The 141,917-nt window shown below is 49.2% G+C and overlaps 1 protein-coding gene across 1 annotated transcript; it reads left to right on the top strand.

Moving 5' to 3' along the window:
• The first annotated feature begins 77,328 nt into the window (after positions 1 to 77,328).
• Positions 77,329 to 122,425, top strand: SMAD6 (SMAD family member 6). Its single transcript, XM_069866408.1, has 4 exons — positions 77,329 to 78,133; positions 80,632 to 80,688; positions 82,410 to 82,487; positions 121,850 to 122,425. Exons 1-4 carry the CDS (start codon positions 77,503 to 77,505, stop codon positions 122,389 to 122,391), a joined length of 1,308 nt encoding a protein of 435 aa, XP_069722509.1. The 5' UTR covers positions 77,329 to 77,502; the 3' UTR covers positions 122,392 to 122,425.
• Positions 122,426 to 141,917: the final 19,492 nt, after the last annotated feature.

Here is a 141,917-nt window from a genome sequence, read left to right as displayed (position 1 = left end):
CATGAAGCTGGGATGCTGCCAAGTCTGGGAACACCCTCTCATTGGAAGGCAAAATCGTCTGTGCATGAGTCGCTCTGGCAGTGGGGAGGAGGGTGCAGGTAGCGAGCAGTCCTTTGGAGGTGTCCTCCTCCACCTGGACCACAGGACCACAGGGATGGGGCTGTTAGTCCAAAAGGAGACACCCCAGGGGTCAGCTGGAGGGAAGGAAGAGCTGCCTTCCCGTTGGCCATGGCTGCAGAAGGTGAAAGTCTTGAAAATCTGTGACCCATTTGGCACTGGGAGAGCCATGAGCACCACACAGCCCAGACATTTAATGATTTCATCTCCTGTAGCATCACCTGGCCGAACAGACACAGACTTGCTGGTCTCTGCAGCTGGTGCTCAGGGGAGTTGCACGATCATTTTTGGCACAGTCCTTAAGGGCAAAGCTTTAGGGGTAATGGGCCACTCAGCAGAGCTTTTCTGTTTAAACACTTGGTAAGAGGTTGTCTCAGTTGCACAGGACAGTTATTAATTTTAGAGCAATGCCACAAATGAGGAAGATAGTATTTCTAGCAGTTTACATAACATTTTTCTACTGATTGCCTTTGGCAAAACAAGGCAAATGGGATTTTTCTTCCAGGGACAGACTTACTGGATTGAAAACTTTCTAATTTCTTTACTTTTTTTTTTCTTTTTCATTTTCTTTCTTTTCTTAGTTTTTAATTTTTTTTTATTATTTTTGTCAATGTTCCTCTTTTAAGGAACCATGCTGCTGGTTTATCTGTTTATTGCTTGGATTGAATGAATACTGTGCACTGTAACATTCAGTGAAGTCATGCCATGTAGGAAATAACAATGGATTTAACCTCTAGGGCTGGTATAAAAGTAGCCTTAGTAAAATTGGAGGCAAATAATGCAGCAGTGAAATTACCTTTCTCCAGTTTATGCTGATAGGAACAAAACCTCTCCTGTAATTAAGTAAGACCCTTGGTGTCTGGTGTTAAGTTTCATGGGGAGGTCCAGGGACTAAACATGGGATCATTCTAAACGCCCAACGAAATGGACTCATGATCAGTGAAAACACAAATGTATCATTTCTGACTCTGCCTGTGGCAGAAATCATCAGATCAAGTCATAATCAGTTGATCAAGGGAAGAGCCATAAAAGGGCCAAGTCTGGAATCCAATTACAACTCATGGTAAGACAGCAGAGACCAAGTCCTGGTGACCTACAGCCAGGCACAACTGCCTGCATGCCGCATCCTTTGAGGAGGTGAGTGCTGTAGAAATGCAGAGTTTGGTGGAGACAAGATATCTCCTGAAGTTCCTGCAGAACCAGGTGATTTCTTGATCACTCCTTTCCCCCCTGGCTTGCTTTTCACAGAGCCTCAGCTTCAGCTTGGGCTCTACATCTCATTGAAATAGGACAATTTGGTGGCCCTAGGGTTTGGACGAGTATTCCATGTTATTTTGGGATTGTTACTAATACCAAAAGGCAAGTTGGGAGGATAGAGAGACACGGTGCTCATCTCTGAGGCAAGAGCCCTTTAGAGCTATCACAGCAGACGTGGCAGCTCTGGGGCTGTTCCATCAAAGCTCATCAGTGCCAGCAGAACACGAGCAACCCATTGGAATACCAGATACTTAATGAGGTTCAGGAGACTTCTGAAATGTATGGTTAAAACTGCAAATGCTAAACAGCCACTACCCTCAGGCCAGTTTGAGAAGCTCTTTACTTTTAGGATTGTTGCATGCTGGCAATCACCCTAACATAATTAAGTAGTTTATTCTATCGTGTTTTGATAAATTCCAACCTCACCCACTGGCTTACCCTGAGAAGACTTGGTCCGTATGCTGTCTGATGTTTGTGGTATACAGGGATTTGTTTCTGCTGTTCATTAATTCTTTCAAATTAAATGTACTTGGGAAGGAAAAATATTGATGGAAAAACAAACAGTAACTTTCTCACAGAAGGCTGCAGCACGTTCTGCCTTGAATCCTGATTCACGCTAAGCCAAGTCTTTCTACTCCTGTGAAATCATAGGTTTTCCAGCTGCGAATTGATAAAACCTACCTGTTTGTATTTTAAAACTGATATCCAGGTGCAGCACATCGCTGTGAAAAAAAGCATAACATGACCTCAGCAGGATTTGGGTTTGGTTTTGGTAACGTCTCTCTGACATTTGTTAGCCAAAGCAAATGCAAATGACATGCTGGAATGATTAAAGTATTTGGTCTTTGCCTTAGCTAATGTTTTGACTTTGCAAAGTAGGTATAACTTGCACTGGATTCTCAATCCAAAACGGTTTCTAGCAGCAATTCTGGGCGCAAGAGTTCCAGGAATGAGTGGGAACTGAATATCCTGTTGCTTACAGGCTGCCCTTAGTGGGAGCCAGGCCTTGGGGTGCAGTCCTGGAGATGACCAAGGGGGTATTTACTCAACTGTAATTAACTTAATCAGCCACTGGGTATCAGTATTGTCTCACATCAATATATTAAAAAGGATATTTTTATGGAGTTGAACTGTTAAAGAGGCGTTGCTGAGGAGTAAAGCCTGCTTCACAGGTGTGGGAGTGTGATGGTCAGAGGGTAAATCCCCTTCAGTTTTACCTCTGAACTAGCCCTGTCTCCCCTCGCATGCTCCACAGAGCCTCGTGTCCCTGCAGCTGCAGGCGAGGTGAGCGGCAGCACGGGAACGGGGCGCACGGAATTTCTCTTTCCACCAAGAGAAATGCCCTTGTAGTGCTCCTGTCTGACTGCAGGCCCCGCAAAGCTGTGGATGCTGCGGGCTGGGATGAGTCCTGCCTCTCAGGGAGAGAGAGCTGTGAGGTGTTTATGTACATGGAGTGAGTCCAGAGAAGAGTGACAAAGCTGGTGAAGGGGCTGGAGAACAGGGCTTATGAGGAGCGGCTGAGAGAGCTGGGGGTGTTTAGCCTGGAGAAGAGGAGGCTGAGGGGAGACCTCATTGCTCTCTACAACTCCCTGAAAGGAGGTTGTGGAGAGGAGGGAGCTGGGCTCTTCTCCCAAGTGACAGGGGACAGGACGAGAGGGAATGGCCTCAAGCTCCACCAGGGGAGGTTCAGGCTGAACATTAGGAAAAAGATTTTCACAGAAAGGGTCATTGGTCCTTGGCAGAGGCTGCCCAGGGAGGGGGTTGAGTCACCTTCCCTGGAGGGGTTTAAGGTGCAGGTGGATGAGGTACTGAGGGGCACGGTTTAGAGATTGGTGGGAATGATTGGACTCGATGATCCGGTGGGTCTCTTCCAACCTGGTGATTCTATGATTCTATGAACTCTGTGGTTGGTGTCCGATGGGATTTGGAGATGCTAAGCCAAGGCCTGGCCTGTGCCGGGGGTGCGAGGGAGCACAGCTGTTTACATCGGTGCCGTATGAAGTTGCAGTGACCTTAGTGCCGCCTCCTGACATGAACAGATGGAGGAGGAGAGAGATGTGACCATTGTCTCAGCTGAATTTTTGTCGTGTGGTGCCACTCTCCTTGCCTGCCTGCCCAGACAGGCGTTTGGGTTTGTGTTTAATGGGGTGCTCCAACCAGGAGGCACAAAAGGTGCTGCCCAGTTGCTCTGTGAAGATACCAAGGACCGCGCTGCTTGTAGGTTTAGCCCTCAGCCTGCGACGAGGTGGGCTCGGAGGCCACTCACTTGCTGTCAGATGGACACATGAGATAGGAGTTGCTGCCCTGTGTAGCAGCCCAGCAAGCGAGGTGTGTTGGCAGAGCACTGTGCACAAGAGCAGTCCCACCACATGTGCTTCAGCAGCAGAGGACAATGGCAAAGGGTTGTTCAGGCTTTTCTTCCTCACTAGGGGTGGAATACCTGCACTGCTAGGATTTCTTGCCTGTTTCCATCCAGTTTTGGCTGCAGGTAATGGTTGCTTCCCTTTCTGCTGCCTTACAGCCTCGCTTCCCTTGCCAAAATGCTAATTTAGCCCTTCAGCTATGTTTAAAAATAAAAAATCCTTCACTTCTCAGGGCAATAAAAGGCCAAAAGGAATATAAAAAGTTCACCAGACTGGTCAGTTCACTCCCCGCTGTGTCTTCCCGGGGCGTTGCAGCAAAAACAGGCACAAAATCCAAAGCAAACAGCTTCCTCCTCGCTTTCCCCTGGAGCCGCTGGCTCCCAGCAGCTGCCCGCACCGAGGTGCCCAGCTCTCTTCTCCACCCCTGCTTCTCCGCTGCGCCTTGGGCAGCACCAGCAGCTTTCCAGGCTGTAGTGGCATCTTATATGTCTTCCGCTGGACATAGGGGCTGCTTTCCCACACCCAAATCATTCCTGCTCTTGATGTCTCCTGTCCTGAAATTTCCTCACCGGCTTCTGGGCTGTTTGGGCACAGACTCAGCCAAGAGCTCCAGTGACAAGGATTTTTCCTCTAGTCTCTTCTGGAGTGAGATGATATATCCACATCTTCCCTGCTGTTCCTGCCTTTCCTTGGCTACCCCACAAAAAGACCCCTGCTAAGCAAGCAGTAAGACCAGAGTCCTCTGCTTGACTTCTTTTCTGGGTTAGCACTGGATGTGGCATCATTGGAAGCTGTAGCAGGATTTATTTAAAAATACAAACAGGATTATGGCAATGCAGCGGATTTCATAGATCTGTGAGGCTGGTAAAAGCTGTAGGATCACAAGATTTGTATTTATTCCTACTTAATTCAAGTCTTATGTTGTAATACAGGGAACTCGGATAACTAGAAGAGAAAAAAGATTATTTGAGTGTTTGAAAGTGTCAGTGTTTGTCAATTTGGAGTAAGGTTAAGGTCTCATTTCAAGCCCATCTAAGAAAAAATAAGATGTGCTCACCACACAGCTTCCCCGTTCTGATTTGTTTCAATCCATGTTGATCATAGCTGGCAAGGGGTACAGGTCTCCCCTCCACATTGCTCTCTTTTTCTTTGTGCCTTATGACAACAGCGAAAAACGCCTCCTAACTTATTATTAATAGGAATGGAAGAACATCCAGAGTGATTATCCTGTAGTCTGAGAAGCCTCCCAGGAACACATCATTTAAGGCTTCTGAAATGTTAACCAAGAGCAGGTGAACTGTAACCACAGCTCTCTCTGCAGTCCCCGAGTTTTGAAAGGCGCAAGCATGAATATTGAAAATGGCACAGCTCTGCTCGTGGTTTCCCAGCCCTGCACACCGGGTCCGTGAGTGACTCTGGATCTGCAAGACTTGGCAGTGTGGTGGCCTATGGGAATATGCTGTTGGATGGCCTGGTTTGAAGCGTTTTAAATGTACAGGACACTTTGGAGAGGTAAACTGCAGACCTCTCTTATTGCAGTAACATCTATGGGTTTGTTTCCTGCCTTCAGTACTGGTCGTGACCATGAGTATGGGGGATGCTATGGATAGGGATTGGAGCTCCTGAATGAGATCCTTTTCTTCTTCATATTTTCACTAAGTGCAGCTGTATCTTTCCTTAAGAGGTGCCACTTTGAAGCAGCCATGGAGAAAGAGAGGTCTAGTTTGGATCCTTTCTGTTTGGAGCAGTGCCTGTTTAATTTTAGAGCTACTCACCCTATGGAGAGAGTAATAATTTGGTTTCTTGAAAATGTCATTTCACGAAACTGATGAATTGCTAGGAGATACAAACCATGCCTCGCTTTTATCAATGAGTAGCTGCAAAAGGCTGAGACAGCAAGACACGAGGAACAGTCCCCATCCCAGTCTCGGGGTTCACCCGTGCCTCAGTTTGAAGCAAACACTGCAGTTCCTTGCTGATGTCTGTAGGAATTTAGCAGCAGCCGTTTTCTTGAGCCAGGAGCAGGGAGGATCAGGAGCAGACCACCACTCAGATGTCAAGGTGTGTGCCAGCTGGTGCTCAGTGTTTCGGCAGTGTGAGCCTAACAGTACAATAGGAAGCAAGACAGAACAGGATAAAATGCAGTGGGGACATGGAAACAAGAAAGGGGAAGCTGGACTCCAGCATTTGAGCAAAAAGTGTGAACCTAAATGAAGTAAACTCCCAACATAACATGTCCAGTGAGCATTAGACTGCAAAGACCTTTTTTTAAATGTAACTAATGTTGAGGCATGGAGTTCAACCATTTTTTCAGTGTTACACGTGCCTTTTCCCCATAAACACTTACCCTGTTTGCATCAGGTTTGCTTTTTTTCCATCAAATATCTTTCTTCCTTGAACAAGAAAGACCCTAATCAGTTCAGGGTGCTTGCCACCTACTATCAGTGCTTATTTTGGGGATAGCTCAGCAAAGCTTTAAATAGTCTGAATTGCATTAAAATGAATTGTTGGCATTCCAGCCCAAACCTCAGGAGGCAGGAATCTGCCCTGAGAACGTGGAGGGAAGCGCTGTTATAATAAAGCATACGTGTAATGAGGTTTGATGGGCTTGAAACTCAAAGTCTGGTCCACATTACAAAACATTCAGTGGTTTAAATGAATACGTTTCAAATTGATGTAATTAAACTCCTAGACAGCCTCAGTGCAGACATCTTCATATTGGTTTTATCCATTCTTCAACCAGTTTAGCTCAAGTGTGTTAGGAAAGAAAGGTCTGGGAAACCCTCGGAGCAGTTGCCATTTGCAGACCTGAGCTGGGCTAACATTAAGATTTGTTCTCACATATATTGCTTCTTCAGCTTGTTCTCCTCTGATTCTGAACTCTTGTTGACTTTGGATGCCGTTAGCTGGCCCTGAATCAGAGCACCCTGCTCTCTGGAGGAAGAGTGCAGCCGTCTATTAATGTAATGGACGATACCCAGCAAACCAGGAGTGCAGGTGACGTGCTGTGAAATCCTGATGGATTTTGATCTCATTTTATAACCATGGGGCTTGAGATTGCCCTTGAGGGTGGACGTTCAGCGTCCTGAGTTCCTGGACGAGGTTTTGGTGGGGTTTCCAGGCTGGGATCCATGACGGTGTCAGATCCATGAGAGATTTGCAACACACGAAGAACTGCAGATCCACGAGCAGCACTGGACTGGTAAAACGTGCACACAGAAGCTGTTGTCTTCTGTGCTGATCCACAAAGGATGTAGATGTCTTACTGGTCCATCTAAGGAGATTGTGTCCTCCCCAAGTGAAGTGCAGCAGTTCATGGCTTAGTCCCAGGAGACACTGGTGGCCTTCAGAGGAGCAGCCCTCCCACTTGGCAGAATGTGGCAGCAGCCTTCAAATTGCCACTGTGTTGCAGGGCTGTACCAAGGGATGGGACTGAAAGAATCCCTTCTAGTGGGAAAGAGAGGCTCAGTGTTGAGCTCGCTTGATTTTTCTTTGCAGGAGGAGTGATGATGCCAGTTCTGAACTCAAGCGTGGATTTTGCAGAGCTTAAAGTACCCCTGGAGACTGTGGAACAAAACTGTCTGTCAAACAAAACTGTTTTCTGGAGCAGGGAGGTGGAGTGCATAGAAGTACATTATATTCTGTTGACCATTAATTGTATAAACAAAACACTAGTGAGAATGTTTTTATGTGCCACTCTGTTTTCTTATAAAATATAGGGATTCTTGAAGCTGTGTAGAAATTCCATAGTAAACATAAAATCTGGCAAACTATATCCATCCCATGGAACGTGGACAGATAATCGCAGTTCTGTGCAGTAACAGCATCGTGAGAGCGCGAGAAGCTGCAGGTCTTACCGCATGTGATGGGGCAAAACAGCAGAACAGAAAACTCCCACAACTCTGACCTCACGTGCCCTTCCTGGGAAAGAAGCTGTCATTCCCCAGAGGCCAGGGAATCCCTTCTACCTTCCTAAGACACCATGGGTGGTACTTTGAGAGGATTAGTGATTTGAACATGATGTTCTAGTCTTTAAACCCTTGCATGGGGCAGGAGTGGTTGCAGTTGTTCCTGCATATTTAGTACAGAAAATTCAGTGGTTTGTTCACTGTCTCCAGCATTGCTGGGTGCTCAGCAACAAGCAGGCATCAATAAGTTTTTGGAAAACTTTTAGGGCACGTCTAAGTGATGCTGACAGCAGCTGCCTGCCTGTGGCTAATGAAAGGTTTTCACATTCCTTTCCATGTGCTTTGAAATGCTAGAGGAAATGTCCCAGGGACTCAAATTATAGGTGTTACTTGGGAGTAACTGCTACATTATTGTTGAACACCTGGAACTGGCAGCAAGCAGGCTGCACGCTGGAAAAGAAGGAATTGGACACTCTTAGCTGCCCCTTCCTACCTCCAACACAGGTCCTTAGGCAGCCCTGCCCCCGGGCTTTGTTCCACTGAAGCAGGTGGGGAGAGGCTGCAGACAGTCGTTCAGATGAACCTTGTCCCATTGCGACCTTCTGGTCTGGTTCTGTTTCTCACATCTTCCCGTTCCCTGCTAAAGCACAAGAGAATTTAGTTTCAGTGTCCAAGCATGAAGCTGAGCCCTGGATGGATTTGGATAGGCGTCTTCACAGATAGTACTGGCTGTTCACAGGGGATAAGGTGTATCTATTTTCCATGGAGAAAGACAGAAGGGGCTGCTCTGCAGTCCTCCTGCTATTTATTTAATTTATATAACATCTTGACAGTAAAACCATTGGAACCAGGTTTGCCAAAGATACTTTTTTTTCTTCCAACTTATCAGCTCCTCTCAACCTGTCTAAGAAATGCATTCTTGGCATGGCAGAGGCAGCCCTTTATCCCACTGCTTTGCCTTTGAAGTTGGGTTCTCCAGCATGATTGGTACTTGGCCAGGAAAGAAAAAACAATGTCTAGTACTGCCAGTTGGCTGCACATTGACTGTGCGAAGGTGGTACTGAAGGAAAAGCTTCCATTTCACAGAAGGAGTAGTGGGAGGACAGTATTATTGTTTCTGTTTACATTACCTGATGCAACACGGAAGCTGCATTCAAGATGAAGGCCCAGGTGTGCTCTCTGCTAACCTGTGTTGGCAGCCAGCTCCTGCACTGATGGATTTAGTACAACAAACAGGTCCGTACCACAGTCAGTGTTCTCTATTTCTCACAACAAGGTAAAATCCACCACAAACATACCCTGGTGTTGGCTTCATCATAGAAACTAACTGCGTCTTGTCTTCGGTCTTGCCAGCCTGCTGAAAAAAGTCCCCTGGCAGTGATAAAATAGTTTGTACGTGTCAGCTTGTACACGTTACTCAGAGCTGTTTGCTAATATATACTCGTATATACTTGTAATTGCCTTGTCTACAGAGGTTTAAGCTGTCAGTGAATTAATATCTGGTAATAATAGGGACTGAAATGGAACTTAAAAAGTACCAGTGGAGTCCTTCTAAGGTATGAGAAAGAAAAAGTACTAGTGAGCTGGGATCCAGAACTGCTTAACCTGCTGCAAGCTTTGAAACACCCCTCTGTGGGGCCAGTGTTGATCCGTCTCGACCATGGGGTGGGTGTAGGGTGGCTGAAACCCTAGCAGAGACACCCAAGGAGAGCTGCAGGCAGGAAACAACCAGGGAATAGCTTAAAAATGGGAATTAAAATAAAGCAGGGCTTTTGTGTATGACTTCTTTGAGGTATTGATGGCACCAGCTTAGCCTTGTCCCTGCAAGGAGATGGGGGAGATTGAGCAGGGGTTGGTGTGCCTGATGTCCCGTGGCTTGAGGGGTGCAGGGAGAGAGGCCGGAGCACATTCTCTTTCCATTAGGAGGTGCAGGAGGGAGCTCTTGTGTCCGAGTGCCTTACAATGAGCAAGGTCACATCTACTGCCTGGAAACCACTCTTTAAACGAATGGTTCAGACTGATACAAATCTGTTTTCTAGGTAATGCTAAAAATCCCCTTGTTCACTTAATACAATCCTAAACAGCCCCTCTGCATTTGGTCTCAGGCAAATTTTGGCGAGGGTGTTTTCAGCCACAGGGCTCAAATATAGACATGACCAAGCAGCCCCTGTTTGCAATGGTGGCAGCCTCTTATGTTCTTCTGACTTATGACAAGGATTCCTATGGGATTCCACAGTCTGCTCCAGAGAGGGCTGAAGTAGTTGGTGAGCCAGCGTGGGGCTAAGCATTGCTCAGTTCTTGATTGTAAGTATCTGCTCAAGTTCTGCTCAGGCTTCATTCTCTAAACATGACCTTTTCTAACCGCTGCACCAAAGTGGTTTGGTTGCAGTAGGAATAGGTTGTGAATCCTTGGTGTCCTGAGGTTACCCCTGAAAATGTGTCTTTTAGGGCTTATCATAAAACCGTCAGGATTTTGTTTTGGTCTTGATGGCCTTTTTTGTTCCTCTCTGGTTTGAGTAGGAGGTTCCAGAGTGATTAATGTAGTAGTACCTTTATTAAGGTACCTCTGCCATGTGACGTGTCGTAGCTGTGTGTTTCATGGAAAGACGCTATGTGGGAAATATTAGACCTAAAATACAGACCTCGGGGTCCTGTATGTTGTCCTTAGTGCTTAGAGAATGCTTTGTATTAGTGATCAGGTGTATGGCAAGCTGGTCCTTCAGTTTGTATATCTGAGTTTGAAGGAACAACTTAGAACAGAGTCACAGAATGGTTTGGGTTGAAAGAGACATCAAAGCCCATCCCATTCCAACCCCCCTGCTATGGGCAGGGACACCTCCCACTGGATCAGGGGCTCCAAGACCCATCCAGCCTGGCCTGAACACCTCCAGGGATGGGGCAGCCATGACTTCTCAGGGCAACCTGGGCCAGTGACTCATCACTCCCACAAGAAGATATTTCTTCCCAAGACCTCATCTCAATCTCCTTTCTTTCAGCATAAAACCATTCCCCCTTGTCCTATCCCTGCGCTCCCTATCAAGAGCCCCTCCCCAGCTTTCCTGGAGCCCCTTTCAGTACTGGAAGTTCTTCACTGTTCTGCAAGAAAAAAGGGTGGTACCCTTACCCACGGAGCTTGCCATATATACAAGCTTTGTTATGCGACCACTGAAAAAGTAGGGAGAAACTTGTCATAAGTAGTTCCTTGGGTTTGCCAGCCCGAGAAATCTGGAGCTAGGATGGCGCTGGAGGGATGGAGGGATATGTAGGTACGTTTGCCCCTTGTGTTTCAGCATTGGTTGTTGAGCTTGGCTGCTGAGCTCCTCCTTCCAGCTATTGATTTGTCATCAGGCTCCTGAGAACAGGAAACTCAAACAGTGTTATCCTCCAACGTTTTGCAATCTCCTCATTGTCCATGGTGCAACCCACCCATCAGGAAGCCGATAAACCTGGCTGCTGAGGTTTATTCTCACCTCCTGACATGGAGGTCTGTTCCTACAGTGGTGGAACCCCATGAAAGCATCACCCCGCTTTCAGAGGGAGGAGGGCTGGCTTTGTATGATCAATGTGCTGCCAGCGTCTTTAGCTTCAACATTTTTGTTGCCTTGTTGCACCATTACGGCTGTGCTCTATGGAAATTAGAGAGATGTGCTTGAGAGAAATTGGTCTGCCCACGTGTCATGCTTTTTAGCGTTCTGAGGGCTGCATGATGAAGGAGGCTCACAAGCACGGCAGCGTTGTGGTGCTTGAAAACCCGTCTGGGATAAATGCTGCTTTGGATCTGTTGAGAATTCAGACTTCCAGCCCAAAATGAAAAATAAGGCCTCAGGGAGAAGTGTCTGGGTGACATTTTGGATTGTGCTTGTAAACCGTTTGGGGTACAAAATCTGCTGAAGACCCGAGAGGCTTTGATAGCTTAGATGATGATTTACAGCTGCTTTATTCAGTGATTTATCTACTGCTCCTTATCACAGAGGCAGGATGCAAATACTGAATTTAATAAAAGCACACGATTCTTGTTTCTTTCTCAGAAGCTTATAGTCAGAAAGGACATTCCACAGTAAACAGCAGTCTCTTCCCATCATCTAACCACCCCCTCACACAAAGATTTGAGACTCCAGAGCACAGCCAGCACTGCCTGGGCATATCTCTTCCCATATAATTTCCGTAATACAGCCCTTTCCTCTGACTGTAATGCAGACGCCCTAAATATACGGCCGCTTACCATAATGCTACATTCCTGCTCCCCCCGTCTGCGATAGGCACCTCAAAATAACATACAAAGACTTAGCTCTCAAGAGTCCCAAAGGAAAGGGTCGTTTTTGTTTTTTTTCTGGCAATGGGAGCTCCAGATCTCTGCGCACGCTCCAGCTGGCTGGAGCAGACCAAGATGGGATCATCTTCATGGAGGCTTCAAGAGTGCCGAGGAGCTGATGTCTAAGCGGGGCTGCCCGGGTGTCGTACTGATTCAGGGCCTGTACCCCAGACAGTCAGCAATTGCCTCAACAAACTCATACATAGGTGAGGAAAGTGAGCTCTGGATCAGAGGAGGGACACTGCTGAGGTCACCCTGACCACATGCTCTGCCTGCTAGATCCTGCTACTTCCTCACAGCTGACCAAAACCTTCCTTTGCAACCTTCCTCCCTGCTCTGGGACCATAAAAGAAAGCCTGTAGTCTCCCAGTTGTGGTTACTGGTGCTACCTCCAGGCACGCATGTGCTCAGTTTCTGTGTGCAGGTCCCTCACCATATCTCCTCTGACGTTGGTCACTACCTCAAGCACAAGTCATGTAGGCATCAGCGCTATCTGCTAACAGAAAAAAAAAATGCATTTCACGTGATACCTCTCTGCTGGGAAGCCTAGAACACTGTGTAAACAGGAATCAAGCTTGGATCATCCCAGTGCAGTGAGTCATTTTTTATTAACTCTGTTTTCAGACCAATACATTTGGGTTCAGAGCTTTTAAGTGACTTCTCCAAACAAAACCACTAGAGAACCAGGAAGAGAACCCTGGGATCCTGGTGCTCCCATCCCTTCTAGAAGGTGTCACTGCCTTTGCGCCTGCTTCTCCTGTAATGGAATATCTGTGCTGGTGGCAGCCAAGAGAGGCAGAGGGGTAACACTATTATTTTCCTAAAGACAGAATCGTAGAATCATAGAATGGCTTGGGTTGGAAGGGACCTCAAAGCCCACCCAGTTCCACCACCGCTCCTGGATCACGTTGCTCAAAGCCCCATCCAACCTGGCCTTGAACACCTCCAGGGATGGGGCAGCCACCACTTCCCTGGGAAACCTGGGGTGGTGCCTCCTCACCTTCAGCATGAAGAATTTCTTCCTAATGTCTAGTCTAAATCTTCCCCCTTCCAATTCGAAGCTATTCCCCCTCATCCTATCACTATCATTGTTGCCCAGTGTTTCCCAAGTGCTCTAACCTCTTCAGCTATATTGTGATTCTTTGATTTCTCCTCCTGTCCTCATTAACTGCTTCTTGCAAGTAGAAATAGCCTAAGGCAGAACTGGAGAGCAAACAGAATCGCACTGAATAAATCCATCTTCACAGTTCTTTTTTGTGTACGCCTTTATATCAGTTAGGTTCAAAGAAAGTATCTCCTTACTCTGCCTTGGCTGTTTAGCATTTTTTATTAACAAAGTCCTCTTTTAGGCTGCAGCCCATTGAGGTTCATTAATCAACAATTGCCGTGAAGTGAAAAATTCTCAAACTCCCAAAAATCTTTTTCTTGGAGTGAGTTAACACTAACAATGAAGTTTTCCTTGGCTGACTGTCCCCCACTTTGATGTGTCTGGGTGAGAAACTAAAAGCCGCAAAGGTGTTACAAACTGGGCACCGATCACGGATCGAGACAGGCTGGTATGTGCTTCTAACCAATAAATATATATAGTGTAGCAAGAATTAATGTTTGGGTAGTGTGAGAGACTTTTTGGCATTTCAGTGATTTTCTTATCAGTTTTTCATTAGTTGAACTATTTTTTTTTTTTAAAAAAATGAGCAAATTCTTCTTGATGTCCTGAAAATGGCACAGAAACCGGTCACCCAAACCCCATTCCTAGAGTAACACTGGTTTACGTTATTTCTGGCAGGAGCGATAATACAGCTCTTAATTTTGGGAGCAGGCTGTTATTGAAACATAAGCCTCTGCAGTTTTGAAGGCTTTTGAGTACCTCTGGCAGCCCTGGTGAGCTGCGTCGGCAGCCAGGAGACGTGACCCTGCTCAAAGGTCCATTCCTGGGGCCAGGCCTGGCAGGAGAATGTGCTGCTGCCCTTCAGATGGGGGCAGAGCTGACGTGCACGGCTTTTTCACTGCTATTGCTTTCAGTAGGTAATTTTTAATAAGCGCATAGGCAGAGAAAAAGCTTAGGGGTTACTTCTGAGAGTGTAAAGTCCGTCAGCCTGCTCAAGGTTGCCTCCCCTAATAAAGCCTTGCTCCTGAGGGCAGTGAAATAAATAGGAAGACTCCCATGGCTTTTTATGGGCCAGTGAATGTGGATGAAGGACCAAATAGCTCCTGAGAGCACTTAAGCTGCTTAAGTGCTCTTTCAGGCTGGCCAGGTCCATGCTCCGAAGGTCAGGAGGAGGCAGAGCATTCCACAAAACCGAGATTGCAGCAGTATGAGCGCTGCCCCTCCAGTGCCAGCAAACCACAGACTCCAGCAGTCCTCTGCCCTCCAGCCGAGGAGAGCGAGGTTTGTACTTCACCGTCGTGTTCCTCGCCTTTGCCTTGACTGCTGGAATTGTTCTGATGGAACCTATCGCTTGCATCATCTCTCCACAGCAATATCGTTATTTCTTTAACCAACTATAAAAAGCAAACAGAAATAAAAGGCACTGCTCTGTCCTGCATAAATAAGATGCAGTGTTTACCATTGATGATAGTTACCAGGGTGCTTCTTCCTCCCGTGAGTCTAAAGTGGATAAAATCACCCATCTTTGTTTCTGTTTTTGTGTGCGTCTATTTTTGTTGCTTACATTTCAAATTACTGTATTTTTCTAACAGTTAAAGGCTGCGTTTTGCATGCATTGCACATTCTATAAAACCCTTGAAAAAAAAAATTGGCAGTGTGAATACCTTCTCTACTGGGGCTGGAAGGATTTTAAAGTCTCATGAAGGAAAGACCATGCCAGCTTTCTGCAGATAAATTCTGCAGTAGGTAGTGGTGATCAAATAGCGAATGTGTGAGTTTCACATGCACACACACGCGGAGCGGGTACGGGCCGTCAGGGAAAAACAAGGCTGATGAAAAAGAGCTTGTTTCTTATCTCACATCATATGAGGCCAGGCTGAGAGACTTGGGGTTGTTCAGCCTGAAGAAGGCTCCAGGGAGACCTTAGAGCAGCTTCCAGTGCTGAAAGGGGCTCCAGGTAAGCTGGGGAGGGGCTCTTTATCAAGGATTGCAGGGACAGGACAAGGGGCAATGGGATTAAGCAGAAAGAGAGGAGATTCAGATGAGATTTTAGGAAGAAATGTTTTCCTTTGAGGATGGGGAGGCCCTGGCCCAGGTTTCCCAGAGAACTGGTGTCTGCCCCATCCCTGGAGGGGTTCAAGGCCAGGCTGGATGGGGTTTGGAGCCCCTGATCCAGTGGGAGGTGTCCCTGCCCATGGCAGGGGTGGGACTGTGTGGGCTTTGAGGTCCCTTCCAAACCAACCCATTCCATGATTCTATAATAGGTTGCATTCAAGCACAGTAAATGTTTCAGTGCGGTATCAGGGGTCTAAACCTTGCAGCGTTACGTGAGTCCCATATGTTCCTCTGGATCAGGAAAAGGCACAGGGAGCATCGCTGGGAGCTGGGTTTTCCCTCCAGCTCTGCTGGGTCTTTATTGCGTGGAGGGAGGCGAATCACCATGGGCCTGGTGGTGCCGCCTTGGAGATGCACAGGAACCTGCTGGGGAAACATAACCGGCTCGTTCCTGTTAGCGCTGTGCGCCCTGTTAAGGCCAGTTTGGGGAAAAAGGAGATAAAATGGATGGGAGTGCCACCAACGTTCCCCATCTATTGAAAACTTACTGCCAAGATATAAGTAGCAGCCGGTTATTGATTTGTACCAATTTAATAATTTCAATTCAGAAATATTTAAAATAAATCCAATAGAAAATAGACGGGAGTTGTTCCAGAGCTGGCAGAGTGGCTCCACCATTGTCCTTATTTTTATATCATTTTAATGAGGCTGTTTTTCCACCCTCTTTCCACTCTGTTGGTTTGCTTTCCCTGAAGAGAGTAAACAACCCTACGCAGGAAGGTGATCTGAGTTAATATTTTGGGGCTTGAATAAGTGAGAAGTGCTGTTTACAAAGAAAAAAAAATAGATAAATACAAAAATCAGAAGCTCTGTTTGGCTTTGCAAACAAAAGTAGCCCAAAAATAAACAGGCCTACCCAGCAGAAAAGAGGCTCTGAGGGGAAGTGGATGCCAAGCAAAGAGGCAGATGTAAAGAGCGTTTCCTATTTGGTTTAGCAACTGCAGACTTTTGTCTCCAGTCTGCGTGCATTTCCTCCAATGATTCATCATAAACGTGCATTTATAAATAAACTCCGCCTTGGCCTGGCACATCGATTGCGGGCTGGTTACTGGGGAGGGAAGTCATAGTCCCCTTTTTTGAATGATACCTGCGTGGCAAGATGTTTTTATACAACTCTTTCCAGGCTGTTTATTTTATTTATGTTGAGGGAGTGTGACTCTGAGAGATGGGACCTGTGGGTTTCTCATTTCATCTGAGTAACGATACATTAAAGAGTTTATTTAAGCCAGCCTCGTGCTACACTGTCCACATTGTACGTGTCCAGGGAGTGCGGTCTGGAATCCGCTCCCGAGCCTTGGGTGGCTGAGCACGGGGTGGCCGGTGTCTCCGGGGGCTGGAGGGAGGTGTCAGTTAGGAGCTTGTCTCTGCGGCGGCTTCCCCAGGGACACGGGGTACGACAGCGGCTGTCAGGGAGTGCAGGAGGCTGAGCAAGCCCACAGTGTTTATCCCTCTGCATTTTCTGTGTTCGAAACGGCAGCACAGGGAGATTCCCATAGTGGTGTCCAAGACAGACCCCAGCACAAGGCACCTTGTAGTGAAGCCAAGTTGCAGTTTATGTCTCCCTCCTTTGAACTCCAGCCTTGAACCTGGCCTTGCAGCCTTACCCGCCAGGGAAGCTGCCACAAAATAAGCCTGGAGAAGCTGTAACAACCACGCTGTGTTTCTGTGGTTCATTAGCACTCTGGATAGCCAGTGCAACTGCACTTGGGCTGTGGACCAGACCCCTGCCAAACCATCCCAGCTGTCTACACCGTAGACCCTTCAGACTTGGCTCCTCATCATCTTCTCCCTGAGCTCTGCCCGGCTACCGCTCTGGTGGCCCTTCCCATCACTGCTGCCTTCCCAGCACCACGCTGGGCTGTGCTGGGAGCTGACCTGGAGGGCCACCTGCAGCCCCACCGTCTCCTTTCCTCGCTCCTGTCTCACCTCCAGCGCTCTCGTAGCCCTTGTCCTGTGGGCTGAGCTCTGCAGGCTCAGTACAGGGGGTCGGCTTTGCACATAGAGAGTGTAGCTGAACGGCCTTTGGGGAGTGCTGCAAGGTTTGATGTGGCTGGAAGGAGACCGCGCTAGGTGGCTTAGGCTGAGGGAGGCCAACCTCACGGTCAAGGCTTCATCTAAGCATATAACCTCATGCGCTGTTTTCATGTGATTGCAGTTAGGTGTAGTTTTTCACAAGGAACGTGCCGTTCTTTTACACCAGGGGCTGTTGTGAATGTTTGTGCATTGAATTGTGTCATCCTGCCAGATGTGCGAGGGGCATTCCTGAAAGAGGGAGCCCTGAAATCGTTCTGATGGCAATACCAGCACGGGCACCATTCATACAAAGCTACAGCTTTGCCATTTTGGCTCTGGGGAGACCTTAGAGCAGCCTGCCAGAATGAAAAGGGGCTCCAGGAAAACTGGGGGAGAGGCTCTTGGTCAGGGAGTGCAGGGATGGGACAAGGGGAACAGTTTTAAGCTGAAAGAGGGGAGATGGAGATGAGATCTTAGGAAGAAATGTTTTCCTTTGAGGGTGGGGAGGCCCTGGCCCAGGCTGCCCAGAGCAGGGGTGGCTGCCCCATCCCTGGAGGGGTTCAAGGCCAGGCTGGATGGGGCTTGGAGCCCCTGATCCAGTGGGAGGTGTCCCTGCTTATGGCAGGTGATTGGAACTGGATGGACTTTGAGGTCCCTTCCAAGCAAAACCATTCTGTGATTCTATGATGTAAAACTCTCTCTGTTGGAATGATAGTGGGGGAGCAGTTAAATAAATGTAAAGTTTTTAAAGAACAAGAGCTAGGCAATAGTAAATGTCCATAACTTTTTTTTTTTCTATGGGTCTAACCCTGAGTGTGTTCAGAGCACTCTTGAACTCTTACTGACTCGTGGAGCTGTGGCAAAATCTGCAAAGCAAAGGGCTGCTTTCTCTGCAGATGGCGTAAAGGCGCAACACAGAGAAAACAAAGGGCAGGCAGTCTCAGACTCTGCACAGCACATGATTCTCTCATAAAAAATGTTTGGCCTCTTCTCAGGAATAACATGGCCATGCTTGTAGCTCCAAAAGAAGCCCTGAATGATATTAATACATTCATTAGAACAAGTTCAAAGAAAAATCATCTTAATTAGCTTGCCTGGCTGAAACTGAGCTTCATTAATCTAAAGTAGATTAACCTGATGGTAATGCCATTAAAGCTGGCTGGGATATTAATGGAATATATGCAGTTGCAGAGAGCCCAAACATCCTTCTGCCAGTCAGGGACTGATAAAACTACTGGCGTTTTGTGTGGTTCAGGCTGTTTTAAGGAAGATCTGCCTGTTCTACAGCCATCACCTTCCTTCTGTAGCTCAGCCATGGCATTGCTTTTTGGGACAAAAAGGGAGAAACTCAGGAAAACAACTCACTTTGTGCAAAAAAACGTGCACGTGCATGTTTGGAACAGGTAGGGATTTGCCCATGCAGGGAGCGTGCAGGCTTTTTATAAGGCAAGCTGTGGCACAGGACTTTGAAAGTTTGACCTGCTTTTCAGCTCTATGTTGGTGCACAGTAAGGAGTAAGGATCTAAAAGCTTCCAGAAACCCTGTGAAGACCCAGAGGGCTTAAAATGGCTTTCTCCTTCTCCCCAGGCTCCAGTATTCTTAATCTCAACTCTTTTTAGTCTTTGACACATCATTAAAGTGACAGTTCAAGAGCAGCTCTGAGATCAAAGGCCTGCAGAGCTTCTATCATGTTGCAACGCTTTCGGCAACTCTTTCTCCAGGCCTCCTTCTTAACTCCCTCCCTCCAGCCACGAGGTTGGAGCTCTCTTGCTGACGGTCAGCAGCAGTGGGCAGCGCTGCCTGTGTCCCTTCCCTGCTCCTTGGTCTCCTTGGGGCTCTACCCCTCGCTGGGTCACTCTGGTTTTGCTGGACCAAGGCTCAACCCAGCCACTAAATGCAATGTATTCACTAATTTGGGTGTATTTGCTCTACCCAAACAACTTCAGGTTTGGGCATGGCCGTATACAAATATATACAAATCCAAAATGCAAATAAGGAGGATTTGCAAAATCATCTCTGATCTAGAGTGCTAAGAGAAGACGTGGGACGGAGTATGAGATGGGGAAGTGGGGAGATGGGGTTCCTTTCCCAACCCTTCCCTTAGCACGCAGTGCTCCTGCGGGGAAACCAGCTAATCTCCTGGATAATCTCCTGGAGAGTTTGCCACGTGGCCCTTCGCAGTGCCTACACAAGACCATGCAAGAGGCTTTTTTCATGCTGTAGATCACCCGGTGTCCAGCACAGGGTGGTGCTGGGCAAAGCGAACCCAAGCACTCCCAAGCGTTTCTCGTTTTCTGTTTGCATACCCCTCACCTACTTAAGTGCTGAATAAGTTTTGCAGCTTCACTGATATGTATTTGTAGAAGTGAGAGGAAATATATAGGCACACTCATTCTTAGGACAAGATTTAGGGACATTCCTTCCTCTGCAGTGGCTCAGTCGAGGAGCTTCAGACGTGGAGGACTGACCTCTGCCAGCCTCACCGTATCGCCTCTCCTAATGCTGGCTATTTGGTGACTAAGTGTCTTTCTCTTGTTACACCGTAAAATGCTGGGTTGGCGCGCAGCTTATTTACAAGGTAACACGGCGTGATGCATCATAAAGACACTTTTGAAGAATTTCTGTTATTAAAAACTGCCCATGGAAAGAATTAGGTCAGGTGTTTACAAGCCAAGCTTTGGGGATAATTAGGTGGAAGGCAGCAACTTCAGAAAAGAGGGTTATTTTCCGGCCTTCCAAGAAGCCTGTAGTCATGTGTGTGTTAGCAGCAACGTCTCCTCAGTGAGTTTCCCACCTCCTTACTGCAGGATCTGTTACAGCCATTGCTTTGGGGATGGGGGCAGAAAGTGGCGCTTAGAAAAGTCTCCAGAAACGCAGAACCCCCTGAGCAAACCTGATGATGTCCGGGCTTTCTATAAACACCTGTCAAAGTCCTCTTAAGGGGGCTTCTTGTAAATACAAGCCCTCACTCGCTACTGCTGTGCAGCGAGCCTGAATTCTATACCACCTTTGAGGGAAGAAAGTTGTTTTCTTTTATTTTTTTTCCTTAAAAAAAAAAGGCCACTTGTTCCTGGTGGCAGAGCGTGTGTGTGGAGAGGAGGGACCGGGCAGGGCGCTGGCTGTTTGTGCACTTCAAGCAGAGCGACCTCCTTGAACCTCTCTGTGCACAATGCTGCTTTCCATGGAAAGTCTGGCTGTATTACCTTTGGCAAGGGCTGAGGGAATATTTTTGGAAGCTTTAAAATCCTCTGTGGAACATGCTTCATTTTCATTCGTATACAGTATCTTTATATTTATTCAATAAGAAAAGGTTTCTGTTTTGCTGCAATTGGTTCCTGACCCTTCCCTTCAGTGCTTCTCCAGTGGCATCCTTGGTGTTGGAAAGGCTCATCCTCCTGGGACAAAAAAAGCTTAGGCCTACAGCATCAGTCCCTGCCATATTGTACTGGTTAAAGCTCAGTTGCCCCTCTCTCCTGAGAGTTTGTTTAAAGTGGTAAGAATATAACCTGTTCAAAGGGAGACCTCCAAGGGCCTGGTTCCCATTTGCCTTTGTGTGGTGCCGGAGCGGGGTAAAGGGGCCCTCTGTCCTAAATGGGAATCAGACCCCCCAGCTGCCTTCTTCAGTGTCCTTTGTTCTGCCTGCAATGCCAGGAAGCGTCTCTCAAATGGGAAAGGGACAATAAAAAGAAATAAATATTGCAAATCAAGGTTTGCAGAGCCAGTCGGCTTGTGCGGCGTTACCTGGCGGTGGATAACCGGGCTGGCTCCGTGTGATATCACCCGGAGTGCCTTGCAGAGGGACTTCAAGTAAAACACAGGAGATGTTAAACCCAGTTTTACTTTTGGGATTGCGTTTGAATCACAGAATCACAGAATGCCAGGTCGGAAGGGACCCCAAGGATCATCTGGTCCAACATTTGAGGTGATCTATAGTTTAAATGAGACGGCCCAGCACCCTGTCCAGCCGAGCCTTAAAAGTGCCCAGTGCAGAGGGATCCACCGCTTCCCTCGGGAGATTATTCCCGTGTTTCACTGTTCTCACGATGAAAAATTTCCTTCTGGAATCCAACTGGAATCTCCCCAGGAGCAACTTCTACCCATTCCTCCTTGTCTTTTTCATGTGACTCCTTGTTAAAAGGGCGTCTCCATCCTCTTGGTAGCCGGAAGGAGAAGGTTATGAGCAGAAATTTGGGAAGATGAATGGATATAAGGGCATCCTAGGAGGAGTTTTCATGGCTTTTTATTTTACTAGTTTTAGGAAAAAAAATGTGATTTGCTGGCTCTTCCTGCGTTGGAGCCGCTGTGATGGCCAATCCGGAGTGATGCCAGGGACGGAGGGTATCCGGGTGCGACCAGCCTGGCCGTGCCAAAGCGGGATGAGAGTGGAGGCAGGGAAGGAGGCCGTACGCTGGCTGGGCTGTGACCTGGCTCGTGCTGCTCTGTACCAGGGTTTTTTTTTCCACACCTTTTGGGGACAGCCGATGCAGGCACAGACAGGACTTCTAGTGTCTGCTTTAAAATTAGCTGTTCTTTTATGTTTTAAGTATATTTGGCAGTGCAGTAGGAAGCAAGGGAAGCATTTGTGTCCCTGCGATACAGCAACAGGACGAGATCGCAGAGACGGCTGAGTCACCATCGGGGCCAGACGGAGAACCCAGTGCTCCTGGCTCCCGCACGGGCAGGGTGCGTGGACCTGCACTCTTCCCTTTTCCCGAGGGGTGGGAATGGAGCAAATTGCACCCTGTGCAACAGCCACAACCCCCTCAGAGTGGGATCAGGAGGAGGCTCCTGCCTGTTGAGCCCGCGACCCATGTGCTTTCGAGCCACACTCCCAGCGGAGACGGGCTGGAGCTGGGGCTGCCGTTCCCCGAGCCGCAGCACGCTCCGCGCCGCTCTGCCTGATTCGTCTAGACTGAGCGAGAACTTGGCCTCGTGCAGAGAGTTTACAACCTGGATGATGGGCGAGTCTGGTCTTGCCTGTGACTTGTAGCTGAGCAAGCAAAGGAGACTGAATGTCTCTTGCAGAGAGGCCTGTAATCTTCAGCTGGTAATCGCCCTTTGCAGATGATAGCACAAACTCATCGGTGGGGGCGACGGCTGGTGTACAGCTGAGGTGGATCTGCCGCTGTCCTCGGGGCAGCATCACAGGGCTAAAAGGTACCTTGGAGAATCCACTCCTTCCCTCCCCGTCACTGGGCAGAATTCCTGCCTGGCAGATGTGGGTCTGATATGTTCTTGGGGACATCCCGCAATGGAAATTCTACCTGACCCTTATAATCCTTTTAATAATTGTCCTAATGTCTATCCTGAATCTTCCTTGCAGTAGTTTTCCTTGCCCTGCCTATCCTGGACATGGAGGAGGGAATAATCAAACGTGATGAGTACAAGCACGTCCTCTGTGCCTCTGCCAGTTTTGAGTTTGCAGGTTAAAATCAGAGTGATATCTTCATATAATTTGGTTATAATGGCAGAAAATCGCTTTCACTTCACCAAATTTCAGCCCCGAAGGAATGTGTGAGGGTGAGTTAAACCCCAGAGAATTGGGATCTCTAGTAAATACAAACATGGACAGCCTCTTAGCTCTTGCAACTCCGCTATCAAAACCCCTTTTCAGAAAATGTTTAGTTAAAGATTTTGTTTGGAACAAACATTGTTAAAGCATGACCATCGGGCTGCTTATTGGAGCCAGATGTTGATTATAAAGACACTTGGGTCCATTCAGGGCCTTTGCATGCCCTGATAGGCTGAGGGGAACAGAAGGATTTGGAAAGCGGTGACTCAGATCCTCAGTTGCCCAAAAATGCACAACCCCACTCAAAGTGCCTCACCCTGTGCCATTACAGGAACACATCCCATAATGGCCAGCACCCTTTTGGTCTGTCTTTCTTTTGAAGAGTCAATTTTTTCCAGGAACGACTGGCCTCTCTTGAGTTGCCCCGCTTGATTTTTCTGTCAATCCCGCCTACTTCTCCAACAGTCTTTTAGGAATTCTTCTCCCCGAGGGCTGACTTTCTTAACAATTAAAAAATGAGTGTCTGTTGACCTAATCCTGCAAGCGCTCTGGGTGTGACCATCCCACATCAGCGAGTGGAATGGTGCCCTCAGAAGACGTGCAGAAATCTGACCCCTCTTTCTAAAGCAAAGACCAGCGGAGCCAAGCACCCTGCAAGCTGCGTGCAGGTTTGGCCAAATCCATGTGCTGAACAAAAGCAAAACCAACAAAAACTTTGCAAGGTCGATTTTATTTCTGCTTTTTAGAACCACTTATTCTATTTTTACTGCTTGAACGTTGATTGCTGGCCACTCTCTGGCTTGCTGCCCTGCTCTGCAGGGGAGGAGGGGGGCACCGGCAGGCGGTGCAGGTAGGACCAGGCTTGATTGGAGCTGGGTGGCAGGATCAGCTGCGGATTATTGCAAGAAAGGTTCTGATGTGCAAAACCATGAGGGTTTTTTCCATCCTGGACTTCCTTGAGGTTAAAAGAGGAGATGAGACTGAGGGGATCAAGTTGAGTATAGCAGGGCAGATCCTCACAGCTTCTTCCTGCATCCAGGTGGCACAACATTTGGGACTTGCACCCATTCAGACTTAGAGCACATCTTCTGCAAACTGCTCTGAGAGGCAAACCAAACATGGCACTGGGGAAGAACAGAGGGATTTGCTTCGGAATGTGTTTTGTAAGTAAAACACCGTTGCAGGAGATGCCTGTTTTCTCTCTTATTCTGCATGGGAGGGCAGAATGTGGATACTGCTGTGTCCTCAGAGCCAGCAGCCACACGCTGCAGGTAGGTCTTTGGCTTAGCGCTGCTGGAAGGCACAAAGCTTTTCCAGAAAAGATGGGATGGATGACCACAGTGAAAAATTAGCTCTTTAAGTAGTGTGAAAAGGGGGTCTCCAAAAACATGAGTTTCCTTCTGGTAGCACATCAGCTTTTGAAATGTTGCTTTCACCCTTTACATGTCCTCTTTGCCTCTGGCCGGGAGCATTTCACAGAGGTGCTCCAGCTTCTCCAGCAGACACACACCAGTGTCCATCCAGCGGGTGAATGACCGAGGCTGTTTACTGGAGGTTTGGGTTCCTTAGAGCTAAGCTTGACAACGCAGCATGCCTGGACAACGCAGCAAACTTTGCTCAGCGGGACAATTGTCCAAGGCTCATAAGAATTTCCACTGCCTCAAGATTCTGTGACGTGACTCAGAGTTGTAAACATTGGCACCAGCTGCTCTTCTCACTGAAACCATAAACCCATTAAGGGAAACTTGTTTTCTAAAAATAATCTGATCAATGAAAGGACTCTCTCAGCATCCCCAGCCCCTCTTCCCCGCCTCCCTCATAATTACTTCCTCGTAAATATGTTTGGTTAGAGGAACACGATGCCTCGTAGCAGCCTCCCCATTGACCCAGCTCCAGTCCTCCGAGGGAAGATATTTAAGGAGTAGTGTTATTAAAAGATATTTAGCTCTTTGGGGTTTAACAGGGAGGAAGGAAAAGCAAGGCGTGAGTGCAGTTCTTGTAGGGAGAGGCAAACGTGGCCCTGGTGCATGGGAAGGTTGGTTATTTCTGTGCCCTAGTTGTAATGCTGATGCCTACACATGGTGAGCCGTGTGGGGCCAGTGAAGCCAGGCTGGATGCTTTGAAATGAATCTTGTGGCATTACACATCCTGAATCAACTCTGCTTTTCTTTTACTTTGTCACAAAAGGCAGTCTCAAGTCATCCTTCATAGTTTAAGGGATTCAAAGCATTGTCTCTTGTTGTTTCAGCAAGCTCTACCCCTGCAATCAAGGTCTGTGGTAGACTGTGGAAGCTTTTTGTGCTATGTTGGTGTAAGTGAGCTGCCTGCAGCTCACTTACATGATGCTGAAGACCTCGACTGAGTCAAGGTGCAGTTTTTCTCTCTAGAGCAGGGTGAAGCGAGCCTGCCTCCAGGCAAAGGTGACCACACCTGGGGTGTCAAAGCATGTGTCTCATCAGCAACCCGTGGATGCCATCTGCCAGGCGAGCTGGCATGAGAGAGCATTCCCATGGGTGCTGCCCTCTTCGAAGCGTGTCCCCTTGTGGTGGGGGGAGGTGGGAGGTTGGTGGGCAAGCGAGGGAGGCTGCCTAGGACAGGACGGAGCAGGGAGGAAGAGAACATCTCTCACTGCAGCACAAAGCTCCCCCATATCCTTCCCCACAGATAAAGGGCTGATACTGAGGAAGGGGGAACAGCCAAGCAGGAAGGAAGGAAAGAGGGAATATGGAAAGAATAGGGGAGTTTCCAAAAGAGAGATGGGAAAGGAAGGGATGTCTTCAGCAGGGGAGAGGAGAAGCTGGAAGATAGGAGTATTTTGAGAGGGGTGGCCTTAGAGCAGTGGAGATAACCCATCACTGTCCATAAAGGGATGACAGGAGGAGTGTAGGACCCCTGAATTGGGTGGGTGGAGAGGACCCAAGTCAGCATCAAGGAGATACTCTCGAATCACATTTATCCCCCTAGAAGTTTTAATTGAAAGTCCTAGCCAGGTCCCTCCACACCCTCCCCTTTTGCAATGGGACACAGATAGTGTCGGGGTGACCTTCACCGTCCCTGAATTCATCTCCTGAGGGAGGCAGGTGATGGTGCATCCTGAAAGCCAGGCACCCGAGCAGCCAGGAGCGTGGGGACAGTCCCAAAATGTAAAGGGATTGTTTCCATGTGAGTTCTACCACTGCTGTTGCACTGTCGCCATCCTGATCCTAAGTCTCGCCAAAGATAATTAGTTTATTTTTAATGGGTACTGAGATTCTTGCACAATCAAATCAAAGGGACTTTAAGATAAAGTTAAAAAGTTACTAAATTAAGAAACTAGGGCTTGTGATCGGTGGAGATCTTTGGAAAGCTGACATAAATGCATGCCAGGGGATTTAAAACAGAAGAGAAATAAATAATAACTCCATCATTTTTATTTTTTCTTCTTCTGCTGCTGTTAGTAATAGCACAAATAATAGCATAAGCATATTAACTCATGCTTTTTATACATCCCATAGTTTCGGAATAGCCTGGAGAGTGAACTTCAACCTCCGGGAGCTGGCGGTGCTGCCCATGTTGGGACCTGCGTGGCTCCTGGCGAGGCGGCAGGCGTGGTCCGGCTCCCAGGCCGTGCCTCTGCCCCTCGCCTGATGCTGCTGTGAGATTTCAGTCGTGCTTTGCCGTGAACTGCCGCAGCCCTTTCTTTTCTAAACATGTGTGCTTTGAAAGGGAAGAGGTTGTTGCCAGCATGTCTGACTCCTTCGTCCTGACAACATCCGACCATCCATGTTATCAAGCCTTACTGGGACCTATCAAGAGACATAGTTAAACAAGCTCATGTTTATCTGAGGGAAGCTGTATTAATTGCGCAGTGGGATAAAGAACTGGCCGGCACCAGGCAAATCTCTCGCTGGCATGGGAAAGGGACAGCAGGCCTCTGCTTAACAATGGGCTGCAGCAAAAGAAAGTCGCGTAGTGCTGGGGGCTTTTTTTCTTTGCAGACTTCAGTATTTTTTTTTAACATCTCTTACTCCCGTGTTTTGTTTGCCCATTTTTAAAAAAAGAAAACAGTAACAGCTCAGCTGGCTTTGGGCTGAGCGGTTCCCTTAGAAGTGCCGGTGCAGGAAACGCTGTCGCTCCAGTGCACGGCTGCGGAGCTCGGCTGGGGCTCAGGTGCTGCAACCTTCCTCCAGCATGATCCCCGCGCCTGGCATCTCCCATTCGCCGTCTCTGCTGCTGTTGATCTCGCCATAATCCATCCCAGGGTTGCTTCGGGCAGCAAGATGCTAAGGTTCCAGCCAGCCACGGCACGCTTCTGTGCGATGAGCCCCAGAGAAAATGTGTTTGGGGCTTGCTTAGTGCCAGGGGGCTCCGGGGTGGGGCTGGGTGGTGAGGTTCCCAGGGGGTGTGCAGAAAGACCTGGGGAGCAGCAGCCACTGATGGCCGCGGGGAAGGCTCAGTGGTCTAAGGGGACTTTCTCAGCAGGGAGTCATAGAATTATAGAATGGTTTGGGCTGGAAGGGGCCTTAAACCGTACCCAGTTCCACCCCCTGCCATGGGCAGGGACACCTCCCACTGGATCAGGTTGCTCAAAGCTCCATCCAACCTGGCCTTGAACACCTCCAGGGATGGGGCAGCCATGGCTTCTTTAGGCAACCTGGACCAGAGCCTCCTCACCCTCACAGGAAAACATTTCTTCCTGAAACCTCACCTCAATCTCCCCTCTCTCAGTTTGAAACCATTCTCCCTCATCCTATCCCTGCACTGGCTGATCAAGAGCCCCTCCCCAGTTTTCCTGGAGCCCCTTGCTGTGCTCTAAGTTTCTCCCTGGAGCCTTCTCTTCTCCAGGCTGAACAACGCCAACTCTCTCAGCCTGGCCTCTTATGGGAGGTGCTCTAAGTCCTTGGAGGAGGTGCTGGATTTCCCAAGGGAACAAGAGCTGAAAGCACTGTTGTTGCTCCTGTCTCGTGGCGAGAATAAAAGGAGGCTTTGCAGCTAAAGCCCATCAAATAAGCCAACAGTGAGGAGTGGTAAGAGCACTGCGTTAAGTATGGCTTGTGGGCTCATGCTGTTCATTAGGTATCTAGAAAACTGGGATGGAAATACATCCAAATCCCCTTGTTTTGCAGGTTTAAACTTGAAAATTGGTCCTCAAAATATGTGGTTTGCTGCTTAAGAAAAAAACCCAAACCCCTCAGCCAGCTGGAGAAACGCAGTGACACTGGGTGAGCTTGGAGGGCGTTGCTGCCCTACCACCTTGTGCCCCAAGCTTGGAGCCATTGATTAACACTCACAATCAACCTCTTGAAAAGGGCCAAGAGGCGTGGAAATGCCCCAGCTCACCCAGCCAGAGGGAGAATTTCTCCCTGATGGCAAAAGCTGGCTCAGTTAGGGCACGATTCGCTGATCAGATAAAGGGAGCTGGGCTACCTGGCACAGGGGGGAGGGAAGCCTCGGCCGTGCTGGGCTGTGGAGGTGCGTGAGTGACCACACCAGCACACAGCACAGCCCCGTTGTCCTCTTGTGAAGAACCAGGCTATCGTTGATTACCAGGTTTTGTCTGATGGTGCTACACTTAAAGCAAGATGTGAAAAAGGGGAAACTCTAAATGAATCACATCCCTTTTCTAATCTTATTTTCTCTTGGGGGTGGATTTGGGTATGCTCCAAAGCCACAGGCTAATTTAAATCAGGAGAAAGGTGGCTATGAAGAGTGGAAAAGCAAGAAAGCTGGGAAAAATGGACAGAAATATTTGTCCTTCCATGAATGAGTATCTGTCCTGATGGGAAATGGCCACATCTGGTGATAGAAAACAGAGGTTTCTTCTAGACGCTAATCGCTTGCTTTTTATCTGAGATTCACGAGCCATTTTAAATACTGTGTTGTGATGTGACTGGAGGCTTAGGAGGGGGAACGGTTCCTGGCTTCCCCACGTCTGCTGCCCTTCCTAGGGGATGCTGACAAATGTCTTGGGGAGATAGTGAGCAGCTTGCAGGAAGGAGCCTCTTCAAAGTCTTCCCCCTCTTATCTCCCCGCTGGAGTTGTTTTGACAGCGGGTAGTTAGAGGCAGGAGCCCTTGCTGGGATGAAGTCAAGATTGCAAGAAAAAAAACAAACCCAAGAGACTGCATCGGCAGCACACACTATAACTCTAATTTGGAGTGGGCAGATGGAGCCTGTGTGGTTGCTGCTAGGCCAGGGGAGCTCAGCCAGTCTAAATAGTTCTAGAGGTAACGTGAAAGGTCACTCCTGGTGTAGTGCAGCCGTTCTGTGCTGCTAGCGCTCAAATTCATGTCTCAACTCCAAACAGGCTCCTAGGTACATGGTGGTTTCTGTGATAGGGAAAACAGCAGCTCCCTGCTTTTCCTTGCCTGTTGGCTTGGTGAATGGCTCGGGGATCTTGCCTGGTTGCCTTGCTCCGTGCCATTTGCAGATACGTTAGCCAGCCGCATGCGTGTCCCTGGCTCCCCTCTCCACACCATTGAGCTTGCTCGGAGGCCTCACGCTGGCTTCTTTCTCCATCTCCTCTGCCAAATGCAATGTGCCTGACCCTTCCCACTTGCTACTGAAATCACTGTCAGTAGGTCCTGCCTGTCCCGGGGACAGAAGGGGTCTGTGCTTCCCACAAGCTGCAGGGCACTGACCCACAGCCCATCAGTCCTGGGGATGGATGCTCAGTGTCCCTCGCAGCCCGGGGAGGTGTTTACCCCTCACTTGGCTGTGCAGAGGGGCTGCAGCCGTGTCAGCTTGCCCCCACATCCTTGTTTTGACTTTCCAGTCACATTTGCTGACCAAAGCCGTGCTTGCGAGCAAAGCGAACACATGCCAGGCCTAAAGGAATACAGTTTTGATAAATGGTAGCCAACTGAACTTTGCTCTGCTGCTTCTCCCACCACCAGCAATGCCAGGTCTTCCCTATGCACCTTGGCAAAAAGGGACCATGTTGGGACCGAATGGGGCTTCATCTGAATTTGCTGTAACCTGAACCCTCCCCTGACTCCCACCTGTCCAGTCACTCCCATTTATCGGTACAGTTAAAAAAATAAAACTGTGCCTCTCTTTGGAAAGCTTTTGGCAATATTTTTAGCCCTTCAGGCTATGTAATCACAGCTCCATGACAGAGAGAGATAAGCTAATTATTTAGGAGCACAGATGGGATTTGGCCCAGCTAGTCCTGTGCCCTCTCTCTGACAGTAGCCAGTGGGAAACGGATCAGAAAGTTTTGCAGAAATGTCTGGAAGGATGAGAAACCTCTCTCCCCAGATGCTGCCTTGGGAACTATTTTGCTGTGTGTCTGAGTGCAGCTCTCGCCCCTCGCCTTTGCATAAGATGCAGCCCTGGCTCCTGTGGAGCTCTGGACCTATGCAAGACGTCGTTGTGCGTGTGCGTTAAATGCTGCAGGACCTCTGAAGGCAGCCAGTTCATCCAACCTGCCGGATCAGCGGAGGGGCAGAAGGTGCTTGAGCCCAGCCGTTTGCGCGCTGGAAGCTTTCACAGTGCTGATGCTTGCAAAGCTCCATCCTGGGAGCTTTCAAGTGCAAAACTATCAGTGGAGGTAAACTTGTTCTGCAGAGGTGGTTGAAGACTCTCGGAAATGGATAAAAACCCGACTGTTTACAAAATCCCTCTGATTTTTCCTTGACCCCAAAGTGTCAGCTGATGGCCCTGTATTTGTTGTTCCTGCTGGAGTAGCTCACATCTATTCTTACTTAGATGCAAAAACCCCAGCCAAATGCAATTACAGCCAGAGCTCTCCCTCACGCCTCCTTTGGCCCGAGTGACTCTGCCTAAGAAATTCTTCACATCATATCATCTCTCCATTCTTGGGTGAGAGCTGCATCCTGGGGGGCTCTGGACCTCCCCTTCCCCTGCTGCCAGGCAGACACCTTGCCCGCACACTCCCCTGTGCAGTGAGGGCAGTGGGACTGGGCAAAGCTGCTGAGGGCCAGGGGGCTTTGATGCTTTGCTGAAAGCCAAACCCTTCGCCTTCAATGCCTCCAAAGTGACTTTCAGCAATTAGCATGCATTGGAAAACTGAGCGTGTCAACACAAGGATTGCATTCAAAGAGGAAAAGGCTATTCAAGTTTTGGTTGGTTTTAAAGTAGCATCGGAGCATCCTTGATGCGTCTATAAATAACGGATTATTATTTAAGGGAACCTTTGCATTAGTGGTTACTATGGCAATGAATCATTCGTTCTCTGCTTGTGCCAGATTGAACGTTATTGTCTAACGTTCATCCAAACAAGATTCGGTCGCGGTGCAGTTAGTTAAAGACTCAGCAGATGTTCTAAAGTAAATTCCATTCGGAGCTGTGCGCCTTGGCAAAATGCCATTTTCTAAATCGACGCTGAATATGTAAAGACTACTGAATTTCTCTGAATTTGTTAATTGTCTGTGCTAAGTCTGTCTGATTAATCACACATGGATCCACCCTAATGTGCAGGGAGAAATGTAAGTGAATCCATTCGGCCGCTATTTCCAAAAGCACAATAAGCGCGTGTAGGAGCTGTAATCACCGCCTGTAATGGCTTCCCCGTCGCAGGCTCTTTTGTCGGCTCCGAAAGTACGCCGGGTGGAAATAAACCATTTGTGCATTGAACTGAATTAAAACCAAATGCTTGAACTTCTAATTAAAATTTTTCTTCACGTCGAAGAAAGGAGAGGCTTAATTACCACCAAAACGCTCTCCCTCTTTTTCTTTCTTTTCTCTTTTATTCCACGTTCTTGTTCATAATTTAGCTGTGGCTGATAGTTTTTGGTGCATCTTGCGTTACTGCACCCAGGTTTGCTTTCCAGAATACCTGCCCATGTGGTCCTCGTTGGCTCTGCTTTCCAAGTTTACTGCAAACACATGGATCGCTGCCTCCACATTCCAGATGCTGAGGAAGCTTTAGGAAAATGGGATAAAAAAGAGAGAGGCTGAAGCGTGCGTGGGGCACAGGGAGGATAAGCAGGGTTAAGGAGAGATACCGTTCCTGGCAGAGCCAAAGATGCTGACTCCCATCTTGCATAAACGGCAGCGCTGGGATCAGTTGGGTTTGTTATTTTTCCCTATCTTGTGCTCTGTATAATAGAGGGCTTTTGTTGAACTTCAACGTTTGGACTTCTTAACAGCCTCTTCTTTAGTGTGGTTTGGGAAGGACAAAAGAAGACTTTTGTTGATTTGGCATAGATTATACAGTGGGTATTTTTGGCATAAATGTTGGAGTTTGATGCTTTTTGTTGGTTTGGCAAAATATACCTTGAAATCACAAAAATATGCTTCTAATTACAGAATGTGTGTTGCAGCGATGTGGGACAGTGCAGCAAGGAACCCTTCAGTATTTAGATTAACTGGATCAAAAAATTAACCTCTTCCTGTTGAATGTTTACAGCTGGAACCCAGTCAAAGAATCTGAGGCTGGAGCTAGAGATGCCTAATACGTTTCTGCCTCAACAGCAAAGATAAGTAATTCATTTTTCAGATGCTAAGCATTCAAGCCAGTCCCAGCAATTAGGGCTTAGGCTTGCTTGCGAGGAGAACTGGCAGGTTCCATGGGCTCCAGATCTGAGCTGTGCGGTGACGTTTTATGAAACCTTGTGTGAATAGACATCTTGCAGGGAAATAAAAGGGAAAAAATGCAATGAAAATGGGTTCTTTTTTAGCCTGAACCTTCCTCCTGCCACGTTTGTCACTCAAGCATTTCAGCAGCTTGCTGGAGCTTGACAGGCAGAAAGCAAAGCTGTTTTCACTGCCCAGGTAGAGCAGAAAGCAAACAAATGGCTTTCACAGCTCAAGCGAAGCCTGGTTTGGTCAAAGATCTTCTTAGTGCCTGTGGACCTTCAGCAATAAAAAGCAGGAAAAAGTGTTTTATGAACTCAAACAGGACCTGGTTCTCCGGCCCTGATGGATCTCCCTCTGTGAGCTGTCCCGCTCCAGTCCTCTCCTGCGCTCTGCAGCTGAGCAGGGTGGCAGAGTGCTGACTCGGCCTTGCTAGCCTTGATAAGGATCATTCAGCAGAGGAGTCAATGACCCTAATTAACAGCATATGTAATGTTTTGCCTGAAGAGCTTCCTGTGAGTGGCTCTCCCAACATGTCTGTCTTGTTCAGAGATGCTCTTTCTGGAATTACCATTAAATTGCAGCGCTGCCTAATTGCTCTGAACGGTTGTAAATCTCATTTAACCCTTCTCACTGCACGGGTTATGGAATGCGAGAGCACTTCCAAGGTATTGGCTTTGAGTGTGCTCTTTATATAGCAAGAAAGACCTTTTCTGTGGGCGTTTTCTCAGTGTATGTATGTGTATATATATATACACACACATATATGTTTCTCCTGAAGGGCTTTTTGTTAAATAAGGCAGAAAATACTGTGTAGAAGTGCAAGAACAACTAATTTAGTGCGCCCGAGATGTCTCGGGAGGATATCGCAAAGGTTTACTTGACAAAACTGGCACCAAACATGTCAACATTTGGGAATAGAGAGGGATTTTTTTACGAGGGCTGGAGTGATAGGACAAGGGGGAATGGCTTTAAACTGGGAGGGGAAAGATTTAGATTAGACATTAGAAAGAAATCCTTCACGCTGAAGGTGGGGAGGCCCTGGCCCAGGTTGTCCAGGGGAGGTGCGGCTGCCCCATCCCTGGAGGGGTTCAAGGCCAGGTTGGATGGGGCTTGTAGCAACCTGATCCAGTGGGAGGTGTCCCTGCCCATGGAGGGTTGTGGTGGAACTGAAGTGACTTTGAGGTTTCTTCCAACCCAAACCATTCTATGATTCTCTGCTTCTATTATGGTTTCAGGCCCCTCAAATACCAGCAGTAGGAAACTACCTCGCCCTGTGGTGTATAGGCAGCAAAACACCAAAACAATGAGGGTAAAACCCACTCTGGCTGTATATGTGCAACCTCGCCTTCAGCAAATCATATCAGCTCTCACGTCATAAAACACAGAAAGGAATAAATGCTTTCCCCTTCCCGTTTCTTTAGGAATGGTTATACAATTCCTGAGGTAAAATCTGCTTTGCTCTGCCGGTTGCTAAGATAATATGATCGTGTTTTGAATGGGGGGGAAGCAGTCTTTTTATTACTGTATATAATGGTTTTTCCTGTTTCTTGGGCATTATGGTTATTCTTTTTCTTCTCTTTTTTTTTTTTTCCCACGTTTCTCAGTCCTTCTGAGACACATCAAAGAAAGACTGAAGGTTTCTAAGGTGCTTGAAGGTGGTGAGAACAGGAGTCTGTAGGAAAGCAGTGGGATGCATGCAGATAAATTATTGCCACTCTGGAAAACTTGTCACCCCAAACCACATGAAAAGTTGGTAGCGATAATTTTTCCTGCTGCACTGTTCTTGAAGAGGAGAAATGCCATCAGGAGGCATTACCTGTGGTCCAAAACCGCCAGTTTTGCCCATGTTCACTGGTGATGGTTCAGTTGGAGGGAGGCTGGGTTCTCCTGAAAACACTGGTTCCCATTCTCCGATGGCTTTTTGTTTCATGGTGGGCAGGGGATACTGAAAGGGCTTGATGAGCTGGTGTTTTAAAGTGCCCTACATGTGGCAGGGACTGTTCCTAATAATCAACCAGCACATTTTAAAGTCTCAGAACATTTTCTTCTTATGGTTCTTCCTGTATATTCTTATTTTTCTCTGAAATTGATATGAAAAGCAGTCTTGTATGGAGTGCAAAACAATGGTGTGGAGAACGTGACCAGCTGTCAGGGGACTGGGGAGCAGAGGCTTCTGAGGAGACCTTGGCTCAGCTACCATCAGCCAAGCCTTCGCCACACCAAGGACAGGTTGACCACCATTCCCTGTCCTGCTGCACAACGTGGCCACCTGCTTGGCCGGGGCGGGATCTCTCCAGGCACACGACAGCAGCTCCCATGTGTAGGTTATGGGATTCTTGTGTTTGACAGCTGAAATATCAGACTTTGGCTTTGTATAATTCCCATCAGTTGAGTGACTGATGGCACCTTCCTGAGCCCCTTGTACACAAGAGGGACCTCAGCTTTCCACTGATTTCTCCACTTGGGATAGTTTCTCATGGAGATCTGAAGAGAAAAATAGTGATACGTTTCCCATTCTTTGAAGAGAGACCTTTAACTTCCGTGGATGAAATAATGTGTAAAACAATGTTTGGGAAACCTTCCAGGGGGCTGATTTGGCCTTTACAAAGGAACCCTACGCATCTGAGTCCTGATGGGAAGATAAGATAATCCTCCAGCACTGTTTAGTTATCACATGCGGTATAAACAGCCACCCTCTCTTCATCTCCTGAGAATGCAATTATGAATGATTAGAGTAACTGGAATAAACTCCTTGTTCCGCAGGAGATCATGGACCCTGTCTTCGTCTCTGCTTGGTGGCTGTCAGGAGGGCTGCAGATCTAAGGCTTTTATGTCTCTTCAGGGCAATTTGCTGAGGTCTCTACATGATTTGAGTCTTTTAACATAACCCAGACTTTAATTACATGAGCAGTTATTGCCATTAGAGCTTTTCTTGACTTCTGTCAGTTCCCTAGAGTGAGTGCCATTGCTGTGCTGGGAGAAGAGCTGGGAGGTCTGCTTTAACACGCCAGGATAATTTAACCCACGTTGGGAGAGGGAGAAGGAGCACTCAACAGGGAGGAAGAGCCGTAGGGGAGATGGACCCCACACGTGCTTCTCAGTTCACTGCGGAGATAGAGCTGTGACAGCCAGCTTGGCAAAAGCAGTTGAAACCTGTGCGTGGCTCATCACTTGCAGCGAGTTCTGTCTCAGAAGCTGCTGGTGGGGCAGCACGGCCTGGGTAACGGGAGGAGCGGGGACGCGGCTGTGGCAGCTTCTCCTTGGTGGGATTTGGCGTCCCTGGCCCGTGCAGCAGGGTGGGGAGGGAGCCCTGCTGGGCGTCACTTTGCTTTGTCCCACCAAGCCTGGGCGGAATCGGTCATCTCGTTGGCTTGCATCATATTTTGGACCCGGTTTTAAAGGGAAAACCTGGCTCTGCAGGAGCAGCCGTGGTCAGCAGTAACAGTGATGTGCCCTACCCCTTATCTAGAACGTTTCACTAATGAGTTTTAAAGTGCTTCACAGGGAGGTCAGAGGTATCATCCTCCTTTAACGAGAGGGGAACTATTACTCATTCTGCTCTTGACATTTCTCTCTCGCTGCTCTTTTGTTACCAAGCCCCTGTAACAGCAGAGAGATCTCTTCCACTCGAATTTATCTGCGGGGAAGGATGCTGGAGCAGTGACAAAATGACAGCACTGGTTGGAGACCTGTGCCTGCCGCAGAGCAGCGGTTAAGTCAGCCAGGGGAATGTTTTGCCAGTTTGTCTCTGTTATTTTTTGTTTGTTTGTGTGTTCAGCAGAGCACTCTGTTATCTTCCGCCCGTCCTGACGCCATGCTTTTCCTGTTTAAAATTCCTACTTCTGATTTTCCCTTTGGGTTTTTGGTGGTGTTTTTTGGTTTTTGTTTTTTTTTTCTCTTTTGCTTCCCCATTTGTTCCAGTTTTATGTTCCCAGCACCATTCGCCAAAAGATATCTAATGAAAGCATTTGAGGACATCAGCATTCAGCGTCTCTGCCTCCTTCTAATATGTATTCCCTGTGCAATTCTTGCTTCATATCTCTCGCTTGCAAGCACGGCTGAATAGTTCCCTGTCTCATTAATGGCTTTTTACCTGATAATTCCTCTTTGCAAAGAGACCTCATAACGTGAACACACTGAGAGCGAATGTGTATCTTGCACGAGAGAATAAAAGTAGGAGGAGAAGCACAAGCTCCTTCATGCCGTGGGTCCGGTGCCTTGTGCTGTGAGGTGCTTCAAGGGGGCTTGGCTCAGGGCTGGGTTGTGTCAGACCACGCAGTTCTGTGGGGATGGACCAACGTGCTTTAAAGTGGTCAGGAGGCTCTTCTGCTATGAGTTCATTCTAAGTTAGAAGAAAACATTTCTCTGGTACATCACCGCATGGCGCTTGTGCCTGTTGAGTGCATTGAATGGTTTTGAAGGTGCTTTCAAACTTTGGTGGTGAAACACAGGAGGCATTGAGACGTGGTGCTGGGGAGGTATTAGCTGTGCAGTTGGTGCTTTTCAGGGTTAATGTTTGTGTCAGTTGTTGCACAAAAAGGTGGAAACTCCATGAAGAGCCAAAACATCCAAAACCAGAGGCTTTGCAGAACCCTGAGGACCATGTAAACATCATCTAGAAGGCATGTGAGAAACATGGGAAGGGCAGAGAGAATCTGGGTTGGTGTCCCACTTCTCTCCAGAAGAGCTCACCAAAGCCATGTACCAGAACACCGAGTCCCCTATCCATCCGTGCTCAGAGACTGCAGAGACTGGGCAAAACAGAGCCAGTACCTGAGTTTCTAGCATGTCCTTCAGCCCAGGAGACACAGAGGGACTTTAGAGAAGCTGCCATGAGGACAGCGCTGTGGACGTTCACTGCAGCCGAGCAAGGGAAGGGCATTATTGCATGCGGTGTCTGAATTGATTGTGCAGAGGGAAAGGATGGGCGCTTCCAATGTTTTCTGAGTTGATAAAGCTTAAATTTTTCCTAACCAGCTCGTGATACATTTCACACAGCAGTTTTGTTTTGTATAGAATAAGGTTTCAAAAAGAAAATATTCGGTAATTGTGTTTTTTAGTACAGAGAGTGTGAATGTAGAGGGTTACTCAGAGTCTGCAATACCAGTTGTGGGCACGGAGTTCCCAGTGCTCAGAGGGTTTGTAGGAATTCTCAGCTGTCAGAGCAGTAATGGTCCACCTTTTATGTAGTTTTGATGATGCCTTGGACAAATTTGGGATATTTTGTTGGGAATAGTAAAGGAGAATTGTAAGACAGTGTGAAAGAATTGAAAAATCAACTGCGTGCATGTGGGGCAAAGTAGAAGCAATGTTGCTTTCTTGAGGACTGAAGTAATCTATGTCCATCAAAAAGTCAAGTTACCGTGGTTTGGATCGCTGTGCTATGAATACCAGCAAGAATGCTAAGGAAGCCTCGCTCTCACACACACACAAATGCACTCAGTACTTTGTAAAGATGCTCCTTTGTCCTTCTCTGCATGGGAAAATGTGCTTTCAACCCAGATATAAATTACTCTGCAAACTGCAGCTTACAATTCAGAAGTCGGCGTTTTTAGTGGCACACTGTGCAGATCATTTTGGCAACAGCTCTGAGCAAACACTAGAAAAAAAGCACTTTGGGTGAATGGCGAAGAAGTAAACAACCTGAATTCACTGTAATGAACTTTTTTGGAAGTCTGGAAGAGTGTTTTCGTGGCAGGGACTATTTTAAAATACATTCTGGGAATACAGAACTTGGAGAAACAAAAAAAACCCCAGCAAAACCCAACCCCAACCCCTTGGACAACAGTGGAGATCTAAGAGCTATTCGTGTTTGTTCCAAGGTCATGAATTAATACCGGGGAGGAGCAACTCAAAAGAATCATGATCCTCTCACCCAGACAATCCCAGATTTTTCAGGTTGCCTTGAAGTCTGCTCTTCCAGTATAGTCCCTGATTTGTGGCGTTAAGCTTTTTATAGTTCTGCTTATCCTAGCATTTAAGGTATTTTCAAACTTTCATACACTTTAATTTGTTACATTTGGAATGAGATGCTGGGTTTAGCACATAAAAAGGGTGTTTTCCTTGGAGATGTGACGAACGATTCAGTGAGGAGGAACTTCTGATCGTGGCGACCTTCCATCCCACAGGTAGAGCAAAGCACAGCAATTCCCGTGGGGCAGCAGTCCCATCTAAAGGTTCATGTGGACAAGGAACGCCTTGGATCATCAGCAGAGCTGAGCCCTTCACTGCCAAAAAGCCCTGATTTGCCCAGTCCCACCAGGCTGGGAAGGGTTTCCAACCAGGTTCAGACAAGCTCACTTCTCCACTGGATCTCATCCATTCCTTGTGGAATCCCAAGTAAATCTGAGAGGTGAAGGAATGCTATTTCACCCACTCTGCCATGGAGTGTCATCTGCTTTGGTGCCACTTCTCGCCTGAGAGAATTGACATAGAAAGTTCAACAGTGAGAAGATCATTCGCTTCAGGGAAAGAGTCCAGACTTGGGCAATGAACGGAATTCATTGCACAGTTCTGTTCTTCTGTGCATTCATCCCACACTTCTTTAGGCATTTCATTGCATGGGATACCTGAAGTAGAAGCATAGTTGCTTTTGGCTCCCTCTCTAGTGGAGGAATGCAGGTGAACACCTCCAGGGATTAATTAAGATCTTAAGGAGTAATTAAGGGCTTAGGCAGTGCCCACTGGAGATGCATACATCTTACTGTGCAGGGAGCCTAAGGTGACCAGATGCGTCATCTCGTGAAACGTCAGTAAGGTTGGTTGAATCTTGGCTTGGGAGCCACTCGCAAACCCTTTCTGGTTCTGTATCGAATAAATAGAGAGCAAGGCCTTTTAATACTTCAGCAAGGGTTATTCTACAGTGACCTTTCTCCCCTCTGTGCTGAAGAAAACTCTGTGTTAGGGTGTGCCAGCCAGCTCTGAGGAGGCACTTTGCATGTGTCTCATCAACCCTTGCAGTGATGCCACAGGAATTGGCCACTGGCAGAAGACAGCTCAGGGCTTCCTGGGCCGGCTCCTGGATCTTCTGCAAGGTGACAAAGGTGACGGCTTCAGCCTGGACTGGACTGGAATTCAAGTTGGGCTGTTTACAGGATGGGATGTGAGGTGTCAGGTTGGTCCTGAGCTCCTGGACACCACGAGCACCTGCCCCAAGGAGTCGGCATAAGTGTCTGAATCCTCTTGGAGATGATTCCTGCAAACAATGTAGTGCTTGAAACCAAGCAGAAGGCAAGCCACGTGTCCATGCATGAGGCTGAAACTGTGATGCTTAGATGAGTGTCGTCCATTTAGCTGAGTTTGCTTGCTTGGAGACTTGATACTGTGTAAGTCAGCAAGATGAGATTTGAGAAACCCTCTGTTGTATCACAGAGCTCCTGCTCCTCGACAGGTCGAACATCTGGCAAACAGTAGGAAGGGTTCGGTGTGCAAAGTGCAATGATGTAGCGGTACCCGCGCTGCCTGGGAGGGAACAGCACCACCAGCATCACGGTGACCTGTCTCTCCTTTGAAGGTGTGAGGCAGTGCAAATGCGCAGCATGCATAGCACAGCTGTTGTCGTGCTCTAAAAAGGAGATTGCCAGAGGTTCAGTGTTACGCTTCTTGCTGGGTGAAGCCACCTGCTGAGATCCAGAGCCAGTCAGTGGTTTGCTTCTTGCCTCATAGCTCTCCAAAATTCAATTATAGTGAGCTCTTCTCAGGACAGATCCTGCCCTATCTGCATCAGGACAACTTGCACAGAAAACCATCACACCTTTCCCATAAAGCTTTCATTATCGTGCTTGGCGAACACAATGACAGAGATTGCAAAAACAAACAAACTAGAAAACGAACCTTTAAAGTGGGAGTGGGGTGGTGGCTCTTGAGAAATGATCTTCCATAAGATTAGGAGGCTGCTGCATAAAAATGCAGCTTTCCCTATAATGCCATTAAAATGCAGTGCACCTCAGGCCAGAAAACCAATCTGTGGAGCTATTTTTAGGAAGCGTGTTGGTTTGGGAAAGTCTCCGAGGAATTCCTTTGCTCTCTGTCCCATCTAAAAACCAAAATTGTGGGTCCAAACTCCAGTTCTCTACAAGTGTAGAGTTGGGGTCAAAATAAGTCATTTCCCATTCCTTGATTTGCATTTTCCAGCTAGAAAACAAGTCAATAAACACGAATATGTATGAGGCAGCCTATATTCATGAAAATTCCTGCTGAAGATTTTGTGGAAGATCAGCCCGTAGGTACAGAAGAACTTGGGATGAGGATTTGGATAAAGATTTTGCTGAATAAGCACAGAGCAAGAGGCATCTTCTACCTCTGGTGGAACTTGTTCACTCTCAATAAAAAAAGTTTTTGGAACAGGATGGGGAACCCTTCAGCCCTGTTGATATTAGTGAAAGCTCTGACGTGGGTTAGACATAATGTTAAATCTTGAAGGTTAGTCTTTACAAAGAATTTTTACTCATGGAAGAGCTGGCTCCCGAGTCATAGCAGGGGCTGTATCTTTTATCCAGGCTCTACAGGAATGTCCCATCCTGGATCCCTTTGGTAAGAGAAGAAATAGGAAACGTTACACGTGGGTGAACTTCCATGTACTTTGTTCCATCTATCTGCAAAGTGTTAGCTAGTGCTTCTGGTATCATTTTGGATGAAAAGTTCTCCTTGACATTTAATTATTATCAAAATTAGTCATTAGTACTGTCGTCATCACAAGGAGTTTTCCACTGATGTAGTAGGACCAGACCTTGGAGCCAGAGTTAGGTCAGCACTTCTCATGTGTTTGTAGGAAGGAGGTTCTGTTTGGCACGTAGCATGTGAAAAATATTGTATGGGGAACAGTTTCAGCTGAGGAAATTTATCAAGCCCCAGACTTCTTTTAGGCTCCTTTCAGAGAATTTGTTTACCTTATAGGAGTGTCCAAGAGCTCATTTTTACTGAAGGACTAGAGATGGACCCAGGGTCCAGTCTTTATGCTTGCTGAGCTATTAGAAAGGTGGCCAACTCTTGATTTTGAATCCCAAAACCCAGGAAAAGCACTCTCCTTCAAAGGAATGTTGATAAAACAGTGGTTTTTTTCAAATCTTCCACATTTCCACAAGTACTCACTCGCTCATGATTTCTCCCTGATGAATTTGGGCGTGTTATCATATTTGGGTGTGTAATCATATTGTTCAAGGCCAGGCTGGATGGGGCTTTGAGCCCCCTGCTCCAGTGGGAGATGTCCCTGCCCATGGCAGAGGAACTGGATGGATTTTAAGGTCCTTTCCAAGCCAAACCATTCTGTGATTCTATGGCTTTATGATCTTAGCTTAGCTCTGCTGGCTGGTTGCAGCAGCATCCTTTGCCGATGGGTTTGATGCTGTAGAGCATCTCTTTTTGCGGCTTCACACAGCAACCGAGGGATGGAGGCTCCTGCTAAGCCTGCAGTGGCACGATGCCCGTGCAGTCAGCTCAGCGGTGCCTCCAGCCCCGACAGCCCTCAGGCTTGGGGGGAGATGATGCCCCGCACCAAGGCAAACATCCGCACGGCCCTTTGGGAACCGGGTGCTCCCAGCTCCCCCTGCTCCGCCTCAGTGTCTTTCCGCTGCCCCAGGCGCTGACTTTCCTGACTGAGATACCAGAGATGGATTATCTACTGGCTGTTTCCAGACTGCTGTTTGTTTGGAGAAATCATATTGGAGATAAGATGTTAAAAGACAGATAATTAAGTTTCCTTGATATGAGTGTAATTCTGAATTGAGATTTAAATAGCCTGCTTTGAATTATGCCTTATGTGCCTCTCGCTGGCTTTGCTTTGGGTCTCTGCTGAGGGAGACAAGGGGGAGAGCCCTGCATTGTTGACATTTGCTCTACAAAAACATTTCCAGCTCTTCTTGAGGCCTTTTTCAGAGAAAGAAACCAGTTCAACCACTTTGCCATGAACATTGCATTCTTTACAGAGCCCAAGAGCAGACTGTACTGCTGGGCTGGCTGTGATTCATTCCTTTGCTTTTCTCTCATTAACACCTCTTCGTCTCACGCTGGGGAAGTCTGGGAAGTTCCATCTCGAACAGAGGGCAAATTGAACTGTGAGGAGACCCTCCCTAACAATGTGCAAAGCCCTTACACATGAACGTAAAAGCAAATAGAAAAGCCTTCCAAACCTGAGGGCCCTGCCGTCAATTATGGCAGCCGTGAAGCGTAATAAACTTTTTAAACAGCACTGATCGATGTGAGGTTCTGTTTACTCTGTTGCTCCAGCAATAAACGCTCTGTCACGCCAGCCCCTCCATTGCGTGGTCTGGGATAGCGCAGAGATGTTTGTGAGCTGAGGTTGACGCTGGCAATTGAGGACCCGCTGCTTTCCTGTCCAGAACGCGCCGTGTCGCAAGCGGGGGACGCAGTCTGGGGGACACGAAGAAGCGACTGAGAAGTGAGTTCAAAGCAGAGATGTGTGGGCGATCAAGCAGTCACAATTATCCCATATCTGCCAGAAACCAAGCTGTCTCGCTAACTTGAGCTTTCTGAAGATACTTTTCTGGTTTGAATCACATTTCTGAAGCTGGGTAAGAGTCAACTGAATACTGAGTAACTTTTAAACCCACAGCAAATTAACACCACAGCCTCCGATAGTCCCTGCTGAGCAGCTCTGCTTGGTTAAGGCCTGACCTTCACTCGCAAGAGCCGAAGACCGGGGCAAAGGACTTGCCATCTTTCTAACCTTGGTGCCCGAGTGCTGTTGGTGTCAGCGTAGAGGTCTGGGGCTGCCCAGAGCCTCTGAACACGCCAGGGCCGATGCTGACAGTCAGCAAACGTCTTCATGTGCTTACAAGGGCACCGGGTCGGGGAAATTTTTCATGGGGGAAGACATCGCCCCATGGTCTGTTTTCCGCCTGCGTTTCAGGCTGTCCGGCTGATTACGGAGAGATTACACGGAGAAGAGGCAGAACAGCACTTATTGACTTTGTTTTGCTGTTAGGCAGAAGCTTTCTTTTCTTTGCATTAAAAAAGACTGTGTGTGTGTGTGCACAAAATACTGTGTAAGGCTGATGGACTGTGCTGTGTAGCTTTGAAATTCGAGGGGGCTCCTCTAGGCTATGTTTACGCTACAGCATAATTTGTGTGTGTGAAAGAGCCTCTACTTCTATTTCAGCAACATTATGAGGATGGAAGTAATACCCCGCGACAGCCTCTCCCCCCGCTCTGCGAGCACGTTTCTGGAGTGTTTGTTCAAGTCCTGGCTAAGCACAATGGCCAAGCGTGTCCTGAGTGGATGAGGAGACCTTCTGAAAAAGCAGCTCCTGCCCCACACTCACATACAACCCCCTTTTGTGGTCATTGCCTTTCAGAGCCGTGGGTCACTGAGGGCTCCAGATCCCTTCTTGCTTATTTCTCTCCCCAAACTGTCATTGTGTCACTTGGCCACACAAGCCTTGGTCACACCACATCATCACATAGATCTAGACATGGAGCTGTTGGAGCTGGTCCAGAGGAGGCCATGAAGATGATCCGGGGTGGGGGAGCACCTCCTGTATGAGAACAGGCTGAGAGAGTAGGGATTGTTCAGGAAGAGAAGGCTCCAGGAAGACCTTAGAGCACCTTCCAGTACTGAAAGAGGGTCCAGGAAAGCTAGAGAGCGGCTCTTGATCGGTGAGTGCAGGGATAGGACAAGGGGGAGTGCGATTAAGCTGAAAGAGAGGAGATTGAGATGAGAGATTAGGAAGAAATTCTTTACTGTGAGGGTGGGGAGGCCCTGGCCCAGGTTGCCCAGAGCAGTGGTGGCTGCCCCATCCCTGGAGGGGTTCAAGGCCAGGTTGGATGGAGCCTTGGGCACCTGATGCAGTGGGAGGTGTCCCTGCCCAGGGCAGGGGTGGGACTGGGTGGGCTTGGAGGTCCCTTCCAACCCAAACCTTTCCATGATTCTGTGATTGTATGATCACAGACATCGAGTATCTTAGGGCAGGAATGTCACAGGATTCTAGGCACCTGCTGCTTCCCTGAAATATCTTAATAAGGGGAAGAGAGTTTGCTTGATAAAAATGGCCAATTATCTCAAGCAGAGCTTTATAGTGCTATGAAGCAATTCTTTCACTTCCAAATCTGACGCATTAGTTGTGAAATGGAAGCGCTGTAATTGTGTTACGGAGACTTGAAGTCGCAGGTACAACCATCCTGATACCACCAGCAATTCTGCTAATGGTCAGTTGTGCAAACTGCTGCTGAGAGAGACAAAAATGAATCTATCCTTGTAACAGATACAAAATCAGAGCTATCTGAAACCTCTGCTTCCTCCACCTCCCCAAAAGAGCATGGTTAAATGTGTGTTTAAATAAATTCCAAATTAATTTATTGGAATTATTTGAACTTGTTTGAAAAAAACACCATGTGAGAGCTCCAAATCCCATTGAAATTTCATCCTTAGGAACAAAAAAGAGCAGAAATTCAATGAAGGCCATTACAGGTTTGAGTGCTGTGAACTATTTGATGGGATTTGGGCACCATAGTGATGGGCAATGGTATAAAAACCTAGGATGGATGGACAGCTTGGAATCCGTTTGGATCTGGGAGAAGAGATGGAAGTCAGTTTGCATTCAATAGTGGCTTCCCGTTCTTCTTCCATTTACAGTAATGGATTTGAGGGCTTCCAAGTGTCCTGTTCTATTGATTGCAGATTTTAATGAGCTTTAAATTACCAAAGGGATTTATGGATCAGGTGCCTTCGGTGGTGGAAATGTTCCCTGTAACTGGGGTTCAAAAGCTGCTCCTGAAGCCACACAAGCAGGACGCCTGAATTCCCGGCTGCCAAGTGCCTGAGTGCCCTTGCCTTGCCCTATTTATCTGAAGAGGCTGTCAGCATGTTCTATAACGAGTGGAAACCACTTTAGAGCTGGAGCCAGACACCGAGGTGCCGGGGTCCACATTTCATTTCTGGCCATGGGAAACTTCGGAAGCAGATACAGCCAGATCCTTCTCCCAGCAACATTTTTTCTGCCTATCGCGTTCTCAGCCCCCAGCTGGCATGTCTGAAGGTTGGCATTGGCCCTGCTGTTTGTAGATTATCATTTTTGTCTAGGAAGGAGACAAATGACCATCAAAAATGGTTGCGAAAGGTTAAGCTGTTACAGTTTTTAGTGCAATCTGAGACTTCCAGTTGTGCTTTCCCCTGTGGGAAACACATCCCAGCACACTCAATAACCCAAAATCTAGCTAAGCTTCAGTTGCAGGGTGTTTGAAACTCATCCCGTTAACAGACCTGTTTGGTTTAATGGCATCCAAGGAACAGATTAGGAAGTTATTCTAAGCTGGTTCATTTTCAACAGTATGATTAAGTTGTTCATTAAGAACATCACTAACAACGCTTGGTTTCGTTGGGATTTGTAGTGTCTACCACTCACATACTTCCCTATAACAATCCTGCCTGTGCTGGGTTGTTTCCAACAGTCTCCGGTCTCCGTCCCTGCCTCTCCTTCGCACACTCCTGTGCAAACAGGCAGGGGAAGGTGCTGCTCGCTGCCAGCCACTCTTGGCCACCCTTCGGGGAGAGCAACCTGCCACTCGCCTCATGCTGCAGGGCAGCTGCTGTGTAGCTTGAGGTGTCTGTTCCTCTCAGTTATGGGAAACTGGATGGTTGTGAGGTGCTGCAAGGTGAAAGCTCGCTCCTTTGTAGGCAGGTAGCCCAGTCACGCTGTGGGCTCTGAGCTTTCCCTTTTCTCTCTGTGCCAGCCTCCTCCTGCTGCCTCAGATGGCGAGCTGACAGGTGAAGGTGCCAGGTTCCGAGACTGAGGGCTGTGTAATTTCTCACATCCTCCGAGCCCTCTTGTCTCAGTGCCCCGGGGTTCCCATGGGAGCCAAGGGCAGTTTGTCATTGACAACACAACAAACAGCCTTGGTCCAGGGGCTCAGTGTGACGGGTTATGCTGTCACTTGAAGTCACCAAGATGTATGTTCAGAAAGGCCGATGACCACCTGCCTTGCATCAAAGAATCAGAAATGTAGCAGCCTTAGCATCCTAGCTTCTCCTTCTGGGTTCATAACTAGGATAAACCTGTCTTTAGGTCTTAATCCTGGGACACTGATCATAGAATTGTGGAATGCTTTGGGTTAGCAGGAACCTTAAAGCCCATCCAGTTCCATCCCCCCTGCCATGGCAGGGACACCTCCCACCAGACCAAGGTGCTCAAGGCTCCAACTGATGCTCAGTTTCTTCCTCCATTTCCTTAAAGCTTTTTTGCCCATCATAAGCTTGGGCAAGTCAGTTCTATTTGCTCTGTTTCTCCAGGTACGCAGGACCGGCAGCAGCTCCCTGCTTCGGAAGGGTGCTGCCGCGGTGGGCACAGCTGTGGAGGTGCGTGTGTGCGAAGGGATGCACAAGATCTCACGGAGGGACAGCATAAAAGAGCTTTGAGGCACGAACGCTTGGCAAGTGCGGGCATCTGGAGTTTCTTTGTCAGGCAAAGTGATATTATTTTAAGGGAAGGAGAATGTTTTCCTAGGGACAGGTTATGCTCCTTAAGAAACACTTCAGATATTATTACTTTACACAGATTTCTGGCTGGGGAAAAACAGAGTTTAAAACCAGCCAGAACTGTTAAAATTTATGATATCAAAATATATTCTGTCAAAATATTTATACCATAAACTAGCAGCATTAACTGTCCCCTCATACTGCTCCTGGGAAAGGAGGGAGAGGAATCTGAGATGTCTGATGTGTAAATTCCTTCAGTTATTGCTGGTTTATTGCCTGACACAGCAACAAAAAGTGGCTTTACTGTTTGAATGAATATAGATCAGAAAGAATTCCTGTTGTTGGACGGTGCTTCTGTAGGCTAAAGGGGTGTTTTCTCAGTGACGTTTCCAGAGGTACCTACACACATACTTCACGTCCCAGCCCACATGCCAGCACACGTTATTACCCTACGATTGCTCAGGAGTTGAGCAAGCAGATTCGGCTCCCACCGAATTGTGTGGCCACAGAAAGGGACCTGGGGGTTTTGTGTGTGAAAATACAAGGCTGAAATATGTATGTGCTGAGACTCCGAGGCTTTGGTCTTCATGGCTTTGCCTTCCCTTTGATGTAAAGTCGTGCAAAGTTTGTGCAAAGCTGTGTAAAACCCGCCTCGATCCTTGATACCAGCTTAGACTGTGTCCTCTGTGAAGTGTCCTCTCCACCTTTCCCATCCTACACCGTTTCATTAGAAGGTCCCAGGGATATGGCCATTATTTTAGAGCCCTGCCGTGTGCCACTCATCTGCCCGAGGTGAATGGAGTTGCAGTGACAGAGGGACAGGCACCTTGCACCCTGCACACGGGGCTTGCAGACCAGCATCTCCCTCCCTCTGGGCTGCAGCAGGTCTGCAACAAAGCAGCCACTATCTCCAATTCCCACCACCACCCAGCACCAGCGATGAACTCTCTGCTACCGGATCACTCTAGGGAAAGCAACCAGTTCTGCAATCATTCATAAAAAAAGAATTATTCTGCTTCCTGGAATTATTACTCTCTGTCTTATCACTTATCTATTAATTACCAGTGCTTTTGGATGGGAAGCAGCAGATAGACGGGAGCACATTACACACATGATTGAAGACGCAGGGTTACAATGTCGTCTTCTTTTATTGTTTCACAGAAGTTTGGGTCTAACATAGGGGTTGTTAATAATTGCATTCATTTGACTGTGAATGCCTGCAACAAAGGGCATCTATGAGTTTATTTGTCTTGGCAAAGGCAGTCCAGTATGTACAATGCATCTCTAATTTTTGTAACAAGTCGAAAAACAGCCTGAAAGTGGTGATGGCTGGAGATGGCAGTGAAATACTTCCCAGGGTAAGGACCCTCAGCAGGGAGCGGGTGTTGCACTGGACCTTAATCCAACAGAGGTGCTGGAGCGGGGTCCTGGGCTGCGTTCCCAAGCCTCTGCCAACCCCGGCTCACGAGATTCCCTTAGAAAACCAGCAAATGTGTATTCTTTGAAATCATAACAGGGGAGTTCTTCCTCTGTGCCTTCTCCCTTTTGCAGTATTGGGGTCCATGGGGTTTATGCTTCTCTCTGTAACTGGGAAGGCTAGAAAATGGCTTCTGAAAAAAATGAAAGCTGACGTTCTGGTAGATTCACGAGTCTCCCAGGACCAAGGCCTTGCAGAAACCATCAGCTATGAGGATACATTTGTAAGACTTGGCAATGGCAAGGATTTTATGTCCAAGGCTTTGTGCAAGTGAAAGCCCAGATTTTCATTTGTCTGAAAACTATACGGTGTGATAAGGAAACAAAGTGCATGGAAAATACGGCCAAGAAAAAGCAGCCTGCTGCATCCAAAGTGGGGTGAAGGTCCTGTAAAAATGTGTTCCATTAGAACTGAAAACCACAGGTTGTCCTGACCCAGGTGTAGGACCTTGCACTTGGCCTTGTTGAGCCTCATGAGGTTCACACGGCCCCACTTCTCCAGCCTGTCCTGGTCCTTCTGGATGACATCTCGTCCTTCTGGTGTGACAACTGCACCCCTCAGCTTGGTGCCATCTGTAAAATTGCTTAGGGTGCACTTGATCTCACTCTCTATCAGTGATGAAAATATGAGGAGACACCTTTTCTAGCACTGGGATGTGCAAGAGGTACCTGTCAAAGTGAAAAACCCCATCTCTGTATATGTCTGCACAAGGGGTGACTGGGGCAAGTTCATCCATTTATTAAATGAAAGGAAAACAAAATAAATCTGCTGTTTCTTTAAAGGGCAGATGAAATCCCACAGATTTTAAGGGATGATTGTGCACTTAGGTCTGCAATCCCACAGCTGCCAGGGGTGCAGGGGGACCTTCTCAGCAGAGATGCTGTGCCGCGTGCTGTGTTCCTGCGAGTCGTAGCAAGCCTGTAGCTCATGGGAGGTGACAGCAACGACTACGTGTCTCCCCAGAAAATGCCATCACCAGAGTGATTAACCTAAGGAATATTTGGAGATGGGCTTTTTGTCAAATGACAAAGGTAGTTCCAGTGCTGGGCAGAGACAACTCATAAATAGAGCTGACAGAAAAACACACTGAGTGTTGCTCTCCAGGCTTCAGGCCAAGAGGTGGTGGGCCTGGCTCTCTGCTATCTCATTTGACCATTTACACCAGTCCTGTGGGGATAAATGAAGTCACTGAGGTTTGATAGTGGGCTGCAAACATTTTGTTCCTGTTTTGCAATGTGTCAGCCTCTAAAGACACCAACGTGCTGAGTGCAGGGCAGTGGAAATACATCCTCGCAACACGCGGAGCCGTGGTTCCCAAACGGCAGCCGCCAATGACCCCAGAGGCCATGGGAAGGAGCCTGCAGCTCATCTGCAAAGTGCTGTCAACCACAGAGGTTGTCTCCCCATCCCATGGCTCTCCTTTAGGGGCTGGCCAGGACGTGTGGGGATCTGCAAGAGGCTTCTGATGCTCCACAGCGCAGGAAGTTTGGGAGGGTCGGGAACCAACGGGAACCAACTGTTCCCTTGGAGGGGCAGAGTCTGTGCCATGAGTAGCTCTTACTTTCTTGGTAGAGTGGTGACGCATTGGAAGAGGCTGCCCAGGGAAGCAGTGGAGTCGCCATCCCTGGAGGGGTTAAAAACATGTAGATGTGGCACTTCGGGACATGGTTTAATGGGCACAGTGGGGTTGGGCTGAAGGTTGGACTGGATGAGCTTAGAGATCTTTTCCAACCTTAATGATTCTGTGATTCCATTTAAAGATTCCAGCCTCCAGTGCAATACTGGCTGAGAGAGATGTTCAGATGAGTCTCTTCCAGCTCAGCCACTCCTTTTATAGCACCCTTATTTATTCCGTGGGCATCTCCCAAGTGACAGGGGACACGACGAGAGGGAATGGCCTCAAGCTCCGCCAGGGGAGGTTTAGGCTGGACATTAGAAAAAAATTCTTCACAGAAAGGGTCTTTGGGCACTGGAACAGGCTGCCCAGGGAGGGGGTTGAGTCCCCTTCCCTGGAGGGGTTTAAGGGACGGGTGGACGAGGCGCTGAGGGACATGGGTTAGTGATTGATGGGGATGGTTGGACTCGATGATCCGGTGGGTCTTTCCCCACCTGGTGATTCTGTGATTCAAACACGCCGCGCGCTGGCAGGCGTCACTGCCAGCTCCTGCAGCCTCGGCTGCCGAGGTGGGAGGGAGCAGGGCTGCCTGGCACGGGGCGCAGGAGAGGCGTGCCGGGATGTCGCTGGTACTGATACGCAAGGCCAAACGGTGTGGGGTTTTTTTTTTCCCTCAGCAATGTCTGTAATGGTTTACGCAGGCAGGGTTTGAATGTCCTCAGGCAGCGAATGTGTGAGGAGTTAGTGATCGCTTGTTACTTGCTGGCACCATAACAGGAGCCGTGCCAAGGCTTTGGTTGTGAAACCTAAACCTGCGTGAGCCAAGTGTCGCCGGTGTGAGAGAGAGGTCAGGTTCAGGAAAACTGCGGAGCGTGAGGGCTCAAACCCGGGAGCGTCTCGGCCAGCCCTGAGCAGGTTTCAACTTGCCCACGTTTCTGAACTGTTTCTGCTTTGAGTGATTGATACAAGCGTAGTTTTTTTCAGCTGAGACCATGCCTAGGTTTTAAGAAGAACTGTAGAAAAATGCCAAGCGTGTGTAAAATAAGATCGCAGAGGAGTTGTCTCGGATAACAGGAGCACTCCAAGCACACTGGCAGGAGATAAACCGATCTTGCGGAGCATGGGTGCAGCATCACCTTACCGTGACCGTGCGCAGGACCCAGCTCTCGGCAGCAACCTGCTGGGACCCCAAAATGTGTGGGCAGGTTCCTTTCGGGGGGGATGCAGCTTGTAAGAGGCTTCTCCTGCTACTGGGATGTTTGTCCCGCTGTGCTTGTGGGAAGTTGGTGTGAAGAGGAAAGCAAATCTCCTTGAAAAGCTTTGGTTGTAGGCTGAGCTCCCACTTTTCTTACAAAGAGGCTTAGTGGTACCAAGACAGCCCTTTGCAGCCTGATGTATTTTCTGAAAGGACATTTGAGCGTAGATAAGAGCGTTTCCAAAGCTATTTGTGTCACAGCTGAAGGGCCTGAGAATGGGAGCAGACCTGTGTTTTATCTCCCAGTGGGAAATGAGTAAAATTAGTTTTCCGGAGGGACAGGGTGAGACTGGATGTTTAATAGCCAAGCCCTCTGAGTTACAGATCGTGCTAGCTGAAAGTTGCAGTTCACTTGCCAGACTTTGTGTTCCTCCTCTCCTAAACTGTCTCAAAGATGAATCAATACAGAAAGTTTCCAATACAGCTGAGCTCCGCAGAGATCACAGGTGAAGGTTTGAGCAGCTCATTGTGGTATTTGGATCAGCGAATGTGAACTAAGTTAACTATAACATAAAATAAATCCGCTGAATGTTCATATAGGGCTTTCACTGGATTTGAATCAGATTTTTATGGAGGATTCATCTCACTTTCTGATAGTATTTTCCTTTCTCAGCAGAAGAAAGAGGAATCAGAAGAACGTGTGGCAGCGTAGGGTTCCTAGCTTGCCTGCAGAAGAGGGCAGGAGGAACCAAATCCTTTACATATAAGTAGAATGACCCAACTGACTTCCAAAGGGAAACTTTTATTTTCAGAAGCACTCAAGGCAGTTGTGTGTCCAGATCTCCAGTCAGTGGGATTGGAGCATCTGATTCCAGCTTGGAGAGCTGAGTCACGTGAAGGCTGCAAATCTGATTCTCCATCTATGAACAGACTTCTAGGCTTTCGTGTCAGGCAGGATTTGGCCTTATCCAGTCATCCAAAATACATCTGCTTGTCTCAAGTGAAATCTAATTTGGCACTTTTTTGAGATTTGGCCATCGTTAATTATGCCTTCAATTAATGGCATAATGTAGGTTCTGAGAGCTGATGAACTGGAGTCTGCTGCAGAGGGCTTGGCTTTGAAATCGTTTTGATGCCGTTCTTACAGGAGATGTTTTACCAGGCTCTTTATTTAGGACAAGTCCTAATGAGCATTTGGCTCAAGAACGAACTAATACGCAGGTTATTTAAACATGACCTGAGAGATTATGGGTTGTCGATGTGTGTTAAACCAAACTATATACTCCTGCAAAATTGAAGTGAAATGGTGCCAAACCGATGCGCCGAGAAGCAGACATCGAGCTAGCAGAAAGCTGGTAGCAGTTGTTTGCTGACCTGTTATTAACTCTGTTTTGTTGCTTGAAAAAGCTGCCTCTTCCTTGGTTTTTCTAGAGTGATCTTACAAAGCTAGCCCTCCTGCTCCTCTTGGAAAAGCAGGAAAGCATATTAAGGGCACTGATAAAAGGTAAACAAACCAGGAGACACAAAGTTTCTTGATACGCTCTAATTGAGCTGGTTTCCTTACTTCGGCTTTGAAAAGGAACAGCCATAAGGCATTCTTGAGAGAGCCAAGTGAACTGTTGTTATCTCAAAAAGGTCTCCTTAATGTCTCGTTAGTGGGGGCTCCAAGTCTGCTCCGGCCATTGCCTGGAAGTCTAAGAAAAGAAGTCTACCGGCCTCTGTGATAAAGCACCCATTTTTAGGCCTTGGGAAGGATGGGGTTGTTGACAGTTCACTCCTGTGAAAATTCAGTGCGGTCCAGTCTCCTGATTGTAAATGGAAGGGATATATGGCAGCACTAATGCAAAAGGTATGTGATTAGATAGTCCCGTCTCCTATCTGCCCCAGCGTTCTGCTGATAGGCGGCCGTGCTGGTGCTAAATGGGAGCCATCAGAGTTGCCAGACTGACGCCAGGCCCTTCATCAACTGCCTCCCAGATAAGGGGAGAAGGCTGCAATCTTCACGTAACACAATGTTTCCCCAGTGGGTGAACTTGAGTATTCCTGGCTGCATCTTGCACAGACATCTTGCGGAGCCAGTGAAGGGATAATATATAGTTTCATACTGTAAGGAGTCCAAAAGTTCAGCGTAAGAGATCCTGTTGCAGCCACACGCAGCTCATGGTTATCTGCCCCGGCTTTAGCCTCCCCTTGAACAAGACCAGCTCTGGTGCCAGCAGAAGAGGACGTACCCCCTTGGACGGTGCCGATGCTCCAGGCTCTGAGCCGCCCCACATTCCTCGGCTGGCGGGAGCTGCTTGGCCACAGAACGCCCCACACGATAACTCACCTCCTGGTAGAGGTAAAAATAGGAAAAAAAAGTGTTCTGCTCCAAAGGACCCGCTTGGTCTCCATAGGTCTGCGCCGAGAAAGCGCTGGCAGGGTCCCCATGGGCAGACGGCCGCAGGCTCTGCCCTCGCAGGAAAGCTGTCGCCGATGGTCTCAGCCCTAAAAGGCCAAGGTGTGGCAGAGCGAAGACAGCTTCGGCACATACACAACGACATCCCCAGGCTGCGAGTTGCTCTGGTTTGTTCTCTGAACGTTGGGTATCAGTATGTGGTGGGAGCAGAGCAGCTTTGTCGTTACCTGCGACTTTGTGTAGTATCTTAGGGTTTGGTCCACAGACTTGTTGTGCAGACCCAAAGAGATGCCCTTCTATGGGACTCCCACCCATAGAACATCCAAGTCTTTGGAGATGACAGCCAGCAGAATCGTCTTGCGCAGCCTGTACGGCCACTTCTGGTTTCTGCTGCTGCTTAGGAACTGGAATAAGTGACATGGCCTGTCTCTCCCTTTACACGGGGCATGGAGTGAGTGGAGGTTGATGCTCCTGGTGCCACGTCTGTCTCTGCTGACTTCCAGGGCTTCAGGTAGGCACAGCAAAGTTTCTTCCACCATCAGCTTTACTGCATCCTTTTGGTATGCAGACAGCTCCAGTGAATAATCCTTCTAAAGGCTTTTCTACATGGCCGTTAGGACTCAGGCAGTACATGAAATCCTTCATGAAGCCTGCAAACCCTCCACAATGAGATGTATGTATTGCAATTAGGGTCTTAGGTGCACCAGTTCCAGTTGAATAGTCCAGAAAATGATTTGAAGACAGCTATGTCTTATACCATCAAGCACCAGCTGTTTCTAGGAACATGCTGGAAGCAGGAGGTAGACCTGCTGCACAGACAATTGTGTTTCCTCCTTAAGCCTTATCTTTTTCCACACCCTAGAAAAAGCTTAGAGCTTATTCATTCATTAAAACAGAAGGGATCTTTCCTCTAATCTTTTCCTGGTGACTCACAGGCCCTCTCAGAGCTGCCATTGGAGGTGTGACTGGAGCATGTGTATGTTGACCCAAGTTTTCTCTGGTCCTTTCAGCTTGGGTGCCCTGCACAGTGTGTTCATGGCACGGTGGATTTCCACACTGGCTACCTGCATGCCAGGCATTGGGGTAAGGCTTGCAGCCGGTTGTAGGGCTAGTATGTGAGTTACTTGGGTTTAAAGCAAGCGTGTGCATGCCTCCCTTTGGTACAAGTGGCCTGTTGGTCAGAAGGCAGCGATCCCCATGGCCAAGCGTGGGGCCACGTGGAGCCAAACGTGACCCAGCCAGCCGGGCAGCTCGCGAGGGATGGTGAGCACAGTGGTGTGCTTGATCGGAGCGATGTGTGGGCTCATGTTAGTCATTGTTTGGAAGTATTTGAGTGATGGCCAGGACTGATATAAATGTCTGCAGAGCCCTGAAGATTCATAACTGTCGGCATAGAAGAGCCTCCTACTGAAAATCCTTAACCTCAAATCCTTAAATCCTGGAGTCAGGCCTTTCTTGGCAGCTGCAGGCACCCGGGGCAGGGCTGCGAGTGTTCCCCGTTGGTCTCCTGGGAGGTCCCGCTGCAGCCGGGCCTCTCGGCTCGACGTTCAGACAAGCCACACGATCAGACATTACGCGTGGTAGGTGTGAAACTCAGTTAACTGCACAGATCTACAGATGGGGAAGAATACTGGTGATATTTGCAGCAAACATTGCACTGGGTAAATAACATAACGTAACTGGACTCATCGCGCCACATTCATTTGGTGCTTGTTTGTTCTTCCCTTGCTGTGTGCTTTTCTTCCTCCGTCTCTATTAAAAACTGCCTTGTACTTGTTTTTATTGTATTTTCCATGAGAAACTGTACGCCAGTAATTTTGCAGGGATGCTACTGTGAGAATTCACATTAAATCTGTGTCTGATTTCTTTTAGCTGGCCAATTTAACAAGGTATGTGGAGCAGGAGATAAGTCAGAGTGGTTTCTTGAAATGTACAACTGAGGTGCAATGCATTGCTTCATGTAAAAAAGAAATGAGCACCCTTTTGGGGGTGATGGATGGCTCTCGCTCCAACATCCAGTGTACGGCTTCCTGGGCCTGGTGCATTGCCTTCTCCAGCCAGAGGAGGAGAGCTTAAAAAAGACAAAGAAAAGACAAAGAAATAAAACCACACTTCTTGCATGGCTGCTGAGAGCCTGTCTTTCTGTTAGGCCAGGTTTCAGAAGCAACTTTAGAATTTCAGCTTTCATTTTCGCACCTGAGAGATTCAGGGCAACCCTGATGTACTGGAGACTGCTGGCTCGTTGGGTGTTACAACCTCCTGTGCTATGGGCGTCCTGTCTGGTGCTGGTGCACTGGAGTGTGGGTCGTTCATTTCTGGGAGCAAATCTGAAGCCAAGTTCAAACACGCAGACCACTGTTTATTTCAGTGAATCATGCATGCTTCAAACCTGATCCGGCTACCTCCAGAACATCTCCTGGGAGATCTTGAGAGCTCTCCCTGATAATGCAATTATCCCCTCCCAATTGGAAGACTAAGGTGGGAGCCCTGTTGCTCAGGGAACTGCAAGAGAGGGCTCAGTGGTTTGGGTTCTGCTTATGAAAACCCATTAGGGGCTAGCGCACCCCATTAATTGCCCAAGTCGCATCTTGCAACGGGCGTAGATATGCTCAAGCAAGTGGTTACATGAACAACAGATGCTGTTAAGCACTGACAGAGGTGCACAGCCATGGGTTGTTTCTGCTTGTTTGCTTGTTGCTTATATCACAGGAAGAGTTTAAAGAGCTGACTTCAAGACCATCCCCGTTTGCAGCAGCAGAACCCATCGATGCGGGAGGTCACCCCAGCCACCGCGTGGTCACATTTTCTGCCATCAACTTGTCTGTTGCCAGCCTGATGGAAAACTCGCCAGTGGCAGGACTCTCAGGGGCTTCTGTGGGGTCTGAATCCAGCCCTGATTCACTGCAAATCATTCCTCACCTCTTTCTTTTCATTCAAAAGAGGAGATCTTGGTGCCAACCGCTGGGCGAGACCCAATAAACCCACCACAAGCAAGCTCTTCATTGTAAAGCAAATGAAGTGCATACCCGTATTCAGGAGGTTTTATCTCTTTCCTTTACTGTAACTCCTGTTAGTTGCTTGGCAACTAGAATAATATTATGGCACACACATGTTACATGAGATAATACCTGCAGTTAGAATTTATTTATCATTTCCACTTAGCAGACTCCAGCGCTGCCGTGTTGAAGACTGCAGCAGTTGCCATACGGGGCAGCTGCCAAACGGGGGTAGTTCACAGCGTTAAAGGAATGAGCCGCATTCCTACACGCTCAACAGGATTAGACATTTCACTCCTTAATGCTTAAACAGAAGGTCATTAAAACAACCTTGTGGTTTGAGGAGGATAGCGATTCCACAATATCCTTATTTTGGTGGCAAGTGAGAAGGTTGGTTTGAATCCAAATTGGTTCACGCTGTATCATCACAGAACAGAGCGGCGCTGGCTCTGTTTTCTATCAGAGGGTGCAGCCACTCTTTGCTGACTCTGGTCTTGATTTGTGGTGGCCAACCATGTCTCAGAAACGTGGGGACTTCACTGAGAATGCTTATGACTGATAGCATGGTCCTGGCAAGGTGCTCCAGCCCTCGGATCGTCTTCATAGACCTCCTCTGGACCCGTTCCAACAGTTCCATATCCTTCTTATGTTAGGGATTCCAGAACAGGACACAGGACCCCAAATGGGGTCTCACAAGAGAGGTGCAGAGGGGGAGAATCCCCTCCCTCAGGAAGAGGTAGGAAGGAGGCTGGAGTGGCAGCGGAGGGGCTGGCTGACCCAGCAGCTGAGCGGGACGTGGTGAAAGCAGCCGCTGCTTAGGGCCAGGTGCCGTTACAGGGTACACGGCATCTGCAGCAGTGTGAGGAAAAGCACCATGCAAATCGTTTTCACAGCTCAACATCCCCATGTGTCTGAAATATGTCAGCCTGTGTCTCTATCGCCAACGCTGCCTGTTGCTGTAGTCTGATGGAGCCATGAGCAATTCATAAACCCAACGGCCTTTCGCCAGGGAGCCAGCCTTGAAGTGGAGTGGTTGAGGCTGAGGGATGGATGATGAAATGTGTTTCTCTTTAATCTGCCTGGATTAGCTGTGTCTCGTTGCTCACTGGGAAGAAACTTAACAGGATAAGTGATGTTAACAGCAACTAATCTGATGGTGCCAAAGCAAGTTCCTACAGATCACTCGCACAAAGCTGGTGGAAGAGGCAAAGCCTTGCTCTGCAGTGAGTAAGGGGAAGGCTTTCCCAGTCTGTCAGCTGAAGTACGTGAACACTGTGTGCTGAAGGCCAAGGGCGAGTACAAATGATTATGGTGAAGGTACCAACCCTGATCTGTGAGCAAACAATGATTTCATTTAAGAACGGAAAAAAAAAATAGAGGTGTCCCAACCGTGTCAGTGATGGGGGATCTTAATGCCAAGGAGAGGCAGTTATTACAACAAAATGAGGCTCCTATGCTTTCTTGATGGTGGAGACACCAGAAGAAATTGAAACCTGTAGTTATTTTGGGACTTCGAGTAAAAGACACGCATTGTTTTAAAAAGTGCTGGGTTTTAGGCTCAGGTCTGTTTTGGGAGGTGGGAAAACGGGCAGATGCTGTTCTATGGTTTGTGTGGGCGTGGAGTTGAAAACTTGGCTTGTGCTGTTTCTTGTTTCACCAACTTGTCTCCTAATTTTATAAGTTTTAAAAAAGAAAAGGACTAAACCCCTCTGTTCTTTCACATAGTCATACCAGAATGGCAGGTGTACTTGGTGTTTTAACTCTTCTGTTGGTCTTACAACTGTGCTGCTTTTGCATGCATTCCATTCCAAAATTGATGCTAGATTCTGGTTTTGGCATTTGTAGCACAGATCCAAAGCGATTCCATTGGGTTCAAGCACCACTTGGAGCAAGATCTGGCATGCAGTCTTCTTTGCTGTTTCCCTGTGACATCTGGTCCTGTCTGTAGGCTGGACGTGGTTCTTACCTTCACACAGTCTAATTGTCATCTCACCCTCTGCCAAAGTAGCTTTTTGCCTCCTCCTCTGATCCCTGTGCGCTGCCTGCTGCTGGACACCCTTGGTTGTACCAGAAGGGGCTTCAGCTTGAAAGTCTGATCCTGTACCTGGAGTAAAATTTGAAGGTGAATGAGCAGCACGGGGAACAACTGTGCTTTCACCCATGTTGGCAGATTCAGTTGGACCTTAGACTCACAAATAACTGAACTATTTTTCTCTCAAAAGCTAAAGCTTATGTTCTGATGGGGCCAACAGAGAATATGTTGATACTAAAGGACTGTCGTTACCTCCTGCTGCGATTCCTGACTTCTATTTCTGTGCCTTAACCACAGGGACACCCTTTGTCCTCTTTGATAGGCCCATTTGTTTGGAGACCAAAAGGAAGCTGATGAAAGCTGAAAAAAAAAATTGCTAAATATAAAATATTCAGCTGATGAGGAGTGGGGTGAGAGGGGCAGGAATTGAGGGGATGAGGAGTGAGGGTGAGTTAGGTTGGACATTAGGATAAGGTTCTTCATCCAGAGGGTGGTAGAGCACTGGAACAGCTTACTAGGGAAGCAGTCACGCTGCAAACCCTGACAATATCCAAGAAGTGTTTGGACAACACCCTCAGACACGTGGTGTGAATGCTGGGGTTGTCCTGTGCAGGCGCAGGAGTTGGACTTGATGGTCCTTGTGGGTCCCTTCCAACTCAGGACATTCTGTGATTCTGTGATTCATGTGTCTCGTTCCAGTAGGATTCTGCAGCAGTTTGAGCATTGTTGGCTTTTTTCACTTCCATATTTCAACATATGACAGAGCAATGGGTCTTCCTGTAGCTTTTGAGTTCATGTTGCGGATAGAGGAGGAATGAGCTGTAAACTTGAAGTCTGAGATGAATTTGGGGAATTGCAGGATTACAAAATGGCATGAATTCTTGTGACAGTGCAAGGTATCCACTTAATGACAACTTCAAGTTCCAGCAGTTCCAGTAAGGAAGTTTTATAACAACATTAAATCTGGGATAAAAATGGATTATTGGCAGTTGAAAAGGTTTTGGGAAAAGGTTTGTTCAAGTTCTGACGAAAACAAATGGTTTACAATTTTTCTGGGAAATGAAGAATTGAACAAAAATGTTGGTTTGGTTGAATGCAAGATTGACTTTGCTCTCCAAACTCTGCAGCATTTTAAAAATAGAATGCAATGTCATAGAATCATTGAACGATAGAACGGTTTGGGTTGGAAGGGACCTCAAAGTCCATCCAGTTCCAACCCCCCTGCCATGGTCAGGGACACCTCCCACCGGATCAGGCTGCTCCAAGCTCCATCCAACCTGACCTCGAACACCTCCAGGGATGGGGCAGCCACCACTGCTCTGGGCAACCTGGGCCAGGGCCTCCCCACCCTCACCGTGAAGAATTTCTTCCTTATGTCATAATCAAAATCTCACCCCTTCCAATTTAAAGCCATTGCCCCTCATCCCATCACTCCACACCCTTGTAAAAAGTCCCTCCCCAGCTTTCCTGGAGCCCCTTTCAATACCAGAAGCTGCTCTAAGGTCTCGCCGGAGCTTTCTCGTCTCCAGGCCGAACAACCCCAACTCTCTCAGCCTCTCCTCATAGCAGAGGTGCTCCAGCCCTCGGATTGTCTCCATGGCCTCCTCTGGACCCATTCCAACAGTTCCGTATCCTTCTTATTTTAGGGATTCCAGAACTGGACGTAATACTCCAGGTGGGGTCAAAATGTGGTAGCAGATGTACTTAGAAATGGAGATGATTTCAACTCAAAGTTTCAAACTAGCTTCATTTTGAAACACTTTGAATTTTCTTCTCATAGAAATTCAGCATCCACACTATAAGGAAGTGACCAACCTTGGGCTGGCCAAGTCTGAGACAGCTAATTTTGGGTCTTTAACTTAAACCCACTCATGTAGGTGGAGGAGCTCATGACCCATCACCAGCGACGTCTGAGGGAGGGCGAGCTGGCGCTGGGCACCAGGTAGGCTGCGAGGCAAATGAACTCATTACACCACAGGCTCGTCAGCTCATTTTGCTCCCTTTGAACACCACAAAATTCCTACTTGTTAGTCACTATTTATACAGTTGTGCACAGATTCTTTCTTAAGCATTCACATATTTTATGAAGTTAGAAAAGACTTTTAAGACGTAAAAACCCTGATGTTTTAAATGAGTTTAACAATAAACAGGCAGAGACTAAAGCGTGTACAGTCCTCGGGTCTAACCCGCACCGAATTTCCACTTTGAGGAGCTTCTAGCCCACGCTTTCACTTCCAAATCACACTGCGCTGGTGAAAACAAGTTTTTACGGATGCTTCACACATAAATGAAAAATTTTGAAGTACTGGGGGTCACTCAGGGCTTGCTAACAGCTCATCAGCGTGTGCTGGGCGCTGCTTTGGTTTATTTTATACAGAGGAACTCTTTTGTTTGATGTGTTCTGCTGGCATCCAGCACAGCGCGGTGCAGAACTGGCAGCAGAAAACTTTCTTCGCATGCTTTTACATTTAACTGAAGCAGCTAAGTTGTTACTCAATGCGAGCACAAATCTGTAGCAGAAGCATCGCACCCACTCCAGGGAGAGGAGCTCAGATGAAAGAGCTGGCAGGGAAAGACCCTTACGCAAGGGCAGAAAGATCATTCAGAAATATTCATACAACACAAGATGAATCTTTAAATATTTATGAAAAACAAAGCTTGAATGTTAATTCCCCCTCACACATCACCCGTGAAAGAGATTCTAGAGATGAGGAAATGAAACCACAAAGCCAGTAAATGATTTGCCTGAGGCCTTCGCCGTAAATCAGCCTCTGAACTTGAGATCAGCTCTTCCAGCTCCCTCCACCACCTCTCCTGACTCTGCCATGCCTCCAAGATAAGGCAAAGGGGCTTAAACCCGCCTTCACCCGAGTGTCCTCTCTCTCCAAAGATGAGTGATGCTCATCCAGGTTTCAGACCTGGGTTCTGCAGTGGGAGAGGAACCCTGCAGCTACGCGGGGAGCACGGCCGTGATCTCCTTACTTCTTCCAAATGTTGTCACATTGAGATGAAATGACTTCCCTTCTCCAGCTTGGGAATGTTCTCATGGCCTTATCAATGAAAACACACCTGAATTTAGTTTGGTAGGGTATTCTGTGTAATTAGTGGGAAAAATGATCGGTGTCGGCAGTTTTGTGCTGAAAAAGAGAAATTTTAAGTCTCATTTTAGAGTCTTTGTGCTTTTACCCAACTGTTTTGTGATTTCTTATTCGGGTGGCCGAAGTCCTACATGTGCAACCGTGAGGCTAACGGACCAGGAGCCTCTGTCCCCCTCTTAGAGACAAACACGGCTATCCCAGTTGCCTTTTGCAAGTTGATGGAGCCTTGGCCCCGGCCCCGAGGAGCCCCCATGAGCAGCTGGGCTCCCCAAAACTGCCTGGGCACTGGTCTTGGGTCCCCATCCCTGCGCCAGGCTGTGCCGCGCAGCACAGATGTTCCTATGGAGCCTCGCACCAGATAGGCTTCCTCCCGTGGGACTCTCCAGATAAGTAGCTTGTGTATTAAAAGTTGTTTACCCCATGCTTAAAGCAGGATGCTTTCCTTATCTGCAAGCAGAGTAAATTCCTCCCAGTGCCTCGGCGCGTCATTCCTGGCCCGCTCCTGCCTCCTGAGCTTGCTCGGTGCTGGTGGTGGCTCTGTGTTATCTCCCGGCTGCAGCGCAGACAGACCCTGCCTGGAGCAGCTCCGGGCTCGCCAATACCGAGACCAATGTCTTCAAAGACTGAAAATTACTCTGTAATTTGAATCTTTAACAACACATGGAAAAATCTACAGGAACTGGCCTGTATCATGTCTCCAAATGGCTTCATAAATATAACACTGAGGAATTTGGATACTCTTGTGTGTGTCCGTGATGGATGTTTGTATTCAAAGAAATGCCTTTGCTGTTTTTCCCTCTCTCTCCAAAGTGGCTCACATCAACGGGGCAGCTCCTTTGCCCTTCTCTTCCTTACCTTCAACCCCTGTCCCACGTCACCGGCGACCGCACCTGCAGCAGAGAGCAGGGTTTAGCCCCTGTCACCCATTCCTGAGCCCGCGGGCTCCGGTGGCTCCTCCTGGGCCACCGCTATTGTTGTCAAACCCCTGTTTCCATCTGCCTGAGACGCAGAAGCCACATGTAGAAAATTCAGATACAAAAAAGCTTGATGGAATGTATTTATCTGAAAACAATAGTGTGTCTGGATGGAAGAATCAATGTTTTACACCAATCATGTGGTTGCTATTAATGTTTTCCAAAACACCCAGAGGTACCTTATGCGTTAAGTAAGAGCGGCCAGTTCTATTGTGCTTAAAAAGCAAAATGTGCATCTCTGCGTCTAAAGCCGCTCTCGTATTTCAGCCCCGTATTGACACCCAGATGGCTGCTAGAAGAATTGCCCGTTCCCCCAGATCTGTGGCCACAGGGCTTGATTTCAGCCCAAGATGCTGCAGCAGATATTTATGGTTGTGTTTCAATGCTGCTTTTCCATTCCTTTCCTCAAAGCAACACGCTGTCCTGGGGATGCGGATGGAGCGTGAAGCCCCACGCTGCTTTCTCCTGCCCACGTGGACCGAGCGATGCCACCCCCAGCGCAGGCGGCTGCCGTGCTGGGGGACACTGGTGAGGACGATGCTTGCAGGCAGCACCGGCTGGTACCGTGCTGTTGTCACCACCTCTGCTGAATAAAGGGGAGATTGAGATGAGATCTTGGGAAGAAATGTTTTCCTGTGAGGATGGTGAAGCACTAGCACAGGTTGCCCAGAGCAGGGGGGCCTGCCCCATCCCTGGAGGGGTTCAAGGCCAGGCTGGATGGGGCTTGGAGCCCCTGGTCCAGTGGGAGGTGTCCCATACTGGATGGGCTTTAAGGTCCATTTAAGCCCAAATCATTCATGATTCTGTGTGGTTTAAACAGCCAGAGGAGCAAACCCAGCGAAAGCTCCTGCAAGGAGGAATTGTTTAGAGCAGCTCCGGCCAAGCTGGAGGGTTCATTTCCTCGGCTGCTGCAGCCCCAGAATCCCAAGATCCACTGATAGCCATTGAGCAAGGATTTCCATTTTTGGTGCGAGTTCAGACTTAAAATAGACAGTCTTGAGCGAGGAAGAAACCGTGTTGACAGAACATCGGGAACATTCCTCCAATGTACTTTCGCGAAGGACTATCTCTGTCTTTAATCTCCGCGCCGTTTCCTGCAGGTCTCCCGGGCCCAGCTTCCCTCGCATTGTTAGTGGCGCTTTTGGAAATGACCTCAGGCAGTGTGCAAGGACTGGCGACCCACGGTCAGGATGACTAACCCAGTCTGTCTCCATCCCTTGGACATGTCCCATTGACTAAATAAATGACAGGCACTGACATGTGAATAGAAACAAAAACAGCCTGACAAGTGAAATCTTAACTCTTTGGAGCAAAGAAACGTCTGGACGGGTGTTGTGCTGCTAACAGTCCTGTTGAGGGTAAAACTCGAGCCTCCTGAGCTGCTCAGGACACATGCAGATCGGGTAGACAAACACCTCCAATATTATTTTTAATTGTTTGAAATTGTTTTCTGAAGCTTTTTATCTCAGCACATCTTTAATTAAAAGTGTGGCTCTGTGTTTACGCGGCCATTTGTCTGTCTGGGTTCAGCATCAATAATTCCACCGAATATTACAAGCGAAGGTTAGCGATGAGAGCGCCTGTCGCGGGATCGTGGCCCTGGATTGCACCCCTAGCTCTGTAAGTGCCATAGGTGAGCCTGTAGGTGCGGGGCAGGTGATCCTGGTTCCTCCCAGCCTGTATGGAGCCAGCTGAAATCGGCTTTGGGAGGGATGCCAGGCCGGACGTAAGCTTTAAGGGGGATGCATGTATTTATGCCTCTCCTAAAAGGCACTGGGTGCTGTCAGACTTAAAATCATGGGATGGTTTGGATGGGAAGGGACCTTAAAGCCCATCCAGTTCCACCCTTCTGCTGTGGGCAGGGACATCTCCCATGGACCAGGCTGCTCAAGGCCTGAATTCCTCATCTGGGTCCCTGCTAACACATCTTGCCAAGCTCCTCCAGCCCCTGCCCCAGCTGAGCACCACCAGATTCTGAGAACGCGCCATCCCAGCGTGATCTGTTCTTTCAGGGCCCAGACCAGCTGTCTTTGAAACCTAACAATAGTTTTACCAATGACAATAGAATTAATGTTAATAAGCTACATTTGTGGATTTTTTTGGTTGGAAAAGTAGGAAAGTATTCTCTTTAATGTAATCAAAATATATTTTAGACATTGTAATTACAATAATTAATAATGCTGCTTAGCAGTTACTAGCGCTCGGTGCATCGTTAGGATGTCTGCATTAGCTAAGGTTTAATAATGAGGTTCATATAAATCCAGAAGAAGAAAATAATGATATGGGGAGTGGTTGTAGCGCTGTGGTCTGATGGCTTCTTGCTTTAATGTAAGTAACAAATAATTCCCTCTGGCTCTCAGCGTTTGTGGATAAGGCCATAAAAAAAGAAGAAGGAAGAAAAAGAAATAGAGGAAACCTCGGCTAATAAAAATGCCACCCTTGCTTTATGACTCTGAGAGAAACGTTTGTTGTTGGGCTAATGACGAGAGCAATAACCGGTGCTGCGATGGCTGATGTCATGCCTTGGTCTGATGCGTTTCACGTTTGCCTCGAGCATACAGGGACCATGGACCCGCGCTCCGCAGCCCCCTGGTCCTCGTGCCCCGTGGTCACTGTCACAAATGCTGACCGGTGCATTTGAGACAGGAGAATGATGCCCTAACCTGGGCTTTGGGAATTATTCCTGTTAATGCAACGCTGTCTACTGTCTTTCCTTCCAAATGACTCTTGTCTTCAGGTGTTGGGGACCAGCTGCTGCCCCTGCCACAGGGCTGGATGCAGCTCAGTTAAGAGAGAGTTGGTCCCATGAAAAATGGGACAAGAATTGCTGGGACCCGGTTCCCACAACTCCGAGCCCTCAACTGAGCTCTTCTGCATTCGCACACGATCCTCCCCTCTCTCTCTCTTGTTGCATTTTTGGTCTCTCCACCACATCTGTTCACCGTGCGTTAATCGTTATTTACTCACTGGCCGAATAAAAAGAGGCGGAGAGCTAAAACCCACTCATCTCACATAAAACTTGTTTTCTATCAGACTTGGTCACCAGGTATCATCTCCGCTCAGTGCTCCGTCCTCTCGTTCTCATCCTGGTTTCACATCCCGGTGCCAGGTTGGTGCTGGCGTGGGCTGGACTCTGGGTAGGGTGGGTAGAAGCCGGCGTGCAGGGTCAGGCTGTGTGGTCGGGCACGGTCCCACGGTCCCGCCTGTGTGAGAAGGTAAAGAAATGGTCCGTTTTCACGCTCCGAGGGGCTGGCTGCTGGAGGCAGTTGGCAGCAAAATACCAGTGAAAGGGTTTATTGCCATGAACACATGTAGAACTATGGAAAGCCACGGTCATGGCTCCAGAAGGAGAAATGGGGTTTCCAGGGGAGACCTGCACCTCCAGGGCTGCCTGACTGGCTTGGTGATGAATCCAGGCACAAACCAATGGGTCTGTGCCCACACACGGCCGTGCTGGCAGCCGGGACGGTTCCCCAGTCGGGAGATGTGCTGCTGGCACTCAGGGATCCTTAGGGAAGGAGCTGGTGCTTCCAATCATCTTGCAACAGCCTGAGAAGTTGGAGACAGCAGATTCCTGGACAGAGCTGGCTTCTCATCACAGTTCACGGTTCAGTAGGACTGACCCCACGGGGTGTCTGCTCAGAGAGGGGTTTTTTCATTCCATGGCGTGACAGTGGCATGGAGAAGATCCCTTGGGGATCCAACCAGCTTCCAACCACCTTCTTCTTTCTCACCAAAGCCTGCTGGGTGTCCAAGAAGCAATTGTGCCACTAGCAGTGGGTCAAACTATGTATTTCTGTGTCCTGGTGTATATTTAAAGATGCTTTGCTCCCAGCAACACTCAGCAGTGCCAAAGACTTTGGGGTCTGCTCCTTTCCTCCCTAATCCTGCTTTCTATTTGCACGTACTTCAGCATGAACAAGCCCTGGAGATCCTGCAGCCAGCCGAGATACTCAAAATACAATTTCAACTCAAAAAGAGATGTCGTGTTGGTACTTTAGCAATGATTGCCTCTGGCCACCTTTGGTTCAGGCCCAAAAGAGAGAAGACAATTATTCTCTTTTCTGCATAATGATTTTCATATCCCCATTTTGAGGGTGCGAGAAGTTTGGGGAAGCATCAGACCACTGCGTGCTGGTCCCACAGACGTGTCCCAGGACCAGCTTTTGAAGCCTGCCTTTGTTTCTTTTCCCTGGCTGAACTCAGCCTCTCCAGCCACTGACTCAGTCACTATTTCTATTCTCTTCCCACTTCTGTTCCTGCTTCTCTAAAGTTTTGGTCAGTGGCAGCAGCTTTTGCTGATGTCTTGTGGCTGCTTCTCTCTGAGTTATTATTGGAGATGACTATGAAATAACAGTGCTGCTCTTTTAAGACGCTACTGCACCACTGCAGAAAATATTTACCAAAGATGTGGTAAGCAGCTCTTTACTGGAGTGACTGGCGTCTGCTCTGAAGCAGACCAGACGCCAGTCACTCCGGCAAAGAGCTGCTGCAACAGAACAAATTGCCCAGGGCAGCAGATCTTGGGAAGGGAGAAAAGCCAGCAGCCCAGTCTGTCTGTCTTTGTGTTTCTAAGGGAGAAAAATTATCTTTTTGCAAGCCTGCCCTAGTTGGCTCTGACCAGCTTTTCCCAGAAAATACCATCGTAAATGGAAGAGCAAACTATTGCATAAACGAACAGGTTGCCATTTATATCTGACCTTTCTCAGAGCTGCTTTGATGCCTTTGTCAACCTCTGGTTCCTTCTCGGCCAGCCCCACCACATTTTTAGCTCCTGCTTCTAGGAGAGCACCACTGGACACAACAAACCTCAATTAAAATCCATTTTTGACCTTTATGCATACTCCCTCAGCTTTCTGGCCCAGCTCCACATAGAATAATCCTCTTTTTAATCCTTCTTTCTCAGGGAACTTCCAAATTGTACTTGTAAATATGGACAGAGGTGGATTTTGGGTACTTTTAAGACAGTGGGCTGGGCGTATTGCACAGTTTGTTCCTAGATCAGCGTGGTGCCGCATTGTTTTTTCTTGTTCAGATAGACCCTTTCCAGTGCAAAAACGACAATTCATCAAGGTCAAGCCAAAAAAAAGTGAAGGGCAATTTCAGAAGTGGGTGTTATCAACCTGGAAAAGGCTCTAGTGAAGCAGATTATCTCCACAGGTTGCTGAATAAATGCTGATATAAAGGACAAACTCCCATGTGTTTGTTATGGGTGGTGGTTTCAGACGTGTCCTCTGGTGGATGCAGGCAGTTGTAATTCCCTTCCTGTTTGAACACAGTGTCTGTTTTATGTGATATTACTTGACTCCTATAGCCAAACCCGGACAGGAGGAGTTTAGCAGCCCACCCTGCTGCTCTGCTTGCGACTTGGGAAGTAGAGAATGAGGCTGAGGCAGATGCTCCAAATTTCTGTGGGCTGAGAAATCCCCAGACTGCTCTCTTGCAGAAGGGTGCTTGGGCTCAGCACATCCAGATCTCTCCAGCTGGGCTCTCAGAGGACTGAGGCTGAATCTTCACCTCCTCATCTACTTCTCCATCTTGCATTGGCGCCTCCTCACGTGAGCCCTGGGAGCCGATTGCTGTGCTTACACTACTGTGGGACCCATTGGAGGGTGGTCACTCGAGACTGACCATGAGGTAGGATGTCCTCCTGGATAAAGAACTAGTTTAAGGCTCAGGAGTCAATGCCTTCATCCTCTCCACCCACGTGACTCATTTTATTAGACCATCAAAAGGACACAAAATCACTGTCAATGGCATCAGGAAAGACACTGAAAGTTTTGATGGCAGGTGGATCTTCCTCCAGATCAGCAGCTTCATTCCAGAGCACAGAGAACTAATGATGTCTGTCACTGACTCCTGTGCCACTCTGTGATCAGGAGATCCATGTCCTGCAGCTGCCTAGTGAATCTGTAAAATGGACGTAGGGCCACCAGATCCTGTTGCTTTGAGGAATTGTAGCTTTGCTTGCCAACCCCAAGAAGTTCTCGGAAACTCACAAGAGTTCCTCCACGTGAACAATAGCCTAAACCCCTCACCTTCTCTACAGCACTCACTGGGTGTGTACAGCAGTTTAGCAACTGGACAGAAGCACAAGGTCAGAGCAGTTATGGGACATGACAGCTGGGGAACCTTCTCAGAGGACAGTCCTGTCCCAATGGGCCATTTGACCTCTCCTAGATGCCAACACCAGGGGTCAACCTGGAACTATCATCGGCTCTGTTTCACTGAGCATCCAGCCAACAAAACCAGGTAGTAGCTACTGGGCACAGGACTGGCAAGCCCGCTGAAACCTGGGAGTGGTGTTGGCTTGGCTCCTACCAACCTCCTGAGCGAGCAGCAGTTTTCTTGGTCTGAACCCAGTGCACTCAGCTGGGGAAAAATGGAAAAGCGAGGAATGGTTTCAGGCAGGAGCTCAGCAGCTGGTGGGTGCACGTGGGTGTGTGAGAGCAGTAGAGACCCCAGGCAGCTCCTGTGTCCCAGCACAGCCCTCCTCAGAGTAAGGAGTTTTTTAGTGCTAGACTTTTGCATGAGCTCCGTTCCCTTCTCTGGCACAGATTTACCTTGGGCAAATCCCTCTCCCCCAGACACCAAAGGTAATCAGATCTCTGCATTCCACTGGACTCCAAGGGAACCAGGCACTGACGTGCCTCCAAGAATCCTTTCCGCTGCAAGCCCTCCAGATGAATGCAAGAGGAAGTCAACAGCAATTCCTGCCTCCCCAGGGTGTTGTAAGAAAAAACACGGTGCAGGTAAATGAACGGTGCTTGCATGGGATCAAAAGGGAGAGCGTACAGGGAAAGCTGGACATGTGGGAGCTGGGATTGATTACACAGTGGGAACTGGCTGCTAAGTCAGATCTCGTCCAATTTGAGAACTGCTCAGATGGCCAGAGGACAGGCTCGTGCAGGAGATGCTGCAGGGTGTTTCTGGTGTTGCCCACGCTCAGGAAATGTATTGGCTGCTGGAGAAGGAATAAGTTACCGACATGAAATTTGCTGAACCTCAGAAGGAGTTTGGCTTGGGTTCCATTCAAGTCCAATGGCTTCTCCTTCTTTCCTGGCTGGTTAGTGCCTGCCCGGTCACTCCTGCCGCACGCTTGAGACAGCCACGTGTAGGCAGCCAGCAGAGCCAGATGATGGGCTGGCGGGCTTGGGATACGCGGCTGCTGGTGGTGTGCACTCGCCTTCACCTTCCCGTGACACCCGTGAGAGGAAGCCTCAACACGCTTTGTGGAGCTTTTCATCCTTTCCAATGTGTGGATCAAAATGCTTTGCTGAGGTTACGTTAGATTTTATGAAGCTGTCCGCTGTTTGGAGAGAAGTGGTCTTCTTGGATGAAGAAGACAGGAGAAGATGTTCCTCCTGCTTCATGTTTCACCATGTGCCTGCAATTGACACAGGAGCCCAGGTGTCCCTTTGTCTTGTTCTCCCGTTGGAACAACTGCAGGTTGGCCTAAAGGAAACAACAGACGCAAGCGTTTTGGAAATTCTAAGAGGTCTGTGTTCATCGCTGTGATATTTGCTGCTGTTTCTTCTCTGTGGATTGGATCCAGTGGGAAGCTGCATCCTGCAGCTCTTTCTGCTTCAGCATCCTGATGATCCTTGAGATCCCTTCCAACCCGGCATTCTCTGCTTCTGCCCTTTTTCCTCACTGAGGCTGGCAGCGCGTGACTTCAGGCTGGAGGCCTCCGCCACTCCAGCTCAGCTGGCTTCTTCCTAGGACCGAGATGCCCCTTCTGTAATGCTCCTCAAAATTTGTCTTTTCCCTTCGTGCTTACTGGAATATGCAGCAACGGGACTTCATAGAAAAGACACATTTCTAGCTCTTCTGTATTTTTTGAATGGTGTGAGAATATTCATCTCTGGTTGAACTGTGAAATGGTAACGGTGAAATTGTGAGCAGTCCCACAAGACAGTGGGACTCAGCTAGGTCCCTCTGGCCATGTTTGGATAGGGCCAGCTTGAGAAAGATGGAAATACAGTGATTATTAAGGGAAAAAACCACCTTTTTTCTACTGTGGAGGCTGGCGTTCGGGTTGGATAAAGGCAGCCTTTCTGTCACACACAATGTGAGGCATCAGTGCTTTTCTTGCACCAGGACTTTACTGGGATGGCTTGGGTTTGTTTTCCTCCAAAAGGAAAGCAGCAGCACGGGGGATAATCCTGTACCCATGGCGCTGGCCTGGCTTGTGGTTCAGTCCCTGCTCATCCTGACTCGAACCAGGGAACTGAACCTAACAGTCCGTATCTCCAAGGGGTGCTCTCATCTCCAGACCTAAAGTCAGGCTCTTTCTCCCTGGATAACTTGAAAATCATTTATACAAATTGGTCTGGCTCCACCCAGAAGAGATTTAAATGGGGCCACAATCGCCTGTAGAGCTGGGTCTTCTCCTGGGATGCTGGAAGCAAGGGGCCTCTCCTGGGGTTGGGACCACCACGCACGGGTGCTGCTGCTCTCCAGCGAGGACCTGTTGGGAGATGATTTTAGCTCTGTGGCCTTGACTAGAAATCCAGGCAACCTTTCCAAGCAGCACTTTGTGGAAACGGGTGGTCTGCTACCCGCCCCCCCCAAAACAAAAAAACCCAACTACTTTTGGTTTTGCCAAACTGACATTTTCTGACACAAGAAAACATGTCAAAAACCTTCCCAACCACTCTGCTGGGAATGTGCTCTTTGCCATCAGTCCCCAAGGCTGGAGTGCTGGGGTGTTGAAATGTTACTACAGCCCTGGAAACTGTGAGTCAGCTTGTCCCCACCCACAGCAGATACTCGTGGGAAGGGCCTTGAAAAGCCTGGAAACTCAGCAGCTCTTGCCTTGTGGAGTTTCCATTAACCCATTAACATTAATTTCAGGTCTGGTGAAATGCAGCGTTTGGTTAATTTCTGTCAGATTTTGCTCCCTTTTTTCCTTTCTCCCCTTCCTGATTCTGGTAAATTTGGAGGTTTGGCTGCCGTGGCCCCGGTTCGCGCTCCAAGCCCTGCGGACACGCTGGCTCCGGGCAGCAAACGCAGCCCCCACCGCGGTGCCACCGGTTCCAGTGGGGATTGAGATGGGGTCACGGGCTGGCAAACCTTCCACCCCACTTGAACAGGAGATGCTGGTGCAAACTTTGCCAGTGCGATCCCTCCTGGCTGTGTCTCCGTGCTAGGATATAAACGTGTTGGCTTGGACACCTCCCGGCGAGGAGGACGTTTGCGGATGTCTCAGCTTCACCGGGAGAAGGCGTGTGGCTGCTCTGCTCCCCACGGGGATGCAGGCAAAGCCTGTGTCGGTGCCCACGGGGCATCGACGCGCACGGCAGGGTTGGCTCGAGCCAGCTGGGATGCGGGTGGGACGCTGCTGCGCGCGTGCAGCTCTGCGTGCCGGCCCTGCTGCGGCACGACGTGCTGGGGAAGGGGTGGAAGGTCCAGCGCAACCCCTCCGTTGCACAGTTTGGTTTGTAGGTGGTGGCTTTTGTGGCTGATGCCCGTAAGGAATCACCGGGGTGGGGTTTTAGCCGATGGGCCCAAGCGGCGCACACTCGCTTTTGGGACACGAGGTGGGCAGGACACGAGCTGTGCTTCCTGCAAGCGAATCCATTGCGCTCGAGCTGAGCCCTGCTTCCGAGCACATGCAATTCAGAGCGGTCTGTGCAAACCACTGACCTCAGGCTATCTCGGAGCCATCTGCAAACTGCATTTACTGCCAACTGGAAAACACGTGAAGGTAGCAAATCCCAAGTCTTAATTCCGTGTACGGTGGTGTGACACGGCTGTGTGTTCCCCTGGCGTACGCCCCCAGGGAAGGTGGCAGAGGATGGACACGGCTCCAGCTCGAGGAGCCAGGATGGGCTTGGCTGCAGCCACCCAGGATGGAGACACGTGCCGAGCTGGTGGGGTGACTTCACATCTTTACCAAGGGTTTCAAAATGCCGAGGTCTGGGAGCGTGGAGCCCAGCAGCTGTGAAACTCTCCATAAAGGAAAATTCTTCAAACATTTCTTTTTAACTTTGGATTTATCAAAACGCCGTGTTCTGATTTCAGCTTTTTCCATCCTGAAGACGGTCCAAAGTCCTATCACAGTGTGTTACCGCACAGAACGTAACATTTGCAAGAGCAAAATGAAAAGTCGGTTTGAACTGGAAACTCGGGGCAATGTCATTAAAACAAATGAAATGGGACATTCTGCTGTTGTCAAAACTTTTTCTCTCTGGTTCCTTTCAAAATCAGCTTCCAGCGAAACCAGCCTGATTTTATGAGGCATTTTAGTTTTTGGCAGAGCCCCTCGCTCTGGCGCGGTGGTTTTGTCGTGATTTCTCTGGCTGGGCTGACACGCTCTGTGCCCCCAGTGCCGGGTGGTGAAACGGGGGTGCAGCGTGTGTCCCTCAGCCTTGGCGTCAAGGCAACGGGGTCTTTGTCTCAGCTCTGTTTCCAAGGCATTAAAATAATCTACAAATTGAGCTGTTGAAACATTATTTAAATGGCAATTACTCGTTTTGTGTTTTAACCTCTGCATCCTTCACTTTGACCAAAATCGTGCAAAATATTAAGAGATGAGAAAAGGCAGAGTATGACATTGGTTTTCCTTACTGAGAACCTGAAGTGTAGAGGTCCATGTCTGCAGGTTTGGGCTCCGTTTTCGCCTTCCTTCTGCCGTGCTGGTGTGGACGTGGTGACAGCACCGGCCCCTCTCCCCATCCTGGCTGCACTTGGCCTTTGGGAAGAAGTTGCTGGTGGTGCCCTCCTGGCCACCCATGGTCCTCCTGGGCCCAAGAGGATTTGGCTTTATATAAACACCTGGGAGATCCATGTCAGATGGGTTTGTCTGGCTTTTAAAAGCTTCTCTCCAGCTTTTGTGCCAAGACCTAGAGGATGTGTTCCAGAGCATTTCCCAGGAATCTTTGTCATTATGACAGGCCAAAAAAAACCCCCCAAACCCTAAGATAGGGAGGAAAAAAGGCAGTGAGAGAGTACATTGCTGTTAATTAGCAGAAATCCTTTAATAACCAACGTTACTATAAATTATATGTGCATTATGACAAGTACAATTGAGCGCTCTGTTTTTCTTGCCTCACGTTAGCGCGGAACAATGTGCTCTTGTTGGGAGAGCGAAAGGGATGGCACGGCTGGGGAGAGCAGGACTTCTCCATCCCACACCTTGGAGATGGTCAGCAGCGCCGCGCCCCATCGAGGCTCCATTGTTCTTCGTGCCATATTGCAGCACCGTGATTATACAGCCTTGGACAGGCAGCAATGGGTCGCCTGCTGAAATAATACCCTATCCTTAGCTGGAACAGCGCTGTGTTTAAGATTTATATATATTTAAATGTTGGTAATTGCACATTTGTGACATATTATAATTTGGGTGGCAGTTTGTAAATAAGATATTGGAAAGAAAAGCATCGGCTGCACTTAGGGAGGTGAATCTTGGGGTCATGCCGGACAGGTCGATTGAAGTGGATTTTAAACAGGCGTTGGAGACGCTCTGGAGCAGCCTGCGGATGGACAAGGATCCTGCCTGGGCTCAGGATCCAGGAAATGAAGATTTCTGCTTCCACATCTGAAGCTGAATCTTTTTTGCAGCCTTTCCATGCCTTTTTATTTGTCTTTTTTCTCCGACATGAAAAAAGGCTGATAGCATTTCCTACCCAGGTTGGATGCTTGCAGACTTTGTACTTAGCTCTAAACCACGACACCGGCGTGAAATGTTGGGGCTCTGCGGGTCGGCGAGGGCTGGGCCGTGGTGGGACCATCCTGGGGCGTTATTTCCACGCTCTCAGTACTCCAGTAACATCATGTGGCTTTACTCCCAGTTTGGTTTCTGCGCAGGGAGGGAGGTGATCGGAGGGCAGCGCTGAGCAGGACCAGCAATAACCCCCCCCCCCCCCGTCCGCAGGAGATGGGAAACCAGCCGCAGAGGGAGCAGGTCTCTTACAGGGGATGTATGATTTCTTTACACAGGATCACAGGATGCCAGGTCGGAAGGGACCCCAAGGATCATCTGGTCCAACCTTTTAGGTGATGTGCAGTTTAGATGAGACGGCCCAGCACCCTGTCCAGCTGAGCCTTACAAGTGCCCAGTGCAGAGGGATCCACCGCTCCCCTGGGGAGATTATTCCCGTGTTTCACTGTTCTCATGGTGAAAAACTTCCTTCTGGAATCCAATCAGAATTTCCCCAGGAGCAACTTCTACCCGTTCCCCCTTGTCTTTTCCATGCGCGTCCTGCGAAAAGGGAGTCTCCATCCTCTTATCAAACATGGGTACATGGTGATAAGGTGTAAGCCTTCTCCTGTCAGGGCTGAGCAAACCCAGCTCTCCCAGCCTTACTTCCCACGGAAGGTTTCTCAGTCCTCCGATCATCTCAGTAGCCCCTCTCTAGCCTGGCCGCATCTTTTCTGTACAGCGGGGACCAGAGCTGGATGCGGTTACATCGCAGTGTTGACAAGGGGAGCTTCACATTTCATAAAATCATAGAACCACCAGGTTGGAAAAGACCCATCGGATCCTCAAGTCCAACCATACGAGACAGACAGGAGGGACACGCTTTGACAGCATCATTCAGTCAAAGCACCTAAAACTCACAGGTGAGGCAGGGGGAGGGAGGAAACCAGAGACCAAGAGCTGATTTTGATGCAGGATTCTTGGGCAGCCACTGAATACAAGTTCTCCTAACCTTGGACCAAGGGCTGGATTTGGAAGGACGCAAGAGCCGTGTGTCTTGTGCCACAAGGAGTTCAGCTCTCTGGTGTTGCATAGATTGATTGAGGCCAAAGAGCATTTATGTCTCGTTTTTCCCTCTTTTAAACAAAAGTAACTCAGGGGACAGGATGAGAGGGAATGGCCTCAAGCTCCACCAGGGGAGGTTTAGGCTGGACATCAGGAAAAAATTCTTCACAGAAAGGGTCATTGGGCACCGGCAGAGGCTGCCCAGGGAGGGGGTTGAGTCCCCTTCCCTGGAGGGGTTTAAGGCACGGGTGGACGAGGTGCTAAGGGACATGGGTTAGTGACTGATGGGAATGGCTGGACTCGATGATCCGGTGGGTCTCTTCCAACCTGGTTATTCTATGATTCTATGATTCTGTACTTGGGTCAGAGCGTTCCACAGCCTGGCCTCAAGCGATTCATGGATTCATTTTAAAGCAACACAGGAAGATTCAGGTGTGGGCACATCAACAAAAGCAAAACCTCCATTCCTACATAAAGCACCAAGACCCACAGAGAACACATGCGCATAAAAACCTGTAACAGCGAACACATCTTTAATACAGGAGTCAAAGCACAACGAATTTTCCTAAAAATCCACCCGAAAAGGGGAAGAGCTTTGTTGCTGGCCCTGAGGCCAAACCTCCTATTGATCCATCACACGAGTATTGATTGGAAACGGAGCACAGCAGCGCCAAGGAAGCTGCCCATGAAAAAGCCGGTAACGGAGAGCATTTCACTCCTCTTTTGGGGTGCGTTCCTGCAGGACCGGGGGGCGCAGACGGAGCCTGCAGGTGCGGCCAGAGAGCCCCGCAGGTGCCTGCAGGGACGGGCGCTCAGGTGCATGGGGGAAATGCCTCTATCGGTCCATCCTGGGGGGTTTTCTCTTCCCGGCCGGCCACCCCTCGGCCATGAACGCCCCGCATTTACTTTTCGCTCCCGGCAACGTCCCCGTCGGTTCTCGGGTGGCTCCTCCCCGGCCGCCCCCCCCCCCCCCCCGCCCCAGCCCCGACCCCGGGGCCCGTGGGCTCCGCACGCGGGGGAGCGGGGCCAGCGACAAAAATCCCCGTTCTAGGCTATTTCTTGGTGCCACCGGAGCGGGTGCGCGCTCCCCCCCCCCCCCCCCCCGGGCGGGACGAGACGCGGCCCCTCGGAGCCGGGGTGGCGGTTAGCGGCGGGCGGGCGGGCGGGCGCTAGGACCCGGGGCGGCGCGTCCCGCGGCGCCCGCGGAATGTCTTTCATTCACGGGTAGCTGCGGGGCGGGGGGGGGCGGGGCCCGCGCCGCGCACGGACCAATGAGAAGCGGCGGCGCCGCGCGTCGCGCGCCCTCCAGCCAATGGGCACGCGGCGGGCCTGAACTTTTGCCACGGCGGACGAGTCGATCCGCGGCGGGGGCGCGGCGGCCCCGGGGGGAGGTGTTGGGGGGGGCCGCTTAACCCCCTCGGCGCCGCCGCCGCCGCCATGACCTACTTTTCCCCCGCGCGGCCGCGGCGGGGCGCAGCTCCCCCCGTGCCCCTCCCGGAGGCCGCGGGGGCGAGGGGGGAGAGAGAAGGTGAGGAGGGACGGGGAGCGGGGGGGGTTGTGGGGGGGGGGGGGGGGGGGGGCGGTGGTGTCAGCGGGGCGCGCGTCCCTTTAAGAGTTGGGAAACCCGATCCGGTGTTTGCGCAAGGGCCCCGGTGCCGCGCGGAGCCGCCAAAGTGTCTAGACTGGCACATGATGGGCGGCAGCCAATCGCGCCGCCGCTCGCCGGGGGCCCTGCGCGCGCGGCCCCGGCCACACAAAAGCCGGCGAGGGCGGGGGGGGAGCGGCGGCGGCCCCGGACAGCGCGCGCCGCGGAGCCGCACCGAGCCCCGGCCCCGGCCGCGCCGCCGAGCCCCGAGCGCCGGGACGGGCCGCGCCGCGCCGCGTAGCGCCGGGAGAGGCGCCGGGAGGAGCGGGCAGCGCCGGGAGCCGCGGAGCGACGAGCGGCCGGGGACGGGCTGGACCCCCGGCGGGATCCCTACAACTCGCCTGCCGGCACCGGCCCGCGCCTCGCGCTGCCGCCTCTGCTTTTTTTAATTTTTCTATTTTTTTGATTTTTTCTTTTTTTTTTTTTCCCCTCCCGTTTTCATCCTCCTTCCCCGCTGCCGCCGCCGCCGCCTCGGGGCGCCGCCCCCGCCGATGTAGGGCGGCCCCGCGGCCGGCGCGCCGGGGGGGGAGCGGCCCCCGCCGCCCTATGCCCCGCGCGGCCCCCCCCGCGGGGCGGCCAGAGCGCAGCCGCCGCCGGGCCGGGGCTGGGATGCGCTAGAGGCGGCGGCCGAGCCAGCGGCCCCCGCGCACGACGGGGCCGGGGGCGGGAGGGCGAGCGGCGCGACCCCCCCGGCCGCTCGCGGTGTCGTATGTTCAGGTCCAAACGCTCAGGGCTGGTGCGGCGGCTTTGGAGGAGCCGCGTCCTTCCCGACAGGGACGGCGGAGATGGGAGCTCCAGGAGCGCCGGCGCCTACGACCTCGCACCCACCGGGAGCTTCAAACCCGCGGAGAAAAGCGCCTCCCCGGCGGTAGCGCGGGGGCGCCCGGGCGAAGCGGAGCCCGCGGGGCGGCGCGAAGACGGCGGCGCCGTGACCTGCTGCCTCTTCAAGGAGCGGGAGCCGGGCCCCGAGCCGCCCCCCGGCGCCGCGGAGCCGCGCGGCCGCGAGGCGCGGTCCCGGCTGCTGCTGCTGGAGCAGGAGCTGAAGGCGGTCACGTACTCGCTGCTCAAGCGGCTGAAGGAGCGCTCGCTCGACAGCCTCCTGGAGGCCGTGGAGTCCCGCGGGGGGATGCCCGGCGGCTGCGTGCTGGTGGCCCGCACCGAGGTGCGCCTGGGGGGGCAGGCGGCTCCCCCGCACCTGCTGCTCGGCAAGCTGTTCCGCTGGCCCGACCTGCAGCACCCGGCCGAGCTCAAACCCCTCTGCGAGTGCGAGAGCTTCGGCGTCGCCGACGGACCCACCGTCTGCTGCAACCCCTACCACTTCAGCCGCCTCTGTGGGCCAGGTGAGCGGCGCCCTCGGGGCTTCGGCGGGGGAAGGGGGTGGGGGGTCCGTCCCCGCGCTGTCCCGGCTCGGCCCCGGCCGGGAGCGCTTCCCCGCGGGGCTTCCCCGGCCCCCCCCCCCCCCCCCGCGCTCCCCGCGGAGGCTCCGAGCTATTCGGGGCTCGGCCGCGCCGCTGGCGCCAGCCTGGCTCGCTGTTATCGGAGCAGCCGGGCGGGTTCCGCCGCCGGAGGGAACCGCGGGGGCCCCGCGGCTTTTGGGGGGGGGGGGGGGCTCCCCCGCTGCCTCGGGGGGTGCGTGGTCTGTGGGGGCGGCCCTGCCACCCCCCCGCCCCGGGGCTGGAGCTCCTGCTTGTGTAGATTTCTCGTCGCTAGTTGGAAGGGGTTTAAGCTGGAAGAGGGGAGATTGAGGTGAGATGTTAGGGAGAAATGTTTTCCTGGGAGGGTGGGGAGGCTCTGGAGCAGGTTGCCCAGAGAAGTTGTGGCTGCCCCATCCCTGGAAGCGTTCACGGGCAGCTTGGAGAAGGCTCTGAGCAGCTCGGGGCGGTGGGAGGTGTCCCTGCTCGGGGCAGGGTCGGAGCTGGATGGGCTTGGAGGCCCCTTCCAGCCCGAACCGTGGGGTGTTGCTGTTCCCCGTGGGCGGGGGGACCCCGCCGCCTGCTGATGGGCCCTTTCTTGGCCAAACCTTCGCTTTCATTTATTTAATTACTTTGCGATCTGGGATCCTGCCTACCTTTGCATCGTTTGTTTAAAAGAAACTTCTGCGCTGGGCGTTCTCCCGCTGTCCAGACGATCGCCAGAGGCTGGAAGGAGCTTTTTGCTTCAGTTGGAGCAGATGCTGGTGAGGGGGCTGGAGAAAAGGCCTCTTGAGGAACGGCTGAGAGAGCTGGGGGTGTTCAGCCTGGAGAAGAGGAGGCTGAGGGGAGACCTCATTGCTCTCTCCAACTCCCTGAAAGGAGGGAGCTGGGCTCTTCTCCCAAGTGACAGGGAACAGGACGAGAGGGAATGGCCTCAAGCTCCACCAGGGGAGGTTCAGGCTGGACATTAGGAAAAAAAAATTCACAGAAAGGGTCATTGGTCCCTGGCAGAGGCTGCCCAGGGAGGGGGTTGAGTTGCCCTCCCTGGAGGGGTTTAAGGGGTTGGTGGACGAGGTGCTGAGGGACGTGGTTTAGGGATTGATGGGAATGGTTGGACTCGATGATCCGATGGGTCTCTTCCAGCCTGGTGATTCTGTGATTCTTGTTGGTTCTCTGTGAAGATGTCCTCTGTGGCAGCAGGTCTGGCAGTAGTGTGGGACTAGCTGGATGTGCACAGCGCTGGTTGAGCCACTGCATCCAGAATGGGACATTGGCACCAGTTGGTTTTGTTGCTTGGTTTTTGTTTGTTTGTTTTCTGGGGTTTTTTTTGATTTTGAGGCTCTTTAACACCCTGTGAGAAGAACATCTTGCTGTAGGGCAGCTTGATCTGGTAGGGGAGGTGGGGAACTGGCTCTTATAAGCAATAAGAGACCATTCCAGAGCCATCACAGGGAGGATGCTGAGGTGTTTACTGAGCTGTGGTTGTTGAGCCAGGGCCCTGCTTGCAGTCGCTGTGGGAGCTGAGGAGCACATTCTTGTTGTCGTAGTGTGGGGTCAGTGTGATGCCACTGACTTCTCAGGACTGTTTTTCATTGAAGTGGGTGTCTGCTCCGTGCTGGTGCTGTGATAGAGTCCAGTCGACTGCACAAACAGCAGTTCCAACAAGTTGTAATTCAGGGAGCACATCACTGCCGTAATTCAGAAGGAATAAAACCCCTCTAACCAGGGCATGAAGGTGGTGCAGGACCGTAGTTAACCTTTCATGTGGTCTTGACTCTTCGAAGCAGAACAAGACAGTTAGAGGACCTGATTCAGCCACGCTTTTTGATTGACTTTAAGCGTGTGACTGCTGGTGTGCTGCCATTTAAAGCCAAGCGTGTGCTTGGGAGCTTGGTTGGGCTGAGCAGGATTGTTGGCGCCTCTGCTGCTGAGTCCTTTGTGCGCTGGGGGGTCTATTAGGATGAACCAAAGTTACTTGGGTGGCTGAAGCCAGCCTGGCCCCTGGTGCCATGTGCCAAGAGCGGAGTGTCTTTTCATCATCTAAGACTGCTTTTCAGTCCTTGTAATGTGTTTGGGGAGCTCTTGTGAAGTCTGTGTGCGTGTTCGAGCCATGGTTGGTGGGTTGTCTCCCAACACTGATGATGAAAGGATCATGCTTTGGGAGCAAAGTGCCATTTTGGGTCCCCAGGCAGGGCTGTGGGGTGAGGCTGTAGAGGAGAAGTGCCGCGCTTTCACTAGTAAAGCCCACCTTGAAAAGTCAACCGTCATTCTTCAAAGATTAGGAAAACTCTTGATCTCAAGTTGCTTCCAAGTGGGTTTTCTTGCATTGCATGTTTATAATCTTGAAAGAGTTCTGACCCTCAAAAGCACGAGGGTTTTGTTGATAAACTGAACGCAACGCTAACGTGAAGTTTTGGTTTTTTCAGAGTCTCCACCACCTCCCTACTCTCGGCTGTCTCCTAACGATGAGCAAAAGCCACTGGGTATGTGTTTTCACTCTTAATCTCCTAGCAGATCTCTTTCATGGTGCAGTTCTGAGGGGGGTTCTAGGACATCTCTACACGGCAAGGCAGGCAGAAGCTGACAAGTCCAGATTTTATGGCTGCTTATTATTTCTGAGCAAGCATCAGCTGACGGGTTTTAAGAAGTTAAATGGATGTGGGTTTATCATACAAAATTACCATGTAGACACATGCATATTTTCCAAAATAATATGAAGCGCTATTTTTAATGAAGGCGTAATGAAAGGTTAGCAGACGCCGTGTTTTGTCTGCGTGTGTAATCTGCGGGATGACGGAGCGGAGGGGGAATGGGAGCTCCTGGGTGCCATTTCCATAAAGCTTTGGCTGCGGAGGAACCAGCTATTACCCTTCCTCTCCTTATTCAAATGAGACCTAAACTCTTTGAAACTCGGTGCTGTGTAATTTCTGGTGGCTTTGCACTTCTGATGAATTATGAAAAGCTAGTGAAAGTATCTCAAGCGGGTCAGCTGGGCGTGAGGTGAAGGTTGCTGGGGAATCTGGTCCTGCATGTTGCACGTTGGCTTGGAGATGTTTTGAGTTGGCGTCGCTGCATCTTGACATCCTTTCTCAGCGCCTGCCTCTTGCTCAAGTGTATGGGAAGCAGAGGTGCGGGAGGGAAGGGAGGAATTCCTTGTCCCTCTTGGGTTTCTTACCAGGACGGGTGCAACTGTGGTTGCCTCGGGAGCGTGGGATTTCTGCCTTTGTCCCATAATTGGTGGTTCTGGTTTACATAGGGGGTGATGACGGAGGCGAGCTGCTCCTGCTTCCCATCCGGCAGGGACAGGGAGGAGACAGGCGGGGTTTGCCAGGGCGTTAGGAGCTGGGATAGTGGTGCCTCCCTATCCCAGCCGCCCCGAGGGAAGGCGGGAGCTGCCCCTTCCCAGAGGTGATCCTTGCCCTGCCAGGCCTGGGAGCTGCCTGCACCGCCTGCTCTGTGGCACGGGACGTTGACCAGGGCATCCTGCAAAGCAAAATTTGCTGGGCATGGGTTTGTTCAGTTTTTTGGGGTTTTTTTATTCTTCTGTTGTTTTGGGGTTTTTTTGTATGAGATTTGAAGGCAGAAAAAAGGAGGCATCCCTCCCTGCGCTCCCCCTTCCAAGTTAATTCCTCTTGGAAACTACTTGCGCTGCAGGGAGAGATGATAGCGAGTGACATGTGACTTTACTAAAACAAAGCCAAGGACTGAAATTTGCTTCCCTGGCTTGTTTGATTGGAAAAATAATAGTTAATCTGTGAGCAAACAGTTGAGCACTTAATTAGAGGGGTGTAAGCAAGAGAGAATAACAAAGACTCTTAACTTGTTAAAACAAAGTTTCCTTCGCTTCAGCAAAGAGGAAGGAAGGAAGGAAGCAAGAATAAACAGCTTCAAGAATTTTAATGGTGATAATTAAGTATAGTAACTATGAATTGTTTAGAGGCTTAATGTAACTTTATCCAGTAAGCACCAAGTTCCTACTTGTTTGATCAACTTAACTGCAGTTATTTTTGTGGTTGAAGCAATTCAAGCTTTGCATTTGCATGGTAGAGGTACAAAGTTAATCGCTGCTTTCTGGCCCGTGGAGAGTTTCTGTCTGGGAGAGGTGGGCTGGTGACGGGAAGGAAAAGAGCTGCGGGTGGTCACGTACTGCTTGCAAACACAGGAGACCTAAAAATGTTGCCTTTTTATTTTTTTTTTCCTCCAGATCTATCAGATTCCACGTTGTCTTACACTGAAACAGAGGCTACAAACTCACCTAACGTCACGCCCGGAGACTTCTCAGGTTGGCAGATGTTTTGCCTTCCCGCACGCGTGGTCTGCGCCGGGGAGCTGATGGCTGGGGCAGGAGTGCAGGAGGAGGCAGGGGGCTGTGGTGTTGCTCTTGATGTGAAAAGAAGGAAAAAGAGCAGCTATTTGGGTTTTCAGAGATGCCTGTGCTCCACGGGTTATGATAAGATGCTGTTGGTGGGACGAGCGTGCTGGGACAAGTGGGGATGTTTGGGAGGTGGACACCAAGTCATGCACGACCCTCACAGAAGCTGTCTAGACCTTAAGCCCCGGGACATGGGCTACTGTGGGGCTGGGTTGTGTGCCGTCACTGTTTTCATGGCAGGAGCAGTGAGACCACCAAATGATACTGCTTTGTGATGGCTCTTGCTGAGTCCATCCAGCTTGTGTTACCTGTTGGGTCCTGGCCCTACGGTGCAAACCATGCTCTCACGAACAGAGCTCCCAGCTACGTTGCAATTGAAGCTCCTGAACAAAGCTCTGCTTAACTAGGCCCTGGTTTTTGCTCTGCCCCACCCCTGCAACCTTTCGTTCATTTAATGGTGCTGTATAAGGCCCGGGGTGGTTTTACCTGCAAGCAGGCAGAGAGCTGGGGCTGCGTTTGCTTGGGTTCTGGCTGTGGTGATGGTTCCACATCTTCCCTCTTGGGTGTCCTGTCCTGAGCTGGGGGCTGGCTGCATGAGGGACCCTTCTGTGGGACCAGGTTTAATTTCTTCCCTGAGAAATGACTTGATTAATGGTCTGAGAGCCCAGATGAGCATAAATGAGCCCTTGGTTCCAGTGGAGCTCCGTGTGCCTCGTTCGGCAGTTGGAGTGGGCTTTGCGGTAGGGTAGGGCTCGGGCACGCGGGTGCCTAGTTGCTGGATTGCTGAGTGTGTCCATGGGGCTTGCTGCTTCTTCTGGGGGACGCTGTGAGTTGATGGTGGTGGAAGGGACCCTCGAGGTACTGCTCCGTTAGACACGGCTTTTCTCATCTCGTTCTCTGCCTGCAAGAATTTATGGTTGATTTGGTGAGACCTGTGATTTCCTTGGGATGCTTGAGCTGATCTCGGCTCCACAGGACTTTAAAGAGCATTTAAACAGCATCGCACTGCAGCGTGTTTCCCTCCAGGGGTTTTCCCTTCTTCTTTAAGGTCCTCCTGCCGCTGTCAGCCTTGCCATGGTGCTTTTGTTGTGCCGAATCCAGGGTGCTGCCGCTGTGCTTTCGTTGTGCTGCCCAGTGCCCGTGGCAGGGGAGCAATTGATAGCCAGGAGCTGGATTATTCAGAGTTGTGCTATAATAAATACGGTTCCAATTCCTAACAAACATTCCTCATGCTGGATACGTGTCCGTAAAGCTCCCGGTGCTCATAGCTTTTATTGTAACTTGATAATTGCCATTAATTATAGCAGCTGAGTTTGAAAACTGGGGTTCGTAAGGTTGTAATGGTTCGGCTTCTCTCATGGCTGAGTCCTTTATGGGACATGTGGTGGCTTTTCTGGAATAGAAGAGAGATTTTTAACTTGAACAATGTAATGATAACATGTGACCAAGATTGTACTGAAATCGGATACCTCCTCTCCCCCTGTGTAGTTTCCGATGGTGTAACTTTTAATAAGAGTCTGGGGCTGTGTGATTTATTTTTCCCCAGTGCTCATGATTGCTGAAAGAGGGTAAGAGCTTCGCTGAAGTTAACCCGTGCTTGTCATCACGAGGAAGTGAAAGGAAAAAACCCACTTAGGCTCTACTTTGTCTGCCGTATTTCGGTTTGTTTATTCTCCGTTTCAACTTATTTAATAGGTCTGCTTGAGATGTAGGCCTGTGTAAATGATACACAAAGCACGTGGTCTTTCCTGCCTTCTTTGTGTGTGCCGAAGGAGTTTGATGTGCGTTTAACTCCTGTTCCAAAAATAAGTTCATTTTGGATCTAGCAGCAAGCCACTACTATTTATTACTTCAGCTTTGATCATCAAAAGGGCTTTTCCTACAAATCCCACAAAATTCAGTTTTGGGTAACAAAGAGAACCGTTCTTGTACTGTTAATCGTTAATTTCATGAACTTCTAAACAGGAAGTTTTGGTGTGGAGTCAGAGGATCATCTCTGTCATGTGCATAAATCTTTTAGGAAAACAACCCCTGTTTTTGAAGTAGACCTTAAAAACAGGAAGAGCTCTTCAATGAACTAGCAGACTTGCTATAAAATTTGAAGTAACAGTCAGTGTTAACTGGAAGCACAAGTTGTGAACAGTTGAGCAGATGCAACCTTCCGTGTCATGAGCTGGATCGATGGGTGATGCCCCAGAGTCCTCTTCATCTGGGGCTCAAAGCATTTGGGTCGCGAAGCTGTCTTTCCAAGGATCAGCGCCTGTTCCCGTTTGCCTTGGGTTGGGGATGCTCCTGCTATCTCAGTGAGTCACAGCAGCCTGGGAAGATTTGAGTTAGTGGGAAAAGTCACTTGGAGGTGTTTGATCCCAAAGTTTCCGTCTTCTGAGCTCAAGCAGTGTCACGTTTGTGCTTGTGGGCGTATGAAGAGGGTCTTGAGTCTTCTCCTCGCTAGGTTTATTTCTGCAGCCTGTTGTGCCTGGGGAGCAGACGGAGCTGTTCTGGGAGCTCTGTTTTGAGCCCAGGGTTGCCTTGGTCAGGCACCCTGTCCACCTGGGAGCCCGTAGAGCCTTGGCTGGTGTCCCTGCAGCTTCTCCGTCCGGAGCTGGGGAAGTAGCAGGGAAAGGGCAAAATCCAGCAAGGCAGAAACAAAAGCTCAGCCCCGTGACTCATAATTGGTGGAACATTTGTAGTAACTTTTTTTTCCTTTCCCCTCAGACTTGGCTCCTCCACCTCATGCCAAGAAGCTGCTGTACCCGTTAGACTTGCCAGGCTTGTAGAGGGCTGTGCTGCTGCTGCGGGAACTGGTTCAGTACGGTGGGGACGTGCTGGAGCAGATGGTCTGGGCCACAGGCTTTGTGTTTCCCTGCCTTCCTCTAAATCCCACAGGACTATCGATCCCTCCCCTTCTCTGGGAAGGGCCCTCTCTTAAACACTCTAAAATAACCCCATTTCTCAGCACTCCCCTTGCACAGCACGCTGTGTCCATCTGTTGGTTTTTTGGGTTTCTTTTTTGGCTACAAAAGCCCCACGGCTTCCTAGGATTAGTGACGAGAGTTCCTGTTAGGAGGTGGTGTTAAATGCTGGAGGTCCTGAGGACCGTGCAGGAGGGGAAGGGTTGAGCGCAGGTTGGAGGGCGAATGCTGGTGCTGCTGCTTGGGAGCCTCCTGTAGGACTCCGCTCTGACTGGATCATCGCTCGTGGCTGCTGCACGGCTGGAGCAGCTCAACCATCCCCTAGGGACTGCAGAGGTGCTGGAGCATCGGTTTGCTTTGCAGTGGTAAGGATAAGTAAGTCTTGAGACCCCACCTGGGGTCATGAATCCAGTTCTGGAATTCCTAACACAAGGAGGATATGAAACTGTTGGAAGAGGTCCAGAGGAAGCCACAGAGATGATGTTAGAGCTGGAGCACCTCTGCTATGAGGAGAAGCTGAGATAGTTGGGGTTGTTCAGCCTGGAGAAAAGGCTGTGAGGAGACCTTAGAGCAGCTTCCAGTATTAAAAGGGGCTTCAGGAAAGCCAGGGAGGGACTTTTTACAAAGGCATGGAGTGATAGGATGAGGGGAATGGCTTTATATTGGAAACGGGAAGATTTAGATTAGGAAGAAATTCTTCATGCCGAGGGTGGGGAGGCCCTGGCCCAGGTTGCCCTGGGAAGTGGTGGCTGCCCCATCCTTGGAGGTGTTCAAGGCCGGGATGCATGGGGCTGTGAGCAGCCACATCCAGTGTGAGGAGTCCCTGCCAGGGGGTTGGAACTGGATGGGTCTTCAAGTCCCTTCCAACTCAAACCTTTCTATGATTCTAAGTAGGAGCAAATAGGCAGTGATGGGTGCAGCTCACTGCTGCCTTGCAGCCACGTCCCTGGCTGCTGTGCTGCGGTCCCACACTGGCTGTGTGTCTCTGTTGAAGATACTAAGAAGTGTGACCAGCGGGTCAAGGGAAGTGATTCTGCCCCTCCTTTTCTCTTTTGTGAGACCTGGTCTGGAGTACAGTGTCCAGTTCTGGAATCCTCAATGGAAGAAGAATATGGAGCTGTTAGAACAAGTCCAGAGGAGGCTACAAAGATGATCTGAAGGCTGGAGCACCTCCTGTAGGAGGACAGGCTGAGAGCGTTGGGCTTGTTCAGCCTGGAGAGGAGAAGGCTCCAAGGAGATCTTACAGCGACCTTCCAGTACCTGAGAAAGAATCATATGAGAAAGAAGCCTACAAGAAAGCCGGGGAGGGACTGTTCATAAAGGCTTGTGTTGATAGGATGAGGGGGAATGGGTATAAACCAGAGAAGTGCAGATTTAGACTAGGCATTAGGAAGAATTTCTTCACCATGAGGGTGATGAGACGCTGGAACAGGTTGCCAAGGGAATTTGTGGCTGCCCCATCCCTGGAGGTGTCCAAGGCCAGTTTGGGTGGGGCCTTGGGTAACCTGATCTAGTAGGAGGTGTCCCTGCCCATGGCAGGGGGATTGGAACTAGGTGGTATTTAAGGTCCCTTCCAACCCTAACTATTCTGTGATTCTATGATATTTAACAAAGACTATGCCTACAGCATCCACTGCCAAGCTATTTTTCCTCAAAATGAGCCGCTCATCACTAGAGCCTCTCATGTGTCCCTACATGCCTGCTCGTTATTCCTTGCTTAATCGGGAGTTGTACCAGTGTTTGCATGGAACATTTCATTGTTCGTATGGAAATGCCTTTGTGAACCGTGTTGCCCGCAAGGCTCAGCCCTGTGGGTGGCAGGTTTTCCAGCGGGAACGGGCTCCTTGCTGAGTGTGGGTGTCTGTGTCCAACTTGCTTCCCTGTAGTTCTGCAGCGCGCTGGAGGATCGCATCCTGCGCTGGATCCTCGGGCCGTGTACCAGCTGAGCCCATGCCTGAAATTAGGGGATGCTCAGCACTGGGGGGATTCAGACGAGGAGAGATGGGAGCAGCTTGGTGCTCAGGAAGGCACCCAAGCAGACAGAAGAGGAGAACTAAGTGCTACCAGGGGAAAAGTGAGAGCAGGGAATGAGAGAAGGGCTGCAGGAGAGTGGGGACAGCAGGGGCTAGCAAGAGGGGTTGCAGCAGGAAGCCAAGCGAAAGTGCTGGTCTGGATTTTCCCCAAATTACTAATTTCTTTCAACTTTGAAATCAATTCACTTCCTGTGTGCTGAAACTGTTTAAGTTCCAGCCCTGGTGAACCTGTGTGTAGCTGAGAATGTGCATCTGAAAGAAGAAACTGTGGGTTGGTGGTTTGTTGGAGGAGTGATTAATTCCTCTCTGTGCTGCAAAGCAGCGAGATCCCCTACTAGAAGTGGAAGCACGTGCTGAAGCCTAGAAGGTGATGGGCTCCATGTAGAGATGGGGTCTGCTCAGTGACTTTTTCTGTTATCCTCTCCAAATTTGCTGGAGGATAAATAACGGAGAGAGGAGAAGAGAAGAGATACTGAATAGCCTGGAGCTTAATTAAATTATATTGGATTTCTTTCAAGGCCTGGGAAGGTGGAGAAGTTGCTTACAAGGAGGTGGTGGGACTGTGGGTGTTGGATTTAGGGAGCAGGGTCCCTGTGCCCCGAAAGGGAGGAGCATGCCCGTCCATCCTGGCTGATGATTCATCCCCGCTGAAGCGATGCCATGGCTCCAAAGCCAGAGCTGGAGGGTTTTTTCTGCTTCCAGCAATATTTAGGATGAACTTAAGGAAGCATATTTTCAAACCCACTGAATGGAGAAAGTGAACATCTCTCTTCCTCTCCCCCCCGAAATAACAGGCTGCAAGGATTTATGCTAACAAGGAAATTTATGAAGATCCTGTGTGTTAGGGGTAGGAAAAAAAAAGGCTATAAATATGTAGGGCGGATATGTGTGGAAACCGGGCAAACATTGTCCTTTCCAGGCAGGGGGAGAGATTCTGAAATTACCTATTAGAAAAAAAACAAACCAACCAAAAAAAAAAAAAACCACCACAAATCCACCCCCCCCAAAAAAAAACCCAAACAAAAAAAAAACCAGCAAAAACCGCTTCTTTTTCCTCATTAGTAGGGTGGCACTTTCTTCTAGAGGTGAAATATTGCTTTTCCAGCTTTCTGATGATTGCCCCCGGTCTCGGTGCCAGGCTCCCAGCACAGCCCTGGGCTGGGGGCTGCAGGGTGGGCCTGACCCAGCAGCTCTGGGAGCCTTTTCATCCTTTTTCCCCCCATCCTATTGCAGAAACATAAATCCATTAAAAAAAAAATAATAATAAGAGAGCCTATCTGTGCATCCAGTTTAATCACAGACAGATGTTTATTTGGGCCAGTAATGGTTTTGGTTTCCTTTCTCTTTCATATTTGACTTTCAGCTCACTGGCGAGTCTCGCCCTGCGCAGTCTATAACAATCAGGGCTTGGCTAAAAACTTCCCTTGTCGGAGGAGTGCGCGCGTTGCCAAGAGCTACTCCTTTGATGCAAAAAAATACATCCTGGAGGTGCTTTGTCAGATGTTTTTATATTAAACATTTTTCCTCCATAGTTTTAGTTTGCCAACGGGAAATAAATTGCATCTATTTTCCAGTGCGCTTCAGAGAGGAGTTCTCTGCTTGGTGTGAAGGTTCTCCCCACGTGGCCGTGGATGGCTGCGAATGTTGGAATCCCCATCAGAGAGCAGGACCGCGCAGCAGCCTCCTTCCCGATGCTTGGGAGAGCTTCAAACCAGTAACCTCCCTTTGCTTTGGGTCCGTTCATGTGCAGCTTCTGGAATTGACATCAAAGGCTGCTTTGCAAACTAGAAGGTGAATCATGGAATTAATCCCTGAAAGGGAAGGTGGGGAAGCTCTCGGAGGCGGCATATCTGGGCTTTTAGGTCCTGGCCCTTTCAGAGAGATGCAGGTGTGCCATTTTATTCTACAGCAAATATCTTTCTGGATTGATGATAAATCCACCGGAGCCTGCACATTTACAAGAGGGCTACAGGGTTTTATTTTCATTACATTTGTGCTTGCTGCAGTGGGTGGCTCAGGTGGCAACTCCTGGAGTTCAAACTTTTCTTTGGAGCAGAAGGGAAAGGGAAGCAATCATTGTTTCTGCAGTTGAATGCGCTCCTCTCCGTGTCCAAAGCCTGTTGACGGCAGCACTTTGTCCTTCAGCAGAGAGTACTCCACTTAGGTTGTTAATGTGTAGCTGGAGATGTTGTCCAGGGCACGGAGAATGAACAAATACGCCATTACCAACTGAAGAAAAAGCACCTTAGATCAGGCTGGGGAAGATATTCCCTAAACGCTGTTATTTCTTCTTTAAAACCCTGAAGGCAAATCATTTTGATAGGAATGATTGGACTCGATGATCCGGTGGGTCTCTTCCAACCTGGTTATTCTATGATTCTATGATTTTGGGCCACTAAACCCGAGAGCTGCAATGTTGAGGTTGACAGGAGCTTGCATTTGAAGAGCTTGTGGGTGACCACGTTTGGGTCGTGATACATCTTCATGTTGCCACCTGTATCCAGTGTCGCATCTGGAGAGCAGGGGAGGTGTTGGTGACCTCATCTGTGCAGACCCTGGGTCTCTGCAGAGAGAACGAAATCTTGCTGGTGGCCGTGCAGCTGTAGAAGGGTTTCTAAAGCAAGTGACACCTGTTCATAAAAATACCCTAGGGGTTCTGAGCTTGCAATACAAACCTTTTGGTCTTCACATTAATCCAGAGCAGGTTCGTAACGTGAGGAGGGGAAATGAATTTTGATAAGGGTGAGGGACCACAGACAAGTTTGCTGGAGATGGGAAAAGAGGTGGTTTGTGCTGAAGGTCTCCTGAGGAAGGAAATATAGAATGTTCTGAGGCTTCCAGGAGGGGAGGGTATATTCTGGACTGGGAAATGGAGAAACACCTTGTTGTTATTAGCTGTACGAGTGCTTTGCACAAGAGCAATGCCGTTCTCCAGTGCGTTGATGATGCTAAGTGGGGAGGATGGGATGGAGCTCTCACAGCTTACAGTGTCCAGCCAGGGCTGCTGTGTCTCAAGGACCTGCCAGCCCCGATGAGCATCTTTAGTTGAGACAGCTGCCGTGATGTTCTTTACCTGAACTGATGAAATGCTGGTGGGTTCCCCTCTTCCCTGTGAGGGGCCAGGGAGTCAGTGATTTTCCTGGGATGGATGGGTGGAGTGTCTGCTGTGGAGCTGTGAATTGAGCCGCAATCTCCCCTGCTGCTGCTCATCGTTTGCACTGGTTTGCATGCAACATCGTTTTTCCTCTTCAGTTATTATGATGGCTGTTACCTACTGCTTTAACGTAGAATCATAGAATCGTTAAGGTTGGAAAAGACCTCTAAGATCAAGTCCAACTGTCAGCCCAACACCACTAGGCCAACTAAACCATGTCCTGAAGTGCTACATCTACACCCTTTTTTTGACACCACCAGGGATGGGGACTCCACCAGTGCACCGGGCAGCCTCTTCCAATGCTTCACCACTCTTCCAGTAAGGAAATATTTCCTAATGTTCAGTCTAAACCTCCCCTGGTGCAACTTGAGGCCGTTTCCCTCTGTCCTGTCATTTGTTATGTGAGGAAAGAGAACAGCGCAGGCAGCCCCTAGAAAAATCGGGACATTCAGAGCTGATCCTAGTCCAGAAGAAGGAGAGGGAGAAAGAGGATGATGGGGCTGGCAGAGCCTTATGCTGGTTTGTCCGGAATCACCCCGAGTGCCTGTTGCACGAGGGGTGGAAGAAGGTTGGTCTTACCAAGGTTGGCCCTGTGCCTAATGCAGTGGTTGAAGCAGCTTTGCAGGTGATCCGTCCCCATTTTTGCGTGGATGCACAGCTCCTTGGCTCCGACAGAGGATTTGCCATGGTGGAGCCGGGCAGGATGATGCCCTGAAATACAGGTGCCACGGGCAGCGTGTGGGGAGCACCAGCTCCTTGTAGGCAACACGCTGCATTTCTCAGTAGGTTTCTGCAGAGGTGAGAATTGCCCTTCCTGTCCCTCACTTTACCTGGAGCAGAATGGTTTTTTGCAGCTAGCCAGGATGTTTTCAGCCTAGAATTTCTTGGACTAAGTACAACACCCAGATAAAATAAGTGTTTGTCTGTGGTTCATTGAGCGGTTATGATATTTGGCCTTGAATCACAGAATAATCGCATCCCTCGCTTCTCCAAGCACCTAAGCATCACACTTAAAAAAAGAAACATCAGGAAATAAGCAAGTTACTTAAAAGTAAATTAGTTTAATCTTTGTAGCCAAAACATTGCATTCTTGCACCCTATTAGGAGTTGGATATAGCTTTCTAGGTAGTAAAAGCTCTTTTGATGTAAGTCGGGTTGTGTCTTCTAAACAGCGCGTATCTGATGGGACGGCTTTGTTTGAACTTCGCTGCTTCTCTTTGCCTGTGTTTTGCTTTTCAAATGCATTCACTGAATACAGGACATGGTGTATTTATGACCTTTGAAAATAGTGACTGTTTTGAAGGAGGAATTTTGGCTTCTTGTAGGGACCTGTAGAGAGAGGCTTGTGTTCACAGTTACAGTAATAGATTTTTTTTTTGTGGCACTTTGATGGGTGAGAGGTGTTTATAGGCTTGATTCATAACTGAGTTACTAAGGTTTTCCACGGAAATAACTTATTAAATCCATGGCGTTCACCGAAACGATTGAAGTCTGTAGATTTGCTATTCATCAAAGGCACCTCCTTTCCTGGCCTCCAATACCTAACTCAGCATTTTACCTCTGGAGGATGCTCAGACCCAGAAGGGCTGGGCAGTGTGGGAGCTCGAGACGTGTTTGAGTAAGAAAAAGAAGAAAAAAAAATACCCCAAGACAAACTGGAAAGGAGGGGGAAGGGGGAAAAAAAAACTTGCAGGAAAAACATCCCCCATCGTTCAGAACCGCTGATGGTTAAACCTGGTTTGCTGGAACACTGCTTATTTGTGTGGATTTTACTTTGCTGCTCGACAGCTGAAAAGTACATCCCTTTACTGCTGCTGGCCAGGCTGCTGGAGGCTTTGAAGTGCCTCGAGCCCCTGGAACCGCAGGTTCGATTTACTGGCAAAGGAGACTCGGCTCTTTGTCCTTCCAAAGTGCTTGGGATCGGAGGGGATTAGGGAAGTGGCTGCTGTGATTCCCAGCCCCGCCAAGCACTGCTGTGTGTCCTGCCTTGCCGTGAGCTCCAGGAGGGAGCAAAGGAACACGTTGCCTCTCTGTCCTGGTTGGGGATCGAGGTGTTTGGTGGCGATTCAGGATGAGGAGGGGTGTTGGCTCATCAAGGTCCTGATAGAGACAGAGGAGGGATGTTGGCTTTTCAAGATCCCACCTTGCTCATGGGCCATTGAGTTTGAATGGTTCTCCCAGCATCGGGCTGCACTCACTTTCCCCCCTGTTTTATGCCTTTCCCTTGGTCGATTCCTCTCAAAAGCCGGTGTTTAGCCTGGAAAAAAGCATTGCTGTGGGGCCTGAGTGCTCGGAGAGGGGGGATTGATAAGAGGTTGTGTAGTACACCACCCGCACTGGATTTCAGATACCAAGTACTGTTGAATTCTTGTTTGGAGAGGTTTTTTTTTTTGTAAGAACAAAAGCATTTTGCATGGAAATGCGTGTCTTGACTGACCTCTTCCAGAGTTGCTAAACACTAGCTTGTAATGGCCTTTGCAGCTCCTGGGGCTGGAGCAAGGATTAAATGGTCTGCAGCATTGAAGCGCTGGAGTGTCTTGCTGTCTCACTGCCCCTTCCCCCGAGGTGCTTTTGCTGTGGTGAAAAGCTGAGCATCATTTTGGTTTGTCCTCCCTGGCTTTGGTTATTGGAAAATACCAGCAGCTTTAGTGTAATTAAAACCAAAGCTCTGTTCCTGGCTGAGCATTTTCTTAATCAGCCTTTTTTCAGCCGTTTTGAGGCAAGCAGCTCGTGCTGGAGGTGGTGATTTGCTTCCCCAGCGGTGCCATGTGGTGGTTTCAGTGCCCTAGTGCACAGAGCGCTGGGCTTCAGGGTTGTGTCTCATTTTGAGTGGCAGCATCGAGAGGCTGAGCTGTGGCTGGTGCTGAGCTGCATCCATCCCGCGCCGTGTCCAGGGTGTGCGATGACGCTGTCCTGCAGTGGTGATGGCGCAGTGCTCTTCTGCCTTGTGCCCCCGTGGTGGGATGCAGACAGATGTTCTCAAGCAGCATCTTCTCCCAAGTGGTCCAGCCCAGCTAAAATAATGCAGGGTAGAGGTCTGGCTATAGTCTGGGCTCCTTGTTTAGCTGGTGTTAAACAAATGCACCACTTTTTTTAAGTGTGAGAATTAACTCTGACCAGACCTGAATTCCCTCATACAATAAAATCTGTTCCTCTCCACGGGGGTGCAAGCTTTGGCTGAGAACACATGGGCTGTGATGCTTCTCTCTGCACTTGGCATTCTGCGTTTCAGGTTATAAAAGCCCATGTACAAAACCTGCCAAGAAGTCAAATTAAAGCAGTGCAAACGAGAGGGTTTGGTAGGGAATTTGTATTCTTATTCACAGCAGGGTTCTGTTCCTGGGGCACAGGAGGCCTTTCCTCGTGGTGCATGGGCCCCTTGCAGCAGAGCCTGCGTGGTCCTGCCGTGCAACATCCCCCAGCCCTCCCCATCCTGCTCCAAGCATGATTCCCAGAGCAAACCCAGGGCCAAAGCCCTCCTTTCCGAATGGCAACTCGTGCAAGTGCCCTTGTGTCGCATTTGCTCTCCCAGCTGGACACCGATGCTCAGTTGGCCCTACTGCAGCTTGACCTCCTCCCTGCCTGCGCTTTGAAGAACTGTGCTGGTTGCTGCCCTCCCCTTCCTCTTCCTGCATTCAGGTTTTATGGTTTTGGAGATGTTCCTCCTCCTCGGTGCTTTTTAGCATCTGAGGAGGATCAGGCTGCCCTTCCCTTGCTTTGACTGTGTTTTAGTGGTTAGAGGAGGAGTTGGAGGCTTCATCCTGTTGCAGGAGCATCTCTCAATATAAGGAGGACCACGCTGGGGCTACCTGGGCAGGATTTGTCGCAGCAGCAGCACTGCGGAAGGGTTTGAGACACAACTGTGTTGGTTTTATCTACATACTCCATTAGCAGGAGCAAAATGCGCCAGCAGGAAGGCTATTTTTCAGCTCTTTCCATTTATTAAGGTCTCATTTGCTAAGATTTTTCCATTCAAGGAGCCAAAGAATGTTAAAGACTTTTAAAGAAATGCCAGCTGCTTTACGCTTTCACACACAGTGATGCAAACCACTGTTGTGTATTATATCTAATAAAGACAGTAAAAATGCATTGAGTGAAGGATGGGGGAATAAAGAGCCCTGTAGATACCTAAACAGAGGAGAAACGCTTGGGTGTCTGGCTGGTGGGTGATAGTAGCACTGTATTGTCTTTAGATTTATTCCACCTGTCCCTGGAGGGATGGACGTGCTGTTGAGAGCACATTGCCTTTCTTTCCTTTATTTCCGTTTTTTTCCTCCTTCTGGCTGTTATAAAGCACGGCTTATTCTAGGGGTGAGCGCCTGGCGCTGCGCTCAGACAACAGTCCGTTTGTGAGATCCCGTGCCAGGAAAATGCAAGTTTGTCCACTTGGAAGAATGAGGCAGTTGATTCGTCTCCTTGTGCAGAAAGACTGTGGGATCTCGGAGCATCCCTGGACAGTGGTGGCTGGGAGCTCCCCTGGCTCTGCTTTCCCACCCTTTTGAATAGATGATGTTGTGTCGCGGTCTCCAGCGATGCCGACAGGAGCACTACTGCATCTTCCCCTGCGCTCGGCGGCACGCACGGTCACTGAGTCCTCGGCTCTTTGGTGGCTTATAGATTTCTTGGTAAAGTGAGCTGAAAATTAAGATATGCGGGTTTTTTTCCCATGTTCCTCTTCAGGTCCAGAGAAGACATGGCATAACCCAACCTTTTGCAAAAAAGAACTGTGGAATTACACTGAGGAGCCGTTGTTTTCTGCTCAGCATCGCTGGTTTCTTTAGGGTCCAGCACTTGGCAAAGGGAAACAAATGTGTGGAGAAATGTCTTAGCGCTGTGTCTAAGCCATAAGCAAAGGAAGTTAAAGTAGTTTTGAATTATCACACAGGTAGAAGTGGTGCTGGGGGAGATGGAGCAGCATGGGCTGGTTGCTGTAGTGTCCTCCTGGGCTCGCCTTGGCTGACGGTGTGACCTGCTAGCGTCCATCTCACTACTGAGTGGGTGTGTTGCATTCTACATTCTGTTTAAGGATTTTTTGGTGGAGTAAAGCCATTGTGGCCCTTACAGTGTTCACAGGCAGTATTGCTTTGGCAGTCTTCGCACATCCAAGAAGAGGAGCTCTCTCCAGGCAGGCACTGAGCAAAGATCAGTGGGGAAAGTTGTGCCGAGTTTCACAGCTCAGAGTTGCTGGTAACTGTACAAAGGTCAGGCTCCAAAATTAGATGTGGTTGGGTTTGTCTAGCACAACAGCTTGGTGCATCCAGCTCTGGAGGGAGAAAACACATAGAAAAACTGGGAGTTTAATGTCTCAGACCCAGACCACCCCTATAAAGTGTGTCTGCAGCTGCCATTGAAGTCTCCAGCTATTTCTGCTGCGAGGCTCATAATGGTAAAACTGAATCCATGAGGTTTTGATTTTGGCCTGTTCAAAACTGGTGGAGGCTTTCTAATATGATTTTATGAAGCCCAGAAAACAGGATACTGTAGTTTTGAGGGGGACATAGCCGCTGGGTTGCAGAGCAGCCTGTCATGGGGAGGCCAGGGCTTATTTTGCCCCTGGTGTCTCAGGAATTGCTTTCCGAGATCTGCAAAAAACTCAACCTGACAAAAAAAAACAACGAAACTTTATGAATCAACTGGGAAGCCAGTAAAAATTAGTAGTAACAAGCTCGTTTCAATAGGAATAGGTTTGCTGCTCTGCCGACTGCCAGCCATTTATGAGACTGGCTCGGTGCCGGCGAGCAGGGTCCAGCACGCTGCATCCTTCCACCCTCCTGCTGCTGGAAATAATTTGTGACTTAAAAAAAATAAACACCACTATTGTGGAGCTTGCTTTATGGTTGGGGCCTGAGTTGGGCAAGGGTGACAGCTCTAGCTAGCTCCGGAGTTTGGAGAGCATGGTTGGTGGCTTTCTCCTCCGTCTCATGTGGGCTTCTGCTGGGTTTCTGTGGTGCAGGTGAGGACCCTGGGAGTCGAGCGTTGCATCCACGGTACATTCAGTCTTCTTGCTGGATCCAAAGCAGCGGGGGGAGAGCTGGGTCGGGGTGGCCGTGCTGATGCACAGGTGTTGCAGGGAGCATTGGTTGCCGTTAGATGCCACGTGTCGTGTAGCTCAACAGTGCCTGGCAAAAGCCTTCCCTGGGGCTTGATGCCCCAGATGTGTCTGCTCCTGTCACATTTCCCTGTGGGGAGTTTAGGGAAATACCACACACAAGGAAGTGAATAGATTGTTCTGTCCAGTCATCGACCTGCTGCAGTCTATCACCATCAGTGGTGATTGATTGACTAGGTATGAATGGACTCCTCAGATCCTTGTGGCGGGATGACCATCATGCACCAGTATCTGCCAGCACGGAGCCTACAGATCAACGTGAAGCAGTTTGGGCCACTGCCAAGGGCACCAAGCCGCAGGGCTGCTCCAATTCTGGGTTCCTGTCACAGGATGGGACCGGTCTGGCTCTTACTGCTTCACATGTTCCCATCTCCTGGTTCAGCCAAAGCCGTGAGTGTTCCTGTGGTGTGAGCTCATGGGACAGGGTGATCCTGGGATGAGGGGTGGACGAGAGGAGACTGTTGAGCTATTTCATTTCCCACAATGAGTTGGTGATACGCTTTGTGCTTTGCTTACTGGCACCACCGAAACCCAAAGTTGTTTCCCAGTGAGCTAGGTGATGGCTTGCTTGGAGGACCAGACCCCAGAACAAGCTCTTTTCTGATTTGACCCGTCCTTAAATATCATGGGAGGTTCCCAGCCTGGAAATCCATCTGACTTTTCCATTTGCACTAGGCTTTATTTCCATGCTTGCACAGAGGGATGATCTATGCTGGAAGCTGGTGTCTGTGCTGCCTGTTGGCAAAACCTCTGTCCACCACTGGCAGGCTGGACACGTCCCGTGGTGTCCATCTGAAGCCTTGCCAGGGTTGGGGAAGGCTGTTGGTCTGCAGGCAGCTTTGCTCTGTGACAGCCACCCCATCCCGTTGGGGTGAGAGTTGGGGTGAGCATAGAGCCGGGCGGCCGTTCGCACCCCGTTGGCAGCACATGGCATCTGTCTTCCTTGAGCCAAGCTGATTCATACCCAGCCTCGAAAGATTTACGGCTGTCTCCTGGAAAAAGGGAGCAAACCAGTTTCTGGGATGCTCCGCTAAAGCCACTCACACGTGACTGCGGAAACTTCCACCCCAGAGGAGAGCAAGGAAATTCCTTTGCGAGTACAAAATAAGGTAAAGATCCTACGTGCACGGTGAGTTGCTCTTCCCCCCATTGTTGAGCTATTTTAATGAAAGGGAAATGTCAGCAAAAGTGTGTTTAAAAAAAAAAAGTAGTGCTTGCACATCACTGAGTTTGGAATAGGAGCACTCTGGGCAGCTTCTTCACTGCTGAAACAAGAAAATTCAAGTCGTTTTTTGTTTTGGGGTAATTACTGCCACATATTTTGAAATATCCATGGTCTTTTTCACATGGAATCATCAATCTGGACCTTCAGAGCGGATTGAATTCAGCTGCACTTTAAAGGGTCTGTTATTTGAGACTTTCAACATTAAAGATCTCTGCAAATTAGTTTTGCTCTTGCCATGCTGAATTTGTTTGTGTAAAAAACCTCTGTGGATTTGGTATGTGTTGGTCTTTGAAGGGCTTTGCTTCAAAGGCTGCGTGCACTTGGTGTTTTGTGTGCTGAGCTGTGCTGTCCGTGCAACTCCACTGTCTCTGAAGCTCTGCTGCTTCGTGGGGAAGTGTAGGCTAATGGCTTTGTTAAAACCTGCAGGAAAGAAAAGCTGAGTGTAGCTTTTCAAAGGAAAATGGATGCCCAGGGCTCGTTCCTGACAGGAAAGTGCTGGAGCTCCGTCAGGGACTGACATGTGCTGGTGTACAGTCCACACGTGTAGGGATGTACTTAAGCCCTCCCATGCCCTTCCCGTGGAGGCAGCAGATACGTTTATATATGTAGACGCTGCAAGGGACGTTGCTGGTTTTTTCGTTGCCCTAAACGAGGCTTGTATGTAAAACAAGACCTGCAGAACTAGGGCAGGTTGGCCACAGGGCAGTTTGGAGGGGTCCCTGTTAGCCTGCTTTGCCACTGTGTTTGCCGTAGCCACCAGGCTCGCTGCCTCCCAGGGTTTTGGGTGGTTGCAGTCACACTAGGTTTGGTCTCTGTGATTGAAACCGTCCCATACGTGGTTCCCTTCCAGCCCCCTTCCTGCCTGCTTTGGCTGCAGGCGAAAGGAGCCCATGGGTGACCTGTGTGGCGTTTGGAGATCTAGGGATAATGTATCCCAGGAAATTCAACCGAGATCTTCGCAGTCAGAATCGAGATACGCAGTTGGACTATAGCTATTATCTAAGAAAAAGTAATCAGTAAAAATAATATTGCAATGTTTCCCCATTCTTGGCTTGAAATCTATTTTATCTGAAAGTAATTTGACCACAAAAGGAAAAATACGAGAATTTATCTTGAGATCGTGGCATTTCACGTGTTTGGATCAGATTCGTCACCAAACAGGTCTTGTTCACGGTGGGGCAGGAAGCCCTTTCTCATCCCGCCTGATGTATGCACGCACATCCCAGAACGCTGCAGATTGTAATTGTTCTTTATAAGATACATCAGTAGCAGCAAAAAAAAGAAGTGCTAATGGGAGGGTTGTCCCCTCCCAATGTCTTGGGCTGCCAAAGAGAGTTGCTTTTAGAGCCCAACACAAACCCAGTGAAGGTTTATGTGAGCAGAGAGCACGTTGCCCATGTTAAATGCGGAGGCTTTTTTTCACGGTGATGCCTCTGAGCTGCCTTATCTTGCCAACAGGACGGAGCTGCCCTGCTGGGTGTCTGCGATACGATCAATCAGGGTTTAAATGAGGACAAACTAACCAACACCAGTAGATTTCTGTGAGCCAGAAGATAATCCCAGATCAGCTGTGGCTCAAATCGCTGCTGCTCCATCGCTGCTTTGCAGAAAACATTTGTTTCTCTCCTCTTCCCCCACTTCTGTCCCTCTCATGGAGATCTGTGCACAGTATTATTTTAATCCAAATACTCTGGCCCCTCCTTTTCCCTCTCCCCTTCCCTGCAGACTCTCTTCCCCCCATGCAGGCTGCGAGAGGCACACAATGAGGAACAGCTGGCTCGCAAAGCAAGTTTCCCCTCGGAGGCTGCGTGCAGGGGCCGGGCGAGGGCGAAGCTGGCACTGCGTGGTGCTGGGGCGTGCTCAGCCCCTGCTTCTCACTGCTGCCTGGCTCTCCCTCAGCCTCCAAACTTCTTTTCCTCCTGGCTCTATCCTCTTTGAAACATACGGTGGTTATGCATCTTGGGTTTTGGGCTGGTTCTCACGTCAGAGCATCTCCCGGTGCCCGTGTGGACAGTGAGGAGGGAGGACCGTGATGCGGGATGTGCTGCGTGGCTTTCCAGCTCGCTGCCATGGCTCAGCCACCTCCAGTCATCACAGCACAAGGTGCTTTGAGCAGAGGTTTGTTAAGACATGGCACTTAATTGTTTCTCAAGCTCTTCTGCGGGCGAGGCTGCCTTGGTGCAGATCCCTGGGTTTGAGCGTTTGTGGTGGGTTGAGCATAGGAAGCACTGGCTGGGATTTCAAGCCATGTTTTCCACCCTGTTCAAACACCCGGAAAGATCTTGGGCGTTCAAAGGATGCTTCCAAGACAGGCAAGCAAATTGAGGATTTAACTGCAAGTGAAATTGGTTAAGGTATTAACAACTCATACCTGGCTGCTTCGTTAAATACTGAAAAGCCTGCTCACAGTCATCCCTCAGTACCCCAGAATGGTGTAGGCAGTACCAACTGGAAAAATGGGGTTTAGAGCTAAAACGTACTTCAGGATTAACGTCTTGGCTTGGGCTCCTCACCTAGGCAGGGATCTCTCCCAGCTCCAGTCGAGCTCTGTGGATGGGAAAGGGAGCAGTAAATGGGAGCTGGTGTTTCCCTGCAGAACTGCAAATCCAAATCCTAGTGCAGAGTACTCAGCGAGGTGCTCCGACACTCCCCAAGCCATGAGGGTGAACAGGATCAGGCCACCACAACGTGTGCAGCCACGCACCCTGAGGAAAGGAGGGGGCAGGCAGCGCTGGTGCTTGGTGAGAAAATAAATAGCTGCAGTTGGGTTTGATGGAAAAAAGAAATGCAGCTGCAGTGGGTAAGGATGAACGTAGTTGCCTGTGGTGGTTTATTGCCTTGACAGAGGGAATGGGCATTTCTTCATCACTTGGGTGAGTTGGGGTTGTTTAGCCTGGGAAGAGAAGTGTCTGGGGAGACCTTAGAGCAGCTTGCAGTACGAAAGGGGCTCCAGGAAAGCTGGGGAGGGGCTCTTGACCAGGGAGTGCAGGGATGGGATGAGGGGGAATGCTTGTAAGCTGAAAGAGGGGAGATAGAGATGGGATTTTAGGAAGAAATGTTTTCCTGTGAGGGTGTTGAGGCTCTGGAACAGGTTGCCCAGAGCAGTCCTGGCTGCCCCATCCCTGGAGGTGTTCAAGGCCAGGTTGGATGGGGCTTGGAGCGGCCTGACCCGTTGGGAGATGTCCATGTCCATGGCAGAGGGGTTGGAACTGGATGGACTTCTAAGGTCCCTTCCAACCCAAACCATTCCATGATTCTATGAACATGCTTGCCTGTGCTTGCTGGCCGTCATTCCTGTCCTGTGGGACCATCCAGCCCAGCAGTGCTGCCTCAGCGAGGAGGGGAAAAATCAAGGCTGGGTTTTTGGTAATAAGGCGACTTGAGTAGTCCCAGAGCAGTGCCTCTCTGTTTTGAGTAAGGTTGTGGGTGTTTATTTGAGGGAAGAGCAGCTCAGCCAAACATCCTGCTTTTAAACTTGACTTTGCAGCAGTCGGAAAGATGCCTGCAGCTATATTTGTGTGCAGCCTTCGACTGCCGCCGTTGCGCACGCTCATCTCTGGGGCTGGATGGGATTTGCGAGTGCTTAGGAACAGGCTCCCGTTCTTTCGGGTTTTCTGCTGCATTAAAAGCAGATTGCAACCTCTTCGCACCAGGGACATGCTGGCTGTCGTAGCACACACCCCTTGGGATGTTCACCGTCAGCCGGGGAGCTGGGTGTCTGGCTGGGCTCTGGAAATCCCACCCCTTCCCAAAGGAGGGTGTTTGAGCCCTGAGTTTTGAGATAAAATAAAAGGCAGTGGGAACTGCCAAGTTTGAGGGGGGGAGATCTTGGTTTTGGGTCAAAACCGCAGTGGGTTTTTTTCCCCTTGTTTCAGTCCCAAGTGCAGCCCTGCCAGAAACTTGGCTCAGATTCACCATTAGAATTAGGAACGTATTTATGTTTCAGGGCTTGTAAGGAAACCTGAAACCAGGTGATGGTGGCTGGGGCCGGGCTCTCAGGCGTGTGGGGCTGTGCCCTGCTCGCCCTGGCTCCGTGCTCTGGAGTGGAACAAGGGTGGACATAAGGGAGAGTGCAAGCAGGACTTATTTTTGTAGATGTCTTTCTTAGCAACAAGGCTGAAAAAGAATTGCCCTCTGGTCCTTACATTGTAGAAACCCTTTTTTCTGTTGATGCAGAGACCCGTCCGTGGCTGGGATGGGTCTCTCTTCAGCAGCAGCTGGGGTTTGGCGATCACAGGGTCCTTCAAGTTGCAAGAGAAGTTAGTGGCAGCTCTGTTTTTTTAAAATGGATTCTGAGATGGGGGATGCTTGAAAATGAGTCATGACATTACCATCTCCTGCATATCACAGCATAGTGCTTTTTTCAGTTTCCTGCAGGTAGTGCATTTAATCTTATATCAGCCTCTTTCATTTTTGCAAAGCTGGAACGTGAGGATTGTAGCTGTGAAAGAACATTTGGAGATCTCTACAACTACCTGAAAGGAGGTTGTAGTGAGGTGGGTGCTGATCTCTTCTCCCAAGTAACAAGTGATAGAATGAGAGGAAATGGCCTCTAGTAGTGCAAGGGGGGGTTTAAATTGGATATTAGGAAAAATTTCTTTACTGACAGAGTGGTGAAGCACTGGCAGAGGCTGCCCAGGGCAGTTGGTGAGTCTCCATTCCTGGCAAGGTTAAAAGAACTGTAGATGTGGCATTCCAGGACATGGTTTAGTAGGCATGGTGGTGTTGGACTGATGGTTGGACTGATGATCTTAGAGGTCCTTTCCTGCCTTAATGATCCTATGATCCTAGAGGTCCCTTCTAAGCTGATGTTCTATGATTGACTTCAGCCAGCACTGGACTATCTCTGTTGTTTGATCACGGTTAGAAGCACGATGTCACGGGCAGAAAATGGCACCTGTGGTTATCAAAGTAAAAGTGTAATTTCTTGTAATCTTGCCCTGGGCTGCCACCTCTTCCAGGCTTCCCTGCAGGAACCTGCAAGCAGATCTCCAGCCCCTTCCTGACTGTTTTTCCAGCTCCATTACACAATGCACATTTGTTTGGTTTTGCAAATTGGTCATGAGCAGTGTCAATAGCTGGAGATACACAAAAAGAGGAATGGACTTTATTTGGGTTTTAGGGCCTTCTAAATGAATGGTGCCAAAATAAATACGGAGTTTTATACTGAGATGTGCAAAATAAACAGCCCTGCGAGCTCCTGGAGAGAGGTTCAGTGGAGTGCAGCAGGGATGAAACTGTCAGGGTACCCTGAGTGCTGAGCGGGTCTCTGAATTCATGAAGACTAATGTCCCCTTGGGTATGAGTTGTTGTTTTTCTTCTTTAATGATGGATTTACAGGGAAGTAAGGACATAAGGGCTGGCAAGTCCCACTGGGTGACATAGCCAGTTACCTTCTGTCTTTGGAAGCCACATTATGATTATCAAGCTCTATCTTGAAAGAAATTCAAATTTCCATTCCTCTGCTACTGCTGTATTGTCCTGTGATAAAAACCTTTCCAGTGTTTCCACTCTTGAGTTTACTTATGGTAAGTTTATCCCCACTTATTCTGGATCTCTCTATCGCTGCTCACTCATTTAAGCTTTGTAGCGTAGGCTGGGAGAGGTCAGGCTAGAGTTTGCTTGCATCATAGGGCTTGAGTGTTGTGCTTTGTAGTTGCATGGGTGAAATGTTTTTATTAGGGAGTGCAGGGGTAGGATGAGGGGGAATGGTTTTAAGCTGAAAGAGGGGAGATTTAGATGAGATCTTAGTTAGAAATGTTTTCCTGTGAGCATGGTGAGGCCCTGGCCCAGGTTGCCCAGAGCAGGGGTGGCTGCCCCATCCCTGGAGGGGTTCAAGGCCAGGTTGGATGGGGCTGGGAGCCCCTGATCCAGTGGGAGGTGTCCCTGCCCATGGCAGGGGTGCGACTGGATATCCTTTGGGGTCCCTTCCAACCCAAACCGTTCTCTGATTCTGCAAAGAGTAGTGCCTCCTCACAATCTTAAGGACTTTGGATATACGCCTCAGTGAATGAGATGTCCCAGGTCTGCATGATCTGAGCATGGCTCCAGGATCATTTTAATGCTTTTCCAGCATCTCGCGTCATGGTGGCAGCAGGGCACTTTCTTTGCCATCGCTGTTGTCTGCAAGCATTAAATGACCTTGGTGAGGTGCTATCACAGGGAAGCAGGAGGTGGACAGACCCTTCCATTGGATGTAGTTTCATCATTAGAAGAAAGAATCACATGCTAATTTTGAGCTTATTGGAGCTGATTCACTGTACTGATGGCAGAGCCATACTTCGTGTTTGGATAAGTAAGGCAGACTTCATCACTGATGACAGACTGGGATGGCTCAAATGCTTCTAAAAAGGACAATCAGGCCAATTTCTTCTCTGAGCTACAGCTGACTAAATGCAACCACAGTGAAGTCCGTTGAGTTACTTCGAATTTCTAGTCAACTTTTGGAGCAGAACCTTTCTGTCCCCACGTGCAGCGTGGAAGAATTTGTAAGAAGAGGAAAATATGATGGGGGTGGGAGAATAAATGGGGGCTGGAGAGTAGGAGTCAGGCAGCTCCTCTCATTGTGAATCTTGAGTGTCCTGCAAGAACTTTCCCTTTGGAAAACAAGTTACCTCAAATAGCCGTGATCGCTTGCTGAAGGGCACTGGGTTATGACAATAAATAAAAGCAAATAGCACTTGTAGAAATGTGAAGAATGTGGAAATGTTTAAATGAGTTAGTACGAGAAAACTTTACTTAAACATTTAATTGAAGAGTGTGCTTTCATCTTTAAAACATCGGTGTTTGAACTTCCATCCAAGTTTTCTCTGGACTTTCATTGCAGTTCATCATGTACAACATGAAGCTGTGCTTTGCGGAGTGAATAAACTCCAGTTCCTTGTTTCCATTTGTTGTTGTTGTTACCTCAAACACACCTACATTATAGAAGAGAAGCCGTTCCAGGGAAAAACTGCTAAACATGTTACTTCCTGTGGTAGATAAGATGATCTGCATTGATTTGAAGAATTTGAGCTGGAAACACCATGTCCAAGCAAATCTCATAAAGCTCCATGCCTTTCCATATGGAAACCACCCGGAATGCAGATGTGTCAGTGCGAAATACATCTTATTTTTTTTCTAATACAAGGAAGTGTTCACCTCCAAGGAGTGTGTGTCTCCATATGGCAGCCACGAGAGCTGCTGTGGTGGGTGGTTGGCGCTGGTTTGGTTGCAGTTGCCTGTACTGGTGAGGGATGCAGAGTTTGGCAGTCACGGATGTGGCTTTGTTTCAAACCTGTCACATGGCACTGGAAAACAAAGATCATTTAATTTTTGAAATGGATGCACATTAGTGAATTATCTGGGATTTGCATAATATTTGCCCATATGACATTACATCTGGTGCTGCGTTTCAAAGAGAAAAATCTGAGGACTTGTATCCTTAATCATGGAATGGTTTGGGTTGGAAGGGACCTTAAATCCCATCCAGTCCCCCACCCCCTGCTGTAGGCAGGGACACCTCCCACTGCACCAGGGGCTCCAAGCCCCATCCAGCCTGGCCTTGGACCCCTCCAGGGATGGGGCAGCCACCACTGTGCTGGGCAGCCTGGGCCAGGGCTTTGTTGTCCTTACAGGAAAGCATTTCTTCCTAAGACCTAATAATGCTGCCCACTACACAGAAACCATAAATAGTTGGGGTTTTTTTATAACCAGTTACACTGGAGTTACACTTGCTGCTGTAACTTGTTGCTGCATATAACCGTGTTTTCTTTTGGGATGAATGAAGGGGGTCAGCTGAGTCATCATTTCTGTAGGATTGTGACCTTTGGGCCCCTTGGGTCCAGCATTAGCATTGGAAATGGCCCTGTTTGTGTTCTTAGAGCCGCCAAAGCGTGCACCAAGCGTGCGCCGCTGCGCTGGCCTGCCATGCTCCCAGGAGGAGATTTATGCTTCCTTACGTGCATGGTGAAAATTTTATAAAGTAGCTTAAATATTTACACAATAAGCAGTTAAGGAAACAGTTCTGTCTCTAAAGGAGCTGCTGATCCTTAGGGCCCATCAGACCATGGACACAGTGGTTTTTCTAACTGTCTGACCTCCAGGAATTTCTTTTTTTCACCTAACTGTTTTTAAGCAGACAAACAAATGGAAACTCATACACAGGAACCTATAAATAATGTTAATGACCTGGCTTGTATCCTCAAAATCCAGGAAATTTAGGAGCGTGATGGCGAGCTGGCCCTTAGCTCACCGAAGGGTGGAAAGCAGAGCTGGGAGGAGGTGGTGGCAAAGACAGAGAAGAGAAGGCTCTGGGGTGACCTTAGAGCAGCCTCCCAGTGCTGAAAGGGGCTCCAGGAAAGCTGGGGAGGGGCTCTTGATGAGGGAGGGCAGGGATAGGACAAGGAGGAACAGTTTTAAGCTGGAAGGGGGGAGATTGGATGAGATTATAGGAAGAAATGTTTTCCTGTGAGGGTGAGCGGGGAGGCCCTGGCACAGGTTGCCCAGAGTGGCTGCCCCATCCCTGTTCCAGTCCAGGCTGGATGGGGCTTGGAGCCCCTGATCTGGTGGGAGGTGACCCTGCCCGTGGCAGGGGGTGGGACTGGATGGGCTTTAAGGTCTTTTCCAAATCAAACCTGTCTATGATTCTATGACATCCCAAAGAAATCCCTAAAAGGACACGACACGTCTCTTGCTACCAAGCCAGAGGATGGTTCTCCACAGGGAGATGCTTCTGGGGTTTCCTTTGGGGCTGATGTTTCAGGGTGGTCGGGGCACCTCGTGCAGTGGAACGCAACCCCCAGCCCCAGAGCTGCAGGCTGAGCTCAGCCCTGCGGCGCGGCCGTCCCTGGGGTAGCAGGGAGCAGGCAGGGCCTTGCCTGCCATCCCAGCCAGTTTTCCAAACCTGCTGAGCACCTTTCCTGCCCGCGGTGAGGCTCCGCTCTTCCCACAGCCCCGGCCAAACGCCTCTGCCAGAGCCGTCCCCGCAGGGAGCAGCGACAGGCGCTGCCCGGCTGGGTGGCTCCCACTGTGGGGACACCCTGGAAAGGTCTGTCCTACAGGAATTACCATGTCTCGCCCGAAGGCTCTGCTTGTCCCAGGGAAATCACCTGAAAGCAGCACTCGGCAACCAGTAAAATCTTTTGCCTGGCACGCAAACAAACAGTTTCATCTGAAAATAATTGCAAAACCTCAAAACAAAACCTAAAACCAACTGGTCTGATATGCAAGCCCAGAGCTAAAGAGGAGCCCTTTAACAGAAGGGCCAACTATTTGCTTACAACGTTTTGGATTTGCTATTTTTCCTGGCACTTACGACACTGAAGTTATTTTGAAGGGCTGTTTGCTGCATGAGGAGCCTAGAAAACAGCAATCCTGTTTCCTTTCTGATCTAAACATCCGTTTGCCGTGCGAGCGGGAGGGAAAGAAAGCCCAACCCTGTGCATCTCAGGAAGCACAAAGAAAGGGGTGGTGGGTGCTGGCGGGGAGGAAAGCACGCAGGCACCCAACCCTGCGAGCCTGCTTGGCGAAGCTGTCGCCCGTCGCCATCCAGGGTGGGCAAGGGAGCGGATTCTGCCCCTCTGCTCCGCTCCCATGAGACCCCACCTGGAGTCCTGTGTCCAGCTCTGGAATCCCCAACGTAAGAAGGATATGGAACTGTTGGAACAGGTCCAGAGGAGGACACGGAAATGATCCAAGGGCTGGAGCGCCTCTGCTATGAGGACAGGCTGAGAGAGTTGGGCTTGCACAGGATGGGATGGGTGCCACCAGCCTTTGCCCAGGCACCGGCCCCTGGCTGGCTTCTGGTCGCATGCAGGGGAGCAGGATGGGTTTAAAATACAGAAAGTGATGAAGTGTCGCCCAGACTGAGCTGTTTTGCAGCCCTGTGGCCGTCTACTCCCAGCTTTTGGCTGCCTGGCCTCCAGGCACAGGGTTCACTCGCTGCTGGCTTGGTCCCACGGGCTGCAGACCCGCGGGGACGAACCCGAGCCCGTGTGGTTCCGAGGGCTCATCAGCCTCTAGCGCCACACAGGCATCAGGGAGCTCTCGCAGTGGAAGATCCTGGATTTGGCCGGTCTGGTGGGATGCATAAGGAATACGCTGGGCCAGGAGTGGGTTCTGCTCCCTCTTCATCTCCCTGGGGAAGGGCTCGTTAGCCTAATGACTGCAGACGCTGCGGTGCGCTGGGGTGGGGAGCAGGGGGAACAGGTACTTCTTTTTAGACTTTATTTTTTTGTTTGGAAATGCAGCCTCTCACCGTCATGCTGTCACGGTTAAAATAAGGTTTAAATTACAGGGGCTGGCTGTGGCTTTTTCCCTTTCTTTCAGAATTTTTGCCAACTTGCAATTTACTTAATGAAATCCTGCTATTTCGTTTAACAGGGATATTTTTTGCAGATGTTGATTTAACCCAGCTTTATAAAATATGTGAACTGTGCAGTTTCTTTCCTATTTTTAACAATTTAAGGATTCTAGTGCAGGAACTTGAGGGTTTAGAACGTCGAGTCCAGAGGAGGCCACGAAGATGATCAGAGGGCTAGAGTCCCTCCCATCCGAGACCAGGCTGAGAGATGGGGTTGTTCAGGAAGAGAAGGTTCCAGGGAGTCCTTAGAGCCACTTCCAGTACTGAAAGGGGCTCCAGGAAAGCTGGGGAGGGGCTCTTAATGAGGGAGTGCAGGGATGGGATGAAGGGGAATGAGTTTAATCTGAAAGAGGGAAGACTGAGATGACAAATTAGGAAGAAATGTTTTCCTGTGAGGATGGGTGGGGAGGCCCTGGCCCAGGTTGCCCAGAGCAGGGGTGGCTGCCCCATCCCTGGAGGGGTTCAAGGCCAGGTTGGATGGGGCTTGGAGCCCCTGGTCCAGTGGGAGGTGTCCCTGCCCATGGCAGAGGGGCTGGAACTGGATGGGCTTTAAATTCCCTTCCAACTCAAACCATTCCATGATTCTATAATAACATTGGTTTGTTTGTACCCTGCAAATACTGGGGTTGAACAGCGAGGCTTCCACATCAACCTCAGCCCCATTAGAAATAGTCAAAAATGTTGCAGTAACAAGCACAAGTAATCCAAAGTGGGAACTGTGTTGCTCGCTGGAGCTTTGTGACAGTATTTCTGCAAAATATCTGACCTTGATTTTACACTCAGTTATTCTTCAGGGTTTGTGCAGGGAGGTTCTTTGCGTCCGTGTGGATATTTTATTTATATAAGGATGACCTATAGGAGAATGGAGAAGAGAAACGAGGCTCTTTTAAGCTGCTGACAGGCTGCCTTTTTAATGTGTATTTACCCCAAAATGCCTTACTTCATTTTTTACAATCAGTTCCCGTCAAGGGGAAGGGAAGAATTTGACGTTTCTCTTCTAGTGCTTGGCTGTGTTCAGGCTGTGCAGTCTTGAACTCGTTAGCCATAACGAAGCGTTCACATGCTCCGTTAATCTCCCTGTCCTTGATTTACAAAGAGCCTGACCTGCTCTCCGTCCCGTTTTCCTCTCGATGGGCAAGTCGTTTACTTTGGTACTTCATTTGCAGAGTTTATAACTGCAGCCTCTGTGTTCCCCCTGCCGAAACGTCTAGTGGAGGAGTTGCAACCACAAAGCCTGCTTGGGCCAGTCCTGAAAAGGTTATTTTTAGCTCTAAATTTCAGCTGCCCTCCAAGAAAGGTGGGAGGGTTTTCAATCTGAACAAAGACCCTTCTTCTTCCTCCAACCACACTGAATTCTGTTCATACACCCCAAAATTATTTGGCTGAGTTACATTGAGCCGGTGCTACTGGAAATGAGGAGACCCAGAGATAACACTGGCAGTATCTCTGCTGTTCATCTCTGGCTGTGTCCATGCTATAACTCATTAATCCTTTTCTCTTTGAACATCCTGAGTGAAGCTGGAGTATTGGGGTGTCTGGGATTCGTATCAGTGTGGCAGGACAGGATGTATCCCACAGAGCTGGGTGGGTATTTTGGTATTTTCCTATTTCCCACTCCCCTTTTTTTTATAAGAAACTGTGGTTTTCAGAAATGAAAACAAGTCCTTCTTGGCCAGGGAGAGTAATTAGCATGAGTCACCTCTACCCTCCATGTGCAAATACAGTGTTAAGAATTTTGTCATCTGGGAATGACAAAATTATTTATTTTATCATTTATTTTATTATTTATCACAATTTATTGTGAAGACTTCAGGGGCTTTTGGAGGCTGCATGTCGCGGCCTTGTTAGCTGCAGTGATACTACTGAACGTTGCGGATTCCATGCAAACACGTTGGTTTTCATCCCCTGTTCCCTGCTTATCCCCTGCACAAGTTTTCTTGCTGTTTATCTAAACTTAAATAGATTTACAGTGCTGTTCCAGGGAATATAAAAACAACACGAGGTATGTTTGGTCTTCGAGGGTGATCTTATCCCAGGCTAGCAGAAATGGATGGCCTTGTGCTGCATCTTCTCTGCTGGGATTTATGGATTTTACAGAAGAAAGGCCAGGAGACCCCTCCCAGCGCATCCACCGCGGCACCCAAATGGCACAAGGGCTGTTCCCCACCGCATGCACAGTGGTGTAGGTCTGTAAAGCAGAAACCACCCGCACGGCACCCTCGTTGCTTCAGCTGTGAATGAGAAGGACCAGCTATGGGTCCTAAATCCTGAGATGCTTAAGTCATTGTTTAGTCTTTGCTTAAGTGGGAGTATGAGCCCACGGAGGCTGGCCACAAGCAGTTGTCAGTGGAGCGAGCTGCTTGCTTGGAGTAAGGGCTGGAATAGACCCAGAAAATGTTTACACATAAATACGTGAATGAGCTATCGGAAAATCTGGCGTGTGTGGGTGCACACACATGCACGCGTCCCTCTGCACGTTCCCCCCGGCCTGGCTGGGATCATGCAGACGCGAATGCCTGTGCGAGCAGGAGGGCAGGAGCCATCCCCATGGTCTCTTCCAGTGCTGCAGGACCTGAGACCTGCCTCTGCCTCGCGTGGGCTCTTCCCGTGGCTGCTCACACCGCATGCGGGCTCCGTGCCTGTTGCTTTTAATTCCTCTCCAACAGATATGAGCCCCGAGACATCCACATACAGGTTTACCCTTTCAACATGACCAAATTGGCTTGCACACTGGAGGAATTGTTTCCTTGCAAAGGCCACGCTGCCACCCAAAATCCTTCAATACCCTGTAAAACTTTGGCAAATCCGCCACGAGCGAGTACTGGAAGCAACCACAGGTGCCGTGACGTGCAGTGGTAGCCACGGAGCTGTGGCTCCCTGACTCGGGGGCTTGCTCAGACAGTGAGTTTCAGGGAGAGCTTTACTGGGAGAAGGATCTTAGGCTTTGGCCAGTGAGAGCAAAGCCTGAATTTCCATTTCACTCTCAACCCCTGTCTGCTTCCTGTGCATATGAGGGCATACTGAGCTGGAAAAAAAATCCCTTCTTAAGGATGCTGGGAGAGAATTGGCAGATGAGGGGAGCCATCGTCCAGAGCCCTTCTGGGGAGCAGAGGATGGGTTGGGGTGGGGGACCCACAGCTGGTCCAGGTACCAGTGGGGGTTTGGGATGAAATCCCAAGATTTTTGTTCTCCCCAAACTCCCAGGCTGGGGTGTTGCGGCTGCCTGGGGCTGGACTCTGCACCCAGAGAGGAGCAAAGAAGCTCATTCCCAGCCCATATGGAGAAAAACATTTGTTGGGCTCCTGCTTGTGGCCCCTGGGAGCCTCCCCAGCCCGGCACGCCTCCGTCACAGTTTGTTTTCCAGGTTGGTGATAGTTTCCTAAAGCTTTAGCAGTCCTTGATACTTGCAGTGGTGTTGGCATTGAGCCGACACACATCTGCCTCCAGCGCCTTGGTCTCCTCTCGAGGATGCTGCTTGGGGCCGCACGGCGTCCTCGCTTCAGAGAAATCAGGGTGGCCTTGGTTTTTTTTCAACCCGCTCACTGCTTCTCACGTCGGCTGCCTTTGCTTCAAAACCCCCCGGCTTGTTCTCAGGCGTAAATCTGATAAAGGTGTGATAGCAAGGCTTCAGGGGGAACAGCTGGGGCTGGAGCACAATTGCAGGCTCTCAGAATTTATCTGATGGTGACGTTTTATTTGGGTTTGCTTGGATTTTCCACCCGGGGAAGCATCTCCCCTTGTTTTCTAGGTGGTGAAAGTAGAAAAGCAGGGTAAAGCTGCTGCAATCGCTGCCTGCTTTGTTTCCCATGTCCTGTACAAGCTGTGAAGCCCGATGTTTCCAGCTTTGCTAGTGTTTTGGGGGTGCAGGTGTTGTGTGACCAGCCTGGGACAACTGAAGGAGGCCTTGTAGGGGAACAGCTGAGCATTCACCTTTGGAAAGGGCAGATTTGGGTTGTTACCGGAGGGAGCGGAGCTGTAATTTGGGGTTGGGGCTGTGCTGAAAACGGTGTGAGTAGGTGGCGTGTGCTGTCTGACTGCGTGGCCTTTCCTTTCCTTTCCTTTCCTTTCCTTTCCTTTCCTTTCCTTTCCTTTCCTTTCCTTTCCTTTCCTTTCCTTTCCTTTCCTTTCCTTTCCTTTCCTTTCCTGTCCTGTCCTGTCCTGTCCTGTCCTGTCCTGTCCTGTCCTGTCCTGTCCTGTCTATTGGATTTTCTTGGCAGGAGGTGCCTGCATCTCCAGTGCTGGGTTGGTGGTCCTGTTGCTGCCAGGGAAGCTCAGATGCTCTTGGCAAGCCTGGGAGCACAGGGAATTGGGAGGCTCAAGCATCTTAAGGAGCATCTCTGCAACTACCTTGGTGATGTCCTCACCACCTCGGTGTCCCCTCCACCGTGGCAGAAACCTCTTCATTCAGTGCTGGTGTGAACCAGGCAGCGTTTGGTTGACCACCCAAGCCTCGCAACCATCACCCTCCAGCAAAGTGATTCCCAGGCTGAGCCGGGAGCCGAGTCTGGCACCCGACGTGCTCTGCCCGAGAGGCATGATGGAGGCGGAAAGGGGTGTTATTCCTGTTTCTCTTCAGAGGCACGTACTAATTAGTTTCAGCTTTTAAAATGCTTTGAAGCTCACCCGAAACTCCCCCATGAGCGAAAACTGTTATTATTTATTTATACCCTTTTCCAGAGTCTCTCTTCCACCGTGGGATGCTCCGATTTACCACAACTCTGGACACTGAGCAGATTATTTCTCTCCCCGAGGGCATGAGTTGGGATTTCTAAGAGCATCCAAAATTGCTCTGCAGAGCCAAAACAGCTTCAAAAGGGAGAGCTCAGGAGGTCCCGTGGGATTGGGCCGGCCCAAGGCCTGCCCACCGTCCCAGCCCAAGTCGGATGCGGTTGGCGTAGCTGGGATTGCAGCAGGCAGCCCCCGGATTAATTAATAGCGAGGGCTGGAACGGGGCCAGGCAGGAGCGGCGCAGGGAAGGGAGCGAGCGTTGGATGTTGCAGCGGCAGCTGAAAGGGAAATCTGCCATTGGGTGATTTATGGGGTGATTTCTCTTGGATTCTGAGCATTTTTCAGGCTCTGGGGAAACAAAAAAATAGGATTGTTACGTGGTTGGTTGGAGGAACTGAAAATGTATGAGTTCTCAACCCAAAAATGAAAAAAAGGGATTTTTTTTTTGTTTCCCATTTTTGTTGTCCCAGCATCCTCCACCCTCACAGTCCTGCCCTGAAGAGGGCACTCAGGGAATGAAGCTTCCCTGTTCCTCCACCTACAGTGAGAGGCAGAGAGAAAGGCCAACCAACCCCAACTAGATGATGCTCGCTTTCAGCAAACCTCCTGATTTTACCGAAAATGAGTTAGTGGAGACCTTTCTCCCCCCCCACATCCTCCGTGCCTTTCACCAGTACATTTCTTGGGCTGGTTGGGGCGCAGGCTGGAGGCACCATGGCCGGGAGATGGGATGCTGCGGGTGCTCCTGGAGGTGCTGAGCTTGGACTTTGCCAGGGCTGGTTTCCAAGAGTGGAGAAGTCCCAGCCAAGTTCTGGTTGATGACAGGTCTGGTGCTTTCATAATTGGCAGCCAACGAAGGTGATTACGTTTTGGGCTCCTTTTGAAGATGTGTTTACATCGTTGTGTTTACTTTTACACGCCGGGTATAACGCCAGGTTACGTGTGCAGCCCGGGAACTTAAAAGCAATGAGCCTGCGAAAGCTGTGAGCAAGGGAAGCTGAGATGATATAGAGGCTGTTCGACTGAAGGAGAAAAAAAAAGGTCACCTAAATCTCTGAAAATATTGCCCTTTAGAAGTAATGCATAAAAATGTTGGCGAAAAATACCTGAGCTGGGCTTTTCCAGTTTTCTTGATTTCTACTACTTTTCACCCTTGGCTGAAAAGAGCTTTGGAAACTGTGCAGGGGGACCGGGAAAAAAAAAAACCCTGCTAAAACACCTTAAAATCATGTTCTGGACTCTGTATTTAATGGGCAGAGAAGGTACATTAGAAACAAAACTCCTTGAAAATAAGTTAACTGATGATGGAGCACAAATTTCCGGGCAGAACTAAACATGGCATGTGTTTTTCTTTGAAGGATAGAAAAAAAGAATTAGCATGAGCTGATGATTTTGCAGAGTGGTTTCTTTTATGCTGAGAAAATTGTTTTCATCCCAGTTCTTGGCATTGGCTCCTGTCCTGTGTTGCTTTTGTTTCTTGGGCTGCCATGGAAATGTCCCCCTTTCCCCCCAGGCCTCTCCATGCGCCTCTTCCACCAGCTCTGTTGCCCGTCAGACTGTTCTTTTAACTAATTTAATTAATTAACCCAGTGCAAGTGTTCCTCTGAGTTAATCATCTACTGGGTTGAAGAATTAAATCAGCTCATGGAAGGAGGTTGGGGAGCACCAGGGCTCTGCTCTGAGGTAGAAGCTGGAGGTAAAGAAAGAGGATGAAAGTGCCTCTTCCATGGTGGGTACGATGGTAGCAAAGGCTTTTTGCAGTCCTCAGGTGGTTTCTCTGGTGTTTTTTGCCGGACGAGTGAGCTGAACTGATCTCCGTAGCTACACAACAGCCACGTCCCGTGTGAGGAACGTGCCAGGAACAGGACTGGGGTTGGAGGAGTTGGGACTTGAGATTAATCGTAATATGAAATCGAGCTCTTATGTTATAATTGAGGTATGAGCTGGGCTGAATGTTTCTCTCAGCAGAACAGAAAAGAAGTGCAGGAGAGAATTTGGTGCCCTGCAGCATGGAGAGGGTCTGGACTGCTGTCCCTGGCTGACCTCGGGCATCGGCTGGGAAGCTGCTTACAGCTCTTCAGGGCCTCTTGGAATCAGGGAGCAAGTTTGTCTTGGTGAAAGCTGCGACATGAAAGGATCCTCGCTGGATTCTGGGCCTTGAGGAGAAGGTCCAGGAAGAAGCCTAGGGCTGTCGAGCCTCCTGCTGCACCCAACTGCCATCTCCTTGCACAAGCCTGTTGTCCTGCTGTGACACACAAACCAAGCGGTAATTCCAAAAGAGCACTAAAGTGTCACTGTCCTTGTCAGACCTTTCCTGACTTTGGCTGGGGAGGACAGCACGGAGAACCTCTGGCTGCCTCCACTCGCGGGGAGTGCCCGGGGCCGCTGCAGGATGGCAGCCCAGGTCCTACCCACCCTCCTGCGCTCGTTTGCGGGTGGGCTTGGGATTCTGCCTTAGGTGCCTGGTGGAGCCTTCTGTGACTTGACAAAGCCACTGCTGGCCAAGACCTGGCTCTCAGAGCTCTGCGGCTCCTCTGAGGGTGGGAAGGTGCCTTCAAAGTCCCGCCCTGGTGCTCCCAGTGAGGACAGACAGACAGATGGTAGCTGCCTTGTGTCCCTGTGTCCCCAGGGCTTGGTGCTGGGGGCAGCGCTCAGCTTCTCCCCCTGAAGGAGGGCAGGGTCTGGTGCTGTGGGGGCAGCACAGGGGCTCCCCAGGCTGCCGCGATGCATTCCAGCTGAAACTTGTAAGGCAGAGGTATTTTAAGTGTATTGGCTTAACAAAAGTGGGTGTGAGCTTTGCTGGGGCAGATTGACAATTAAATTTGGGTTGCCTCTTTTTTTTTTTTTTTTTTTTTTTTTTGCAGGGCCATAAAAATTCCATTTCTGTTGCAGAAAGTTTTAACCCCTTCTTTACCCTGGAGCCTGTTTCTAAGGGTATTAATGAGGGATTATTTGAACCGATGGCTCCCCACTGAACTGTTAAAAGATTTTTGGGGAAATGTGTGTGTTCTTTGTGCCAGGGGATTTTTCATCTGGATCTTGCTCACAGTGACCTGTGTATGGCTGTTACCATCCTGCTTCCACGCTCCTTTGTGGTGATAATGTAAACGTGCATCAGTGCTACAGCAGAGGAAAATGCATTTGTCTGATAGAGACTAAAGTGGAATAAATCTCACAGTGAGGGTGGGGAGGCCCTGGCCCAGGCTGCCCAGGGAAGCTGTGGCTGCCCCATCCCTGGAGGGGTTCAAGGCCAGGCTGGATGGGGCTCTGAGCAGCCTGATCCATGGCAGGGGGTGGGACTGGATGGGCTTTAAGATCACTTCCATGATTCTATGAAACTTGAATGGAAAGAATCTGGTGATTGAGAAAGGATGTAACTGTGCTCCATGGCCAGAGGAGCGTTAGGCTGCCCTGTGATGCTAGAGTGCGGGAGGGTGGGATGTGAAAATGGGGTGTGGACTGAGGCGCGGGGACACTTTAGAATATCCCACGTCATCTCTCCAGGTGGCCAGCTGTGAATTTGAGTCCTCGTCGCATTTGGAGAGTACAGCAGTTTTTAATTTTCACATGCATGGTCTTCGCTGTGGGCGCCTCTTCAATGTGTTTTGCAAAGCCATGAGGGTGGTTGAGGAGAAGGGAGGGGCTGGCATCACCCCTTCCTCATGGGGGGATCCACTTGGAAAAACAATACGGCACCGTTTATGACTGTTTTCCTCAGGAGAGCATGCAAAAATGGGAATATTCCTCAAAGCACTGCAGCAGACCTCCCTTTTCATCCCAGTTTCCTTACGCAGCAAAATCTTCCGCACGGCCGTGTATTGTGGGAGCTGTTCGAGCTGCTGAGAGGAGGCTTGGTGGCTCTGGGAGAGCGGGGACATGAATCAGAGATACTTTTAATCATGGATTTTGTGATCTGCCCATGTTTTCCATCCTGCTTTTAAGTGCAACATCAAGCAGTGGGACCGTGCAGCATTTTGTTTTGGAAAAAAAGCATCTTTCTTTTTGCTTGTAATGCACTGCTTTGAAGTTTACTGGCAGAAAGCACTGTCAAATCGCAAATACTCTAAAACCTCAAGTTATTTTCTTTACCTCCACACTCTGCAGGGAGCAAAAGCAGCAGTGTTGCTAACCCCGTGAGGATTTTATTCCCATACCCGGATTCCTTTCGCCTGAGCCATGCAAGACCTTTTCCCGTTAAGTCTTTTTTCCCTGTCTTGCTTCCTATCTTGTTTTTTTAATCTGAAATTGTTTGAATTTCCTTTTGGATGGGTCTCCTGCTGAAGCATCGCTGCTGCAGTGGAGGAACCGGTGACTCGGAGGAATGAGTAAACAAGAACCTGAGTTTCAGCCCGTCCATCTGATTGATAAAGGTGGCTTTGATGGAAGAGATAGCCCTGACGCCAGCCTAAATGTAGCATTAGAAGTTGTAGCTGCCTACAATGATAGTTGTTAAAAATGTGGCTTATACCATTGAGGGAGGCACTACAGGACTCTAATATTTGTCTTTCTTCAAAAAGAAACCCAGCAAGCCTGCCTCTGTTCCAGCAGAAAAGGAAAAAAGTGAATTTTCTTGTCTGTGAATAAAGGGCAGCTGGAAAAAGTGGAGGACAAACTGGGATATGTATTTAAAAGGCAGAGGAGATGCTTTTCTGCCACCGCCCCTGCTGTCTGCTGAGTGGTAGTGGCTAATAGCTGGAGGCGAAACTAATACTTGGCAGGGGATAAGACACAGCGCAGGCCCCCTCGTATTAGGGGCTCGCTGAAGTGCTTGCTTTATGTCAAGGCTGCAAGATGAGTTCATCTTTTCAGGATTTGGTTGAGTGCACTGGGAGATAAAAGGAAGCAAAGAACCCACCGCGGCACCGGGAGCAGGGCAGGCGGCGATGGGTAGGGTTGGGGGAGAAGAGAGACCGTGCTGAAAGCTTTCTGGGGGCAGAGGGTTTGCAGATGAACCTTTTAAACGTCTCCTTTCGGGGTGTTTGATTTGCCTGGGGGCCGGGGGCGGGTTGCTTTTGCAGCTGGTTGCATGGATTTTAAAGCCTTTCTTCACCCCTGGCCAGGAAAAGTGGGGTGGAAAGGAAACTTTTAGCTGCTTGATGTGCAATTACCTAAACCTCACTTCCTTGCCTGTTTGAAGGAACACAGGACATCTTCTGGAGTGCTTTGAGCTGGCAGAGCTGTCACTGCCAGGCAGGAGCTGTGACCAGGATGACAGAGATGAGAAGCACATTGGCAGAAGGGTTTTTGCCCCCCAAGATGTGATGCCTGAAGGACTGAAGCTCATGCCATAAGTTGCATGGAATTAATTTTAATAAGGGTAGTTCAGATGCATGAAGGCAGGAGGTGTAAAAAACCCCTCATTTTCAGTGTGTGCGTAGACTGATGATTTTGCCAAAATATGTGCCAATTCTTGGAAAGCAGACATGGCACTAGAGATGGTGGCACCTACAGAGAGATTATAGAATTGCAGAATGGTTTGAGTTGGAAGGGATCCTAAAGCTCATCCAGTTCCAGCCCCCTGCCACTGGATCAGGTTGCTCCAAGCCCCATCCAACCTGGCCTTGAACATCTCCAGGGATGGGGCAGCCACCGCTGCTCGGGGCAGCCTGGGTCAGGGCCTCTCCACCCTCCCAGCAAAACATTTCTCCTAAGATCTCATCTCAGTCTCCCCTCTTTCAGCTTAAAACCATTCCCTCTAGTACTACTATCCCTGCACTCCCTGATCAAGAGTCCCTCCCCGGCTTTCCTGGAGCCCCTTTCAGTTCTGGAAGTTGCTCTAGGGTCTCCCCAGAGCCTTCTCTTCCCAAGGCTGAACAACCTCAACTCTATCAGCCTGGAGAGGTGCTCCAGCCCTTGGTTCATCTTTGTGACCTCCTCTGGACTCACTCCCAACAGAGATGTTCTTACAGAGTAGACACTGGTTTCATCTTTCTGTGCTTTCCCCCTCCTGATTAGTTCAGCTGATGAGGAAACTTGAGGTTTGAAATTAGCCCATTCTTAGACTCTAAGGGAAATTCAGGGGCTGAGTGGTAGTTTCTAAAAAATGTGATAACAAACCCAACTTACCTAATGGGCATGCGGGGCTTTGTGGAGGTTGGGAGGTTAAACAGATGCAGAGCTCAGTAATTGTTACCAGCCTCCAGGTCCAGCAGATGAAAATCTCTGAGCTTGTCTGTAGCCCCTCCCCAGGATCACTTGAGTGGAACAACAGCAAAATTTAGCGTTTGAGAGGAGTTTTGGAAAGACACTGGGAATGTCCTAACTGTACCACATCCCAGAGGAATGATGGTTGGAAACTGGATGCTGTGGAAGATGAACCTCAGTCGCCCAGTACCTTTTCTGTCTGCTGTCCTGCTCGTTTCATAATTTATGAGCTACATCTTGTTTCACCTCTTAAAAGAAAGCATGGAATTACTTACCGAAGTGCATTAAAAAGAGCAAACTGGGCTGGCAGGCTGCATGGCGGTAGACGAAAAGATGTTCTCAAAGAAGGTCAAACGATTTTCATCCATGCCAAGCTGTTGATTTCCAGGCTTTGTACAGATGTGGCTAAGGATGGGCTTGCATCAGTAACGTTCAGTTAGATAAGGCTGTCTGGGTCAGATTTGTATTAATGCCATAGGCTTCATTAACATTTTTTCAGCTGCTACAGAAATAATGCAGAGAGGTTCTGAACCTTTTTATCACCAGTTTCATTAAAGTTTCTGTTCTTCGTGGAGATCTTCATGGAATCATAGAATTATTTGGTTGGAAAAGGCCATCGAGATCATTGAATCAGACTGTACCTGTCCACTATTAAACCAGGTCCCTCAACATCTTAGTGCATCGTATTGGCACTAGGCAGCTGGCTGGGTTTCTAACTCCAAATGACATTTGAATCTTTTCTTCCTTCCCTAAAATTTGCTGTTCCCATGGCTGGCGCTTGGCAAGGCATTGTGAGGTACTTTGAGAAGAGTCCAGTCCAGTCCAGTCGTCAGTATTTAATGATGTGCAACATCGTTGGGGTACGACATATTCGTCGTGTACTTGCCGGTGAAGTCATTACCCTTTCTGGGCAAGCTGGGTTGATTGTTTAACTCCCGGTGCTCTGGACACGGGAGGGTCATTTGAGATGACAAAGGAAATACAGTTATTGGCCAAAGAGTAAGAACCAGAAAAAACTTTGAGTTTGGCTGATTTTTCTTGCTGGCAGAGCATAGAATTAGGATGAGCGTATTACAGAATGATTCTGAGTGGTTTCCACTGAGAGTGGCTCAGGAGCCTGGAGAAACGAAGACCCATTGGTGCCACTGAGACATGGTGCAGTGTCCCACCTCAGCCTGGTGCTTGTGGGAAAGAACCCTAATTTTTCTCAATGAAATGTGCATCAAAAAGGGCTGTTGGTGGCCATGCTGGGACCTAAAAATTATCGGAACAGATATCGAGGGAGAAAAGGGCCAGTCCGCAATTTCTCGGGTGATTTAGACCTGTGATGGGTGAAGGGGATGGTGGAAGACGATGTGCGTTGCCCATGGCAAAAGGCATCCTGCCGACCTCGCTGCCTCCCCAGTTACTCCCCTCCCCCATCTCCCTCCCCTTAAATTGTATAGTTACAACTCAAGTTAAACTCTAACAAAGCCGCTTAATTCAAAGATGGTTAATGGGGAGGAGAGACTGTTCCCCTCCAGAGTAATTTGAGCTTGAAAAGAAACGGGGCTGTAGGGCTGCGCTTGAAATCCGGTGTGTCAATAGGGTCTCTGAAGCAAAATAATAGCATCACCCCGCATGCGAGTTAATCGGACGTGATGGCACGAAGGCAGAGGGGTCAGCAGGCCATGGGCGCGTGATATATTGTCAGGGAGCTTAATGCCGGGCATGGAACAGGGCTGGTTTGAAGCAGAGTTCCTTGCTTGAAATCCCAGTAACTGGTGTGGTAGGAGCAGGAATGATGACCAGCAAGAGGTTAATTCACCCTCTTCTGGGCTCTTTTGGGGATGAGAGTTCCCGTCTTCCTTCTGGAGGCATCATAAATTCTGGAGACCTCATAAATTAAACAGATTTCTGGCAGTCTGTGTCCCTGCTGTCTTCCTTGAATGAATTCCTGGAAAGGAGAAGTTTGTCGTTGTTCTGGAGAGAGCTCCAATGTCTTTGTTAGGAGGACATGTATAGTTCATAGCAGCTACTCCCCCTTGGCATGAAATGCCTCCTCAGATTTCACGTTCCCCATGGGAACATCAGCATCACTGTCAAAGAATTATTACACAGCAAAGATAACTGTTGGGTCAGTCATCCAAGCACTTCATGGACATGCCCTGTGTTTCAGCTCAACACCAGTTGGCCTTTGAAAATGGGAGTGCGGCACCACAGCCGTGCTGGAGGAGCTTGGGGACCTGCCAAGCTCACGGCTGGCCGAGTTGCAGTGGTGCGAGTCCCTCCCGACTCTCGGTTCTAGAAATGCAGGTACCTTGAGTACAAGGGACCCCGGCTGGTGGCGCATGATTGAATGTTAAGTTACAAAGGGAAAGAGATGTTGAACTCTGTGGGAGCTGGTGGGTGGCCTGTTGGGTCACCAGCCTTTGCTTGAGCCTTCTTTCTTTGTTTCATGTGCCATAATTGAAGACGAGCTTTGTGTTGGAGATGGGCTTTGGGTTGAACACAGGTTTTGGGTTGAACGCAAGTTCTGTTCCTATGTGAGCAGCGCCGATGGGTGGGAAAAGCCTTATCCTCCATACCTGTCTTTGCCCGAGCAGTCAAAGTGAACCCTGACGCTTTCTCTGCTTTCCCCCGCAGATGCCAGTACGTCACCTGATGCCATGAAGAGGAGCCATTGGTGCAACGTCGCCTATTGGGAGCACCGGACACGCGTCGGTCGCCTCTACACAGTGTACGAACAGTCTGTCAGTATATTTTATGACCTACCTCAAGGAAACGGCTTCTGCCTCGGACAGCTAAACCTGGAAAACAGGAGTGAGACTGTGAGAAGGACTCGAAGTAAAATCGGCTACGGGATTTTACTTAGCAAAGAACCGGACGGTGTGTGGGCTTACAACCGCAGCGAGCATCCCATCTTCGTCAACTCCCCAACACTGGACATCCCCAACTGCAGGACTTTGATAGTGCGCAAGGTGATGCCGGGCTATTCCATCAAGGTGTTTGATTATGAGAAGTCCTGCCTCTTGCAGCACACAGCCGATCTGGATTACGCGGACGGGCCCTACGACCCCAACAGCGTGCGGATTAGCTTTGCCAAAGGCTGGGGGCCGTGTTACTCAAGACAGTTTATCACATCGTGTCCTTGTTGGCTGGAGATTTTACTCAGTAACAATCGATAACGGTCAGCCTCTGACGAAAGGAAAAAGAACAAAAGATACAGACTATCCCAAATATCATCTACCTAGATTTAATATAAAGTTTTATATATTATATGAAAATATATATTATACTTGTAATTATGGAGTCATTTTTACAATGTAATTATTTATGTATGGTGCAATGTGTATATGGACAAGAACCAGAAAATGCACTTTGGCTTATATAATTCTTTCAATACAGATTTTTTTTAAAAAAAAAAAAAAAAGAAAAAATTATACAGCAAAAATAGGAGAAAGCCCTAATTTTGATGTATGGTTTTTTTGAAATATTATTAATACCCAGACAAAAAGCTAATACCAGTCACTCATTGATAATAAAGTATTCGCATTATGGGGGGGGGTTTAATTGTCTTTTTCTTTGCCCCAAGCCCCCAGCTGAAGTCCATAGCAGTGTCTGCTTGGGTGCTGTGTAGCTGGGGGGCGTTCCAGAGGGGTGACCACTGTCTCCCATCTCAGCCAGGACCCCTAGAAAGATATTCGACTGCTGGAAGGGTGCAATTGTCTCCAAGAGGAGGGTAGATGAGCACAGTTTGAAAGCCAGAGAGCAAACGAGGTGAGAGGAAAACTCCTGTAGCTGTTCTTGCTCCGGGCTCTGTGGTGTCACTGATAACACAAAACATGATGGGGACATCATGAAGATGAGTGTGCATGTTCGTGTTTGTGCAAATTAATGGTTATCAGGGCAAACCAATGAGTATCAGCGTTGTTGGGAAGAGCAGAGTAGACCACATCCCTAAGAGCTACTCAGTAAGACCAGTTTGCATTATCAGTCTTGCATGGTGTTTGTCTGTGAGTCCAGACTCTCCTGGACGTGTTTATTGGTTGAGAAACAAATGGTGGTTTTGGACAACTCGTGGTTGGGTGGATGCTCAGTTGGAGTCACCATAACACGGCCTGAATTTCAGGAATCCCTCCAGTAACTTAAAATAAGGCAGAGGTGAGTTGGATGTAGATTTGTCCTGTAGCTCTCCCAGGCTTTCGTCCAGGCATTAAACTGATAGAGGGTCATTTGGGAAGAATGTATTTGCTCTGAGGAGCAACTGCAGCCAGAAGAAGTCCTGGTAAAATGAGCTTTTCTCGGCTAATTTACTGGCTCTGGAAATGCTGGATAAAATGAGGTGCTTTGCAGGCTTGTGTGTTGCTGTCAGCGCTGCAGCAGCCACGCGCTTGCATGGGCAGGTTGGCCGTTCTGGCTCCACTTGATTAGTGAAGTTATTTATTGGCAATGAGGGGTGTTGCCAAGTTGTGGAGTTGTATTTTAAATCCCCGTATGTTTAATTTTCCTGAAGTCCCAGCCTCTGGAGTCCAGTGACTGCAGAAGCACCTCGGCTTTTGATGTGACCGAGGATGCTTTTGTAGCCTTCGTATTTGCAGAGGAAAGCATACAATAGCCCAAAACTCAGAGTAAAGTAGGACATAATCTATTACAAAGCTCTCTTGTACATCAGAGCTGTGCACTTTGGCTGTGATGTTTGTACAGCAGCCACCAGCGAGGGTGGGGATGGTGGGGACCGCGTCCCGCTAGGGAAACGCACAGACCTGGGGTGGATGTCGGGGAGAGACCTGAGCGGAGAATATTGCAAGGACATTTCCGCAGTCATTTTTCAAATTACAACCATACTTGATATTTAATTGGGACCACATTGGTTGAGTTCATGCAGGATCAGTATTAATACTTGACATCATTAATTTTTGTTTGTGTTACAGCCATTGTTGTCAGGGAATGGTGTCAAAACATGTCACTATCATTTAAAGCCAGCTTTCAAGAGCTTTGCAGGGGTTTTTTTCACCCCCTTTGGCTTAGAATTGGTGTGTCCTGCCATAGCACCTACATCCATCGCCGTATCGCACTCCTGCAGTCGGTCAAAAGGCCTTTTTTATGTTTGGAGTTTTTTAAACAGATTTTTAAGACCATTCTTGTTTTAACAGGGGAGAACCAGCCAAAAGCTGAGCTGCACCTCCCTGTTTCCTTTCTTCTCTTTCCTGGTGTTCACCACCAGCACGCAGAAGGTTATGCGTTCATATCCCCAGCTGACTGCTGCCTTCCTCCCTGTCTTCCTCCTCCTCACATGCACGCACGAATGCAGCAGAGCCATCATTTTCCACTTTCCACTGGCCCCTTCCATATTTTGCACAGAATAGCACCAGCATTGCTGTTTGGCTTTATACCACCCACAAAGACCTCGTCCCGGTGCCCATGGAAGCTGTCGTTGACACGCTGTTCATTTTCCCTACCTTAACTCTTTGCATTTGGGCTCGATGATCTCAAGAGATCTTTTCCCACCTAATGCTGCTGTGATTTGCAGTGCAGACGGGCTGCTTGGGTGCCTTACAGCTCCATTCCACGTTTGCATCAGCAAAAGGATTTTGTGGTCTGAACTCTGAGGGTTAACTTTGGGGTTTTCCTTGTGTAATCCACTGATTGTGCTTAATTTTTCCTTTTTTATTACTCTAGCACTTCCCCAGGAATAAATCTGGAGTTTTATTTCAGTTGACAGCGAGACTTTAAAGGGAGTAAAAAGGGATTTTATGGCCAGGCAGTGAAACAAGACATCAAGTATTCTTTTCAGTCCCTTTTAATACCTTACTGTAATCATTCAAACTTAGGACCTTGTGAAGAAGCATTAGGACTTCCAAGCTGTTGACCTCCCCGCTGGACCTTTGCAGAGCCCACCTGGGCGACCCCCTGCCCCAGGTTTGAACCCGAGGGTGGTTCAGTCCCTGGTTGTTGGCACCTGGGGTTGGCTGTGGGTCCCCGGTTCCCCTGTGGGTTCCTGGAGCCCCTGGTTCCACAGGGTGTTTGTGTGCAGCTGGGAGGCTGAAGGCTGCACAGTCTGTTTGTAGTTCCCTTGTGCCAAATCCGCTTGAGTAGACTTTGGATGCAAGTCCTGAATTCGTAGTTCTCCTAGTATTGGATCCGAGTCCTTGCGGGTTTTGATTTGTGGAGAGCGCTTATTTGACAAGACTCTTAAGCTGAATAATTCTGCATTTTAAAACCGAGCAATAGGCTGATGAGAAACAACCAGTTGCTGCTCGTGTGTCCCAGAGGCTGTTGCTCCTTCTGAGAGAAGAGATTCATCATCCCCGTCCCTGACATTCATTGCTGCTGTGACTGAGAAATACCTTTTACTAGCCAGAACGGAAAAGAAATGAATGCTAAAAGGAACCACTTTCAGCTCTTCTGAGAAAGAGAGGCTGAGATCCCTTTGTGGCGCAGCCTTGGCCGCGGTTGTGCAGGGTCTGACAGCCTTTAGACCATAATCCTCCTCCTCAGGATTTTCTCTCTGCAGTAAAAGTGCTGAGGACTTGTTCAATGCTCAACTAAAAGCTGCTGGCGGGGTTGGTGTAGAGGAAAGAGGTGGAGGTTTATCTCGGGGTGCGATGCTGTTTGACTTCATGGTCTTTGTAAGTAATGGAGCATCTCCATCTCTTTGGGGATGTGAATCGATGCTTTTAACAGAGCGGTGAAGTAGCTGAAGTGCTTGTTGCAGCTACCTGCGCTCCCCAAAACCTCAGTGGGTCCAATATGCTCAGACTTGCTGCCCCCTCGGGAGTTGGAGCTGCGTGTAGCTTTGAGCCAACGGGTTGGATTGAAGTGGAGGGAGAGCTTCAACCGCAGCCACCACACCGTGTGCTGCTGGGTCAGAGGAGGCAGCAGCTGCGTGGTTGGAGCTGCTGCTCTCCTGGTGCCTCTCAGGGGTGTCAAAGTCTCGTCCAGGTAAGTGGCCCAGTGGAGAGCTGGGTGATGTCTCATCTCTGCGGAGACCCAGCTGCACAGGGTCGGGCTGTGCCAGGGCTGTGCAGAACTGCTGGTGCCACGCGTTGCCTTGAGGTTTTGAGCTGTTGGATTTGGTGATTTGTGTTGATGGTGAATCTACCGCTACCTGGTTACCCTGGTTGGTTTTTAAACTTGATCTTCCAAGAAACTGGGTGCAGGGTGGCTGTGAGCTGTGCCGGGAGGCTGAGAGATCCTGGTGCCTTCACCCCATCACGTCCCTCCTGTCTCTTCCCTGAGCTGTTTGGGAGCAGGACTTGCCCGATGGGTGATCACAGATCTGGTCTGCTGAGGAGCCAACAGGGACCACAACATTCCTAGAAAGCAAAAATAAAGATTCCTCTCCATTTCCTCTCCCTTGAGGCGAACTGGATTGCTGAATCTTCAAGCCCCCAGGAAGGGAGGTGTGCTGGGGGTGAAGCGGTGGCATCGCAGCAGAGTCTGCAGCATCACTCGGTGCTGGGTGACATCCTGGGGTCAGGCCCTGCAGCCTCTGTCCCAGCACCCCAAGACTGAGGGCAGGAGGCTGAGTTGCAGTGGTTAACTACAGAACATCCCAAGTTATTTCCTGTAAATAACTCCTTTTGCTTTCCTCAAAGGTCTTATTTTTCCATTTGGTGTGTGATGAAGCATTGCTTGCTGCTTTGCGGATAATCCTTTCTATATTCGTGATTTGTGCATGTGCTGGTGCGATGCACAAAGTCGCATCTGTGCTATATACACTGTGGGAACAACCCAAAATTGCTCTGAAACTCGACTGGCTTACAATTATATTGGATTCTATTAAATTAAAACACATAGCACATATATTACACAATAAACCACAGCTATTTCATGGATCAAATTAAGTTTTATTTGGGCAAATTACAACCTTTCTTACAGTTGGGCCTTTGTGAAACCATTCCTTTTTAATAAAAGCAGGCATTTTTGGCAAATGCTCTTAAAGTGTGCATTCCCAATAATTGCATATTCTGTTGCTATTCTTCCTGGGATGTATGTGGCTAATTATCTTCTCCTATTTAGGATAGGTTCAAGAGAGTGGTATCTTCCCTTTCCTCCTCCCCCATGCCTCCCTTCTGCTGGAATTTCTTATTGCTTTCCATTTTTATTAGCTTGGCTATGGAAGCCTGAAGAGGGGAAAAAAAAAAATACGTTCTCCCTGTTAAAAGCAGGAGCGCCTTTCCCGGAATTTCTTGGGGAAATGTGAGTCTTGCAGCCACGCTTTGGCTCTGGCCGGGGCGGGGTGTGGAGTTTGGGGGACAAAGCTGAAAATGAACCTCAGAAGTGAGATGACACTTGGTCTGTGCATGCGGGAGCTTTTGCGGGGGGTGGGAGTGTAAGATCATAGAATCTTGAAACGGTTTGGGTTGAAAGGGATGTCAAAGCCCATCCAGTCCCACCCCTGCCATGGGCAGGGACACCTCCCACTGGATCAGGGGCTCCAAGCCCCATCCAGCCTGGCCTTGAACCCCTCCAGGGATGGGGCAGCCACCCCTGCTCGGGGCAACCTGGGCCAGGGCCTCCCCACATTTTCTTCCTAAGATCCCATCTCAATCTCCCCTCTTTCAGCTGAAAACCGTCCCCCCTTGTCTTATCCCTGCACTCCCCAATTCAGAGCCCCTCCCCAGCTTTCCTGGAGCCCCTTTCAGCTCTGGAAGCTGCTCTAAGTTCTCCCTGGAGCCTCGTCTTCTCCAGGCTGAACAACCCCAACTCTCTGAGCCCGTCCTCCTGCCCTCCTCTGGACTCACTCCAACATTTGTGGAGGCTCCTTATTTAATAAAGTGTTTTGTTTCTGCTACAGCCTTTTCCTGCACAGGAACAGGAAGGGGCATGTGGGACAGCCTGCCAGACCCTGGGAAATGTCTTTTGGGATTGCTCATCCTCACACAGCTTTTGCTAACAACAAATAAATGATTTAAAAACTGTGGGGATAGACAGGCAGGATGGCTTGCTCCTGTCTTTCCTTAGGAAACTTGCTTAAAATGAACCCCCATCAGCTGCTCTCTGGTTTTGGAAGTGCAGGTCTGTTTTTCCTGCCTTTTGCTTTCCATTTGCTGTTGCACCAGGCTTACAGCTACCAGTATCTACTTGGAGTATTTTTTCCCACGGTATTTTCAACCTGGATGAAGAAATAGAGGAAATGTCCTAAGCGCAGTCTTCCTCGAGTAACACCACTGTGAATTCTAGACCAGTGAGTCTGAGACAACCAGCAGAGCAGCACCAAGCTTCCTAATTCTGGAATGCACGACACAAAACCTCTGCAAACGGCCTCAAGCTGCGCCAGGGGAGGCTCAGAGGCTGCCCAGGGAGGTGGTGGAGTCCCCTTCCCTGGAGGGGTTTAAAAGATGGGTGGATGAGATGCTCTGGGATCTGGTTTAGTAGTGGACAGGCATGGTTGGACTCGATCTCAGAGGTCTTCTCCAACCAAGCGATTTGATGAAATTCTGGGCTTGTTTTTCTTTACACAGCAGCACCTCTGGGTGTGGGAAGGGTGCTCAGCCTCTTGGCTGGCTGGGGCAGAGACGATGGAGCTGTCACTGTAGAGTCCTAGCGTGTTACATAAAACTCCAAAGCTTTTTGTCAGTTTTCCAAATCCTTCTGGGCGCTATTGTCAGAAGATCAAGAACTATTATTTCGCCTCCCAAGTCACATCTGGATGCTGTTTATGGGATTGTGTTCGGCATGATCACATCTGCAGGAGGGGGTTAGCACTGGCACTGGGAGCTGGTCTTGAGCTGCCAGACTGTCTGCTGCCAGGGCCCACGGACTGGTGGCATCTCCCCATCCTGCTCGCAGCCTGTGGTCCCAATAAAAGCTCCTTGGAGCTAATGGTTTCCCTGTTGCTTTACGACCGCTGCCAAGCGTTTGCTCAGAGGTTCCTCATCTGTGTTGATGCTTCCCAGCTCCTTCCCTCCACAGCTCCCTGCTGTGCGACAGCCCTCTGGGTGCAGGCGACCTTGGAACTCTCCAGCTGCCAATTGGGGCTGGGTGACAAGCCGGTGGCCCCGTGGCGTGGGTTATGGGACTGTCTGGGTCCCCTGTGGTTCCTGTAGACAGTGGGCATCGACCTGTGACACAAGGGAATCACAGAATCACAGAATAACCAGGTTGGAAGACACCCACCGGATCATCGAGTCCAACCGAAGGAAGGAAGGAAATAGGATTATTTTTTCCATATAAAAGACTCCCAGAAAAGTTTCTCCCACCCCAATAACATACTAAGAGCATCTCAAACCCATTGCCTGCTTCTCGGTAGGACCAGGATGGGGTTGGCAATTGCCACTGCTGTGTGCTCTGTGATCATGGGGCAGGAGACATCGCACTTGCCTCTCCGCCAGGAGCCTGGGGTGGGGCAAGAACCAAATGAAATGGCCACAAAACATTTTCAGCGGTCTTACCTGTGTGACCGCAGTGTTGGAGGACAGTGGGGGCTGTGTGGCTGTCGCTTGGTTGCGGTGGCAGGAGTTGACAGCCTGGCATCGCGGGGAAGGGCATGTGCAATGGGGAAAAACATGGATGGGAGGGAAAGGGAGAAGTCCCCAAAGCAGCCCTTAGAGCCTGGCTGTGAGTTTTGAAGGGAGAAGGTCCTGTGCCTTGTTCCTAGTTGTCTCTTCCATCCAGCACCCATGCCTTCTACCATCGTCCAACCCGGGCTGCATTTGAATCTGGGTGATGCTCTGAGTCGGGCTGTGGTGCCACGCAGAGGGATGGTGTTTGGGACATGAGACCTTCCAGGGAGATGGTACGAACCGCTCCGAGGAGCTAACTGGAACCCCGACTGCGGTTAAATGCCACCATCGGGAAAGACTTTGTGTGGAGCATGTGCTGTGCCTCCTCCCGTGGCAGCAGGGATGTCTGACAGGCCAGGCTGCTCACTCATGGGATGCAGATTTGAAACCACAACCCATTCTGGGGAAGAGACATGATGACTGAAGTGCCTTCTCTTGAGGGACATCGCAGGGGGGAAGGGTGAGAAGAAAACCCCTGCCAGTATCTGGAAATTGCTTTTCTTCCTCTTCTTCTTCCAAAATAGCATAATTAACAGAAATAAACTTTGCAATGCTGTTAATTTTGAAGATCCTGTATGCCAAGCTCAAACATGCAGAGCTCAATCTAGCAGGCACTGAATGCTGGGAACGGTTAATTATTACCCAAACGGTGTCTGAGTTAGGCTGAAAGGACTGAAGAATTATGAAACTGTAACGAGGGAGGCCCGTTCTTGGCAAACGCTTATGTGATTCAAATGCTGGGGAATTCAACATGTTTTTCTTCTGAGGACTCTGTAAGCCAGCCGATGGCCCAGATCGCATGGTAGGGATTGAGTGGGGCCATCAGTCCAGGGGAGCTGATGCTGTAACAGCTTCTGCAGTTCTTCTGTCATAGCAGTGGCTTAAAAATAGCTTTGAGTCAATAATTAACCCATTGTTACTTCCTAAAATTCCCAAGCATGTGAATTTCTGGATGTGATGGCTTGGTGCTGGATCTGTCGGAGAAGCGGGCGCTCTGTGTGGCGTTTGGTGCTGCTGCAGACGGGACCTTGCGGTGGCCCTTTCTCTGCTCTCCTCTGCAGAGCAGAGGTCTGTGTAGTCTTTGGGCTCACATCCAGTTTTCACAGGGAAGGAGACTGCTTCCCTATGGAGAGCTGTTCTTTGCCCTTGGAAGACCAAGAAAAAAAATTAAACGCATTAAAGGTTTTGGCAGAAACTTCTTAGGTTTTCTGCTGAATATCTGATTTCTACAGAATCTTCCTTTCTCATCATCAGACTACGTGTGGTCCATGTCTGTTTTCTTGGATCTTGACCTGTCTGCTTGCCTGGAAAATGAGAAGTCATAGAGCTTCAAGAGCTTCTATTTACTCCACACCTCCTGACTCCATTGTCCATGTGTGTGTTTGGGGTTCGGTGTTGTTCAAGCAGAATTTTGGTCCCAAATCTCATGGCGAAGATAGAAATAGTCCATAACACTGGCCTCTACTAGCGGTTTGTTTTGAACAGTTTTGTTTGAACTGCCCCTGTTTTGCACTGCTGTGATCTTTGTTACAAGCTCAGTTTGCTTCCCCTGTCGTATATAAAGCTGGAAACCGAAGCATGTGATGATTTAGAAATCGCTTGGTGATCCTGATGCTCCTCTTCAAGCTGCCCTGCAGACCATGTTGTGGCATCCTTCTCGAGCCCAGGTCCTTCCCTCGGTGCCACCAACCTGGGAAGCACCAGGGGTGAGCTCCCAGCTCACCACAGAGTTGTACCCGTGTTGAGGGACTGGGTGAACCCAAGAGGCTGTGATCCCACTGTCCCTTTGTGGCTTTGCTCTCCCACCGTGGGGGATGTTTCTCAATGCTGGGAAGTTCATCTGGGAAGGCTGGTGTTGCTGAGCCCCCTCCCTGCCTGACCCCAGCATCCATTCTGGTTGAGCAACGTGGGTCCAAGGTCAAATATCCCCCTTCAGGGCTCTGGCTGGGGGCTCCCACTCTTAAGAGGTCACTTGTGCAGAAGCAAGCAGAAAAACAGTGCAGCAAAGCAGAATTGCTGCTTGAGTTGCTTTTTTCATTAAAGAGAGAGGGAGGCAGAAACATCAAAATTGAGCCCCTGCCCCCACAAATCCTACCCTTGTCTCTGAGTATTAAAAACATCCTGGAGCTGACCATGCTTGCGCTCCTAGTCGAAGGAGGATTTCTGCCAAGACACTGACCCCTTGTGGATTTTGCAAATGTCTTTACATTTCTTTCTCTTTGAAAGGCAAAATAATCCCCTTTCAGACCTTCCCTTGGTCCCTTGCAATGCAGAGCTATGGGAAGATTTATTATGAAACAGAGGCTCCAGGGTGATTTATGAAATTACGGCTGAGCTGTGTTGTGCTCTGGTTACAAATTGCAAAGATATTCCATGGGACGTAAGCTCCAACGAGCACAGGATATATTACAGTACGGGGAAAAGGGGAGCTTAAAACCAGCTGGCTGACTGCAACAACTACAGCCACTTCTCTTTGATGAGAAGATGTTATACATCTGGGTTTAATACAGAACATGGAGTGACACCGAGTTTCAGAATATCTTATACAGAGTGGATAATTTCTGCTTGCTTTTTTTCCAGAGGTGTTACACCACTTTATTCAGTTATATTCCTTTTTCCTGTTGTTTCTTCATGTGTTAGCGACTCCTTGTTCAACTTTATAAAGTGCTGAGGATCGTTTCTCTCCGCTTCCCAGAAGAAAGGTTTCTTGTCACTCTTCGAGCGCACACAGCGAGCGTGAGGGCTTGCAAAAGGCAATGTTGCAGTACCAGATGTGAAATCACTGAGCTAAATTGGCTACCTATAAATATACGCCAGATGTTAATAGGAAAAAGGAAACTGGAACGCATTATCAGGAAGGATGTGTTGTCTTTGGAGTAAATCCCTCCCATGGAGACCCCTCCCCTAGCTGTCGATGGTTGCACTTCTCCAGAAGTAGTAACTGTGAGCCCCGTTGTGCTGGGGGTGCTCAGGGGGGTGTGATGTACAGTAAGGTCACCTCTAACAGCCTTCTGGTCAGTAGGAACTCCTGGTGAGCCAGATGCCATGGGTTGTAAAGCCAGGTTGTTGCTCCAAAGATGAACCCAGTGGAGCTATGCTGGTTGACGGCATCCACTCAAAAATGTTCTGCCATCCCCAAAGGCGTGTTCTGGCCAGGTCCTGGTAGCCCATTGGTGGGAGGAATTGGTGAGTTGACAAGATTTCTTTCAAGCACTTTGTTCCAAGAGAACAGCAAGACTTCTGCATGAGCAATGTCATATTTTGGCTTGTTAGTTAAGTCATGGCATTTTTAATTCTCTTGATTGGGTAACAGATCATTTGGCACTGATTTTGTTCCTTGAACTGGTTGAGTGCAGCTCTTAGATCTGACTTCTGTTGTGAAGATTTAATAGCAAGTCTAGGATTTCTTATATTTTTTGTTTAAATTGGCTTTTATGAATAACTACTCCTGACACGCCCCATTCCAGTAAACAGTCCTTAAGTCCGACTGCAACTAAACCAGCTTCAGTCTTCCCCAGCCTGCAGGCTCTTTGGTTCCCTGCCACAGCACTGCTGGGAAGCACCACTCGGAGAAATCCTGCTTTTGAGTAGCTGATGGCACAAGTACTTACGGTTCCTCAAACCAACTGCTAGCCCTGCAGTTTTGAGCAGGAGCAGATTGCGTCCTTCCTTCTGCCCCGCAGTCTCCTGCATCTCCAGCAGCTGCGCCTTGGGTAGATGAAACGTCCCGAGCTGAGCTTCTCGCCCTTGAACTTAAACAGACAGAACTTTGGAGAATTGTCCCCACTGGAAGCTGACAGCAATAGTTGTGCTTGATCTCATTTGCGGGCCAGTGTTTGGATGGAAAAGTCCTCAAACCTCTGAGGTTGTTATGATCCAGCACGTTCCCAGAGCCGGCTTCACGCTAGGGCACTTCACCTCCCAGAAGATCCTGTCTCAGTCACCTTTTTGGGGCACTTTGAGCCAAAATGTGCTTTGATGTCAGGCAGTTTGGCCCCTGGCACACCCTGTGATCTGGCCTGGGCAAAATGGTGGGGGGATGGAGAGTAAATTATAAATTTCTGCAACACCAAGCAATCCTGGCTGAGCCTCCCTGTTCTAGCAGGGTTACGAAACACCAGCATGGCTTTCTCCGAGATACTAATTAGGGATGGACAAACCAGAGGGAAGGAAAAAAGAAATCCCTTTGCACTCTTTCTGGGGTTAAAGAAAGTTCAGCTAACTTTCTTCCTTTCCCCTGTTATTTTTCTGTTCAGTGCAGGCTCTTCTCATCCAGGTTCCAGCAGGGCTGGGACGTGGAGCTGCTGAAGTACTGGGGAAGCTGTAGCTATTGCTGCAGGATTTCCAAACCAGGCTGAACAAGCCAGCAACCTAAATCTGAGAGCGCCTTTGTGACTTGATCCTGATGTTGCAGTGCTCCTGGCTCTCCAAATGGAATAAATTCATGTCATGTATCCAGCAAATACCTGGATGTTGTTCAGGGTTTATCATCTTTATTCCCCCTTTTACAGGTAGGGATTGTGCTTAGTCGGTGTGAGTCCCATCCCAGCTCGGCTGAGTCCTCCTGCAGCTGCTGCTCTTGCCAGTGTGATGGGCTTGGGAGTGTTGGTGGGCTTGATAGTGTTATGCTAACAGTTGAACTTGATGATATGAAAGGTCTTTTCCAACCTAAATAGTGCTATGATTCTATAAATCCTTCACAAAGCATAATAAATGCTTACAAATCCTTTCTGTGCTGCTGACATTCCCTATTTTGCAGTTCACTGAATGCAGAAAGCAAGCTTTCTAAATAAATAAATAATAATAAAAAGCAGCATGAGTAGATTAACATGCATCAGTGCATGTGTTTTTGGCTGCACTCTACTCATCTCGTTTTCAACAGGAGCCTCTTTCCACAGACCTCCCTTCCCCAACATGGTCTGCAGTGCTAGCTTAGACCTGCATAGATTAAAACCATGCTATCACAATGGATTTGTCTCTGGCTAATGAAGCTCTGAATCTAGTGCAAATTCCTCTAATGCATGAGGAAATAGTTATCATTTTTCTCTGGCACAGCATTTGATAAGCAATTGCCTTTGGCCAAAAGCTATGCCAAGATTTTACTGCTTGTTACAGAGCTAAATATGTGATATTGTAACGCATGTAATTGGGATAATTTAACACCCCATTAACAGAGCGCAGGAATGGCCTCTTCCTTACTGTTGTTTGGGTCCACTTTTTATGAATCTTGCAGTCTTTGGGGAGAATATATTATTTTAGAGTGAAAAATGGATGTGTTCCTCATTAAAGTCACTCATTTTGAAACATCAAGCAGAAGCTTTTTTGTAGCATGAGTGAGGAGAGGTGCTGCTTTGCGATAGGAGATCTGGAGTCAGCTGTGTTCCAGTTTGATACACTGGGAATTAGTGGTCGTGGTCTGTAATTCTGCTTCTGGCTTCAGACAAGTTGCTTCTTTTCAAGGGAATGTAAAGTGAAGATGATATTTTGAATTTTGTGATCCCTGTATGATTCTCATGCCATCCTCCTCATCTTGAGGCAGGAGGCATCTGGAGGTGACTCTTGCATGGGAAGAGGAAGCTCAGTGATGGGGCTGCCACCATCTCCTATCCTGCAACCTTCAGTGGAGACGTGTGTGCAGAGAGGTGGAGAAGTTTAAAACCAGGTCTTCTGCACTATCTTCAGAAAGTCTTTCATGGAAAATCCAAATCTTGTTAAAAGCAGGAAAGATTACATGTTGCAAGGGATCTCACTCTGAAGAAGCTGTATTTCTGGCCAAGCCTTGCTTTTGAGCAAGGTAATGGGGCTGGATGCAGTTGCATCAGAATACCTGGTTTTCCTAATCCAAGTGGCACCTCTAAGCCTTTTGATGTTCATGAGCGTATGCATACTCAGAGATGGACTTGTGTATGGTACTAAACTGAGAAGTTGGCAGTCAAATCCAGGAGCTAGTAATTAAACGAACTGATCTAGTCATGATTGTGGTGGGTTTAGGTGAAATCTCAAATTTTAGCATGACAGTGTCCCTCCTTTGGATTAACGTAGGCTGTTTTGTCGGTTCCTTTGCAGGGTAAGGCAGAAGGGATTCATTTAGGTCCAGGTTGGCCATTCTACCTCCTTCATATTTGATGGAGGTTCAGGATGCTGGGGAGCACTGACATAGCCAACAATCTTGTTTCATCTCCATCTCTTGCATAAGGAGAAGCTCTGGCTTTAGGGTAGTGATGGTAGAACACGCCTGCGTGTCCCTGCTAGAGTATTCTCTAGGAAGTTGCTTATTTTGTTGCTGAAACCCCAATTTAATCAAGTTGGCATCCAGAAGTGGAGCAGGGACTGAAGACAGGGGAGTGCCTGGTTCTCCCCAAGGGCCGAGCCAAAGACACAGACAGCAAAGCAGTGGCCCAGAGATCCCGCTTCCCTGCCAGAAATGTTTCCCTAATTGAAGGGACAGTTTAATTTTAGCCTTTCTAGTGGTGCAGTTCCATTCCTAATTGGATCCAGCCTGATAGGAATGAAGAAAAATTCACTTGAAACCTGCTGATGGATTTTGCTCATTCAGCAAAGCAGCAATGGGGGCTGGTTTTAGTCTCCAAGCTGGATGGGGCTGTTTCTGATTAGCACGGGGAAGGCTGCTGGGAAGAGCTGGTGGGTCGTCTGTCTGCAAGCACTGCTCTGTCTGAGCCATCTTTAGCCAGAGAAGCAAGACCCAGAGAGAGCTCTTTTATGGTTCTGTGGTGTGAAACGACCTGATTTGTTATGATCCTGCTCGTGTTTTCAGCAACACAGATAAAAGGCAGCACAGATGACTCTAAAATTCACGAGTGTTGCTCTTTTAACTTATATCTGCCCTGATAGGCTCCTTCCTCTATAAAACACGGGTGAGCCTCTCTTTGCACTTGGGAAAAGCCTGTTGAAATGAGTTAGATAGACTTCGTTATGGCTCCAGTGAAAAATTCTAGATGCTCAGAAGTCTACACTTGTGAAACTGGTCCGAACCACTAATCCAAGCAAGCGTGGTTTTACTGTTTCAAGGCCATCCAGCTGCTCTTGGTACGTGGCCGCTGTTCACACCGTGCTTGGTGGGGTAACAGCCCATGGCTCCTAGAGCTTCCCTTCTGACACTTGGTGACTACACTGTTAACACGAGCTCTGAGCTGAGACCTGGTTTCTCTGATCTGTGCCGCAGGACAAACAGTGCAAGGTTTTGGGGAGGATTGGCTTTTTTTTTCCTTAAAAATAAATAAACAAATAAAGCTTTGGCACAAATTGGTCTCATTATATTTGTGTTTGAAATAAGAATTACTTCTTTCCCCCCTCCTCAAGCAATAGCTTATTTTTTATAGTGTCAGATTCTGTACTTTAATTGACTGCTTTTATAAGTTGTAACAAGGTGCTTTCTTAGATTTAGCAGCTTCTAAAATCTTGGGTTTGAATGTTGAGCCACCCTCCACCTGCACAAGGGTTGCAGGTTGCTTCATCCGCCCCACTGAAATGTTTTTTTGAATAAACCCTTCCCTGCATTTTCCCCAAAAGCTTTTTCATTCCCAGAGGAAACTTTAGAACTACTTAGTGTTTGGAAATCTTGGATTTTCAGGGCAAAGGGCATAGGAGCAGTGCTTTGGGAAGCTGGGATTTTGATGGATCTTGAAAGCCCTTGTTGGGAGCTGCTGGTGCACTTGGGAGGGAATTCCCATCCCGTGATGCTGTGCTTCTACATGTGTGACCAGTTCCTTGTTGAGGTTTTTGTCTGTCCTGTGCATTGATATTGAGCTGCTGGAGCACATCCAGAGGAGGGCAATGAAGTTGGTGAAGGATTTGGAGCAGAAATCGTATGAGGAGTGGCAGAGGGAACTGGGATTGTTCAGCCTGAAGAAGAGGAGCCTGAAAGAAGGTTGTTCTCTGCAACTACCTGAAAGAAGGTTGTAGTGAGGTGTGTGCTGGGCTCTTTTCTGAACTAACACGTGATAAGATGAGAGAAAATGGCCTCAAGCTGTGGCAGAGGAGGCTTAGATTGGATAATTATATATATAAAAAAATATCTAATATATATAATATATTAATAAATGGGCTGGAAACCTATGTAACCTGCAACCAAGTAGAGAAAACCCATCTCTGCAGGCAGCATTGTTGCCCTTTACACAGGCTGGATTTTTGTCCTTTGCTCACACACACGTTCAGTCTCCTCTGGCAGTTTCTGATCACGTGAAGCAAGATCCAAGCCAGCTCCAAGCCATGCTGGAGGCAGGATGCCCTTTTCTAAATCCTTGCCTTTTGCTGGGCAAACCTAGCCCAGCTGCTCGGTTCCTTTACACCTGGTTTTATTTGTAAATCTGGGATAAACTTTAGCACTGAAATGGGGTTCCTCATTTTTTTCCAGGCTGCTTGCAGATCCACACAAGACCATAAAGTTTAACGGCACCTGAGCTTGGTTAGCTATTGATAAAGCTCTGGAGACCTGCAGAACTAAGATGCTGTGTGCTGCGTTCCTTAGAGCTCAGCCTTACCTATCGCAGCTGATCACACCACTTGATTCCTTACTTTATCAGCTGCTTTATCTGAAGTGTGTCCTGAGTGACTGCAAGGTTGAAAGGCCCCAGAGTTAATTGACACGAAGAATGGTGCAGTATTATTAGGTGTGCCTTAATGTAACAACCTCCATTTTCATGTATTTGCGCTGTACTACTGAGTAAACGCAGAGATAAAAGAAGGTGAAATTAGCACTTCTCTTGCTTGCACTAAAGCCAAGCTACGTTATTTTCTTTTCTGTGGGTTTAGGCCTAAAAGTAGCTCAGGTATGTGCAAGTTTAAACAAGACGAACTGGGGCCCCATTAAAAATTACTCTCTCCTTGATAATAATCAACACAGGACTAATAGTAAAGAGGCTGATGCCATCTCAGTACTCCTGTGACCCTTGGGACTTCTTTAGCACATTGCTGAAATACATTGATTGTTACACAGAAGACTTCCCGCTGGAAAATCTGATGCTGCTGTCTTTCCAAAAGCAGAGAGAGTGAGAGATGTTTGGAGTAACGTGCAAAATAATTAGTTGGAAATTAGGAGCTTAACCTGAGAAAGCCATCTTCTCCCAAGAATAAACTTGCTGCTGCTCTGAGGTGTGTCAGGTGCAATCCCAGCCACATCCCACTCATGGACTGACACTTTCCAGCGTGTCCAGCTCCTGCAGGAGGAGGGGGGTTGGTAGCACAGGGGTGGGAAGGCTCCTGTTCGCTGCCCTCCCTGACTTAGCAAGTGGTTCGACAGGTGCCAAGCAAGGATGTGCCTTCTTCCCTGCCGTAACACTTGGGTGCTGAGTTGCTCCAGTTCTTGCTGCCGTCAAGTGGACGTTGTGAGCTGGTGGCACAGCCAGTATCAGTGTTGGATCAGCCTGTATGGGTCTTTCAGGGGAGCCACTCTAGGCTTTGAGGTTACAACCAGGTCTCTTGATAAGGAACTGGGTGTGCTATGAAATAATTATATAGCAGCTCTCATCTCTAGATCTTTACAAACATTAGTGGATTTCATAAGATCAGGTAGCTAATTTTCCCTGTGCCCGTAGGGACAGGTAAATATTGCAGCTGTGTCCTGGTGTGCAGTCTGCAGCATCAGGAGGGCGAGCGCCTTGTGGTGCTTTTGATGTCAGAACCCGTGTTCTGATGCTCCTTCTTCCAGACCTTGTTTTCTGATGATGTTAAGCTCGTCTTCATATTGCTTTTTTTTTATTGCTTATGTTAGCAGTCCTGAAATCCCTGAGGAGCGAGAGGTGGCTGGAAACATGCAGACCACAATTGTTTCCTGCAAGAGAGGAGGTGGCCAATCCTGCAGCTTAGGTGTTAGGAGCCTGGAAAAGGCAAGGGAGGGAAAACAGATGGGGCTGTGCTGGGGCACAGGCTCCATGGCCACCCAGGCACCCCCTCCTGGCCCCACCTGGAGACTTGGGAGCCGGGGGGAGCTGTAGGTTTGGCTTTCTGTGCTTGCTGTTGCAGTTTCCTTTCAGCGGCCGACATGCAGAGGGGAAAGTTGCACTGATCCTACTGGAAAAATACTCCTCATTACAGAAAAAATATCCTTAATTTCTCATACAGGCTTTGGTAGGTTAGCTGGAAAGGCAGAGGATGGGGCAGAGCACAGCCACGGTGAGAAGCAGGGAGGGATGCTTGAAGAGTTGCTGTGTGTGACTTGCTGCAGAGATGTCACTTCAAGGGAACAAGAGGCTCTGATGGACCTAGAAGGAATGGTTTGTGCTTGAAACATCTCCTCTCTAGCCATATTTTGGAAAAGGTTCCCTGAAAAATTGCTCTTCCCCTGGTAGGAGCGGTGCTGGTGTCCTGTGTCCTAGCCCGGGGAGGGTACCTGCCTGGTTTTCAGAGGAAGCTCTGTCACCTTTGCTTTAGAGCTCCTTGCTTGGAGGATGCTACATGGTTAGCAAATACTTGAGACCAACTTAGTGTCCTTTTCTTTTGTTATATTTTTCAGTTATGGGTTTGTCATGGATGCCAGGATTTGCTTTTGCTGTGGAGGGGACAAATGTGGACGCTTTTACTTGTTCCAAGGGGTGCTCCAGCAGCTCAGGATCTAGGTGATAAAAATGAAGTGTTGCAGAGAATGCTGTTTCCAAAATGGATACAAACTGATCCAACTTGAGCCATGAACTGAACAGAATGACTGCTCGACAAATGTGAATTAGACTAAACCTGCAATGTCTGGCTTGTGTGGCTCAGGTTGAAATCCCTATATGCTGACAGCGATTGTTCACAAGTTTGTTTGTCCCCATAGCTATTTTTAAAGCCTAACATGTCATTATAAATTCGGCAGCCAATGTGTTTTACAGGCTCCCTAGTATGATTTTTTTTTGGTGAACTCATGCAAGACAAAAGTATTGCTTGTAATGAGTCCCAGTGCTATCTGAAAGCATCTGGTAGGCAAAGAGCTGTGCTTTGTAAATGCAGATACACTGCTGGGTTGCACAGCAAGGCAGAGATGGTCAGGGAGGTGGTAAAGTGAAAACCCAAGTCTTGCTTCCCTGGGCAACCTTTGCACTTGGACAGTGAGCTGAGCAGCAGTGATACCTTGGGGTCTGGATTTCCTGTGGGAAATATGAATTAATCTCTGCTGTTGACTGCAATACAGAGTATTTGGCTGTTTTCACCTGTATGTATTATAAAGAGCTGGGTACCGTTCAGGAGCGCTGCCATGGTAGTATTGGGATGAGAAAGAGCTGATTTTGCCCATCTTTCCCTATCCCAGTGAGGTTTCTGTGCTGGATGTGTACATTCATAGGATGAATGTTCCTTCCTCGAGCTGAAGCTCAGCCTGTCACTGCTTCCCATCACTCTAGAGAAGCATGGAGTTGCACCCCAAAATAAAACACAGCATCAGGCTTGAGTCCTGTCCCTCTTGTCCTTCCCGTGAGAAAGCAAAGATGCTTGGACAAATAGCCCAAGTTAAAATTAATCAGAAGTTTGAGTCAATACTGTCTTTTTAGATGCTTTTGGTATGTCAGGGACTTTGCTTAGCAGATGCCCAAACATTCAGAGGGCAGCCCATCAGAAGAATGGCAAAGTTCCCCTGCTGAAACCTTTTCACTGACCACAAATTTTGAGTAACTGCACACATTTTACCCATGTTTGTTTTCCTGTGAGCCTGCTGGCAGGTTCAGGCTTGTGCTGCATTTGGTATAGAATTTCAGCAGTGATGGGGTTTTAAAAAGGCACAGAAAGGCAGCATGGCCAGGCAGCCTGGGCAGATCTTGCTCCTATGGGATGCAGCTGGGGCTGCCAGTGGGGATGCGGTGTGAGATGCTTTCTCATCCAAAGGAGGTTTGGAAGCTGATGTGTAGATGTCAGTGGTGAACAGGCATGATTTGCAGGTGTTTGTGCAGTTGTGACCTTGGCGGATGGGTCTGGCTGTAGCTGGGCTTGGGGCTAGGGGACTCTCCAGCCACCAAACCACAGCTGGTGGATCTATGATGTTGTAGAGCTAACTGGGAACAGTGCTACTGGCTTCTACTATGGGGTGGGATTCAAAATACCTGTGGGCAAACATAGCTGGAGGCTGGTACAGGACTAGGGTAAATGTTCTTTGCTTTCTGCCTGGCTTGAGAAGCTCTCTGCAGAGATGATTTTGGAGAAATAAATCAGGCTTTTGCTGCACAGCTTTTTCCATGTTCTCTGATGAAGGGTGTAAGGATGCTAAGTGAATTGGTATA

Source organism: Phaenicophaeus curvirostris, chromosome 12, assembly GCF_032191515.1.
Source record: "Phaenicophaeus curvirostris isolate KB17595 chromosome 12, BPBGC_Pcur_1.0, whole genome shotgun sequence".
Classification (NCBI taxonomy): Eukaryota; Metazoa; Chordata; class Aves; order Cuculiformes; family Cuculidae; genus Phaenicophaeus; species Phaenicophaeus curvirostris.
This window is presented reverse-complemented; position numbering and strand designations above follow the sequence as displayed.

Excerpts from the sequence above, each read along its gene's own strand:
- SMAD6 (XM_069866408.1), top strand. The coding sequence starts at position 77,503 with ATGTTCAGGTCCAAACGCTCAGGGCTGGTGCGGCGGCTTTGGAGGAGC. Across the intron at positions 80,689-82,409 it reads CGATGAGCAAAAGCCACTGG|ATCTATCAGATTCCACGTTG; the intron begins GTATGTGTTTTC and ends TTTTTCCTCCAG. Across the intron at positions 82,488-121,849 it reads CACGCCCGGAGACTTCTCAG|ATGCCAGTACGTCACCTGAT; the intron begins GTTGGCAGATGT and ends TTTCCCCCGCAG.